At 45.4% G+C, this 106021-nt stretch overlaps 6 protein-coding genes across 11 annotated transcripts; 3 read left to right on the top strand and 3 right to left on the bottom strand.

Annotated features, from left to right (window-relative positions):
* Positions 1–10084: 10084 nt before the first annotated feature.
* On the bottom strand, positions 10085–15802 carry LOC139412445 (protein FAM227B-like). Its single transcript, XM_071159233.1, has 9 exons — positions 15633–15802; positions 13640–13883; positions 13461–13504; positions 13314–13346; positions 13111–13215; positions 12033–12131; positions 11452–11553; positions 11111–11237; positions 10085–10191 (listed from the first exon to the last, which is right to left on the bottom strand). The coding sequence occupies exons 1-9, from the start codon at positions 15708–15710 to the stop codon at positions 10085–10087; spliced, it is 939 nt and encodes a 312-aa protein (XP_071015334.1). The 5' UTR covers positions 15711–15802.
* Positions 15803–15826: 24 nt separating this feature from the next.
* LOC139411648 (DTW domain containing 1) lies at positions 15827–27666 on the top strand. Of its 2 annotated transcripts, XM_071158255.1 has the most exons (6): positions 15850–15920; positions 19692–19738; positions 20176–20480; positions 23348–23485; positions 23694–24015; positions 24200–24497. In XM_071158255.1, the coding sequence occupies exons 3-6, from the start codon at positions 20184–20186 to the stop codon at positions 24427–24429; spliced, it is 987 nt and encodes a 328-aa protein (XP_071014356.1). In that variant the 5' UTR covers positions 15850–15920; positions 19692–19738; positions 20176–20183; the 3' UTR covers positions 24430–24497. The 2 variants fall into 2 exon arrangements, with proteins under 2 accessions (XP_071014357.1, XP_071014356.1); XM_071158256.1 differs by lacking the exon at positions 19692–19738 and having other exon boundaries at positions 15827–15920; positions 24200–27666.
* A 284-nt stretch (positions 27667–27950) lies between these two features.
* Positions 27951–51009, bottom strand: LOC139411647 (nicotinamide nucleotide transhydrogenase 2). 2 transcript variants are annotated; one of them, XM_071158253.1, is made up of 23 exons: positions 50830–51009; positions 49898–50085; positions 48538–48767; positions 47775–47992; positions 47554–47641; positions 47275–47363; positions 47001–47188; positions 46651–46784; positions 46445–46545; positions 46094–46184; positions 44454–44607; positions 44144–44305; positions 41426–41536; positions 41191–41336; positions 40878–41073; positions 39577–39810; positions 38009–38169; positions 36884–37063; positions 36230–36389; positions 30497–30578; positions 29946–30064; positions 29037–29152; positions 27951–28379 (listed from the first exon to the last, which is right to left on the bottom strand). In XM_071158253.1, the coding sequence occupies exons 2-23, from the start codon at positions 50031–50033 to the stop codon at positions 28233–28235; spliced, it is 3243 nt and encodes a 1080-aa protein (XP_071014354.1). In that variant the 5' UTR covers positions 50034–50085; positions 50830–51009; the 3' UTR covers positions 27951–28232. The 2 variants fall into 2 exon arrangements, with proteins under 2 accessions (XP_071014354.1, XP_071014355.1); XM_071158254.1 differs by having other exon boundaries at positions 50826–50958.
* Positions 51010–52810: 1801 nt separating this feature from the next.
* Positions 52811–64870, top strand: LOC139411644 (AFG2 AAA ATPase homolog B). 3 transcript variants are annotated; one of them, XM_071158248.1, is made up of 11 exons: positions 52811–52941; positions 54702–55401; positions 56758–56943; positions 57178–57462; positions 61749–61934; positions 62097–62255; positions 62755–62964; positions 63168–63395; positions 63634–63768; positions 64290–64415; positions 64701–64870. In XM_071158248.1, the coding sequence occupies exons 2-11, from the start codon at positions 54736–54738 to the stop codon at positions 64707–64709; spliced, it is 2190 nt and encodes a 729-aa protein (XP_071014349.1). In that variant the 5' UTR covers positions 52811–52941; positions 54702–54735; the 3' UTR covers positions 64710–64870. The 3 variants fall into 3 exon arrangements, with proteins under 3 accessions (XP_071014349.1, XP_071014347.1, XP_071014348.1); XM_071158246.1 differs by having other exon boundaries at positions 64697–64870; XM_071158247.1 differs by lacking the exon at positions 52811–52941 and adding an exon at positions 54040–54209 and having other exon boundaries at positions 64697–64870.
* A 2138-nt stretch (positions 64871–67008) lies between these two features.
* LOC139411645 (solute carrier family 30 member 4) lies at positions 67009–78424 on the bottom strand. Of its 2 annotated transcripts, none has more exons than XM_071158251.1 (8): positions 78154–78424; positions 77134–77690; positions 76138–76284; positions 75712–75865; positions 71088–71316; positions 70356–70461; positions 69521–69655; positions 67009–69038 (listed from the first exon to the last, which is right to left on the bottom strand). In XM_071158251.1, the coding sequence occupies exons 2-8, from the start codon at positions 77546–77548 to the stop codon at positions 68884–68886; spliced, it is 1341 nt and encodes a 446-aa protein (XP_071014352.1). In that variant the 5' UTR covers positions 77549–77690; positions 78154–78424; the 3' UTR covers positions 67009–68883. The 2 variants fall into 2 exon arrangements, with proteins under 2 accessions (XP_071014352.1, XP_071014350.1); XM_071158249.1 differs by having other exon boundaries at positions 78271–78412.
* On the top strand, positions 78280–83782 carry LOC139411646 (biogenesis of lysosomal organelles complex-1, subunit 6, pallidin). The gene is made up of 6 exons (XM_071158252.1): positions 78280–78486; positions 79429–79529; positions 80222–80402; positions 80744–80831; positions 81012–81098; positions 81326–83782. Exons 2-6 carry the CDS (start codon positions 79457–79459, stop codon positions 81443–81445), a joined length of 549 nt encoding a protein of 182 aa, XP_071014353.1. The 5' UTR covers positions 78280–78486; positions 79429–79456; the 3' UTR covers positions 81446–83782.
* The last annotated feature ends 22239 nt before the right edge of the window (positions 83783–106021 follow it).

Here is a 106021-nt window from a genome sequence, read left to right as displayed (position 1 = left end):
GGCAAAATACAAGACATTCAAATACAAGACTGATTCTAGGAATAACTGAACAGCAAAATACAAGACATTCAAAGAACTGAACAGCAAAACAAGACATACTGAACAGCACAAGACATTCTAGGAATAACTGAACAGAAAAATACAACAGCAACATTCAGAGAATAACTGGAATAACTGAACAGCAAAATACAACAGACATTCAGAGAATAACTGAACAGCAAAATACAAGACATTCAGAGAATAACTGAACAGCAAAATACAAGACATTCTAGGAATAACTGAACAGCAAAATACAAAATTCTAGGAATAACTGATAACATTCTAGGAATAACTGAACAGCAAAATACAAGACATTCTAGGAATAACTGAACAGCAAAATACAAGACATTCAGAGAATAGAACAGCAAAATACAAGACATTCTAGGAATAACTGAACAGCAAAATACAAGACATTCTAGAATAACTAACTGAACAGCAAAATACAAGACATTCTAGGAATAACTGAACGGCAAAATACAAGAATAAACAGCAAAATACAAGACATTCATTCTAGGAATAACTGAACAGCAAAATAGACAAGACATTCTAGGAATAACTGAACAGCAAAATACAAGACATTCTAGGAATAACTGAACAGACAAAATACAACACATTCAGAGAATAACTGAACGACATTCTAGGAATAACTGAACAGCAAAATACAAAACATTCTAAAATAACAAAAATACAAGACATTCTAGGAATAACTGAGCAGCAAAATACAAGACATTCTAGGAATAACTGAATAACTGAGCAAAATACAAGACATTCTAGGAATAACTGAACAGCAAAATACAAGACATTCTAGGAATAACTGAATACAAGACTGAATAACTGAACAGCAAAATACAAGACATTCTAACTGAACAGCAAAATACACATTCTAGAATAACTGAACGCAAAATACAAGACATTCTAGGAATAACTGAACAGCAAAATACAAGACATTCTAGGAATAACTGAACAGCAAAATACAAGACAAAATACAAGACATTCTAGAAATAACTGAACAGCAAAATACAAGACATTCTAGAGAATAACTGAACAGCAAAATACAAGACATTCTAGAGAATAACTGAAGAAAATACAAGACATTCTAGGAATAACTGAACAGCAAAAATACAAGACATTCTAGGAATAACTGAACAGCAAAATACAAGACATTCAAAATAAACAAGACATTCTAACAGAATTCAACTGAACAGCAAAATACAAGACATTCTAGAGAATAACAAGACAAGACATTCTAGGAATAACTGAACAGCAGAGAATTCAGAGAATAACTGAGCAGCAAAATACAAGACATTCTAACTGAACAGGAAGCAAAATACAAGACATTCTAACTGAATAACTGACAGCAAAATACAAGACATTCTAGGAAACAGCAAAATACAAGACATTCTAGAGAATAACTGAACAGCAAAATACAAGACATTCTAGGAATAACTGAACAGCAAAATACAAGACATTCTAGGAATAACTGAATAACAGCAGCAAAATACAAGACATTCTAGGAATAACATTCTAGGAAATAACTGAGCAGCAAAATACAAGACATTCTAGGAATAACTGAACAGCAAAATACAAGACATTCTAGGAATAACTGAACAGCAAAATACAAGACATTCTAGGAATAACTGAACAGCAAAATACAAGACATTCTAGGAATAACTGAACAGCAAAATACAAGACATTCTAGGAATAACTCGTTAGGAATATCAAAAGACATCTAGGAATAACTGAACTGAAAAATGTCATATGGATAATAAACCAAGACATTCATAGAATAACTGACAACAAAATACAGTGTTTTTATTTAACTAAACACAGACATTCTGATATACAGAAAATGTACTATGACATTCTATAACAGCAATGCTAATAACTGAACCTGTTAAAATCCGGAATATGGTTCTCGGTACAAGACATGGAACACTGAGAGGTACAAGACATTCTAGGAATAACTGTACAGCAAAATACCATTGAAATTGATTTGCAAAATTGGTGAATAACAACAGCAAAATACAAGACATTCTAGGAATAACTGAACAGCAAAATACAAGACATTCAGAGAATAACTGAACAGCAAAATACAAGACATTCAGAGAATAACTGAACAGCAAAATACAAGATGTAACTGAACGGCAAAATACAAGATGGAACGGCAAAATACAAGACATTCTATAAATAACTGAACAGCAATACAAGACATTCTAGGAATAACTGAACAGCAAAATACAAGACATTCTAGGAATAACTGAGCAGCAAAATACAAGACATTCTAGGAATAACTGAACGGCATTAATACAAGACATTCTAGGAATAACTGAGCAGCAAAATACAAGACATTCTAAGAATAACTCGTTAGGAATATCAAAAGGATCGGCTGTGCTGATGTCATATGGATAATAAACCATATATCTGACAACTTAAACCCTGACAAGAGACAAGTATCATTGCCTGGTGATCCTCTAAGATATTGTAGGATCTTACAGCATCTTCTAGGATCTCAAAAGATATTTTCAGGATGTGAGCTTGGCTGGGATCTCCAAAACATATTCAGAGATGGTGAGTCAAGCCCCCTACAGATCAATATATCATTCTAACAACACCTTCCTTTAGTCTCTTAATACTGACGACCTAAAAAGAACAACCTGCAGTTGATCACAGTTTAAAGGTCTGCTGCAGGCCAGGGTCCTTCAGACTGCAGACGCTAATAAAACGCTCTGTCTCACTGCGTTGGAGTTCTCTCCAGAGATGTTAACCAGACTAGTTCCCATCTTATATGACTAAAGGACTAGATCATCAAATCTGCTGTCCTTTGTCCCAACAATATTAAATACACACTGGGAAGATACATATGGGAAAAGTTGAATTTAGATAAGGATCCAGCAGGGAGATGCATGAGACACATGAATGACGTGATCCCTTGTCTGATAAGGTCAGGATAACAGTCCTGGATACATCTCTTCATTTGATGCAGCAGTGGATACAAATATGTCAACAGACGGAACACATGTTGTAGTAACTCATAAATGTATATTGTATTGAGTGAAATCTGAGAGCTTTCAGATTGAGGGGAGAGTGTATTGGCAGGCGGCCACAAACACACACACACACACACACACACACACACACACACACACACACACACACACACACACACACACACACACACACACACACACACACACACACACACACACACACAGATAGATGAGAGCTGTACCTTCTGTTGGGGTTCACATCTGGCTCTGAGCAGTTCTGACAGATAAAGAGTCAAGTTGAGAGAGCAAACCCCAGAATAAGGTTGACCCAAACAAAGTCTGAGCAAGGTGAAGGCTTCTGCCAAGTCACGCAAAGTTAGTCTTAGCAGATAATTTGTAACATGTTCAAAATGTAAACACATTTCTAACTCAAGGCTGTGGATTCCCAAAAGGCTGTGGAGGAGACTGCAGCCAACAGGAGCTAACTGGGTTGTAGAGAAGAGAGCTGGGTCTGCTAAGAACATAGAGGAAAGAGCTGGCTAGGCCTGCTAGGAACATAGAGGAAAGAGGAGAGTGCTGGCTAGGCCTGCTAGGAGCATAGAGGAGAGAGCTGGCTAGGCCTGCTAGGAACATAGAGGAGAGAGGAGAGAGCTGGCTAGGCCTGCTAGGAACATAGAGGAAAGAGGAGAGAGCTGTCTAGGCCTGCTAGGAACATAGAGGAAAGAGGAGAGAGCTGTCTAGGCCTGCTAGGAACATAGAGGAAAGAGGAGAGAGCTGGCTAGGCCTGCTAGGAACATAGAGGAAAGAGGAGAGAGCTGGCTAGGCCTGCTAGGAACATAGAGTAAAGAGGAGAGAGCTGGCTAGGCCTGCTAGGAACATAGAGGAAATAGGAGAGAGCTGGCTAGGCCTGCTAGGAACATAGAGGAAAGAGCTGGCAAGGCCTGCTAGGAACATAGAGGAAAGAGGAGAGAGCTGGCTAGGCCTGCTAGGAACATAGAGGAAATAGGAGAGAGCTGGCTAGGCCTGCTAGGAGCATAGAGGAAAGAGCTGGCTAGGCCTGCTAGGAACATAGAGTAAAGAGGAGAGAGCTGGCTAGGCCTGCTAGGAACATAGAGGAAAGAGCTGGCTAGGCCTGCTAGGAACATAGAGGAAAGAGGAGAGAGCTGGCTAGGCCTGCTAGGAACATAGAGGAAAGAGGAGAGAGCTGGCTAGGCCTGCTAGGAACATAGAGGAGAGAGGAGAGAGCTGGCTAGGCCTGCTAGGAACATAGAGGAAAGAGCTGGCTAGGCCTGCTAGGAACATAGAGGAGAGAGGATAGAGCTGGCTAGGCCTGCTAGGAGCATAGAGGAAAGAGGAGAGAGCTGGCTAGGCCTGCTAGGAACATAGAGGAAAGAGGAGAGAGCTGGCTAGGCCTGCTAGGAACATAGAGGAAAGAGCTGGCTAGGCCTGCTAGGAACATAGAGGAGAGAGGAGAGAGCTGGCTAGGCCTGCTAGGAGCATAGAGGAAAGAGCTGGCTAGGCCTGCTAGGAACATAGAGGAAAGAGCTGGCTAGGCCTGCTAGGAACATAGAGGAAAGAGGAGAGAGCTGGCTAGGCCTGCTAGGAACATATAGGAGAGAGCTGGCTAAGCCTGCTAGGAACATAGAGGAGAGAGGAGAGAGGAGAGAGCTGGCTAGGCCTGCTAGGAACATAGAGGAGAGAGGAGAGGAACATAGAGGAGAGAGGAGAGAGCTGGCTAGGCCTGCTAGGAACATAGAGGAGAGAGAGGAGAGGAACATAGAGGAAAGAGCTGGCTAGGCCTGCTAGGAACATGAGCATAGAGGAGAGAGAGAGCTGGCTAGAGGAACATAGAGGAGAGAGGAGAGAGCTGGCTAGGCCTGCTAGGAACTGGCTAGGAGAGAGGAGAGATCTGGCCTGGAGCATAGAGGAAAGAGGAGAGAGCTGGCTAGGCCTGCTAGGAACATAGGAACATAGAGGAGAGAGGGCTAGGCCTGCTAGGAGGAACATAGAGGAAAGAGCTGGCTAGGCCTGCTAGGAACATAGAGGAAAGAGGAGAGAGCTGGCTAGGCCTGCTAGGAACATATAGGAGAGAGCTGGCTAAGCCTGCTAGGAACATAGAGGAGAGAGGAGAGAGGAGAGAGCTGGCTAGGCCTGCTAGGAGGGAGAGAGGAGAGAGCTGGCTAGGCCTGCTAGGAACATAGAGGAGAAAGGAGAGAGCTGGCTAGGCCTGCTATGAGCATAGAGGAGAGAGGAGAGAGCAGGAGGCCTGATAGGAACATAGGAGAGAGCTGGCTAGGCCTGCTAGGAACATAGAGGAGAGAGGAGTGAGCTGGCTAGGGAGAGAGCTGGCTGCTAGGAACATAGAGGAGAGAGGAGTGAGCATAGGAGCATAGAAAGAGGAGAGAGCTGGCTAGGCCTGCTAGGAACATAGAGGAGAGAGGAGTGAGCTGGCTAGGCCTGCTAGGAGCATATAGGATAGAGAAATAGCAAGGCCTGCTACAAACATAGAGGAGAGAGATAACTCGAGGTTAGGCTTGCTGGTTAGGAAAATAAAGGAGAGAGGAGACGATATCGTCCCTCTAATCACTCTGACAATGCAATTCTATTCGAAAATCTAATCAAACATTTAATGAGAGCCCATGTGCTCATGTTGAGCAACTTTTCTATAGGCTATGCAATTGCATGAGAAAACAGTTTTGATGGCCTCTATTAGAAATCTGATCCCATCAGCTTTCTATAGGCTAGGCCTACTATATTTATTTCTCAACGTTCCTAATATTAAGCACATTGCTTCTCTTTACAACAGGAGTATAGCCTACCTGGCTGGCATGAAAATGAACCACGGGAAAAGCATCCTCCATTCACTATTTAAGTGCATTGAGACAGGTGCATGAATATGGTCCATTCTAAATTTAAACAAATATCACAAATATATTATTTAGTAAATGTAAAAACAATATTAAATTAAGAATAGTGTAATGGGTGACAAAATCACTTGTGAATGATATATTATCAATAGTAAATGATGCCCAGCTTGTGAGCAGTAAGACAAGAAACACGTTATGCCTTTTTTTGTGACTTTTTAAAATCATAGTCGCACACCTCATGTAGCCTAGACCATAGGCCTATATGTTTTGATAAGGTTTGCATCACAACTAAAGTGGCCACATAACTTCTTACAATGAAGCACATTAATCCACTTTACAACCGGTGTAGAGCCTAACTAGCATACAACCGGTGTAGAGCCTAACTAGCATACAACCGGTGTAGAGCCTAACTAGCATACAACCGGTGTAGAGCCCAACTAGCATACAACCGGTGTAGAGCCTAACTAGCATACAACCGGTGTAGAGCCTAACTGGCATACAACCGGTGTAGAGCCTAACTGGCATACAACCGGTGTAGAGCCTAACTAGCATACAACCGGTGTAGAGCCTAACTAGCATACAACCGGTGTAGAGCCTAACTGGCATACAACCGGTGTAGAGCCTAACTAGCATACAACCGGTGTAGAGCCTAACTGGCATACAACCGGTGTAGAGCCTAACTGGCATACAACCGGTGTAGAGCCTAACTGGCATACAACCGGTGTAGAGCCTAACTAGCATACAACCGGTGTAGAGCCTAACTGGCATACAACCGGTGTAGAGCCTAACTGGCATACAACCGGTGTAGAGCCTAACTAGCATACAACCGGTGTAGAGCCTAACTAGCATACAACCGGTGTAGAGCCTAACTGGCATACAACCGGTGTAGAGCCTAACTGGCATACAACCGGTGTAGAGCCTAACTGGCATACAACCGGTGTAGAGCCTAACTGGCATACAACCGGTGTAGAGCCTAACTAGCATACAACCGGTGTAGAGCCTAACTAGCATACAACCGGTGTAGAGCCTAACTAGCATACAACCGGTGTAGAGCCTAACTGGCATACAACCGGTGTAGAGCCTAACTGGCATACAACCGGTGTAGAGCCTAACTGGCATACAACCGGTGTAGAGCCTAACTAGCATACAACCGGTGTAGAGCCTAACTAGCATACAACCGGTGTAGAGCCTAACTAGCATACAACCGGTGTAGAGCCTAACTAGCATACAACCGGTGTAGAGCCTAACTGGCATACATAGGCGGCATACATCTGTAGGGAGTCAAACATGTATCCCAAACATTCCAAGACGATCACCTCTCCTGCCCTTTTGCTTGGCTGTACAAATAGAAACCATACACATATTAGGGGTAGTCCAGTCTCTTTATTCCAGTTTGTTGTATATTATGTTTGTCCTGTGGTCTGCAACCAAAAGGCCTAAAGAGCATCACCAAAACAACAAGATGGAACCTGAGACAGGCAGAACAGTAGCCTGAGTGGTCTCAATAGTATATGTATGGTCCACTATTATTCAACAATACTGTGAATGTGGATAATGAAAAGGATAACCCTCAGTCAATCTGAAACAACAGGTCAGTAGACTTAGCCTAAACCCTCAGTCAATCTGAAACAACAGGTCAGTAGACTTAGCCTAAACCCTCAGTCAATCTGAAACAACAGGTCAGTAGACTTAGCCTAAACCCTCAGTCAATCTGAAACAACAGGTCAGTAGGTTTAGTCTAATCCCAAACGGCACCAAATTCCCCATATAGTGCACTACTTTTGACCAAGGAGAATAGGATGCCATTTGGGATGCAGACCGAGTCAGAGTGGCATGAACCCTGGTGATGAGTGGAATCAGCTACAGTAACATCAGCAACATCAGTGTTGCACAGCAGCAAACACTCCACTTGTTAAAGTAATGTGAGGAACGATCTACTATGATCCAGAGACACACTTTAAGCACAGCGGACGGCAGTAGGCCCTGCATGCATTTGTGGCAAAGCAGGAACAAATGAGACAACATGTGTGCTTAATGCCAACAGCATGTGTGGAGAGAAGGGTAGGGGTGAGAGGGGAAACAAGGGGAGACAAGGGAAAGGCAGGAGGGTGTAGGGGGTTCCAGGGGGAGACTCGGGGAAGGTAGTGGAGGGGGAGACCCAGGGAGGCCCTGGCAGCAGCTGAACTTGATACATTTGAACCTTGTTTCCCCCGGAGAGTCTGGAGTGTTTGGAAGCTTAGCATGGAACCTCCAGAACACCACAACACTTTCAAACAGCACTAACATTACACACTCTCCTGTCTAGTGACAAATCTAAACCACAGAGAGCAATAATCAGTTACAGACACACAGACACAGACACAGACACAGACACAGACACACACACACACACACACACACACACACACACACACACACACACACACACACACACACACACACACACACACACACACACACACACACACACACAGACACACACAGACACACACAGACACACACACACACACACACGCACACGCACAGTATAAATTCATGTCTGAGAGTTATGAGCGCAAGCTACAAACTAAGATCAACACAATATTGTGAGAATAAAAGTGAATGAATTTCAAATCCTACTTTCTGGTAAGTATTAAGTTATGTCCGTCCTCTAAAGCTGTCCACAGTGCAGTGATGGTTTGTTGTATGACAACACTCAGCGAGGCCACGGCACCACGGTCAGGATGACTGGACAGTTTAACGTCTAACTATCAAGTCATGCATTCACTACATCACAGCGTTATGTGACAGAATAGATTTAGCCTAAACCCTCAGTCAGTCTGAAACAACAGGTCAGTAGATGTAAACCCTCAGTAAATCTGAAACAACAGGTCAGTAGATGTAAACCCTCAGTAAATCTGAAACAACAGGTCAGTAGATGTAAACCCTCAGTAAATCTGAAACAACAGGTCAGTAGATGTAAACCCTCAGTAAATCTGAAACAACAGGTCAGTAGATGTGAATCAGTAGATGTAAACCCTCAGTAAATCTGAAACAACAGGTCAGTAGATGTAAACCCTAAGTAAATCTGAAACAACAGCTCAGTAGATGTAAACCCTCAGTAAATCTGAAACAACAGGTCAGTAGATGTGAATCTGAAACAACAGGTCAGTAGATGTAAACCCTCAGTAAATCTGAAACAACAGGTCAGTAGATGTGAATCTGAAACAACAGGTCAGTAGATGTAAACCCTCAGTAAATCTGAAACAACAGGTCAGTAGATGTGAATCTGAAACAACAGGTCAGTAGATGTAAACCCTCAGTAAATCTGAAACAACAGGTCAGTAGATGTAAACCCTCAGTAAATCTGAAACAACAGGTCAGTAGATGTAAACCCTCAGTAAATCTGAAACAACAGGTCAGTAGATGTAAACCCTCAGTAAGTAGATGTAAACCCTCAGTGAAACAACAGGTCAGTAGATGTAAATCCCTGAAACAACAGGTCAGTAGATGTAAACCAACAGGTCAGTAATCTGAAACAACAGGTCAGTAAATCTGAAACAACAGGTCAGTAGATGTGAATCTGAAACAACAGGTCAGTAGATGTAAACACTCTGTGAATCTGAAACAACAGGTCAGTAGATGTAAACCCTCAGTAAATCTGAAACAACAGGTCAGTAGATGTAAACCCTCAGTAAATCTGAAACAACAGGTCAGTAGATGTAAACCCTCAGTAAATCTGAAACAACAGGTCAGTAGATGTAAACCCTCAGTAAATCTGAAACAACAGGTCAGTAGATGTAAACCCTCAGTAAATCTGAAACAACAGGTCAGTAGATGTGAATCTGAAACAACAGCTCAGTAGATATAAACCCTCCGTGAATCTGAAACAACAGGTCAGTAGATGTAAACCCTCAGTAAATCTGAAACAACAGGTCAGTAGATGTAAACCCTCAGTAAATCTGAAACAACAGCTCAGTAGATGTGAATCTGAAACAACAGGTCAGTAGATGTAAACCCTCAGTAAATCTGAAACAACAGGTCAGTAGATGTAAATCTGAAACAACAGGTCAGTAGATGTGAATCTGAAACAACAGGTCAGTAGATGTAAACCCTCAGTAAATCTGAAACAACAGGTCAGTAGATGTGAATCTGAAACAACAGGTCAGTAGATGTAAACCCTCAGTAAATCTGAAACAACAGGTCAGTAGATCAGGTCTTACCACATGCTGACTCTCCATGGCTCTTCCCGGACGTGTCTACAGGATCCAGCCAGCCCAGGTTCCAGCTCTGCCATGACAACAGGGTGGGCTTCACACCTAACAGAGACACATAGGAGACAGGCAAACTATTTTTAAACACTAAATGTATGTTGTTCTTATCAAAGGGGCGGCAGGGTAGCCTAGTGGTTAGAGCGTTGGACTAGTAACCGGAAGGTTGCAAGTTCAAATCCCAAAGCTGTCGTTCTGCCCCTGAACAGGCAGTTAACCCACTGTTCCTAGGCTGTCATTGAAAATAAGAATTTGTTCTTAACTGACTTGCCTGGTTAAATAAAGGTGAACAAAAATAAATTTAAATTAAAAAAAAGGACGGCCCAAAAACTGTCAGACTCCAGCCACCCAAGACATAGACTGGTGTCTCTGCTACCGAATGGCATGCAATACCGGTGCAATCGTTACCGGTGCTGGTCTGGAACCAACAACACCCTGAACAGCTTCTACCCCCAAGCCATAAGACTGCTAAATAGATAACAACATAGCTACCTGGACTGTCTGCGTTGACCCTTTTTACACTAACTCTTTTGACTCATCACATACGCTGCTGCTACTGTTTATTATCTATCCTGTTGCGTAGTCACTTTACCACTACCTATATGTACATATCTACCTAAATGACATTGTACACCGACTCAGTACGGGTACCCCGGGTACCCCAAATTATCATTACTCACTGTGTATTTATTCCTCGTGTTACAATTTTTTTCTAAAATGTTTCTATTTTCTCTCTGCATTGTTGAGAAGGGCCCGTAAGTAAGCATTTCACTGTTAGTCTACACCTGTTGTTTACCAAGCATGTGACAAATACATTTTGATTTGATCTTTGTTGTTCTTTGTCATTTACAGTTTGTCATTTTGTTGTGTAGAAAGTCTGTAATGCATTTAGATGTTAAACTGCTCTCTAAATACAGCGTGATGTGGTTGCATGCCGTGATCACCAGACCCAAACAATAACACTAACCTGACACCCAGAGGGAGATGAGGTCAGCCAGGTCTGTCTTGAAGTCATGGCCTAGACGTTCCATGGACTCAGGGAACGCTCCGTAGAACGCTGCATAGACCGCCTGGGCCAGGCAGTCTGCATACACCTGGAACACACACAAAGTCTTTACTGTAACTGCTGCACTTGTCTTGTCTTGCACAAACACTGATACTTGTCTTTTCTTCAAGGAAGTTAGAAGCAGTGATTTTGCAGACAGCAGCTGTTTTTGAAGAAGGTTCTACTTGCAATGACTGTGACAGCTGAATGCTCTGAATGTAAGTCTCTCTGGATAACAGTGTTTGTTAAATATACATAAGTACCTTAAAGAGCTTGTCCTTCAGGTCCATCTGAACGGTCATCAGCAGAGAGACAAAGGCTCCAGAGATCCGATCAAACAACTGGCTCTCCTCCTCCACATTAGGCTGGGAGGATATTGACACACAATTCCACACTGTAAGGTACTGCAGGCTACCTAACCTGACAGCATCAACAACTGTCAGAACATATTCTAAAATAAATGTATGCACAGAGCTATACATTTCATCATTTACTCAACTCTATCAGGAACTATTACGTACAATATTTAGATATTTCAATAGTTCTATTGTGAATACGTGTTTAAGACTGCCTCTGCCTAATACTGAGTATATCATAACTTAGTTGTGGAATCTGGCAGAAACCTTCAGATAAGATCATTTTCACTGCACGCATTTCCTCTAAATCACATTCATCTATAAATACTATATTACCAGTTGGATTACCAGATGGATGTACTGTACAGGCTGGAGTAAAAGACGAGCCTCCCCATCATCTGCCTCATGTTAATATATGTATCAAAGTTAGATGTCTTGGTTGCAATGTCTGTTGATATAGTGCGACCCAAAGGTTGGAGTGAAGTCACCTTAAATCTGTGGAGGAAGAACCACCAGAATGTGTCTTTGAGAACAGCCACGGACAGATCACACAGAAAGAACGGCCTCCAGATCTTCAGGAAGCCTGGCTGCAGTAAAGAATCATACACACACATACGGCAGGATTAATGATGATTAGCCTAACCCCAATGAGACGGAATTGTTCTGTTATGTACACACAGCAATTAAAATGGTAATTGCAAAGTGGTAATTACATAATAATTGCTCAATAATTATTCTTTAGTATTTTGATAACTCAGTGAAACAGCCACCATGACCTTACTGTTGGTAGGTAGTTCCCAATTGTGTCGGTAAATACCAGCTGACACAGGAGTGTTAAATAAAGCATTACAGATAACTAGCTAATCTCTAATCTACTTTTCAATGAATACCAATCCACCCTGTTGTTAAAGACTGACACAGCAGCATAGCTACAGTACATATGTGAGAGATTAATCATGTGTGCTTGGAATGCAGTCGAATCCGACCGCATGCACCGAGAGCAGGAGAGGGCCACATTCAATACACATGTGCTTGACAAGCATGCGAAGTTTGCATGCGATCCCTTTCTCTTTTTCCTAAAAGCTGTGACAGCTCAGGTATCTGTGAGACCTGACATAACATAACAAGTCTGCTCTCCATCACCCGGACCGGCCACATCTGGCTTTCAGTACAATGGATGGATATTAGTGTTTGTGGTCATAAATAAGACCTAGCCCAGCTCTGGTTTACTCTGCCTTTCATTTGTCTCTCCGTTTCTGTATACTGAACTACTTTTGACCATAGCCCTATGGGAAACTCTACAGGCCCTGGTTTAAAAGTAGTGCACTATATAGGGAATAGGGTACCATTTAGGATGCAGCCTGGAACTGTTAATACTACAGGACTTTAATAGGAGCCTGGCTGCTCCTTAGATTAATGTGATTGGTTGCAGAGCTGCCACAGTATTCCCCTGTGATGAGGGAGAGCAGAACTCTGGTCTGGTACTCTCTCTCTCTCTCACGCACGCACGCACGCACGCACGCACACACACACGCACACACACGATTTGAGTTTGAAGGTACGTACATTAAAGCCTTGGGCCTCTGATACTCTGTCCAAATGCTGTAAGGCATCAGGATGTCCTGGGATGTCAGTGTCCTCGACTGCAGCAAACCCTGGGTAGTCATAGTCCTGGAGAAACACAACTCATTAGTTTAACTAAGTAAACACCAGAGAGATATGTCCCTCATGGTGTAAAGAGCCATAAACAGACAAGACAACAGACTCACCTTGATGTCCAAGCTCCGCGACACTGCCTCACTCTGGAATTAAACAGTCAATGTTGTTGTAAATCAGAATCATCCTATATAAATGATCAAATCTAATACAAATAATTATAACTGCAACTCTGCAATTTCACTGTCTGAAATCATTACCTGCTCTTTCATGATTCGATGTGCTCTTTGCACATACATTTTATCTGAGAAAGAAACATTGAGATAATGGCAACGGTATCACCACTTCACAGCAGCCCTATGTTTCAATGACCTGGGTTAGAAATATACAATTTGGCCTGATGGTGAATTTGAGAGCTGTGGGTAGTGAAGCTACTTACATTTATTCATGTCATCAAACACTGACTCCCCATTCTTGTTTTTGCTCTGTTCTTGTGACATTATGGATGCATGTAGTTTTATCTTGGAATATAGCTCCTCTATGCTCTTGGAGAAGGACATGGTGACGTCCACTGGGAATGGCACGTTTACTTTAAAGTAGTCATATATCTGTCTGGGATGACTGTAATGTTTGAAGTGGGATGATATCTCTATATTCTCCTCAAACGCCACGGGCCAGTCAACCTACAGAAAATGTTGAGAGACCGTTTCAGTATCATGATGTAGGCCTATTTGTTATATGTGAGTATTTATGTTGATTATTATCATGTTGTTTTCCATCTCAAATACCTACACTACCGGTCAAAAGTTTTAGAACACCAATACTCATTCAAGGGTTTTTCTTCATTTTTTACTATTTTCTACATTTTAGAATATTAGTGAAGACATAAAAACTATGAAATAACACATGGACTCATGTAGTAACCAAAAAAGTGTAAAACAAATCTAAATATATTTTATATTTGAGATTCTTCAAATAGCCACCCTTTGCCTTGATGCAGCATTGCACACTCTTGGCATTCTCTAAAACATCTTCATGAGGTAGTCACCTGGAATGCATTTCTTAAAAGTTAATTTGTGGAATTTCTTTTCTTCTTAATGTGTTTGAGCCAATCAGTTGTGTTGTGACAAATGTAGGGGTGGTATACAGAAGATAGCCCTATTTTGGTAATTGACCAAGTCCATATGAACTGCAGAAATATGCAAAGAGAAACAACAGACCATCATAACTTTAAGACATGAAGGTCAGTCGATACGGAACATTTCAAGAACTTTGAAAGTTTCTTCAAGTGCAGTCGCAAAAACCATCAAGCGCTATGATGAAACTGGCTCTCATGAGGACCTCCACAGGAAAGGAAGAACCAGAGTTACCTCTGCTGCAGATGATAAGTTCATTAGAGTTACCAGCCTCAGAAATTGCAGCCCAAATAAATGCTTCACAGAGTTCAAGTAACAGACACATCTCAACATCAACTGTTCAGATGAGACTGTGTGAATCAGGCCTTCAGGGTCGAATTGCTGCAAAGAAACCACTACTAAAGGACACCAATAAGAAGAAGAGACTTGCTTGGGCCAAGAAACATGAGCAATGGACATTAAACCAGTGGAAATGTATCATTTGGTCTGGAGTCCAAATTTGATATTTTTGGTTCCAACCGCCACGTGAGACGTGATGTGGGTGAACGGATGATCTCCGCATGTGTATTTCCCACCGTAAAGCATGGAGGAGGAGGTGTGATGGTGCTTTGCTGGTATTTAGAATTCAAGGCACACTTAACCAGCATGGCTACCACAGCATTCTGCAGCGATATGCCATCCCATCTGGTTTGAGCTTAGCGGGACTATCGTTTGTTTTTCAACAGGACAATGACCCAACACACCTCCAGGCTGTGTAAGGGCCATTTTTACCAAGATGACGAGTGATGGAGTGCTGCATCAGATGACCTGGCCTCCACAATCACCCAACCTCAACCCAAATGAGATGGTTTGGGGTGAGTCGGACCGCAGAGTGAAGGAAAAGCAGCCAACAAGTGCTCAGCATATGTGGGAACTCCTTCAAATAGGGTGGCTATTTGAAGAATCTCAACCATAAAATATATTTTGATTTGTTTAACACTTTTTGGGTTACTACATGATTCCATATGTGTTATTTCATAGTTATGATGTCTTAACTATTATTCTACAATGTAGAAAATAGTAAAAAATTAAGAAAAACCCTTGAATGAGTAGGTGTTCTAAAACTTTTGACCGGTAGTGTATACAATTAGCAAGTGAATTCTTACAGCTTAACACATGGTAGAAAACAAAATTGCCTACACTATGTAATCTTGCCTGGACTGTGCTAGGAACTACTTGTTAACGTTAGCTAACGTCAAATTAACACATTGGCAGCAGTCTCTAATAAATAACCATTGTTTATAAGGCTTTTCTTACCAGTCCCTGATTCCGAACAAACTTTTCAAACGTGCTCAGGATTTCTTCATCGTCCTCTGGGTCTTGTTGTTTAGCCATGTTTTGTCTCTGACCCTCCAAAGATGCTCAGCCCTGAGTGTCAAAATATTACGCATGTGTTCCGTTGCTAGGTAACAGCTGTCATTAACATTAGCGCCGCTAACTTCTTCCGGTTGACACTTCCGGTGTAGAGCGAGTCCATGCTTGCTCCGCTTCAGAGTACATATACAATTGCTCTAAATCAATTGGATCAAGTCTCATTTTAAACAGGTAACGTTAATGAATTGTGAAATGGTATTTATGTCTTCCACTGTTAGATAAAAACATTCCTTGTATCGCTATATGAACGTGTTTATAGCCTCAAACTAATTTAGCTAGCTATCATTATCTGCAACACGATTCTAGCTAACTAAGTTAGCACAATAGTTATACAACTCTTTGCTTACACACTGCAGGTCTGACATTACCGTTCTCCTAGCAACAGGATATTATGCCCAGCATTCCCCCTGCAAAGACATGCTAAACTTTGGTAATATTTTTTTTTTGCACTCTAGTGCAGTACAACCAAATAGTTTTATAACTAAATCAAGATAGACCACAGCCTGTCGTTTCCAATCGGAACAAATTAGTCATAGTGGGCAGAGCCAAGCACGAGCTAGCCAGATTATATTAGCCCGGTCTAGCAATAATATTCTCCCACTGGGCTTCCTCTTACTGTGGAAACGCTAAGCAGAAGTTTCACATTTATACACCCGGTGAAATATCTGTCTCATTGTTCTGTGGTACAACTTTCACAGCATTGCAACCACCTCTGAATAAATGTATGGATAATTTAAATATTGTATTATTTATACCGCATTTATTTGTATACATTTACACAGATACTGATATGTTAAGCTATTGTGTAGGCTATATTTAAATAAATACACTTTTAACAAAATACAAATAATGTTATTGAAATGATTCAATAGATTCTGCAAAACTTAAATGGGTCTCTTGTGCTGGGCAACGGGTTTAATACAGAGTACTGATGACTCCTTACTTCAACCACTCCTATCTCTGCAATGCAATACACTGTATGTGGGATACTTATTGGCTTGTAGAGAACTTTTTTTTGGGGGGGGGGGGGGCCTGTTGATTGCTATATGGGTCCACTAATACAGCACTATTAAATGCCCAGTGCACTACTTTTGTGGAACCCCCCCCAAAAAGGTTCATTTTTTCCCCCCATTTTTTTTTTGCGACACAGCACTCCTACTTCCCGCTGCTATGCCTGTCTCAGCTAAACTGGGGTGGGAAATACTCAGTAGGGTCTCTACTAGTTTTGGTGGGGGCTGTGTCGCACAGCCTGCTGCTGGCTTTTCACTCCACCCAATCTGCCTAGTTAAATCAAATTTAAAAAAATCTATAATCCCCAAAGCAATACACATTGGCTTGTAGAGAGAACTTTTTGACCAGTCTCAGCTAAAGTGGGTTGGGAAATACACAGTAGTCATTGCCATTTGTTTGGAGTGCTCCATGTGAGCAATGAGCATGGGCCTTGTTTCTGTCTTGTTAATGTTGAGGGAACCGACGCGCCTGAGCACGCATAGAAGTAGCCTACCTGGCCTGTTGGGCACAAATGTAAGAAAATGCCCATTTAGGGATGTTCGATTTTTGATTGTCTTAAATCACCATGTCCACCACTAATAAGCTGAGCTTTAGTAATTATTTTCTTCACCTCACACAGTCAGTCAAAAGTTTTATTTTTGTATTACTTCCATTGCAAATGATTGCCTAATAGTTCCTCACAGTAGGCCTCCTAATAGTTCCTCACAGTAGGCCTCCTAATAGTTCCTCACAGTAGGCCTCCTAATAGTTCCTCACAGTAGGCCTCCTAATAGTTCCTCACAGTAGGCCTCCTAATAGTTCCTCACAGTAGGCCTCCTAATAGTTCCTCACAGTAGGCCTCCTAATAGTTCCTCACAGTAGGCCTCCTAATAGTTCCTCACAGTAGGCCTCCTAATAGTCCCCCTCGATAATCACCGAGCCTCGGTGTGAAAGAGAAAAATATCATGATCTGATGATCTCATATATCCAGTCATAAAATAAGTTTCCCTTGCGCAAAAATCTCTGAGGAAACTCTGAGGGCCCGGAATAGACTAGTTGATCGTTGCAAGTTCACTAGAGACAGCTTTGGGTCAGATCCAGTTGATTGATTTGATACAATGTTGCGCTTCACTAGTGATAGCTCAAGCCAAGGGAGGCAGACAGACAGACAGAAAGGGAGGCAGACAGACAAGTTGAGTTGAGAGATGAATGTGAAAGAATCTGAATTTATCAGTATATTTTCTACTGTTTTTATTTGTCGGCTTTATGTATTTTAACTTAGTTGATAATGGAAGTTCTAGGCCAACGGCTGCATGGGCCATCTCTGAGCTCCAGCTGATCATTTAAGCTATTTAACCGCCAATGATCTGTGTATAAATGTGTCCATATGTCAGAGACTGGTGCTGATTAACATGAAGAATGTTTTGATTAACCACAAGACAATGATTGAGAAACAAAAATGTTATTGTTGAAATTAAACTATTCCATGAAAATGTGCATATGAAGATCATAACTGGCACAGATCGGTAGAAGAAATGATATGCTCCCCAAACTTGAAACTCGTGTGATGCCTATGAAGTCTTTATAAAATAATTGCCTACATGTTTCTATGGTTGGATTTTCAAGCAATGTAAGACGTGCCTCACAATGTGGTAAAACATTCGGGTTTCAAACAATTAAGTATGTTTTAAAAATGTATACTTCCTCCAGCGCACATTGTGAAGTGGTGGGTGATGCACTGATAGCCTGTCTACCATTGTGAAGTGGTGGGTGATGCACTGATAGCCTGTCTACCATTGTGAAGTGGTGGGTGATGTACTGATAGCCTGTCTACCATTGTGAAGTGGTGGGTGATGCCTGTCTACCATTGTGAAGTGGTGGGTGATGCCTGTCTACCATTGTGAAGTGGTGGGTGATGCCTGTCTACCATTGTGAAGTGGTGGGTGATGCCTGTCTACCATTGTGAAGTGGTGGGTGATGCCTGTCTACCATTGTGAAGTGGTGGGTGATGCCTGTCTACCATTGTGAAGTGGTGGGTGATGCCTGTCTACCATTGTGAAGTGGTGGGTGATGCCTGTCTACCATTGTGAAGTGGTGGGTGATGCCTGTCTACCATTGTGAAGTGGTGGGTGATGCCTGTCTACCATTGTGAAGTGGTGGGTGATGCCTGTCTACCATTGTGAAGTGGTGGGTGATGCCTGTCTACCATTGTGAAGTGGTGGGTGATGCCTGTCTACCATTGTGAAGTGGTGGGTGATGCACTGATAGCCTGTCTACCATTGTGAAGTGGCGGGTGATGCACTGATAGCCTGTCTACCATTGTGAAGTGGCGGGTGATGCACTGATAGCCTGTCTACCATTGTGAAGTGGTGGGTGATGCACTGATAGCCTGTCTACCATTGTGAAGTGGTGGGTGATGCACTGATAGCCTGTCTACCATTGTGAAGTGGTGGGTGATACACTGATAGCCTGTCTACCATTGTGAAGTGGTGGGTGATGCACTGATAGCCTGTCTACCATTGTGAAGTGGTGGGTGATACACTGATAGCCAGTCTACCATTGTGAAGTGGTGGGTGATGCACTGATAGCCTGTCTACCATTGTGAAGTGGTGGGTGATGCACTGATAGCCTGTCTACCATTGTGAAGTGGCGGGTGATGCACTGATAGCCAGTCTACCATTGTGAAGTGGTGGGTGATACACTGATAGCCTGTCTACCATTGTGAAGTGGTGGGTGATGCACTGATAGCCTGTCTACCATTGTTTTTTTCTTCCGGTCAATTTGGCCGGCAACTATTTTATCTGCATAAAAAAAGAACGGCCAAAAGCAGAGGATTACCAGCTAATGGAAACCCTGGTAAGAGACCCTACTGAGTATTGTCCAGCCCACGTTAGCTGAGACAACTTTTATACCTTTCTACAAGCCAATATGTATCCCATGTGTCTATTACAGTATATTGCATTGGGCGTTAGAGAGGGCGGAGAACGTGGTGCTGCTGGGTATGTATTACACAGTCCCACTCCAAAACCAACCATACTAACTACTGAGTATTACCCACCCCACTTTAGCTGAGATGGGTAGAAAAGTTCTCTATAGACCAATAATCAACATACCTGTGTCAACATTGTCTTTTTTCATCATTGGTATTAATGTATTTAAACCATATATTTTTTTAGAAATGACTCATTGCATTTTCTTGTGATCATTGATTTAAAATTCTATATCTTTTGAATGAGTTATCCATATGAGTTGTCCATATGAGTTGTCCATATGAGTTGTCCATATGAGTTGTCCATATTGCAATGTTTTGAAATGCGGGCTTTTGACTTATTTGTTGTGCCTTGCTTAGTAGCGAGCCAACTACATAGCTAACTGGTATAACTACGTCCCAGGCTGTGCACCTGATTCTCCAGTTTGATGTTTTGTTTGTTGTCAGTCAGTAGGATGTCCAGTTCGGACGTGATAGCCAGTCCCAGTGGTGTGGACGTGTCCTCCTCTCCCAAATCACCACTGGCTAAAACCCAACAACCTGACAAGGACTCCAAACCAGTAACCAAACAGAACCCTGTCCCTGCCTCCCCTCCCCTCCATGGTCTGAAGCTGGCTCCACACAGGGAGCTGGAGCAGGCACAGCAGAGGGGCAGGCTGAAGTGTTCTAGCTGCGGAGGCTCCCGGATGTTCTTCTGCTACACCTGCTGCTCTTTAGTGGGCGTCAGCCAGCAGGAAATCCCCTCTGTCAAGGTCAGGGAAAGATCTGGAGCTCTGTTCTCCTTATTGGCCTTATTAAACATAACACACACAGGCTTGTAGTGGCCAGTCTGATTGGTTTTATTAAAGCACACAGGCTTGTAGTTGCCAGTCTGATTGGTTTTATTAAAGCACACAGGCTTGTAGTGGCCAGTCTGATTGGTTTTATTAAAGCACACAGGCTTGTAGTGGCCAGTCTGATTGGTTTTATTAAAGCACACAGGCTTGTAGTGGCCAGTCTGATTGGTTTTATTAAAGCACACAGGCTTGTAGTGGCCAGTCTGATTGGTTTTATTAAAGCACACAGGCTTGTAGTGGCCAGTCTGATTGGTTTTATTAAAGCACACAGGCTTGTAGTGGCCAGTCTGATTGGTTTTATTAAAGCACACAGGCTTGTAGTGGCCAGTCTGATTGGTTTTATTAAAGCACACAGGCTTGTAGTGGCCAGTCTGATTGGTTTTATTAAAGCACACAGGCTTGTAGTGGCCAGTCTGATTGGTTTTATTAAAGCACACAGGCTTGTAGTTGCCAGTCTGATTGGTTTTATTAAAGCACACAGGCTTGTAGTGGCCAGTCTGATTGGTTTTATTAAAGCACACAGGCTTGTAGTTGCCAGTCTGATTGGTTTTATTAAAGCACACAGGCTTGTAGTTGCCAGTCTGATTGGTTTTTATTAAAGCACACAGGCTTGTAGTGGCCAGTCTGATTGGTTTTATTAAAGCACACAGGCTTGTAGTGGCCAGTCTGATTGGTTTTATTAAAGCACACAGGCTTGTAGTTGCCAGTCTGATTGGTTTTATTAAAGCACACAGGCTTGTAGTGGCCAGTCTGATTGGTTTTATTAAAGCACACAGGCTTGTAGTGGCCAGTCTGATTGGTTTTATTAAAGCACACAGGCTTGTAGTTGCCAGTCTGATTGGTTTTATTAAAGCACACAGGCTTGTAGTGGCCAGTCTGATTGGTTTTATTAAAGCACACAGGCTTGTAGTGGCCAGTCTGATTGGTTTTATTAAAGCACACAGGCTTGTAGTTGCCAGTCTGATTGGTTTTATTAAAGCACACAGGCTTGTAGTTGCCAGTCTGATTGGTTTTATTAAAGCACACAGGCTTGTAGTGGCCAGTCTGATTGGTTTTATTAAAGCACACAGGCTTGTAGTGGCCAGTCTGATTGGTTTTATTAAAGCACACAGGCTTGTAGTGGCCAGTCTGATTGGTTTTATTAAAGCACACAGGCTTGTAGTTGCCAGTCTGATTGGTTTTATTAAAGCACACAGGCTTGTAGTGGCCAGTCTGATTGGTTTTATTAAAGCACACAGGCTTGTAGTGGCCAGTCTGATTGGTTTTATTAAAGCACACAGGCTTGTAGTGGCCAGTCTGATTGGTTTTTATTAAAGCACACAGGCTTGTAGTTGCCAGTCTGATTGGTTTTATTAAAGCACATAGGCTTGTAGTGGCCAGTCTGATTGGTTTTATTAAAGCACACAGGCTTGTAGTGGCCAGTCTGATTGGTTTTATTAAAGCACACAGGCTTGTAGTTGCCAGTCTGATTGGTTTTTATTAAAGCACACAGGCTTGTAGTGGCCAGTCTGATTGGTTTTATTAAAGCACACAGGCTTGTAGTTGCCAGTCTGATTGGTTTTATTAAAGCACACAGGCTTGTAGTTGCCAGTCTGATTGGTTTTATTAAAGCACACAGGCTTGTAGTGGCCAGTCTGATTGGTTTTATTAAAGCACACAGGCTTGTAGTTGCCAGTCTGATTGGTTTTATTAAAGCACACAGGCTTGTAGTTGCCAGTCTGATTGGTTTTTATTAAAGCACACAGGCTTGTAGTGGCCAGTCTGATTGGTTTTATTAAAGCACACAGGCTTGTAGTGGCCAGTCTGATTGGTTTTATTAAAGCACACAGGCTTGTAGTGGCCAGTCTGATTGGTTTTATTAAAGCACACAGGCTTGTAGTTGCCAGTCTGATTGGTTTTTATTAAAGCACACAGGCTTGTAGTGGCCAGTCTGATTGGTTTTATTAAAGCACACAGGCTTGTAGTGGCCAGTCTGATTGGTTTTATTAAAGCACACAGGCTTGTAGTGGCCAGTCTGATTGGTTTTATTAAAGCACACAGGCTTGTAGTTGCCAGTCTGATTGGTTTTATTAAAGCACACAGGCTTGTAGTGGCCAGTCTGATTGGTTTTATTAAAGCACACAGGCTTGTAGTGGCCAGTCTGATTGGTTTTATTAAAGCACACAGGCTTGTAGTGGCCAGTCTGATTGGTTTTATTAAAGCACACAGGCTTGTAGTTGCCAGTCTGATTGGTTTTATTAAAGCACACAGGCTTGTAGTGGCCAGTCTGATTGGTTTTATTAAAGCACACAGGCTTGTAGTGGCCAGTCTGATTGGTTTTATTAAAGCACACAGGCTTGTAGTGGCCAGTCTGATTGGTTTTATTAAAGCACACAGGCTTGTAGTGGCCAGTCTGATTGGTTTTATTAAAGCACACAGGCTTGTAGTGGCCAGTCTGATTGGTTTTATTAAAGCACACAGGCTTGTAGTTGCCAGTCTGATTGGTTTTATTAAAGCACTAGCCTGCAGACATAGGCTGTCAGAGATAGTGGTACTACTTACGGTGCCTCACACACTAAATTGAAGTGTACTTCGGTTCTGGTGCAGATGCAGGCTTTTGTTACAGCCCAGCATGAAAGAACACACCTGATTCAACTAATTGATCAAGCTTATGGTGTAGGTATAGATACAAGTTTGAGACAATTCACAGTACCTGTGTTGACTGTTTGTATTGGTAATACCTGACCTGTAATGGATGAACATGGTTGGTCACACTGTAAACTTCCTCTAACTTGTGTTTGCAGCTCCCTATAAAGATTGACATCATCAAGCATCCCAGTGAGGTTGATGGGAAGAGCACAGCCATACACGCCAAGATCCTCGCCCCCGATGATGTCACCATCTACACCTACCCCTGCATACCTGAGTATGAAGATGACAAAGTTAGTCAGCTTTTCCTCATCTTCATATGAACAAATATTCAGAGAACAATGTGAGCCTGATTAACTAATAAACAGTTTGTTTACCACATCATATACATCAAAATGTGTCATTTTAACGTAACCTGATTAGATAATATTAATACCATTTGTATTATGTTGACTTGAAATGACTGTGACAAGTATTGGGTGTGTGTGCGTGCATGTTTAGGTAGTGCTGGTGTTCCCTGGTCCTGGATCAGTCTCAGTGGAGGAGATGACAGGGAGATTACAGAACCTGGCTGTCATGAAGTCAGCTGCCTCCCCAGATGAGGAACCGTCCCCAAAGAGGCCCAGAGCCGAGGAGACGCCAGGGGCCACACAGCAGGCTGAGGGACACACATCAGGAGCCACACACACAGAAGAGAGGGGAGGGGAAGCAGGGATAGAGGGCCAGACTGAGACACCAGGGGCCTGTCCCCTCCAGAGAGTGGTGTTCATCGACAGCACATGGAACCAGACCACCAGAATCATCACAGATGAGAGACTACAGGGTAATTATGATAGATAGCATTGATGTAGCTTAAAGTGCTGTACATTACATAACTACTTTGTTATTACCTAGTTATAGCCTACAACAAGAGCCCAGAGTTTTTCCTGGTCGGGTCACAATGTGAACAGGACAAACTCCTGGCCCTGATAATGACTGATGCACTGTTCTTTTCTCTGTTCCTGCAGCGTTGCTCCGTGTGGAGCTGAAGACCAGGAAGACGTGTTTCTGGCGCCATCAGAAAGGTTCTCCAGACACCTACCTGGCAACCATAGAGGCTGTCTACTACTTCCTCAAGGACTACCAGGAGCTGTGTCTGAGACAGGTGTACACAGGACAGTACGACAACCTGATGTACTTCTACTGTTACCTACACACACTGATCAACAAGGCTAAGACAACCGCTGGGAGACGCTGAGGCTGCAGGGAGGAGAGAGAGGCCAAAACTACTGCTGAGAGACACAGGGACTGCAGATAGGAGAGAGAGGCCAAAACTACTGCTGAGAGACACAGGGACTGCAGATAGGAGAGAGAGGCCAAAACTACTGCTGAGAGACGAAGAGACTGCAGATAGGAGAGAGAGGCCAAAACTACCGCTGAGAGACGCTGAGGCTGCAGGGAGGAGAGAGAGGCCAAAACTACCGCTGAGAGATGCAGAGACTGCAGATAGGAGAGAGAGGCCAAAACTACCGCTGAGAGACGCAGAGACTGCAGATAGGAGAGAGGCCAAAACTACCGCTGAGAGACACAGAGACTGCAGATAGGAGAGAGAGGCCAAAACTACCGCTGAGAGACACAGGGACTGCAGATAGGAGAGAGAGGCCAAAACTACCGCTGAGAGATGCAGAGACTGCAGATAGGAGAGAGAGGCCAAAACTACCGCTGAGAGACACAGAGACTGCAGATAGGAGAGAGAGGCCAAAACTACCGCTGAGAGACACAGGGACTGCAGATAGGAGAGAGAGGCCAAAACTACCGCTGAGAGACGCAGAGACTGCAGATAGGAGAGAGAGGCCAAAACTACCGCTGAGAGACACAGAGACTGCAGATAGGAGAGAGAGGCCAAAACTACCGCTGAGAGACGCAGAGACTGCAGATAGGAGAGAGAGGCCAAAACTACCGCTGAGAGACACAGAGACTGGAGATAGGAGAGAGAGGCCAAAACTACCGCTGAGAGACGAAGAGACTGCAGATAGGAGAGAGGCCAAAACTACCGCTGAGAGACACAGAGACTGCAGATAGGAGAGAGAGGCCAAAACTACCGCTGAGAGACACAGAGACTGCAGATAGGAGAGAGAGGCCAGAACTACCGCTGGGAGACACAGAGACTGCAGATAGGAGAGAGAGGACAAAACTACCGCTGGGAGATGCAGAGACTGCAGATAGGAGAGAGAGGCCAAAACTACCGCTGAGAGACACAGAGACTGCAGATAGGAGAGAGGCCAAAACTACCGCTGGGAGATACAGAGACTGCAGATAGGAGAGAGAGGTCAAAACTACCGCTGGGAGACAGAGAGACTGCAGATAGGAGAGAGAGGCCAGAACTACCGCTGGGAGACACAGAGACTGCAGATAGGAGAGAGAGGCCAAAACTACCGCTGAGAGACACAGAGACTGCAGATAGGAGAGAGAGGACAAAACTACCGCTGGGAGATGCAGAGACTGCAGATTGGAGAGAGAGGCCAAAACTACCACTGAGAGACACAGAGACTGCAGATAGGAGAGAGAGGACAAAACTACCGCTGGGAGACGCAGAGACTGGAGATAGGAGAGAGGGGCCAAAACTACCGCTGAGAGACACAGAGACTGCAGATAGGAGAGAGAGGCCAAAACTACCGCTGGGAGACACAGAGACTGGAGAGAGAACCTACCTACACACACAATCATCACCAAGGCCTCCAAAAATAGCTGACAAACTGTCTTACTAACCAGTTTTCCATCCAGCCTTTTTATGCGAGTAAAGTACGTCACTCACCTGCCTTGTCATCTTAGTTTTGCTCTTCCACTTTGAGATTTTTTGGTTTTGGAATTCATCAAAAGATTTGGCGCGCTCCCCATAGAGATATAATATAAATGTAACTTTCCAAATGTCGACAAAACAAAATACACTATACAAGGCAGTGGCGACCCATCATTCAGAGCAGGTGGCTTGTCTGTCTCCCCCTTATGCCGTAGTCTGTACATCTCCATTGTCAGTAGAAAGGATATAGGATCTTTTTGTGTCTAAAATCACCAAATCAAATTGTATTTGTCACATACACATGGTTAGCAGATGTTAATGCGAGTGTAGCGAAATGCTTGTGCTTCTAGTTCCGACAATGCAGTAATAACCAACAAGTAATCTAGCTAACAATTCCAAAACTACTACCTTACACTTACACTACTACAAGTGTAAGGGGATAAAAAATATGTACATAAAGATATATGAATGAGTGATGGTACAGAGCGGCACCACTGAGACAAGGTAGGATCTTTTTGTCTAAAACGCGTTTGTGCACTAATATTGAGATAAACATATATTGAAGTAAATTTAAGTTGCACACTGACATTTTGTGTGGTCCTCCCACTACGATTTAGGCTACAGATGAAATATGTTAACTTTACAGGGTGGTGAAGGTACAAGGTGATGGGCTTGATGTGCCTTTCCAATAAATATCCAGGGTCTTATTCTGGTGACATGATGATCCATGCTTTGTTGCCGTTTTGACAAATGAAGAATCTGGCTCTTTGTCCATAATAATGTCATGTAGGCTATAGCTACACTGTATCTGGCTCTTTGTCCATAATAATGTCATGTAGGCTATAGCTACACTGTATCTGGCTCTATGTCCATAATAATGTCATGTAGGCTATAGCTACACTGTATCTGGCTCTATGTCCATAATAATGTCATGTAGGCTATAGCTACATTGTATCCATAATAATGTCATGTAGGCTATAGCTACACCGTATCTGGCTCTATGTCCATAATAATGTCATGTAGGCTATAGCTACACTGTATCTGGCTCTATGTCCATAATAATGTCATGTAGGCTATAGCTACACTGTATCTGGCTCTTTGTCCATAATAATGTCATTTAGGCTATAGCTACACTGTATCTGGCTCTTTGTCCATAATAATGTCATGTAGGCTATAGCTACACTGTATCTGGCTCTATGTCCATAATAATGTCATGTAGGCTATAGCTACATTGTATCCATAATAATGTTATGTAGGCTATAGCTACACTGTATCTGGCTCTTTGTCCATAATAATGTCATGTAGGCTAAAGCTACACTGGATCTGCAAGCTGTTGGTTGGAACACACATGCCAAGGCCAGAGTGGAACCATTTGCTATATAACGCAACAAAACCATCAGTAGAGTTACTTATGTGCACTACATCAGCCTTTTATCCACAACAAGTCAATTTGATAAACATGCATATTGTTTTTATAATATTCTGATGGAAACCTAGCTACTGTCTAAAACTCAGATTTATGTGGAGGACAACGTACAGCTCTAATTTGTAACTCTGGTTCCTCCATCAGATGTTCTACGGTATGGTTGTTACTGTGCAACATGTCATGTTGAATTATGAACAGTATATCACCTGGTCTGTGTTTCAGTATAAAATGACCAAAGGAAATGTACTGTGAATACAGAAGTATAAAGATTTTGTTAAAGGCTGGGGTTGAATTCATTACGCTGGACATCTGTCAATGCGGCTTGTTCTTAATTTGTATGTATGGTGAACGCTGTGCATGTAGGTTCCATTACCTTTAACAGGCTAGATCAACACGCTGCAGGGTTTTGAGCTGCTGGTGTTTACTGGTTGAGAGCCAGTCTACCGTTAGCATGTGACTTCATCTCCAATTGGTGCTGCTCAGTGCTTTTGTGTGAAATTATACCTGACAAGCTCTTACAAATACAATTGAATAGGGAACTCTAGCCAACAGATCACATTCAAAACAGATTTTTATTTACAAATCAGGGCAGGCAGTGTATGGGTTAATTTAAATGTAATCTAATCATCGTGTCCACACCTTTGGTTCAACATCACTGCCCAACGTCCAATAATCATATGTACTGAGGACCTCTATAATCATCAAGCCACTAAGTGTAAAAATATTCACCGTTGTTTACTAATCTTAACGGACCATACACCTGCATCTGGATTAAAGACAGATAAATACATCCGTAAGGCCGATAGGGAGTGTGTGTGTACTGTCCATCTCTGTTCTAGTAGTAGGCCTCTCTGATCTTGGCCTGTAGTGTGTCACAGGTCTTCTTGGCGTCTCCCAGCAGCATGGATGTGTTGGGCTTGTAGAAGATGGGATTGTCTACTGCAGCATAGCCCACACCCATGGTCCTCTTCATCACAATCACCTACAGTACAGGGAGGGGAACAGGGTTGAGACATGGCTAACGTCACATTTCATATTCCTCTTCCCACTGGAGACAGTTCCATCCCCACATTCCCCCCTCTGTTTCCAACTGTCTAAATCAGGGGTACGGAAGTACTATTTGAGAAGGTCAGGGTCACACACATTACTTAGGTGGCAAAGGTCCAGATGGACATTGTCATTTATCGGTGTAACAAACCCCCTCCTCACAACCCAAACAGTTCACACCCCTCTTGTTGGCGGAGAGAAAACTGCAGCCAATTTCCTGCAATTCTACACATTTTGTCATGTCTTATGTGTGTTCATATGAGACCAGGAGTCGAGGCAAGACTAACCCTCATTTATCATTTTAGTTCAGGACCCACGGCCCTTCTGTTGCATATGACTGGTCTAAATAAATAGTGTCAGAAATGTGTTTAAAATAACTAGTCGGAGATCTCATCACAATCCCCTACAGAGAAACAAGACAGCACACTTCACAATCTCATGTTATACTCTATACCTGTGAGAGTCCTTGTCAACCAAAGAGTAGGAGAGCTCAGCCCTCAACACCAGAGAGCAGAACAAGACAATATTTTGCATCCTTCCTTCCAGTGAGGGCCCTGTACTAATACCCTTATACTACCTTCTTCATACCTACCTGTTTGGACTTCCAGACCTCCAGGACTGGCATGCCAGCAATGATGGAGTTGGGGTCCTCCTGGGCTGCTGAGTTCACTGTGTCGTTAGCACCCACCACCAGCGTCAGGTCAGTCTCTGTGGGGGACACACATTAAGTATAACCAGTACAGAGAACCTGGCGAAACTATGGATGGAACCAGCCAGGCAGCGTTACAAACACAACCAAGTGTGAGGGATGCCTGCTGGTCGTTATGATCAAATCAATGAATCCATCAATCTACACTGAACAGAAATATAAAACGCAACAATCTCAAAGATTTTACTGAGTTATAGTTCATAGAAGGAAATCAGTCAATTTAAATAAATAAATTAGGCCCTAATCTATGGACTTCACATGAATGGGCAAGGTCACAGGGCCTATGCCCTGGGAGGGCATAGGCCCACCCACTTGGGGGCCAAGCCCAGCAAATCAGAATGAATTTTTCCCCAAAAAGGCTTTACTGCAGACATAAATACTCCTCAGACAATCTGGCAGGTGAAGAAGCCGGATGTGGAGGGCCTGGGCTGGCGTGGCTACACGAGGTCTGGTTGTAAGGCTGGTTGGATGTACTGCCAAATTCTCTAAAACGACGTTGGAGGCGGCTTATGGTAAAGATATAAACATTCAATTTTCTGGCAACAGCTCTGTCGGACATTCATGCGGTCAGCATGCCAATTGTCAGGTGGACGGATTATCTTGGTAAAGGATAAAATGCTCACTAACAGGGATCGAAAGACATTTGTGCACAACATTTTAGAGGCAAAGCTGTGTGTATGGAACATTTCAGGGATCTTTTATTTCAGCTCATGAAAAATGGGACCAACAATTTTATTGTTGCGTTATATTTTTGTTCAGTAAATTGATCAGTGTGAGTGTGTGTGTTCTGACCTTTGAAGTCCTCATTGATCTCATCCATCTCCAGAACCACGTCATATGGAACACCTGCCTCAGCCAGGAGCACGTTTAGCTGGCCTGGCATACGACCTGCCACAGGGTGGATACCAAACCTAGAAACACACGTGCGCACACACACACACACAGAGAGAAAAACACAAGCACACACATTAATGTTGTCTTTATGCAATTCCTCAGTCAGTCAGGGCTTCACAGCTTCGCTCCGAATTTGGAGAATGAAGATGTTTTCCACGCTAAAGCTTTTAGGCCCAGATGTGTTTTGTCTTCCTTGAACTTAAAAAGGTGACCTGCCAGTGTTCCTGACCAGGAAACTCAAGACGGTCAGTGGGATTGAAAAACTAAATGGAAAGAATGTTATTTTAGAAGTCAGACTAATACAGGAAGATATCGTTATCTCACTGTGACAGGAGGACTGATGGTCCCCAACAAAAAAAAACAGAGTGGAGAGAGAGAAAGAGAGGAAGAGAAAGAGAAAGAGATGATTGAGGAGAGAGAGAGAGAATTATATTATTGTGAAGACCTACCTGACAGACTTGCCCTGCTCTACCAGCATCTTCACCATGTCAGCAATGGGGTACTGGGCCTTAGCCGCACACAGACCCCAACCTACACACACACACACACACACACACACACACAATAAGCAGACGAACCTACACAATCACAGTGTCACTGTAGGTAAAGTTCAAATGTTACTGTTAAAAGGTATGACTCAGCGATGCACGAAGTAAACAGCAGTGGTGTAAAGTACTGAAGTAAAAATACTCAAAAAAGCACAACTTAAGTAGTTTGTGGGATATGTACTTTAATATTGATATTTTTGCCAACTTTTACTTCACTACATTCCTAAAGCAAATATGTACTTTTTACTCCATACAGTTTCCCTGACATCCAAAAGTACTTCTTACATTTTGACAGGAAAATGGTCCAATTCACACACTGATCAAAATAACTTCCCTGGTCATCTCTACTGCCTCTGATCTGGCGGACTCACTAAACACAAATGCTTAGTTTGTAAATTATGAGTGTGGGAGTGTGGAAGTGTGGGAGTGTGGGAGTGTGGGAGTGTGGGAGTGTGGAAGTGTGGGAGTGTGGGAGTGTGGAAGTGTGGGAGTGTGGGAGTGTGGGAGTGTGGAAGTGTGGAAGTGTGGAAGTGTGGGAGTGTGGGAGTGTGGAAGTGTGGAAGTGTGGAAGTGTGGGAGTGTGGGAGTGTGGAAGTGTGGAACTGTGGGAGTGTGGGAGTGTGGGAGTGTGGGAGTGTGAGAGTGTGGGAGTGTGGGAGTGTGGGAGTGTGGGAGTGTGCCCCTTGCTATCCGTCAATACAAATAAATGGTGCCGTCTGCTGTGCTTAATATAAGCAATTAGAAATGGTTTATACTTTTACTTGATAGTTAAATTAATTTTAGAAATTCCATTTACTTTTGACACTTAAGTATATTTAAAACCAAATACTTTTAGACTTTTACTCAAGTAGTATTTTACTGGGTGACTCACTTTTACTTGAGTCATTAAGGTATCTTTTCTTTTACTCAAGTATGACAATTGAGTACTTTCTCCAACACTGGTAAACAGAATATTGGGCCGATTTCCACAACAACTAAGAGTGTTGAAGCGCGAGGTTGAACCTCTGCTGTTTTGGTCCCGACCATGTTGTAGCAGCAAGGAGCGCACGCACGCACACACACACCCTGCATCGTCTTGCATCATGCTCATCTTAATATCTGCGGTGCTGCTCGTGGCCACGTCATAACTATACATTTAATGTGTTTGATGGTTCAGGTTGATGTGACCTTCTCCAAGACATGGCAGACCAGGTAACTAATGACCAGATAAATGATAGAGGTAACTAATGACCAGGTAACTAATGACCAGGTAAATGATAGAGGTAACTAATGACCAGATAAATGATAGAGGTAACTAATGACCAGATAACTAATGACCAGATAAATGATAGAGGTAACTAATGACCAGGTAACTAATGACCAGGTAAATGATAGAGGTAACTAATGACCAGATAAATGATAGAGGTAACTAATGACCAGATAACTAATGACCAGATAAATGATAGAGGTAACTAATGACCAGATAACTAATGACCAGATAAATGATAGAGGTAACTAATGACCAGATAAATGATAGAGGTAACTAATGACCAGGTAACTAATGACCAGGTAAATGATAGAGGTAACTAATGACCAGATAAATGATAGAGGTAACTAATGACCAGATAAATGATAGAGGTAACTAATGACCAGATAACTAATGACCAGATAAATGATAGAGGTAACTAATGACCAGATAAATGATAGAGGTAACTAATGACCAGGTAACTAATGACCAGATAACTAATGACCAGATAAATGATAGAGGTAACTAATGACCAGATAACTAATGACCAGATAAATGATAGAGGTAACTAATGACCAGATAACTAATGACCAGATAAATGATAGAGGTAACTAATGACCAGATACATGATAGAGGTAACTAATGACCAGGTAACTAAAGACCAGATAACTAATGACCAGATAAATGATAGAGGTAACTAATGACCAGATAAATGATAGAGGTAACTAATGACCAGATAACTAATGACCAGATAAACGATAGAGGTAACTAATGACCAGATAAATGATAGAGGTAACTTAATGACCAGATAACTAATGACCAGATAACTAATGAACAGATAAATGATAGAGGTATCTTAATGACCAGATAACTAATGACCAGATAACTAATGACCAGGTAACTAATGACCAGGTAACTAATGACCAGGTAACTAATGACCAGGTAACTAATGACCAGATAAATGATAGAGGTAACTAATGACCAGATAAATGATATAGGTAACTAATGACCAGATAACTAATGACCAGATAAATGATAGAGGTAACTAATGACCAGATAAATGATAGAGGTAACTAATGACCAGATAACTAATGACCAGATAAATGATAGAGGTAACTAATGACCAGATAAATGATAGAGGTAACTAATGACCAGATAACTAATGACCAGATAAATGATAGAGGTAAATAATGACCAGATAAATGATAGAGGTAACTAATGACCAGATAAATGATAGAGGTAACTAATGAACAGATAACTAATGACCAGATAAATGATAGAGGTAACTTAATGACCAGATAACTAATGACCAGATAACTAATGACCAGATAAATGATAGAGGTAACTAATGACCAGATAAATGATAGAGGTAACGAATGACCAGATAACTAATGACAAGATAACTAATGACAAGATAACTAATGACAAGATAACTAATGACAAGATAACTAATGACAAGATAACTAATGACAAGATAACTAATGACCAGATAACTAATGACCAGATAAATGATAGAGGTAACTTAATGACCAGATAACTAATGACCAGATAAATGATAGAGGTAACTTAATGACCAGATAACTAATGACCAGATAAATGATAGAGGTAACTTAATGACCAGATAACTAATGACCAGATAAATGATAGAGGTAACTTAATGACCAGATAACTAATGACCAGATAACTAATGACCAGATAACTAATGACCAGATAACTAATGACCAGATAACTAATGACCAGATAACTAATGACCAGATAACTAATGACCAGATAACTAATGACCAGATAACTAATGACCAGATAAATGATAGAGGTAACTAATGACCAGATAAATGATAGAGGTAACTAATGACCAGATAACTAATGACCAGATAAATGATAGAGGTCACTTAATGACCAGATAAATGATAGAGGTAACTAATGACCAGATAAATGATAGAGGTAACTAATGACCAGATAAATGATAGAGGTAACTAATGACCAGATAACTAATGACCAGATAACTAATGACCAGATAACTAATGACCAGATAACTAATGACCAGATAAATGATAGAGGTAACTAATGACCAGATAAATGATAGAGGTAACTAATGACCAGATAACTAATGACCAGATAACTAATGACCAGATAACTAATGACCAGATAACTAATGACCAGATAACTAATGACCAGATAAATGATAGAGGTAACTAATGACCAGATAAATGATAGAGGTAACTAATGACCAGATAACTAATGACCAGATAAATGATAGAGGTCACTTAATGATAGAGGTCACTTAATGACCAGATAAATGATAGAGGTAACTAATGACCAGATAAATGATAGAGGTAACTAATGACCAGATAACTAATGACCAGATAAATGATAGAGGTCACTTAATGACCAGATAAATGATAGAGGTAACTAATGACCAGATAAATGATAGAGGTAACTAATGACCAGATAAATGATAGAGGTAACTAATGACCAGATAAATGATAGAGGTAACTAATGACCAGATAAATGATAGAGGTAACTAATGACCAGATAACTAATGACCAGATAACTAATGACCAGATAAATGATAGAGGTAACTAATGACCAGATAACTAATGACCAGATAAATGATAGAGGTAACTAATGACCAGATAACTAATGACCAGATAAATGATAGAGGTAACTTAATGACCAGGTAACTAATGACCAGATAAATGATAGAGGTAACTAATGACCAGATAACTAATGACCAGATAAATGATAGAGGTAACTAATGACCAGGTAACTAATCACCAGATAACTAATGACCAGATAACTAATGACCAGATAAATGATAGAGGTAACTAATGACCAGATAAATGATAGAGGTAACTTAATGACCAGATAACTAATGCCCAGATAACTAATGACCAGATAAATGATAGAGGTAACTAATGACCAGATAAATGATAGAGGTAACTAATGACCAGATAACTAATGACCAGATAAATGATAGAGGTAACTAATGACCAGATAAATGATAGAGGTAACTAATGACCAGATAACTAATGACCAGATAAATGATAGAGGTAACTAATGACCAGATAAATGATAGAGGTAACTAATGACCAGATAACTAATGACCAGATAAATGATAGAGGTAAATAATGACCAGATAAATGATAGAGGTAACTAATGACCAGATAAATGATAGAGGTAACTAATGAACAGATAACTAATGACCAGATAAATGATAGAGGTAAATAATGACCAGATAAATGATAGAGGTAACTAATGACCAGATAAATGATAGAGGTAACTAATGAACAGATAACTAATGACCAGATAAATGATAGAGGTAACTAATGACCAGATAACTAATGACCAGATAAATGATAGAGGTAACTAATGACCAGATAAATGATAGAGGTAACTAATGACCAGATAAATGATAGAGGTAACTAATGACCAGATAAATGATAGAGGTAACTAATGACCAGATAAATGATAGAGGTAACTTAATGCAGAGGTTATTCTTGGAAGACTAAAAACAGAAGCGAATAAGGCCTGTTTGAAACAATTTGTTATCTTCTGTTCTCCTCTCCTGACCAAGGCTGCAGTACCTCTTTCCCCTCCTCTCTCCCAATACCCTTCCTTTATCTATCTTACCTCTCCCCCTTTTCACCTCCTCTTGCCCCATTTCACCCTCTATTCTCACTTTACCCCCCCTCTGCTCTTCCTTCTGTCTTAAATCATAGGATTTCTACAGTCTGGGGGTGGTGCGTGCGAGAGGAACCCCTTTCCCCTGCCTGTAAGTGTTATGGGGTTGTGTGTGTTATGGGGCGGGGGGTGAAGAAGAGGGCATGCGTGCGAGAGGAACCCCCGCTCCCATGTGTCTGTCTAACGCCTGCTTGTGTAACTGTCCTGAGGTATCAGCATACTGGATAGAGGTGTGTTCTGAGAGTTGAGAGGCCAGTGCTGTATGTTGATTACAACTAATCAACTATATTTGGAACAAATCTCCCTGACCTCTAACCCCTGGGCCACTGTAGTCTTCTATATTACCAGTTACGTCTGACTGCCTGCCTGCCTGTCTGTCTGGCGAACAAGCTAGCTCCGCTTCACAGGGACATAGACAAACCGCACCCTCTACTGGACATTCCCTGTCCCTGTGTCAGGCTCCAGTACAGACGTTATGCCAGGGTTCATTACTAAATGACCTGGTAGCAGATTTCAGTCTGGGAGGAGAGCAGAACACACAGACAGATACACGACTCTGCACACAACCCTCCTACAGTGATGAACACTGGAACACAGGTGTGTTCCATAAGACTACCTCTGAACCCTACCCAGAACTTGCGTGTTGTGCGAACGCATGATTGCGTTTGTGCTGTGTGTGTGCGCGTGTGTGCGTGCGTGCGTGCGTGAGAGAGTGAGAGAGTGTGTACCTGGGGTGATGATGATGCTGTTGGCCTCTTTGATGAGTTCGATGGACTGGTCCACATTGACCTCTGTGTGGGTACCTGTGATCTCCATGGGTTTTCCCCCTGCCGTGGAGCTGGTACCGAACCCTCCCAGGATCACGTTGGGCAGGGAACGGTTCATTGCCTGGAAAGAGGGGTGTAACCAGGATTAAATACAACATTTATATTATATCTCTATGGGGAGCGTGACAAATCTTTTGATGAATTCCAAAACCAAAAAATCTCAAAGTGCAAGAGCAAAACTAAGATGACAAGGCTACCTGACTGGCAGGTGAGTGTCTGAGTGAGAGAGGCTGAGAGAGATGACAAGGCTACCTGACTGGCAGGTGAGTGTCTGAGTGAGAGAGGCTGAGAGAGATGACAAGGCTACCTGACTGGCAGGTGAGTGTCTGAGTGAGAGGCTGAGAGAGATGACAAGGCTACCTGACTGGCAGGTGAGTGTCTGAGTGAGAGAGGCTGAGAGAGATGACAAGGCTACCTGACTGGCAGGTGAGTGTCTGAGTGAGAGGCTGAGAGAGATGACAAGGCTACCTGACTGGCAGGTGAGTGTCTGAGTGAGAGGCTGAGAGAGAGTATGTGTGTGTAAGTGAATGCGACTGAGTGTTTAGCAGTACTCACCACACACATGATGTAGGAGAGGATAGCACCAGACGAGCCAATCAGAGCTCCTACAATGGTCATGAGGTTGTTGTCCAATAGGAATCCCTCGGCACACAGCGCCCAACCAGAGTAGGAATTGAGCACAGTGATGACCACGGGCATGTCAGCGCCCCCGATGGCCATCGTCAGGGTTACACCCTACAGGAACACAATCACGGTCAGGACATGCTTCAGTCACTAGTAGGGTTGCAAAAGGTTTTCCAGAAATACCAGTTGGAGGATTCCTGGATTTCCTGTTAATTCCCCACTGATTCCAGTAATCTTCCAACCTCGATTTCTCGAAAAGCTGCGATTCTTTGGAAAGTTACTTGAATCTTGGAACTATACCCAGCAAACCAGGAACATTCCCAGAACATTAGCTAAGATTCCCATTAAGTTCTAGGTAGTGTTTTATCTAACATTAGGATAACATCCCCCCAAAAAATGTCAGAAAACATTTTAAATGTAATATCCTAGCATTCACTGAAAGGTTGTGCACGACACCTGTAACAACCACCACAGAACATTCCCCAAACGTTCTCATTAGGTTTCCAGGTAAGGTAGTAATGCACCAGTAATGTTTTTAGAACACACTGCCGCAACGAAATATAGGATCAATGTTCTGGGAATGTTCTGGCAACATCAGGCAATTTTTTTATACAAACCTTGTGTAATCATGAGCCAACTGGGCAGGTTTTGTGTTATGAGAACATTTGCCGCAACCTAGCGAATGTTCTGGGAACTTTTACAAAGCCAATTTTGGTTTGCTGGGTAGTCAATAGATAAACCCCTCACAGTGACTTTATGATACTGGGTTATTTCCTCTAGATCAGGGGTAGGCAACTAGATTAAGCCGTGGAACGATTTTTGTTGGAGCTGAAACAAACTACACAAAAAAATGTTAAACACTCAAGCCAGTTCTGGCCAGCCTGTTGCCTAACCCTGCTGTAGATTGTGGTTGTCATTGTAGCCTTTATCAAGGTCAGTCCCACCAACATTGTTGAGTGTCAAAGTTTTTCTTATTCGAGCTGAATAACACTATTGGTCATTGGTGTTCTTCACCATGTCTGTAATAAAACATTACAGCTTTAGCCATGTTCTCACCATGACGGTGGAGAGGCCAGACACTCCAACCAGACAGCCCATGCCAGTAGCGTAGTCAGCACTGAGCATGAAGGGAATCATACCACCGACAGACGCCGTCATCAGACCGGCGTTCATCATGTGACGCCCCGGCAACATCAGCGGGGCGGAGTTCAGAACACCTGAAAGGAGGGAATACAGAACAATGTTCACAGAACTGCACCAGGAACTCAAAACTCTGAACTCACAATGTATCATTCTGAACTGGAAATTGTGAACAGAGAGGAGTGGAACAGGGCAGGGAATCCTGGAAGGAGAGATGGGGCAGGGTTGTATTGATATATCACATTGATTAGAGTGAGGGGTGGAGGTCAGGTGGAGCGTTGTAATATATTGAAAACAGACCACAGATCTGGCAGGGACTCCTGCCTTCGGTCGGTCTCTCATTACCAGTGATCACAGAGGGAATAGAGAACTGACGGTTTATAAACACAATGGAGAGACAACCGTTTCTCACGTGGGCTAGAAAAAGAACTCCCCTCCATAGAAAAGCAGCCCCCCCTCCACACACACTTAAAGAGAAGATTCACCCATTTTGAATGTTCCATTGTTTTTGTGTATCTCTGAGTGATGTTCTATCGATTTCCTGGGTCATTTAATGTTTTCATGTGTATCTGAGTTACTGGTGTTCAAGCAGGCAGAAATCCATCCGGTTTGACGTAGCACTGTGATAAAGTCTCTCTCACTACCCTGGAAGTTAATAGGAATACGACTTTTAGATGGCGAAAACATCTATCATACATGTCAGATTTCAATACTGGCTGATGTCATAACACGGGACGATGTCTTCTCTCAAATGACTCAATGATCATATTTTTTGTGATATTCCTACCTTCGAGAAATTTAGAATTTAACAGAGGGTTTAGCACATTTCTCCTATTTGTCTGCCTCCACTCTGAGGCACATCGATCTGCAGGTTGAACAGGTGAGATTGTAGACTCCTAAAATTGATAGCTGTAAAATTCCCAAAACAAACTGCACTAACTAGCTACTTCATATACTGATCTTGTCTTTGGTATTATTGTGTGTAGTTAAGTTAGCTAGCTAGCCAGCCCATAGAGAGCATTGCATTGTGGATTTGGTAGTCGACTTGAGCTGCAACATATTTCCACAACAATATTTACGTTTCTACCAACCTTATTATAAACACCAAAATGGAACATCTGATCACTAAAAATATTGCTGTCACATGTGTTATTTAACACTATACATTGTAGTGGTTTTGGGTGGATTTTTCCTTTAACAACTGTTACCTTACCAACGTAGCACTCCTACAAGCCTCCCGGCCCTTCCACTCTGTCAGGCACGCAATAATCAGCCATACTCACACACACACACACACACACACACACACACACACACACACACACACACACACACCATCCTGGCCTGGATTTCCCATGGGATCTTGAGCTTTGGCTAGATCAAAGGAGGCAATCAGTACCACAGGACAGAGAGCTCAGAGAGAGAGAGTGTGTGTGTCTGTCTGCGTTCCTGCATCCACGTGTGTTAATGGCTGTCTACAGTACCTTGCAGCTTGCCATAGGCCACCAGTGACCCGCTGAAGGTGACCCCTCCGATGTATGTGCCGAGGTAGGCCACAGTCTTCACCATGTTGGCTGCAGGGTGTACGTCCAAGTGAGGGTACTCGATCATGTACTCTGCCACACAGGTCAGCACTGCAGCCAGACCCACCAGGCTGTGGAAGGCAGCTACCAGCTGGGGGAGATCGGTGATCTCAATACGCTTAGCAATGGTCAGACCTGGGGAAGCAGAGTAGCAGAGGGTCAGAAACACGCAGTAGGGCACAGGGGGAAAACAGACACACCGTCACAGAGACCTTCAGTTCTATACAGGTACCGATGGCTGTAGGTCCTAGCAGTTGATTTGGAATTCAGCAACAACAAAACAGCCCTGAATCTCTGAAGGCCAAATGTAGAAGACATTTTCTATGGAAGTATTTTCTCCTGGTCTCACAGTGCTTCACATAGAGTTGGACTAACTCCTAGTGCTACAACATACTGTATTTGCTGGGAAGGCAACCATCTGGACTGAATTACTTTTCTATTCATATTGGGCATTAACATCAGAAGTAACAGAATAGTCTGGAGGCACGCTCTAAACAGTGTTGTCAAAAACCCTAATAAAATAACAACTAGTTCTCTAAAGGATAATATTACTAATATCAGACTGCATAAACACACATGCCCTGTGTGTGTGTTTGTGTGTGTGAGACAGCTGCCAGGGCCTAAGAGAATAATAACATCATATCAGTAGAACACACCACTATAAAGTACGTACACACACACACACACCTAAAGTACTCTGACACCATGAAGATATCAGAACATGTATATCTGTCAATCTAGATCGCATGATGGACGGTCCATCATAGTTTCAATAATTCACGCTCATTTTTCAAAGACTTCAGAAATAATATGCAAAATCAATAACATGTACAAACCTTAATCATGGTTTTATACACTTTTAAACAAATGTGAAATGGTGTATGAGATCAGATATCTACTCTTTTCTGCCTGTGTTGTCCAGACCAAAATCCTCATCACCAATGGCAGAAGGAAAAGCTGAGGTAGAAACATGGCATCTGGCTGGAAAAATTGACTTGGGCCCATTTCCCGGACACGGATTAAGCCTGGTCTTGGAGGAAGGGCCTACTTACCCAGGGTCTTCTGGTGGCCATGGCCTTTTTAAGTTTCCATTTCAATCATAAAGTCTTTTTAGATGTTTAAACACACTTTTAATACATGTTGATTAGATTTGAGATGGTGTGTATCTGTATATGGCTGTGTGGTGTGACAGGTCCACCTACCCAGGGTTCCTCCGGTGGCCATGGCGGCACTCATCTGTGCCAGCAGCTCAGGAGACGGCTTCAGGGAGCCGAGGGTGGCAGCGATGCCCCCTGCTACCCCCATCATGCCCAGGGCATTACCTAGACGACTGGTGCCCTGTGAAGACAGCCCTGCCAATGCTCCCACACAGCACATACCAGACCCCAGGTACATCATCTGGAACACACAGTGTTACAACATAACACACCAACACAACACAGTTGGCTTCCTAACTCCAGGTAGTTACATCATTTGTAGAACAGCACTTCAACAACAGCAGCACATCAGTGTCACCTGCTCGATGTGGTAGCCAGCAGCCACAGAGGCCCCGTAACCTCCTATGAAGACTCCTATTGGAAGACCGTACAGGTAGTTGTACTCTGGAGGGTCTGTAGGACGTTTAAACATGTCCAGCATCCTCTGGGTGATCATGAACCCACCTGGGAGGACAGAGACAGGTAGAGACAGTGAGTGAGTGTGCGCTTGTGTGCGTGCGTGTGCGCATGTGTGTGTCGTGTGTGTGCCAGACCTGCGATGTTGATGGACGAGACGAAGGCTGCAGCCAGAGCCAGGCCCTCGGGGAAGGAGGAGGGGTGAAGACCTCCCCCCATCAGGACCAGACCACCCACAGCAGTCAGACCTGCCACGGGGAGAGAAGACATGTTCACACACACCTTGTTCAACGTCCAGGTGCTTGAAGGAGTAAAGAAATGGAATAATGTAACAGTTTCTGCAGGGGTTTCTTAGAGGGAGGAAATAAGCGGAGGGCTTTGTTACACTACAGACACACCCAGTATGGAGAACAGGGTGACCATTACCTGCTGACACACCCAGTATGGAGAACAGGGTGACCATTACCTACTGACACACCCAGTATGGAGAACAGGGTGACCATTACCTACTGACACACCCAGTATGGAGAACAAGGTGACCATTACCTACTGACACACCCAGTATGGAGAACAAGGTGACCATTACCTACTGACACACCCAGTATGGAGAACAAGGTGACCATTACCTGCTGACACACCCAGTATGGAGAACAAGGTGACCATTACCTACTGACACACCCAGTATGGAGAACAAGGTGACCATTACCTACTGACACACCCAGTATGGAGAACAAGGTGACCATTACCTACTGACACACCCAGTATGGAGAACAAGGTGACCATTACCTACTGACACACCCAGTATGGAGAACAAGGTGACCATTACCTACTGACACACCCAGTATGGAGAACAAGGTGACCATTACCTGCTGACACACCCAGTATGGAGAACAAGGTGACCATTACCTGCTGACACACCCAGTATGGAGAACAAGGTGACCATTACCTACTGACACACCCAGTATGGAGAACAAGGTGACCATTACCTACTGACACACCCAGTATGGAGAACAAGGTGACCATTACCTACTGACACACCCAGTATGGAGAACAAGGTGACCATTACCTACTGACACACCCAGTATGGAGAACAAGGTGACCATTACCTACTGACACACCCAGTATGGAGAACAGGGTGACCATTACCTACTGACACACCCAGTATGGAGAACAAGGTGACCATTACCTGCTGACACACCCAGTATGGAGAACAAGGTGACCATTACCTACTGACACACCCAGTATGGAGAACAAGGTGACCATTACCTACTGACACACCCAGTATGGAGAACAAGGTGACCATTACCTACTGACACACCCAGTATGGAGAACAAGGTGACCATTACCTACTGACACACCCAGTATGGAGAACAAGGTGACCATTACCTACTGACACACCCAGTATGGAGAACAAGGTGACCATTACCTACTGACACACCCAGTATGGAGAACAAGGTGACCATTACCTACTGACACACCCAGTATGGAGAACAAGGTGACCATTACCTACTGACACACCCAGTATGGAGAACAAGGTGACCATTACCTACTGACACACCCAGTATGGAGAACAAGGTGACCATTACCTACTGACACACCCAGTATGGAGAACAAGGTGACCATTACCTGCTGACACACCCAGTATGGAGAACAAGGTGACCATTACCTACTGACACACCCAGTATGGAGAACAAGGTGACCATTACCTACTGACACACCCAGTATGGAGAACAAGGTGACCATTACCTACTGACACACCCAGTATGGAGAACAAGGTGACCATTACCTACTGACACACCCAGTATGGAGAACAAGGTGACCATTACCTACTGACACACCCAGTATGGAGAACAAGGTGACCATTACCTACTGACACACCCAGTATGGAGAACAAGGTGACCATTACCTACTGACACACCCAGTATGGAGAACAAGGTGACCATTACCTACTGACACACCCAGTATGGAGAACAAGGTGACCATTACCTGCTGACACACCCAGTATGGAGAACAAGGTGACCATTACCTACTGACACACCCAGTATGGAGAACAAGGTGACCATTACCTACTGACACACCCAGTATGGAGAACAAGGTGACCATTACCTACTGACACACCCAGTATGGAGAACAAGGTGACCATTACCTACTGACACACCCAGTATGGAGAACAAGGTGACCATTACCTACTGACACACCCAGTATGGAGAACAAGGTGACCATTACCTACTGACACACCCAGTATGGAGAACAAGGTGACCATTACCTGCTGACACACCCAGTATGGAGAACAAGGTGACCATTACCTACTGACACACCCAGTATGGAGAACAAGGTGACCATTACCTACTGACACACCCAGTATGGAGAACAAGGTGACCATTACCTACTGACACACCCAGTATGGAGAACAAGGTGACCATTACCTACTGACACACCCAGTATGGAGAACAAGGTGACCATTACCTACTGACACACCCAGTATGGAGAACAGGGTGACCATTACCTGCTGACACACCCAGTATGGAGAACAAGGTGACCATTACCTACTGACACACCCAGTATGGAGAACAAGGTGACCATTACCTGCTGACACACCCAGTATGGAGAACAAGGTGACCATTACCTACTGACACACCCAGTATGGAGAACAGGGTGACCATTACCTGCTGACACACCAGGGTCCTATTCACTAGACAGCAAACAGCTGAAAACTGACCCACACGAAGAGGGACGGACAAAGCCTGTCTAATAAGTGCTTGTTTTTCATTGCAAAGTGTTTTAATACATTTTACTAAGGTGTGCACAAATAAATAGGACCCAGCAGTGACACTATTTGAGCCCTGACCTCTGACCTGAGATGGCGTTGGTGACGGACATGAGGGGTGAGTGGAGGGCGGGGGTGACGCCCCACACCGTGTGGTATCCCACGATGCCGGCCAGGCCGAAAGTAGTGACCATCTGGGTGAAGGCTGAGTTGGGCGCCGCCAAGCCCAGAGCCAGACATGTAGAGAGACCTGGAGACAGGAGAGGACAGCAGAGAGGGAGGGAGTTAGGGTGTGTGTGTGTGTGTGTGTGTGTGTGTGTGTGTGCGTGTGTGTGTAAGTGTGTGTGTGTGCGTGTGTGTGCGCGTGTGTGTAAGTGTGTGCGGTGTGAGTGTCTGACCTGCGGTGTAGACACCAGCGTTGGTCAAGGTCTTCTGGAAAGGTGAGACCACAGCTGCCTTCTCTGCCGCTAGCTCTGCTACACTTTTCTGTTTGACTGGAGCGGCCGGGGGTTGTGTCTTAGGTTGGGGGGATGGGAACAGGCTCTTGCCTTCCTGGAGATGTGACAAACACAACGTGAGAAACACACAATGTGAAAAAAAACACAAGATGAAAAATACACGTTAGAAATCCACATGAGAAACACACACACTGAAAAACACACACACACTGAGAAACACACACACACTGAGAAACACGTGAGCAATTGAGGAATATTCTAAATGGAAGGTTATTGTTAGAAATGGAGGGATCCTGTCAGGATTTAATTGGAAACCTTGCTTTTTAAAAAGTGAGTTTCTACGGCACCAAGGTTGAAAATAACAGACTGACCAATCACGTGCAAGTTGAGGTTCTTAACTAGAAGACAGGATTTTTCATATCACCTAAGGAACCTGAGTAACAACCACGGGATATAACAATGGAACATACCTAGCGAGAAAAATCACATTTAAATAGCATGAATAATTATGTTTAATACGTGGTAAGGTGACACGCCTCGTGCTTTCTCTGCCTCTCTAGTCTGCCGTAAACACTGTCAAAATGTCAAAACTTTCAAATCAAGACATTCCTGGAAAAGTGCATTTAGAAAAGATATTTCATAACTAGCATTCCTGTTTCTAATGTTAACTGTGCTATGTGCAGCCAGCTGGATTCCAGCTCCGAGAGAATATAGCAGGGTGGCTTATGGGTCATGGTGACGCTTCACTCAGAAATAACAGCATGCATCCCAAATGGCACCCTACTTCCTATATAGGGAGCAACTTTTGACCAGGGCCCATAGGATGCCATTTGGGAGGCAGAGAAAGTCTGAGCATGAAGGGACGTGGACTCTTCAACTCATTCAACAGAGAATATCTGACAAACTTTGATTTGGAGTGAAACATCACATTTAAAACTCCCTGCTTTCTTCAGTCTCAGTGTGACTGATTCACCCACTTTGTAGCTCTTTACTTATCGTGTCATTTGAAACAAAACCAAATCCCACCTTCTTTCACGGGAGAAGACAACATTTGCACCCACAATTTGACAGGAAAAAAATACTACCAACCTCAAGACATCTGAGAGTCCTCACAACATATACGTTCAGGTAATAACAGATGATTAATGCTAGTTAAGTAGTAACTAACTATGACAAAACTTACTGCAATACGCTACAGTATGTCAAAGGCTGTGATTTATCATCTGCTGTAGAGTAATGTGTTCTGACAATCTGACTGTTGGGAAAAGAATCTACAATAGAATTTTATGCAGAAAAATATGTTGGTAGGACAGGGCTGTGTGTGTTTGCGCACATGGAAGTGATTTATGTTTACTATAGGTTAATGAGATCATGGAAATGGGACGACTAAAATGGGACTAAATGGAAAGGGCATTTAGTTGACTAAAATGGCCCACTGTTTTATTAATTTTGACAATAACTAGACTAAATCATTATTCAAATGACAAAAATGTGACTTAATGATATGTGTCAAAATGACCTAGACAAAACAATAAATCAATATTCTACATGAAGTATCAACAGAGACACATACTACACACCTGCATGACCATGGTTCCTCTGATGACGTGGTCCAGTGTCCCGTGATCAAACTCTTCTTTGGGCTCAAAGTGGAAGTAGTCTTTGTCTGGGCTGATGGTGATAGGCACAATTAAAATCAGACATTAATATATCACATGTATATACTGTAGCACCTTTATCAAACTCCAATCCTTTTAGACTTGGCCAGGAACAACTCAGGGTCTGTGGGGCTATAACATAGGCCAGGTGTTTTTCCTGGTCAGGTAACGTGATTGGTCCTAGGGAAAACTACTGTCCCTGTCCATGTCTAGTAGTATTATAGAGTGTCCCTCTATCCATCCAAAAACCTGTCCACCCACCCGTCCCTTTACCTGATGGCCTTGAGCAGTTTGAGCACGTTGTTGGAGTACAGGGTGCTGGCCTGGGTGGGCATGCGGCTGGGCAGGTCGGTGAAGCCGATGTGTGTCACACCCTGAGGAGAAACACACACACAGCTCTCAGTTGCACACACACAAACTCCACCTATACACACTCTAGGGACAGTATTATTCTTCCAGAACTGAGCTGGTCTCCTCACCTTGTGTACGTGCAGCTCTCCAGGCTTGGTGGTCTCAATGTTTCCTCCAGCCTCAGCAGCCAGATCCACCACCACAGAGCCATCCTTCATAGACTCCACCATCTCTGTCTTGATCAGGATGGGAGCTCGCTTCCCTACAGACAGAGGGCATGGTCACGGATCATTATAGAAAGGGAAATTATTAGGATAGAAAGAGTGGAATGATATTCATGGTGAGAGAAAGGAGGGAGAGACGTAGGAGAGAAACAAAGAGAGGAGAACAAGCAGACAGAGTATGTATGAATTAATGAATGAGATACTGAATGAATGAGAGCATGAATTAATGAGAGCATGAATTAATGAATGTTCACCTGGGATGAGAGCAGTACTGATGAGGATGTCCACGTCTTTACACTGCTTGGCAAACAACTCCATCTCAGCTGCAATGAACTCTGGGGACATCTCCTTGGCATAACCTCCAACACCATCCCCGGACTCCTTAATGTGCACCTCCAAAGGCTCTGCCCCGAACGACTTAAACTGTTCCAGAGCTGCTGGTCTGAGGGTGGATACAGAACATCACCATCATCAATACTGTACCTGGTATTGAAGACTAACTACAATTCATCTGGTACTGCAACTCACCTGGTATCAAAGCCTCTGACGATAGCTCCCATAGACTTGGCGGCTCCAGCTGCAGCCAAACCAGCCACTCCACCTCCGATGACCAGGACCTGGAAGGGTTAACAAGATGGCGGTCAGAGATACAGCGACGTTACATTGATCCCACAGACTCTGCAGTCCAGGTAACAGGTTAGTCAAAACACTATAATGTATTTAATGCTCGGAGATGTCACAGTTGTTCAGTTTTGACAGGTACATTCACATTGATCTAGTTGATATAACTGCTATAGAAGGACTTACCTTGGCTGGGGGGACTTTCCCTGCTGCTGTGATCTGGCCGGTGAAGAATCTGCCAAAGTGGTTAGCAGCCAGAACAACAGCCTTGTACCTGCAGGACACACACAGTTCTATGAACACATTGAACAAGTTTCAGAGCTGGAGGCTAAGACATATGCGTTACTGTGTGTGTACGTATGCGTGTGTGCATACATGTCTGGGTCTCTGCGCATGTCTCCCCTTACCCTGCAATGTTAGCCATGGAGCTGAGTGCGTCGTAGCCCTGTGCGATGGTGACTCGCGGGACCTGATCCATGGCCAGCACGGTGGTCTGACTCTGGGCCAGCTTCTCCATGAGATCAGGATTCTGGGCTGGGTAGATGAAGCTCACCAGGGTGGATTTAGGCTTCAGCAGCTCTGACTCATGTTTGCCAGTAGCCTCGTTCAATACTGGAGCTCTCACCTGGAGAGAAAGTTCAAGAGAGAAGATGGGTCAGAGGTTACCAGGGGCCAACAATGTCTAAGAGATTGAAATGTTTATTTTGTTTCCTCTACTAGCTCAAACAACCAGCAACAACGATTTACTCAGACTTCACCAGTGTTATCCCATACCTAATACTTTGGAACGGCAAAACTCATTCCTCACTCAATTTGTTATGTAAAACTCCCATTGACATACTAGAAGTGTGAAGTATGGTTTACAATAAAGTTACATTTCAACATGTGTATATCTGAAGTTAGGATCTGGCCCTCAATAGTTCAGTACACATTTTGTTTCCTAACAGCACGTGCGAGGGGATCTGCCTGAGCTAGGAGCTGTGTGGGATAACTAATCTTGATCTCATTATGAGTAGTTCATGGAATGTCGATCCATGATTCTGCACAGAGCCTTGATCAGGCCGATCCTCTCAGATGTAACCCTGCAGCCCTGGGTTCAAGTTAACTCCCTGCCCAGTATTGACCACACTGAGTTTGAGTTAAGTTTGAGTTCCATAGCCCAGTACTGACCTTGAGGACCAGGTCAGATCCGAAGGCCCCGTTAGTGTCTGTGATGGAGGCTCCAGCGTTTATGTACATTTGGTCAGAGAACTTAGCGTGGTCTCCTGCTCCAGACTCCACCTGGACGTTGAAGCCCTGTTTGACGAGCAGCTCCACCCCCGCAGGAGACACAGCCACACGACGCTCATTCTTAAAGATCTCCTTAGGAACTCCTACCACCAGGTCCTTATACAGCCGTCCTGCATGAACACACACAACCTCCTTTTAGCAAACACTTGAGGACAACCACATAAGATACAACACACCTCGGGGAAAAACAATGGGTGTGATTTACACACACTGAATCAGTGCGCACACACAAACATACCTGTACAGATACATGAGTGGGAGACATGAGTATAGCATTACAATTAACAGCATGAAGAGTAACCCAATTCTGAGTTCAGAATTTGCCGTTATCAAGACCTGGTGAGAATCTGGGAGAGACTGACAGGTTCAGGGTAAAAGAGGCTGCAGATGAGACTGTGGAAGAGGCAGGGAAGGGAGTAAGGAAGAATGGAAGTGAGGCAGGGACTAAGGCAAGCTGTAGTGTACTAGGCCGTAGTGACTACTACTGTAGTGTTTGTAAGTTAGACTAAAAGACAGTGTAGTTCTGCAGCGGAAAGTGAGTTGGCCCGGCGAGGTTGGTGGAGAGTCGGGTTTCACATATCAGTCCTTACACGGTGTGGTGACCTCCCCAGCACAGAAACATTATTAGCAGCTGGTTGGCTGCGAGCCAGTACCCACACCACGACGAGGCCTGCTCTGTCTGTCACACACAGACCCAAACCCTGCTCCGCTAAATGTCCCAGTTACACACAAAACTTCCACAAACACACAACATACACTCCAGCACAGCTACCTCAGTCAGTGACAACACAGGGTAGTGTTTATAAAAAGTAGATCTGCCACGGAACAGCAGAATACACATTTCACCTTTAACTGACCTCTCTTACATGTTCTCTTTGCAGGTTAGCAACAGAGAGTGGAGTTAGCCACGGTCATGTTAACACCCCATAGAAACATTAGCTAAGTTGATTCACGGTCCTATTGTTTCCCATTTCAACAAATTCCCTATCAACCCCTATTCCAAACAACCGCCACTGCTCTGTGGGAGTTTTTCCACTCCTCCAGCCAGGGGAGAAAATGTCCTTAACTGAACTGTTGTTTAGTTTCCCAATGCCTTTAGTAGGATAGAGAGGAGAAGCTATAAAACAACAAGCAGCCAGGCCTAGACTGCCTACTGTGGCAAAAATACAGATAAGACAATTATCAGAAGACAGTGTTAAGGAGTTTGTGTGTTTGTTAAGGAGTTGTAGTTGTGTCCTACCTTTAGCAGGCTCACAGTTCCAGAGCTGTGGGAAGGTCCTGAAGGCCCGTCGGCCAGGTGTGTGGTGGCGAACACCTTGCTGGAGCAAGGTGACAGTGGAGCCGCAGCAGGAGACACAGCGCAGCAGAGAGGACATGACTAGTGCTGCTGAGGGACAGGCCTGTAGCTGTACCTCTGGTCAACAACACCTAGAGACACAAACAGTTGTGTGTGTGTTGCAGGTGAGGACGTCTTCTAACACTACGTCTGCTTGCTGCTTCCTCAGCCAGCCTTGCTTATCTTAACTGCCCCCGGAAAGTCCTGAACACACACACACACTTTCTCTTCAGCTGCTGGGCCTAGCGAAGGCAGTGTGACATTTCAGCTGTGCAGGACAGGACGCAGGGCTGTATACACACTACACAAAGCTACGCGAGATCTGGAAATATGACAGTGTGGTTGTGACAAGAACACTCCTGACTGCTGGGTGAGAGCATAGGACAGGGGAGGGGGTTGGGTAGGAGTAGGGACAGGAACAGAAATGGTAGGGCTGGGGTAGAGGCTGGAGACAGGCAGTAGATCTGCATGCAGAAACTGGGGCAGAGAGAAAGAGGGATTATTATGCCATGTTGTGGGTTAGCAGAGCACAAGGCAACAGCAACTCAAACGACACACACAGCCTCTCTCTAATTCATTCATACACTCACTCCCTCCCTCCCTCCCTCGCTCGCTCGCTGCTGCCGTTGGACCATTGGAGTACAACTCAGACAGGGTGGAAAACTGGGACACAAGTCTCTATTACAACAACCTGTAGCTGAACATTTTGTCCGTGCATGACTGTTGCTTCCATATATGACATGACTGTTGCTTCCATTCATTCTTGCAGGAATAAACAGAAACGTAAGAGAAAAGTGTTTATTATTAGGGTAACTACAAAAATATTTCTCACCAACCTTCTGGTAGTTTTCGTCTCAGCCGGAAATTAATTCCCGTTTGATCCGTTATAAAATACAGTAGTGCAATTTGGTTGGTCGGAACGACCTTCACTTTTTCATTTGTCGGGCGCACGGAACGAAGTTTCGGTATCGCAGGTTTATTGGCGCGTTCAGATGAAAGTCGGAACTAGGAAACTCGAACATGTCCGACTTGCTAATTGGTTGAGCGCGGCACGTGTACAACTACAGCCAGTTAGCAAGTCAGACATTTCCGAGTTTCCTAGTTCTGACTATAACGTCAACAATGCATATATAATTAACTATAGAGACTATGCGAATTATTCCTCATCATATCTTCTCTACTTTTGGTGGCCTTAACTTCATGTTGTTTTGCAATTATAATATTGACAAAGTTCCAGTGAAACGTTCTGCTTTTCATCGGCAGGTTTTCTTGTCATGGTCCTTAATTTATAAACACAATTTTTCTCCACACAGATATTATATATGGAATACTCGGGATATATTGTATAAAAATACCTCTCTGTTTTTAGAATATTGGTTCCGAAATAATATCCTATTGGTGAGCCAACTGGTAAATGCAGAGGGTCTTTTACTCAGTTTTAAAGAATTCTTATCACTTTACAAGGTCCCTGTAACACCTAAAAATTTTGCAATTGTTTTAGATGCCATTCCCTCAGGTGTTGCTATGTTATTCAGGAACATGTCAAGACCTGACCCTCAGAGCCTACCTTCTATTGACCCTGTTGACTCATCAGTAGGAAAGATTTGTTTCTCTTTTGGCCCATTCAACAACAGAGCGATACGATCCTTGTTTCAGCAGGATGTTGTATCTATCTATACCTTATGTCATGCCTTATTGGAATGGATTTATTGATAATATCTGTTGGAAAAAAGTTTGGATGTTGCCACACACATACCTACTTGTTAACAAAATTAAGGAAGTTTCCTTTAAAATTATTCATAAATATTATCCTGCCAACCACTATATGAAGAAGTTTAAGGAAAACATCAACTCAAATTGCTCCTTTTGTAATGACTACCCAGAAACAGTTTTGCATCTTTTTTGGCATTGTATGCATGTAAGAAAGCTGTGGCAAGACATCAGTAGGTTTATAATTGAACACATTTATGAAGATTTTACACTATTGTGGAGAGATGTACTGTTTGGATTCTTTACATACAATAGAAATAAGCGGAATCATTTATATGTAATTAATTTCATTATTCTTTTGGCCAAATTTCATATACACAAATGTAAATTTACAAACAGAAAACCACATTTTCGTACCCTACAAAAATAAATTGAACTGTATTTTAAGACGGTTAAATGCTCTACTAACAAAAAAGCTGTTAGAATTGTAAGTATATGCATGTCCCTTAAGGTCCTTGTGTAATTGTAATGTGATATTGTACCCCCTAGCTCGATTGTCTATTGTTTGTAATCTATGTATGCTTGTGTTCCCTTATGTGCTTTATGTATTGATTTGTTATTAATAAAACTTTTTAAATTTTTATTTAAAAATAAAAAGAGACTATGCGAATCTCTCATAACCACATTAATACCACTGCAGGCTGACATTCATCGAGATTTGGTGACATTAATGGAGAATGCTCAAATGACTTTCTGTAATTAAAGTTACTACATGTTTTTTTTTCACAAGCTATATCTCCATCAACAATGTAATGTTGCACAGAAGTTGTTTGTATATCGTTGTACACAAGATAACGCCAGTGAGACATGTTTTGAATGATAGCTTTATGTAGCTGGGCGACTGTGATAAAACCGGGGTTTTAAAGAGGCAGAAACTTACGCGCATCTGCTTCCAAGATGTTTCATCACTTCAAAGTTATTTATCAACAACTCTCGAGCAAATATTTTAACAAACTACAATGTAAAATAATATCTGAATTATAATCCCTTACCAGCTAACCCCCACAAATTGTTCGAGGGAATGCTTATTGTTGGCCATCTCATGTTCGACACACATGGCTGCTGTAAACATAGAAATGCAGCATGATAGCTTCTAGCTAACGTTAGCTGTCAAACTATTTGTCTAGTGAAATAAGAGTGAAACAAACGTGGTTGAAGATCGTTTAATACTCATATTGGTAAGTGGCTATAGCTAACTAGCTACTGTGTCTTTATATGTGTGGCCTTTATGGTGTTGTTAGCTAGAGAAGTCAGCCAGCTAGCCGTTGCTAACTAGCAACTGTGACCAGACAGCTTAAGTAGAAATCAGGCTGGGATAGGGTTGTTAAACTGTTTTGGTGATGGTAAAGGTGATTTTACAACTTATAACGGAGCAAATGTTCCATCATGGCTCCCAATTTTGGGAGCTCTGCAGTCCAACCTTAGCAACTATGGGTCAGGCTGCGCTTCGTTGAGGAAGGAGAGGTGCCTAGTACTAGAGTATGTGGCTGAAAACCTATAGTTCGATCACTGCTGCAGACGACTATTCCTACATAACCCTCCCAAATCGGCGCAACGAAAATGCACATGAGCAGAAATGGAGTGATTGGGAAGCGGAGTCCCCATTTAACGTGGACGAGAAGGCTATACCTTTGAAGTAGAGGAAGAGTTTCTGACCATGACAGAGTTGTATCTGCAACGCTATTGCACTCTACTTCAGCCTGCCACGAAACCAGTAGACAACATTGGGATATGGGTATGGCCTAAGGGGGTACAAGGTCCGGACCAAAAGAGGAACTGATGGTGAAGCTGTTGTGATCCCTAACAACATCCTGCTGGGGCCACACAGCAGCAGAATATTCTACCCAGGACAGACCACCCGCTGCTATATCTGTGATGCCATGGACCACCAGGTGAAGGATTGCATGAGATGTGTGCTGGAGATGCAGTGAGTTCAGCCACAAGTCCAGAGACTGCACGAGTGAAAGCAAGTGCACACCCTGCAATGGTGATGGGCTCACCTACTTCAACTGTCCACAAGCCTACAGCAACAGAGCAAAGAACAGTGGAAGGGTAGCAGAAACTGAAATGCAACAACCAATGCAGCCAGTAGACGAGCCACAGATCCCACAGCACGTCCCCAAACAAGATGAACAGCAGAGAGGTGGGGAAGAGGAGGACAAGGGAACCGAGAGGTCAAGAAGAGAAACATCACAAACCCAAGAGCAACAGCCACAATGAGGAGAACAATGACAGCTTCGAGTCTTCAGGGAAGAGCCATGACAAGACACTTCCCTCCCTGATGACACAGGTCCTGCAGCAGACTGGTCCACTCAAATAGAGGCTCATGATGACGATCCACCAAACCTTGCCAGTACTCCGGCCACCTCCCACCTCCCTAGTGGCTACCCTCCTCTGCCCCCAGACACTTCCAGCTCCAATGAAGGTACCCATCCATCAAAAAGTGGTAAGAAATAGCCTGTCTCTTCCCCTCAGGAAAAGGGGACCACAAAAAAGACTTTGAAAAGAGATATAAAAAACAGCCCTCAATGAGTATCATTAACTAAAAAGGCCATTAACAACTGTATACAAGCAAAATTACAAGCATAACTTTTTTATCAGTAGTGGTCTGTCATCTAATATTTCTAAATGTATGAACAGTTCAGGTGATTATCTGTCCAACAAATGTCAGTATTTATCTTTGAAATGTCTGCCTTCTATTATGCAATGTGTATTTCAAAAAATATTGTCACGTTATTAATTATTGAAAGATTATATTAAAACTTAAACAAACTACAACAAAAACAATTATATATGATAAAAATAACCTATCTGTATCTCATAAACAAGAAAAGTAAATGTGAGTCTGTGTGTCTGTCATTTAGTGTCTGTATTTCAGTGAGAGAGTTCTTGATGAATAAACCCCATATCCCTGCCTCTCAATCTCTTCCTCCCACAGACAAGCCTGTGTCTTCTCTCCAGCTGTGACTGCGATGGAGGAGGTGTCTCTGAGAGTGCTGCCAATGGACCCAGCAGACCGGGGAACCCAGAGGGTCAGACTGGGCCCAGGGCTGATGTCCTCCCTGGGGTTGGGGCTGGGCTCTCCTGTTCTGGTGGCTCTGTCTGGAGGGTCCTGTCTCTGTACTGCCTGGCCCAGGCCTGACCTGGCTGACGGATTCATACAGATAGACATGAAATGTTGTTCTTCAAATCTTATCTTAAACAAAGCTACACCCACACACCTCAGCCTACCCCTAACCCCCAGCCCTAACCCTAGCCCCAGCTCTAGCCCACTTCCCCCCAGCCCATGCCTAAGTCCTAGTCTCACCCCAGTCTCCTGCCCCAAGCTGAAAGGCATCCGAATAACAGTGGTGGTTCAGAGTGTGGAGTTCCGGAAAACCACCCCTCCCAGTTTCATCCATGAACTAGTGAAGGACATGCTGAAAGGGACATATGTCCACCAGAAGCACGTGATAGATGTGGGTGACTATGACACGGACATTAAACTGATCGTCATTGAGAGCCTGAACCCAGAGTCCACCGTGACTGGTTTGGTTACATCTAAGACAGGGGTGGAAATAACGGGGACGAGGACCCTCCGGTATTACAGAGGACAGCTCCAGGAGCAGCCCCAGGTCCTGCTGGGTGGACTGGAAGAGGTGAGGACCCAGGAAGAGGCTGCTTCTCAATAATGTACAGTGACGTCTTCTCCTGTCCTCAATAATGTACAGTGACGTCTTCTCCTGTCCTCAATAATGTACAGTGACGTCTTCTCCTGTCCTCCTCAATAATGTACAGTGACGTCTTCTCCTGTCCTCAATAATGTACAGTGATGTCTTCTCCTGTCCTCAATAATGTACAGTGACGTCTTCTCCTGTCCTCAATGTACAGTGACGTCTTCTCCTGTCCTCCTCAATAATGTACAGTGACGTCTTCTCCTGTCCTCCTCCTCAATAATCTACAGTGACGTCTTCTCCTGTCCTCAATAATCTACAGTGACGTCTTCTCCTGTCCTCAATAATCTACAGTGACGTCTTCTCCTGTCCTCCTTCTCAATAATCTACAGTGACGTCTTCTCCTGTCCTCAATGTACAGTGACGTCTTCTCCTGTCCTCAATAATGTACATTGACGTCTTCTCCTGTCCTCAATAATGTACAGTGACGTCTTCTCCTGTCCTCAATAATGTACAGTGACTTCTTCTCCTGTCCTCAATAATGTACAGTGACGTCTTCTCCTGTCCACCTCAATAATGTACAGTGACGTCTTCTCCTGTCCTCCTCAATAATCTACAGTGACGTCTTCTCCTGTCCTCCTTCTCAATAATGTACAGTGACGTCTTCTCCTGTCCTCAATGTACAGTGACGTCTTCTCCTGTCCTCAATAATGTACAGTGACGTCTTCTCCTGTCCTCAATGTACAGTGACGTCTTCTCCTGTCCTCAATGTACAGTGACGTCTTCTCCTGTCCTCAATAATCTACAGTGACGTCTTCTCCTGTCCTCAATAATCTACAGTGACGTCTTCTCCTGTCCTCAATAATCTACAGTGACGTCTTCTCCTGTCCTCAATAATCTACAGTGACGTCTTCTCCTGTCCTCAATAATCTACAGTGACGTCTTCTCCTGTCCTCAATAATCTACAGTGACGTCTTCTCCTGTCCTCAATAATCTACAGTGACGTCTTCTCCTGTCCTCAATAATGTACAGTGACGTCTTCTCCTGTCCTCCTCAATAATGTACAGCGACGTCTTCTCCTGTCCTCAATAATGTACAGTGACGTCTTCTCCTGTCCTCCTTCTCAATAGTCATTTTCAATTGTCACATGTGACTCAGTAGGTGAAAGCAATATGGACTCTAGGATGCCTCTTGAATCTTTTTTCTCTTATCCTGAAGTCTTCAGTTAGTCAGTGGAGTTGGAGGAGAGGAGACAAGTGGAGGAAGTCACTGTAGACTATTGAGGTGGAGAGAAAGATTCTTCAGTGTCTATAATCATGTCTTCATTGTCTGCGATTCCAGGTGTCAGCGTCTCTGAGAGAGATGTTGCACCTGCCTCTGCAGTACCCTGCTACCCTGGGCTCCCTGGGTCTCTCCTGCCCCAGAGGAGTGCTCCTTGCTGGGCCGCCGGGGGTCGGAAAGACCCTGCTGGTCCGCTGCCTGGTGGGGGAGGTGGGGGCCAGCCTGATCACAGTCAGAGGACCAGAGGTAAGAGGACATATATACACACATATAAACATGAACGCACACACAGTCACATAGATATGCATGCACATACACACACAGTATTACACAACACACACTTGAATACTTGCTTACTTGAAGCTAGATTTACCCAGCCTTCTTACATATGTTGTTTAGCTTGTTTGCTTGATGATACACAATACACACACATACTGGCTGAATGTAATTGGACTTTACCTTGCCTCCTCCACACCCCAGGTAGTGGGGTCTCGGCCAGGGGAAAGTGAGGAGAGGTTGCGGGCGGTGTTTGGTCGGGCGCGGGCAGCGGCAGAGGAAGGGCCTTGTGTGTTGTTCCTGGATGAGCTGGACTCTCTCTGTCCCAGACGGACTGGATCCTCCGCACCCGAGAACCGGCTGGTCGCTCAACTGCTCACGCTCATGGACGGCATGGACCAATCAGATCGCTTCCTCATCGTAGGAGCCACTAATCAGCCAGACAGCTTGGACCCGGCGCTACGGAGGCCCGGGAGGTTCGACAGAGAGGTGACTTAATGTTGTTATTCAAACTTAATTCAAAGCAGAAAGTTCCACAGAAGGCACAGTAATGAGTGTGTTGGTCTGTTCAGTAACATTCTATCCTGTGCCTGTTGCCTCCAGGCAGTCATTGGTGCAGCAGTAGTTATCCATCCTCTCTCTGTTGTCCAGGTGGTTATCGGTTCCCCCACAGCACAGCAGTAGTTGTCCATCCTGTCTGTTATGTTTCCTCTCTCTCTCTCTCTCTGTTGTCCAGGTGGTTATCAGTGCCCCCACAGCACAGCAGTAGTTGTCCATCCTGTCTGTAATGTTTCCTCTCTCTCTCTCTGTTGTCCAGGTGGTTATCAGTGCCCCCACAGCACAGCAGTAGTTATCCATCCTGTCTGTTATGTTTCCTCTCTCTCTCTCTCTGTTGTCCAGGTGGTTATCGGTGCCCCCACAGCACAGCAGTAGTTATCCATCCTGTCTGTAATGTTTCCTCTCTCTCTCTCTCTGTTGTCCAGGTGGTTATCGGTGCCCCCACAGCACAGCAGTAGTTATCCATCCTGTCTGTAATGTTTCCTCTCTCTCTCTCTGTTGTCCAGGTGGTTATCGGTGCCCCCACAGCACAGCAGTAGTTATCCATCCTGTCTGTTATGTTTCCTCTCTCTCTCTCTCTCTGTTGTCCAGGTGGTTATCGGTGCCCCCACAGCACAGCAGTAGTTATCCATCCTGTCTGTTATGTTTCCTCTCTCTCTCTCTCTCTGTTGTCCAGGTGGTTATCAGTGCCCCCACAGCACAGCAGTAGTTATCCATCCTGTCTGTTATGTTTCCTCTCTCTCTCTCTCTCTGTTGTCCAGGTGGTTATCAGTGCCCCCACAGCACAGCAGTAGTTATCCATCCTGTCTGTAATGTTTCCTCTCTCTCTCTCTGTTGTCCAGGTGGTTATCGGTGCCCCCACAGCACAGCAGTAGTTATCCATCCTGTCTGTTATGTTTCCTCTCTCTCTCTGTTGTCCAGGTGGTTATCGGTGCCCCCACAGCACAGCAGTAGTTATCCATCCTGTCTGTTATGTTTCCTCTCTCTCTCTCTCTGTTGTCCAGGTGGTTATCGGTGCCCCCACAGCACAGCAGTAGTTGTCTATCCTGTCTGTTGTCCAGGTGGTTATCGGTGCCCCCACAGCACAGCAGTAGTTATCCATCCTGTCTGTTATGTTTCCTCTCTCTCTCTCTCTGTTGTCCAGGTGGTTATCAGTGCCCCCACAGCACAGCAGTAGTTATCCATCCTGTCTGTAATGTTTCCTCTCTCTCTCTCTCTGTTGTCCAGGTGGTTATCGGTGCCCCCACAGCACAGCAGTAGTTATCCATCCTGTCTGTTATGTTTCCTCTCTCTCTCTCTCTGTTGTCCAGGTGGTTATCGGTGCCCCCACAGCACAGCAGTAGTTATCCATCCTGTCTGTTATGTTTCCTCTCTCTCTCTCTCTGTTGTCCAGGTGGTTATCGGTGCCCCCACAGCACAGCAGTAGTTATCCATCCTGTCTGTAATGTTTCCTCTCTCTCTCTCTCTCTGTTGTCCAGGTGGTTATCGGTGCCCCCACAGCACAGCAGTAGTTATCCATCCTGTCTGTAATGTTTCCTCTCTCTCTCTCTGTTGTCCAGGTGGTTATCAGTGCCCCCACAGCACAGCAGTAGTTATCCATCCTGTCTGTAATGTTTCCTCTCTCTCTCTCTCTCTCTGTTGTCCAGGTGGTTATCGGTGCCCCCACAGCACAGCAGTAGTTGTCCATCCTGTCTGTTATGTTTCCTCTCTCTCTCTGTCTGTTGTCCAGGTGGTTATCGGTGCCCCCACAGCACAGCAGTAGTTATCCATCCTGTCTGTTATGTTTCCTCTCTCTCTCTCTCTCTGTTGTCCAGGTGGTTATCGGTGCCCCCACAGCACAGCAGTAGTTGTCCATCCTGTCTGTAATGTTTCCTCTCTCTCTCTCTCTGTTGTCCAGGTGGTTATCGGTGCCCCCACAGCACAGCAGTAGTTATCCATCCTGTCTGTTATGTTTCCTCTCTCTCTCTCTCTGTTGTCCAGGTGGTTATCGGTGCCCCCACAGCACAGCAGTAGTTATCCATCCTGTCTGTAATGTTTCCTCTCTCTCTCTCTGTTGTCCAGGTGGTTATCGGTGCCCCCACAGCACAGCAGTAGTTATCCATCCTGTCTGTAATGTTTCCTCTCTCTCTCTCTGTTGTCCAGGTGGTTATCGGTGCCCCCACAGCACAGCAGTAGTTATCCATCCTGTCTGTTATGTTTCCTCTCTCTCTCTCTCTCTGTTGTCCAGGTGGTTATCGGTGCCCCCACAGCACAGCAGTAGTTGTCCATCCTGTCTGTAATGTTTCCTCTCTCTCTCTCTCTGTTGTCCAGGTGGTTATCGGTGCCCCCACAGCACAGCAGTAGTTATCCATCCTGTCTGTTATGTTTCCTCTCTCTCTCTCTCTGTTGTCCAGGTGGTTATCGGTGCCCCCACAGCACAGCAGTAGTTATCCATCCTGTCTGTAATGTTTCCTCTCTCTCTCTCTCTGTTGTCCAGGTGGTTATCGGTGCCCCCACAGCACAGCAGTAGTTGTCCATCCTGTCTGTAATGTTTCCTCTCTCTCTCTCTGTTGTCCAGGTGGTTATCAGTGCCCCCACAGCACAGCAGTAGTTGTCCATCCTGTCTGTAATGTTTCCTCTCTCTCTGTTGTCCAGGTGGTTATCAGTGCCCCCACAGCACAGCAGTAGTTATCCATCCTGTCTGTAATGTTTCCTCTCTCTCTCTCTCTGTTGTCCAGGTGGTTATCGGTGCCCCCACAGCACAGCAGTAGTTATCCATCCTGTCTGTTATGTTTCCTCTCTCTCTCTCTCTCTGTTGTCCAGGTGGTTATCAGTGCCCCCACAGCACAGCAGTAGTTGTCCATCCTGTCTGTAATGTTTCCTCTCTCTCTCTCTCTGTTGTCCAGGTGGTTATCGGTGCCCCCACAGCACAGCAGTAGTTATCCATCCTGTCTGTTATGTTTCCTCTCTCTCTCTCTCTGTTGTCCAGGTGGTTATCAGTGCCCCCACAGCACAGCAGTAGTTATCCATCCTGTCTGTTATGTTTCCTCTCTCTCTCTCTGTTGTCCAGGTGGTTATCAGTGCCCCCACAGCACAGCAGTAGTTATCCATCCTGTCTGTTATGTTTCCTCTCTCTCTCTCTCTCTGTTGTCCAGGTGGTTATCGGTGCCCCCACAGCACAGCAGTAGTTATCCATCCTGTCTGTTATGTTTCCTCTCTCTCTCTCTCTCTCTGTTGTCCAGGTGGTTATCGGTGCCCCCACAGCACAGCAGTAGTTATCCATCCTGTCTGTAATGTTTCCTCTCTCTCTCTCTGTTGTCCAGGTGGTTATCAGTGCCCCCACAGCACAGCAGTAGTTATCCATCCTGTCTGTTATGTTTCCTCTCTCTCTCTCTCTGTTGTCCAGGTGGTTATCAGTGCCCCCACAGCACAGCAGTAGTTATCCATCCTGTCTGTTATGTTTCCTCTCTCTCTCTCTCTGTTGTCCAGGTGGTTATCGGTGCCCCCACAGCACAGCAGTAGTTATCCATCCTGTCTGTTATGTTTCCTCTCTCTCTCTCTCTGTTGTCCAGGTGGTTATCAGTGCCCCCACAGCACAGCAGTAGTTATCCATCCTGTCTGTTATGTTTCCTCTCTCTCTCTCTCTGTTGTCCAGGTGGTTATCAGTGCCCCCACAGCACAGCAGTAGTTATCCATCCTGTCTGTTATGTTTCCTCTCTCTCTCTCTCTGTTGTCCAGGTGGTTATCGGTGCCCCCACAGCACAGCAGTAGTTATCCATCCTGTCTGTTATGTTTCCTCTCTCTCTCTCTCTCTGTTGTCCAGGTGGTTATCGGTGCCCCCACAGCACAGCAGTAGTTATCCATCCTGTCTTATGTTTCCTCTCTCTCTCTCTCTCTCTCTGTTGTCCAGGTGGTTATCGGTGCCCCCACAGCACAGCAGTAGTTATCCATCCTGTCTTATGTTTCCTCTCTCTCTCTCTCTCTGTTGTCCAGGTGGTTATCGGTGCCCCCACAGCACAGCAGTAGTTATCCATCCTGTCTGTTATGTTTCCTCTCTCTCTCTCTCTGTTGTCCAGGTGGTTATCAGTGCCCCCACAGCACAGCAGTAGTTATCCATCCTGTCTGTTATGTTTCCTCTCTCTCTCTCTGTTGTCCAGGTGGTTATCGGTTCCCCCACAGCACAGCAGCGGTTGTCCATCCTGTCTGTTATGTTTCCTCTCTCTCTCTCTGTTGTCCAGGTGGTTATCGGTTCCCCCACAGCACAGCAGCGGTTGTCCATCCTGTCAGTGCTGTGCCAGGCCATGCCAGTGTGTGTCAGTGTGGACTGGGCAGAGCTGGCCCAGAGGACTACAGGATATGTGGGTGCTGACCTCAGTGCTCTCTGCCGTGAGGCTGCCATGCTGGCTATACGACACAACACACCGGTAAGCATAGACACACACACTGTAAAGTCAGCTCATATTGGTCCTTTGAGCCGGATCATCCACACACACACACACACACCTGTTCTAACTTCTATCTAGGTTATTGTCATTGAGATAGTCTTAACATTATTGACTCCTGCTGTGTGTTGTGTATGTTGTCAGGGTTCAGGGGAGCAGGCTATCACCATGGAACACTTCCTGTCTGCCCTGAAGACTGTCCGTCCATCCTGTCTGAGAGGCAGTCTGGGACGGACAGACCTCCCAGCCGTCTCCTGGGAACAGATAGGAGGCCTGGAGGAAGTCAAAGTCAAACTACAACAGGTACTGGTGGAACTATACTGGGAAAACAGTAGCATTCATTCATTCATTCGACCAACACTGAAGAGCAGCAGGCTGCTGCTCCAGTTTCAACTGTTCTGCCTTATTAATATTCGACCATGCTGGTCATTTATGAACATTTGAACATCTTGACCATGTTCTGTTATAATCTCCACCCGGCACAGCCAGAAGAGGACTGGCCACCCCACATAGCCTGGTTCCTCTCTAGGTTTCTTCCTAGGTTTTGGCCTTTCTAGGGAGTTTTTCCTAGCCACCGTGCTTCTACACCTGCATTGCTTGCTGTTTGGGGTTTTAGGCTGGGTTTCTGTACAGCACTTTGAGATATCAGCTGATGTACGAAGGGCTATATAAATACATTTGATTTGATTTGAATAACAGATATACAGCTCTGCTCCAAAGTAGTGCACTAGAGAGTAAGGTGAATAGGGTGTCATTTGAGACTTCCTGACTTTCTGTTCTCTGTTTCTGGTCCTCCTTGTAGAGTATAGAGTGGCCAATGCGTTACCCGGAGGCGTTTGTGCGTCTGGGTCTGTCCCGTCCCAGGGGGGTGTTGCTGTACGGTCCCCCAGGCTGTGCTAAGACCACCCTGGTCAGGGCTGCAGCTACCTCCTCCCATTGCTCCTTCCTGTCAGTCAGCGGGGCTGACCTCTACTCTCCATATGTAGGAGATTCGGAGAAGGCCCTGGCTCAGGTAGGGTAGGGGTTTGGAGAGCCCCTCGTCTTAACTGAATGTTCCTATTGTTCTTGTACTAGCATGCAGTGTTAGACATTTTCTGAAGCAGTTCAACTTTGTTATTTGGAGGAATGTTGCTGTCATGCTTTAATCAATAGAATCACTTTGGTAGATGTTATTGTGTGTATGTCAATAACCTTGTGGTGTGTTCCTGTATGTAGCTCTTTCGTCAGGCGCGGGCCTGCGCTCCCTCCATCCTGTTCCTGGATGAGGTGGACTCTCTGATTGGCTCCCGGTCAGAAGGCCATGTCCCTCAGAGTGCCCAGACCCGCCTCCTGTCTGTGCTGCTGAATGAGCTGGACGGGGTAGGCTTTAGGACCCTGGAGAGGCGAGGAGCAGGGAAGACCCTACAGGCTGAGGGAGTGGAGCACCACCAGCAACAGGAACATGTCAGACATTACATCCTACTACTAGAGCACCAATCAACACATACACCATATAATCACACAAAAAACATACACACCAACAGCACACTTTATATGTAGATTCTGCTCAGAATCACTGAATTACAAATCACTTAAAGAGTAGCGATTCTGAGCTTCACATTGCTCAAACTGATCGCCTCAAACGTCCTGACAATCGCTACTGTCGTTGTTAACATGATGTCCTGTCTGCCCTCCCTGTCAGTTGGAGTACCAGGAGGTGTGTAACAAGGAAGTGATGATCGTAGCGGCCACTAACAGACCAGACTCTCTGGACAGTGCCCTCCTAAGGCCTGGAAGACTGGACCAGATCATCTATGTACCCCCACCTGACCTACAGGTATCTATTACCACCTTCACCTGACCTACAGGTAACTATTACCACCTTCACCTGACCTACAGGTAACTATTACCACCTTCACCTGACCTACAGGTAACAATTACCACCTTCACCTGACCTACAGGTAACTATTACCACCTTCACCTGACCTACAGGTAACTATTACCACCTTCACCTGACCTACAGGTAACAATTACCACCTTCACCTGACCTACAGGTAACAATTACCACCTTCACCTGACCTACAGGTAACTACTACCACCTTCACCTGACCTACAGGTAACTACTACCACCTTCACCTGACCTACAGGTAACTATTACCACCTTCACCTGACCTACAGGTAACTATTACCACCTTCACCTGACCTACAGGTAACTATTACCACCTTCACCTGACCTACAGGTAACTATTACCACCTTCACCTGACCTACAGGTATCTATTACCACCTTCACCTGACCTACAGGTATATATTACCGCCTTCACCTGAACTGATCATCCCTCTGATCTCACCCCCTCCAGGCGCGTGTGTCCATCCTGCAGGTGTGTACAGAGAAGATGCCCCTGGATGATGATGTGTGTCTGGAGGAGCTGGCTAGACACACTGACCTTTACTCTGGAGCAGACCTGGAGAACCTGTGCAGAGAGGTACAGAGTACCAAAACACACCTCCCCTGTAAATACAACATACTGTACCTGTCCCTTTAAACCTTCACAATGAGGTACAGAGTATACCAATACACCTGTCCCTTTAATCCTTCACAATGAGGTACAGAGTACACCAATACACCTGTACCTAAAGTATAGACACTGCCTTCACCAGTCACCTTTAGAAATGGCATGTTTTAACGATAGGAGAGATTCAGCAACGTGTTTGTTTCTACCATAGAATGAGAGCTGCGGGGGTTTAACTGTAATGTTGTCTGCAGGCAGCTCTGTTGACGCTCCAGGATGAAAGTATGGAAGCTTCTAGTATCAAACACCGATACTTCCTCCAGTCTTTACAGAGGATGACTCCCTCTCTTTCGACCCAGCAACTACAGACATACAAAAACCTCTTCAGATGACCAACTATAGACCCACCCCATCAGATGATGCCTCGGACTTGGAAAAAAAAAAGTCATTGTTTCCTTTCCTTTTTTGGGGGTCTGTTGGCTGTTTATGGTGATGAGTTGACGGTATGTAGGCCTAATTACATTAGTACATTGAGATGATTGTAATACATCAGCACAAGCAGGATCTCCACTCCAGTCCTCCAACAACACACACTTAATGTAGCCCGTACAAAACACCTGATTCAACTTTAAGGGCTTGATGATTAGAATCAGGTGTGCATGTCCAGAACCACAACAAAAATATACACTGTTGGTGTAACTAGAGGACCAGAGGTCAGAAACTGCTCGTTCATGGTCTTGTCCAGGGAGTCAATGTCAGGAACCCCCAACCTGGGAAAACCGGTGCCCCAGGGACCCCCTTCCTGATTCACTCTGTCTTATTGGGTAAAGGATCATGGCCAGGCAAAGTCATTGAAATGTTTTGACCTCCCCACAGTTAATGAAATACAAGTGTGAACTTTAAGTATATTTTAGCTAGAAAAGGTAACTCAAAGTATACTGTTCAAAAAAATAAAGGGAACACTTAAACACAATGTAACTCCAAGTCAATCACACTTCTGTGAAATCAAACTGTCCACTTAGGAAGCAACACTGATTGACAATACATTTCACATGCTGTTGTGCAAATGGAATAGACAACAGGTGGAAATTATAGGCAATTAGCAAGACACCCCAATAAAGGAGTGGTTCTGCAGGTGGTGACCACAGACCACTTCTCAGTTCCTATGCTTCCTGGCTGATGTTTTGGTCACTTTTGAATGCTGGCGGTGCTTTCACTCTAGTGGTAGCATGAGACGGAGTCTATAACCCACACAAGTGGCTCAGGTAGTGCAGCTCATCCAGGATGGCACATCAATGTGAGCTGTGGCAAGAAGGTTTGCTGTGTCTGTCAGCGTAGTGTCCAGAGCATGGAGGCGCTACCAGGAGACGTGGAGGAGGGCAACAACCCAGCAGCAGGACCGCTACCTCCGCCTTTGTGCAAGGAGGACCACTGCCAGAGCCCTGCAAAATGACCTCCAGCAGGCCACAAATGTGCATGTGTCTGCTCAAACGGTCAGAAACAGACTCCATGAGGGTGGTATGAGGGCCCGACGTCCACAGGTGGGAGTTGTGCTTACAGCCCAACACCGTGCAGGACGTTTGGCATTTGCCAGAGAACACCAAGATTGGCAAATTCGCCACTGGCGCCCTGTGCTCTTCACAGATGAAAGCAGGTTCACACTGAGCAGATGTGACAGTCTAGAGACGCCATGGAGAACGTTCTGCTGCCTGCAACATCCTCCAGCATGACCGGTTTGGCGGTGGGTCAGTCATGGTGTGGCATTTCTTTGGGGGGCCGCACAGCCCTCCATGTGCTCGCCAGAGGTAGCCTGACTGCCATTAGGTACCGAGATGAGATCCTCAGACCCCTTGTGAGACCATATGCTGGTGTGGTTGGCCCTGGGTTCCTCCTACTGCAAGACAATGCTAGACCTCATGTGGCTGGAGTGTGTCAGCAGTTCCTGCAAGAGGAAGGCATTGATGCTATGGACTGGCCCGCCCGTTCCCCAGACCTGAATCCAATTGAGCACATCTGGGACATCATGTCTCGCTCCATCCACCAACGCCACGTTGCACCAGACTGTCCAGGAGTTCGTGGATGCTTTAGTCCAGGTCTGGGAGGAGATCCCTCAGGAGACCATCCGCCACCTCATCAGGAGCATGCCCAGGCGTTGTAGGGAGGTCATACAGGCACGTGGAGGCCACACACACTACTGAGCCTCATTTTGACTTGTTTTAAGGGCATTACATCAAAGTTGGATCAGCCTAATTTTGAGTGTGACTCCAAATCCAGACCTCCATGGGTTGGTAAATTTGATTTCCATTGATAATGTGTGATTTTGTTGTCAGCACATTCAACTATGTAAAGAAAAAGTATTTAATAATATTTCATTCAGATCTAGGATGTGTTATTTTAGTGTTCCCTTTATTTTTTTGAGCAGTGTATATTGGCTAACAGCTCATTTAAAAAGTTGGACAGTCATTTTAGCCAACACATGGCTAAGTCAAGTTTACCAGCAGCATCCTGTGTTGAATACCTCTGCTCTAGTCCCCTTTAGAAGCATAACAAAACACAACTCTTTAGGTCGGTGTTCAAAGGAAGATATTTATTTCTAAATGTAACAGGTTCTTCATTCACATGTTTCCAGTCAATGTATCTGCCAGTTGAGTAAAGTGAAGTGTGAGTGACAGACTCAGACAGGTCTCAGTCTAGTGATAAAGTAACTCAAAAGATTGATAACCATGACTCATTTAAACAAACAGCTGATCATGTGATCAACAGGCAATACTGCATCCTGATTTTAAGGGAATAGAAGTCTCAGTTCTCATGCCCATATTAGTTTAATTGGTAAAGTATGCCATTTGGGACGTATCCATACTTCCTTCTACGTAGTAGTACACAAGTGTGGATATTGGAGCAGAGCCTTAAGTGTTCAGGTTGAAGTAATGAATGTGCAAATCACTGAAACACTGGTGAGTGCTGCTGTAGAGAGCCAAACCTGACAATGTGATCGACCAAATACCTTTTAACATAAAATAAATCAAACCAGAGCAACACAAGGCAGGTAATGCATATACTGATCTGATGTTAAAGAAAATGTCATTTAGTCTGTTCCAACCAACATGTTGATAAGCTTGGACAGGAAGACTGACAGTGGTTTAAGGAACCAACCAAGACCTGAAGACACAATGCCAAATGTATTTATATACCCACACAATGACTGAATTATGCATATTATAAATATTGGCATCTCACAGCCCTCAATGCTTATGGAATAATACTGCATTTCTGAAATGTTGACAGAATCAATCTGATAAGCAAATAAAACTGTCTGATATTAACTAGAAGCAGTAGTCATGCATTTCCCTACTACAGTACTAAACATGATTCATTGTCAGTTTCCTGATTTCAGCCATAAGTTACCTGTTAAAGAAACAAGTAAAACAAACAGAGTGTGTGGTCAGTACTCTAAATTCAGAACCCTTTTAACATAAACACATCCTCTCTGTCTACTGGTTCAACACGGTCAGTAAAGGAGAAGGCAATATGGACACTACCATCAGATCAATAATACAATCAGATGTATGGATTAACCTTATAGAGACGGCCTGGGCCTCATCTCTGGCTGTGCCTGAAAACGTTACTAGTTTCCAGTCCTCCCCCCTCTCAAAGCTCATTGGAGGTGGTCGTCAGAGGGTAGTACCTTGGATCCTCTCCGCCAATTAACTTTGAGGAGTTGAGGAAACAAAGACAGTGGAAGAAAGGATTGGACCGCTAGTAACATTTTCAGACACAGCCTCACATCAACCTAGTCAAACACCGATACAGGCCTCTCCACTACAAGACCAATACTAACTTCAGATAATCACAGTTAACTTGCATTAGTGTGCCAGACTTTACATACAGGTGCATATCTCATGTTAGGATTGGTCCTTAACAGGTCAGAGTAGACCCCAGTGGTTCTACCTTGTGAGGAGAGGATGACAGACACGGTGAATCTGAGGTTCCTCCTCCCGGACCTTCTCCTCCGATGTGTTTTGAGGAGGCGGCAAGAAGAGAGGATGCAAGGAATCAAAGAAACAGAATTGAGATGAGCCCACAGAGACACATTCCCTGTTGTCACTCCACTGGAAACAATAGAACACCTACAGTCAACGTATAGAGTGCTCAAACAAACACATTAACAGTTAAATTATAGAAGTACCAAAAAAAAGTAATAATGTTAAACATTTACAGGCTTTAATGGTGATTATTATAGATCTTTTGTTGAAAAGTTAAGCTTTGTTCAACCCCTCTTCAGAAAACTTTGCAACAGCCCAGGAGGAATCAGCTGTCCTTTAAAAATAAAATGTGCATCTGACTGTCAGTCCGAATATCCTGGCAATGGCATAGACCAGATCAGTTCACTACGCTTTGGCACCAGTCTGGTTTAATGTCCTCAGACTGTCTTTAATTCAGGCTATGCGGTGGACTCTCGGCAGTGTGTACAGGTGCGTGTAGCCCTGTTTCTGTGTGTCTGGACCTGCACGGTGCACCTGGTCAGGCCGTAGGTGTGGATCAACAGGTGTCTGGCCTTGGCCTGCACGTCCTCCCACGCACTGGCACTAGAGGGCGCTAGAAGCACAATGCACAGAAATAGGTTAGGACACTGGCTCTTCATTTATCTTTACTCGATTCATCACATCCTCGACGCCTCCTTGTTAAAATCCATTATAGAAGTAGGTCCGAGGGGGAAGGACCTTGGAACTCCAACAGTTGAGAAGGGTCGAGGACATAGGATGTAAAGTATGTGCACCCCTTTAGTCCCCCAGGGCTCCCGAGTGCGCAGCGGTCTAAGACACTGCATCTCAGTGCTAGAGGCATCACTACAGACCCTGGTTCGATTCCAGGCTGAATCACAACCGGCTGTGATTGGGAGTCCCATAGGACGGTGCACAATTGGCTCAGCATCATTGTAAATAAGAATTTATTCTTAACTGACTTGCCTAGTTAAATAAAAATCACAGAGACTAATTGAGATACAACCAGAGTGTAGAGTTCCTAAACCTATCAACAGAATGCACGCCACATGCACAACTAAGTCAAAGGTCACTCACAGAGCCGCAGGTGTGCGAGGGCGGTGGTCTTGTCGCCGGTTAATGCCCACACGTTGAGCTCGTCAACTGATTGGACGTCCTCCAACTTCAGAAGGTCTTCTCTGATTCGCTGAACGTCCACATGCCTGGGTGCACCTAACAGCACCACACACTTTCAGTTTCATGAAACTCAGAACGTTAACATTGTTTCTCTCTAACGAGTCTTGATGCCATGTACTGTAAGTTGCTAGCAAAAGACTTGTCCCTTTCATAGCGTGAGAACAATCTACTATTATTTAAACACTATGGGACATTTTTACAGCTCCAGATTAGACAATTGAAAGTGTGTAAGTGCAGGACTATATATTAAAGCAGCTCTATATAATCATGGTTAGAGTTCATGGCAGTTTCAGACAGGAAGTGAATAGAATAAGCATCTGTTCTGATGACAGATCTGTCTGGTTAACAAAGAGCAGAAATATGTAGTGTCTCTCTGTCCCTCCAGGACATTATGTATTGATCTAGAGCGTCGGTTCCTATTCCTGCTACTGGGGACACAAAGGGTCCTAGCAAACCAAAGGCTTGATAAACTAAAATGTGCCTCCCTTTACGCCCGCAAGACCAGGACTGAGAACCACTGATCTAAATCACATAGGTTAATACACTGGTTCCCAACTCCAGTCCCCCCAACAGCACAGTTTTGTTGTAGCTCCAGACAAACACCTGATTCAACTAATCATCATCACCTCAATGAGTTGAATCAGGTGAGTTTGTCCGGGGCTACAACAACGTGTACTGTTGTGGGGACTGGAGGGAAACACTGGGCCAACTGTAATACATGTAGCCGTGGTCTCACCCTCGAGGACGATGACTCCTGTGTCTCGTATGATGCGTATCGTTGTGAACAGCACCAGGATAGAGAAGATGTAGGTACAGATGGGGTCCGCCAGCTTGTACTCTGGCTGGGGGGGGGGGGGGGCAAAGGTCAGGTCAATCTAACAGCTTGTACTCTGGCTAGGGGGAGGGGGGCAAAGGTCAGGTCGATCTAACAGCTTGTACTCTGGCTGGGGGGGGGGGGGGGCAATGGTCAGGTCAATCTAACAGCTTGGTCGTTAGGCTCAAACTGAAGGAAACAGACAAACAGTTCCTCTCTATGTGGACTCGTCCAGTAAGGCAGCGTTTCCCAAACTCAGTCCTAGGGCTCCCCCTGGGTACAGGTTTAGTATTTTGCCGTAGCACGACACAGCTGATTCAAATAACCAACTCCTCATCAAGCTTTGAATCAGTTGTGTCGTGCTGGGGCAAAACCAAAACGTGCTCCCAAGGGGGGCCCCAGGCCCGTAGGTACAAAACCAAAACGTGCTCCCAAGGGGGGCCCCAGGCCCGTAGGTACAAAACCAAAACGTGCTCCCAAGGGGGGCCCCAGCACAGAGTTTGGGAAACCCTGCAATAAGAAACTAAATGTGCGTTTTCCATTGCATGGACTAATGAACACGGCCCTGGCCCGACCAAGCAAGCCCTTAAACCATCCCATTCAGCCCTTCAACATTAAACAGTTCCTGCTCCCAGGTCAGACGTTGCAGCCTACCTTGAAGCGTACGATGTAGGCAGCTATGAGGACCCCTATACTCTGGACCAGGTCTCCCAGTGCATGGATGAAGGCTGCCCTGACCGCCAGGCTGCCCTGGGGCCCCTGGGCTGGGGGTCCATCGTGGCTGTGGCCATGTGAGGGTGGAGGGGGAACCCCGTGTGAGTGACCATGACCCCCGTGGGAGTGGAGGTGACCGTTACCGGTCTGGTTCAGGAGGAAACCCATACTATATAAATAATTATGAGAGAGAGAGAGAGAGGAGAGAGATGTCAGTTTAACTTCTGGTGGCCGTTTATATACTACTACATTTAATCATTACTATACATGATTGAGGCTACACTATCAATCATCAACACACGGCACGCTCATCTACACTTTACACACGGCACGCAACATTTTTTAAAAACCTTTATTTATACAGGTTTTCCCTCATTGAGATAACATCTTTTAAAGAGACCTGGTCCAATAGCAGCAGGGGGAACAACATTTCAGACAACTTACATGCACCAACACTACATTAAACAAACCTACACACACACACAGTACAATGATATGTAAAAATAAAAATCATGACTAAAAAACAGCTGTCCTAAACAATTACACTGATATTTACATGGAACAGGTGTTTAAACTCCACCAACATGACTAGATCAAATGTTTAGGAGAGATTCAGGACCACGGAGCTGAGTAGCTAAAACTATTTCTACCATGACCGGTTCTAATTCTTGGTACTGTTAAAAGCGAATGGGACCGTAATTTATATTTATTTACCGACATGCAAAAAATAAAAGTGGCATTTTACCCAGTATGGTCTTATAAATTAGTGTATACCAGTGTTTAAGCCTACGCAAGGTCAATGACGACCAGCCAACAGCACTGTTGAGATCACAATGACGTGTTAGACGTTTCTGATTTGTAAGGAACCTGATGACCACATGATATACTGAATCAAATGCTCTCGGGGGTAGTGGTTGAGGCCTGCATATATAGAACACCACTCAAATCTAAAACCGGCAGTAATGTACATCGTACCAGCTCCCTTCTGGCCTCAAAAGAAAAACAAGCCTGATGCCGGTAATAAAAACCTATTCTCAGCTTGAACTTCCTTATCAAGTTCTCCACATGAACAGTGAAGCTCAGCTTGTCACCATCCCACACTCCCAAATATTTGTACACTGACTTGCTCTATAGTATGACATGATTGGTAACATGCCTGGCATTTGAAAATACCATGCATTTTGTTTTACCCGGATTCAGAACCAGCTTTAAAATCATACAGATTCTGTTGTGATTTACATGCTCTTCAGGCATTTTCAAAAGCTAAAGATACACTACAACCACTTGAATAAAGAACAGTATCATCTGAATAAAGAACAGTATCATCTGAATAAAGAACAGTATCATCTGAATAAAGAACAGTATCATCTGAATAAAGAACAGTATCATCTGAATAAAGAACAGTATCATCTGAATAAAGAACAGTATCATCTGAATAAAGAACAGTATCATCTGAATAAAGAACAGTATCATCTGAATAAAGAACAGTATCATCTGAATAAAGAACAGTATCATCTGAATAAAGAACAGTATCATCTGAATAAAGAACAGTATCATCTGAATAAAGAACAGTATCATCTGAATAAAGAACAGTATCATCTGAATAAACAGTATCATCTGAATAAAGAACAGTATCATCTGAATAAAGAACAGTATCATCTGAATAAAGAACAGTATCATCTGAATAAAGAACAGTATCATCTGAATAAAGAACAGTATCATCTGAATAAAGAACAGTATCATCTGAATAAAGAACAGTATCATCTGAATAAAGAACAGTATCATCTGAATAAAGAACAGTATCATCTGAATAAAGAACAGTATCATCTGAATAAAGAACAGTATCATCTGAATAAACAGTATCATCTGAATAAAGAACAGTATCATCTGAATAAACAGTATCATCTGAATAAACAGTATCATCTGAATAAAGAACAGTATCATCTGAATAAAGAACAGTATCATCTGAATAAACAGTATCATCTGAATAAAGAACAGTATCATCTGCATAAAGAACAGTATCATCTGCATAAAGAACAGTATCATCTGAATAAAGAACAGTATCATCTGAATAAAGAACAGTATCATCTGAATAAAGAACAGTATCATCTGAATAAAGAACAGTATCATCTGAATAAAGAACAGTATCATCTGAATAAAGAACAGTATCATCTGAATAAAGAACAGTATCATCTGAATAAAGAACAGTATCATCTGCATAGAAAATGAGCATCCGCTGTTTCAATATGATCCCCAATGTTGTTCATATACAAAATGAACAGTGAGCCCAAAGGTAGACCATTGTGGAACACCTGAGCACAACTCTATGGACAACCATCCACCATTACACATTGTGTACAATTTGATTGGTTTATAAATTACCTATCTAGAGCATGACCAGTAACTCCACAACAGCATGTTCCACAGTGTCAAATTCCTTCAACAAATCAATAGACAGACACACAATGTAACTTCTTATCAAGAGAAGTGGATGTCATTTAAAACCTTCAATGTTACTGAAACAGTGCTGTGGCCAGACTTAAAGCCTGATTGCATTCAGCACACGACACGCTCATCAACACACCCCACGCTTAACACACCACGCTTATCACACTACAGTCGTGGCCAAAACTTGAGAATGACACAAATATTAATTTTCACCAATTTTGCTGCGTCAGTGTCTTTAGATATTTTTGTCAGATGTTACTATGGAATACTGAAGTATAATTACAAGTATTTCATAAGTGTCAAAGGCTTTTATTGACAATTACATGAAGTTTATGCAAAGAGTCCTGGCATGCTGTCAATTAACTGGGCCACATCCTGACTGATGGCAGCCCATTCTTGCATAATCAATGCTTGGAGTTTGTCATAATTTGTGGGGTTTTGTTTGTCCACCCACCTCTTGAGGATTGACCACAAGTTCAATGGGATTAAGGTCTGGGGAGTTGCCTGGCCATGGACCCAAAATATTGATGTTTTGTTCCCCGAGACACTTAGTTATCACTTTCGCCTTATGGCAAGGTGCTCCATCATGCTGGAAAAGGCATTGTTTGTCACCAAACTGTTCCTGGATGGTTTGGAGAAGTTGCTCTCGGAGGATGTGTTGGTACCATTCTTTATTCATGGCTGTGTTCTTAGGCAAAATTGTGAGTGAGCCCACTCCCTTGGCTGAGAAGCAACCCCACACATGAATAGTCTCAGGAAGCTTTACTGTTGGCATGACACAGGACTGATGGTAGCGCTCACCTTGTCTTCTCCGGACAAGCTTTTTTCCGGATACCCCAAACAATCGGGAAGGGGATTCAGAGAAAATGACGTTAATCCAGTCCTCAGCAGTCCAATCCGTGTACTTTTTTTGCAGAATATCAGTCTGTCCCTGATGTTTTTCCTGTAGTGGCTTCTTTGCTGCCCTTCTTGAAACCAGGCCATCCTCCAAAAGTATTCGCCTCACTGTGCGTGCAGATGCACTCACACCTGCCTGCTGCCATTCCTGAGCAAGCTCTGTACTGGTGGTGCCCCAATCCCGCAGCTGAATCAACTTTAGGAGACGGTCCTGGTGCTTTCTGGACTTCTTGGGCGCCTGAAGCCTTCTGCACAACAATTGAACCGCTCTCAAAGTTCTTGATGAGACAATGAGATAAATGGTTGATTTAGGTGCAATCTTACTGGCAGCAATATCCTTGCCTGTGAAGCCCTTTTTGTGCAAAGCAATGATGACGGCGCGTGTTTCCTTGCAGGTAACCATGGTTGACAGAGGAAGAACAATGATTACAAGCACCACCCTCCTTCTGAAGCTTCCAGTCTGTTATTCGAAATCAATCAGCATGACAGAGTGATCTCCAGCCTTGTCATCGTCAATACTCACACCTGTGTTAACAAGAGAATCACTGACATGTCAACTGGTCTTTTTGTGGCAAGCTGAAATGCAGTGGAAATGTTTTTGGGGGATTCAGTTCATTTGCATGGCAAAGAGGGACTTTGCAATTAATTGCAATTCATCTGATCACTCAAAACATTCTGGAGTATATGCAAATTGCCATCATACAAACTGAGGCAGCAGACTTTGTGAAAATTAATATTTGTGTCATTCAACTTTTGGCCACGACTGTACACACTACATGCTTATCTACACACGCCACGCTTATCACACTACACGCTCATCAACACACTTTACACACGCCACGCTCATCAACACTACACACCGCACTTATCATCAACAACACTACACATGCCACGCTCTAACCAAGTGAGTCACACAATTGAAAAGTAATTTAGCTCCAGTAGTGTGGAGTGGAGACGAGAAGACCTTTGGACTGCAGTAGTTTATGACATGTCATCATACACTGACTGTGGATCTTTTACAGCCAGACACACTGCTGTCCTTAGCTGGAGTCAAGGAAGCTTCATCATTCATTCAGTCTAACTGGAATCAGGAATCCCTCCCTCCTCCCCACTGTCAGGGCAGATGAGATGATGAGTGTTCTGGTGCATAATGACTGCTCTCTCTGTGTGTGAGACAATGCATGTGTGCGCATGCAGGTGTGTGTACTCAGCTACTCACACTAGGTTGACAGCGACCCCCACAGCTGCAGTGATGAGCATGGCATCTCCGTTGATTTCAAAGTCCTGACTGACAGTTCTCTGCACCGCCTCGTTCAACAACACCCCCGTTAGGATGTAGATGAGTAACACACTGATACCGGCTGAGACCACCTCTATAGGGGGTAGAGACACAGACCAAATAATATACTGGACAGCTGAATGTAATATGTTAACAGTTTACTGTCTGCATCTATTAAACAGGAGGCTCTGAAACAGTAGTAACCTCTGAGCTTCTCAATCACAAAGTCACTTTCCATACACAGTCTGAGGAGAGAAACATGATACAAGATCAAAACACTGCTGACCTCACATTCCATCTCAAAATTAAGATGCATCTAGAAAGTTCTGTTTATGGAACAAGAGGAGAGGAGTAACAGTAACGTACCTAGGCGATGCAGTCCGAAGGTGAATCTGTTGGTGGGTGGTTTAGCAGAAAGCCACAGTGCCAGCAGAGACACCACTATCCCAATCAGGTCAGTTAACATGTGGAGAGCATCAGTCATTATGGCCAGACTGTTAGCTACATAACCACCTAGAGACATTACAAATACATCATAATACATTATCGGCAACACATTTTCACTTAGGGCCCCCAAAAGGCTAGGGCCTATGACTGCATATGTGGGTATGGATGGAACTGGGTACGTAGACCTGAGCCACTGCTGCCCCTCATGAGGAGTTCAGATTGTGGCCCCACCCCATCAAAGTTGCCTATCCATGACCTACATTATAACCTACTAATAAATTAGGCTACATAGATAGCTGTTAGCTACATCTCCACCTACAGACAGCTGTTAGTTCATTCAAAACTGGCATTTCTCAGAACATAATCAAACACACATTACATTTCTCATCTTAGGTGTATGTGTGAATTGTTATGGCAGCAGGTGATTGTACATAAATGTATGCTAATATCACCATGTGTTGAACATTCCACCACTCTTCACCTGGGGCCAGGTATGAGGGGGGACGGGTATGACCAACTAAGATTACAGATCCAATCACAATGTTGATGTGGGAGATGTAGGATCTGAAAAGAAACTAACTGAGTAGTCTATAGCTGTCCCCAGCCCTGGTCCTGGAGAGCCACAGGGCGTACACTGCAGGCTTCAGTTTCAGCCCATCACTAAACACTCTTAATTCACCTAATAAAAGGTGTTGATGATTAGTTGGTTAGTGGAATCAGGTGTGCTCTAGCTTGTGAGTAGGTCTACTCAGGCTACTTCAGATTGGAACTTGGAAGTCAATGCTCCAAACATCATACCAAATTGATTTGATTGGAACTTGAAGGCCACAGCTTTAACCTCACAGTACTAACAGTGTATAATGAGTCTGTAGTCAGTACTGTAACAGACTAGTGTAGTGTGTTTTGTTTGCTCACCTATCAGTTCTCCAATCATGAAGAGGAAATACAACACAGAGGCACACGCCAACTTCTTCATCACTCTCCTCCGTTTAACCCCCTCTCTCTTCCTCGTGCAGCTGTCACACTGCGACCGGTCCATGTTGACACCGGGGCTCCCCAAACTCCCCGAGGATGAGTCGAGCAGCGAGTCGTCATCATCCACCACCACCACTGTGTTCACCGCGACGCCGTTCGACGGTGCCCCTGCTGCGTAGTCCTCCATCTCACCGGAAACCACCACTTTGAGTTTGTTGAACTTGGGCGCCTCATCCTCCGCGAGCTCGTCCCCAGAAAGGTCAAAGGGAGCCGTGTCGCTCAGGTCCCAGTCCTCAGGCTCCTTCCTAAAGGCGGACCGCACCTTGCTCATGAAGCTCGCACCACCTGACATCATTAATGCCAGTTGTTGACAGTTCAGGAGCTGTTAACTTTAAATTATGCCGGTCCGAGCTTGGTGTGCTTCTCACCAATGTCACCGTCTTATAAAGTACTGAATCAGAGGTTGTGGCTGTAACGTTACATCGGTGTTGACACACCTGAAACGTGGAAATCATTAATCATTAGCAGAAAGCAAAAACGTCCTATCGTTACTTAGAACACACCCAGTGTCTGTTAAAACGACACAGTAGAATAAAGATACTTGATTTATTTTTTAAATGTAATATCTAACTGCACAACAGGTTGACATTTGTAAGTATGTTTCGATCCTATGTGTAACAGAATATTCCGAGGTGGACATTGATTTAAGGTAGCCATCATATTCAATATTTCATGCACTGAAAACGATAACCATTCCATTTCAGAGAATTCTAATGATTCAATTGGGGATAACAGCACCTCCAACAGAAAAGCACACAAACAATGCATCCACACTCGGCTGAATCAAAACAGCTTGCTAGCAAATTCCTCGTTGTCATTAAAGAAATTAACGTTGAAAACATCTTGTTGACTACACAATAATGTCTGGCAACAACTAGCCGGTTCAACAAATCGATTCACCATTGACAGAAGAGGGGAGGCTTGATTGGTTAGCCAAGCTAGCTCGGAGACTCGAGTTCTGTTTTTAACTGAGCTGAAAACATCACATTCCTCTTACAACATTAGCGTTAAAATTACCGATCGTCAGCCTTTTCTAGGGGAGACCATTTCCTCACTGTGATTGTATTCAAAACCATTTCTCTAACATCAACATCGCACCGTTAATAGTTTGAGAAACAAGTAATCAAGCTAAATTCGTTCAAACAGGAAGTTCAAACACAGTCACATGAGTGACGCCCTGTCACATGATGTTTTCCAGACGTTGCCATTCTTGATGGAGAGCTAATTTCAAAGGTAAAGTGTTCAAAATGATCTGTATATTTTACAATATAACATGATTGCCTCCATTTGGAATGACTTGAATGTGTTTTGCTGCCTTAGCTAACTGTAGAGTGGACAGCATTTCTAGATGTATTCAGAATGGCATAGCTAGCTAACATAGCCAGGCACCATAGCACTCTCCTAGACGTGCTGATATCTAACTAGCTAGCTACTATTTTATCTATTTTATTGATGCCTGGTTGTGTTGTCTGAGTCAAGCATTCATTTACAAAGGACATTCAGCCAGGGCTTGCCAATCCTCCCCTGAATAGCTACTGGCTTTTCAGGCATTTGCTCCAGCCCTAATGTAACACACCCGAATCTACTAATCACCTTTGATCAGCTGAATCAGGCGTTTTAGAGCAGGGCTGGAATAAAAGTCTGCGCACTTCTCCAAGAGGAAGTGGGTTTGCAAACCCTCAGTAGGTTCAAGGGTCCAAGTGGCTAACATATCCAGTATTTCCCTTATATTAATTTAGCAGTGGTGGGGCACCATTTTTTTTAAAGTTAACTTTTAAAAGTTCATATTGTGTTAACTCATACCCAAATAATGTTGTTGACTCATCCTATACTTGTATTTGCATAAAATAAAAAACTTTTTTTAAATGCTTGCTATTTTGTCATATAGTGTGATGTTATACTCCTCATAAGGATGAGCTGGCCAATCAGGGGTCTAGAAGAGGATGAGCTGGACAATCAGCAGTCCACTTGCATTAATATTTTTAATAACCAGTATACGCCCACACCATTCCAACACAGAAAAGTTTTGTTGACATACTTAAATACCATTTTTTGGAAGGAAAACTATTTCACTGATATTGTAAGTAAGTATAGGTCATATTTCATAGAAATCTGGAAACACCAGGCACACCGCTAAACATCGCTAATTTTGCCGCTGCTGCTTGCTTTCTTTAGGCTGTAGAATCAGACAGTGACGAACAACATGGAGACAGAGGGGAGGGCAGATGAGAGTTCCTCGTCTCAGCGTGACCCTCCTCAGAACACTGGCAGCTACGGTAACTAGTAATGAGTTGCACATGCTTATCTCAACTCTGAATCAGACCCTTATGCCTGATTTGGACTACAGAACCAAACTGAACCAAGTTGAGAAGTACTGGGCTGGCCTGGTCACATATTCACAAGAGTTTCTGAAACCATGCTGGTCAAGACATTATGAAAATGAAATATTGGAGCCAGGACAGTACGGTTCGTGTCTACCCTAGAGTGTGAATCAGTCACTTTTCAGTGCTTTTCCACTGGCAGGTTTTGCACCAGTTTTTGGTCCAAAGATGTTTATAATAATAAAATAATTTGGTGTATGCTTACCTTCTATTTGTCTTATTTGAATTGGAAATGTGTTCTTTGTATATCTTTGTATATCCCCCCTCTCCCTGAGATACTCTCAGAGTGTGAGATCACGGTCAGGGTCTGCCATTATCAACGGCGGCCCTGGAGCAATTGGGGTTAAGAGCAATTAGGGTTTTTCACCTTGTCGACACGTTGATTCGAACTAGAGACCTTTTGGTTACTGGACCAACACTCTTAACCGCTAGGCTACCTGCCACCTCCAAGACCTGTCCCAAAAAAAGCCCCAAAAAGTCTAGGGCCATGGACCTACCCTGACATGAGGTCAGACTGACGGTAGTAGGACTGGTCTTTCTACATATGACCGGTTAGAATTGTCAGTGTGTTTGTTATTGCCCCTCAGAATTCAGCCTGACTCCCCAGGACTCTCGGCCTACAGAGGACTCCCAGCCTGCAGAGAAATCAGTCCCTATTGAAGAGCCCATTGTAGTGGACAGAAAGGCCATAGAGAAACTGACAGAAGGCCTGCTCTCTCACTACCTGCCTGACCTCTACAGCTCCAAACAGGCTCTGTTGGAACTCAAGTTAGTATTCAAATCACATCAGACATTAAAACAAACCCTTGGGTTGCATCCCAAACGGAACTGTATTTCCTTTAAGGTGCACTACTTTTGACCAGGGCCCATAGGGTAGTGCAATATGAAGGGAATAGGGTGCCATTTGGGATGCACTTCTTGTTTCCTCTAGTCCAGTTTCATCTTTCACTTTTAGTTTATTAGGAGGATAATGATAATTCACAGATCACATCAGAATTAGATTCTACTTTACAAGATAGTTAGTATCCTCTGTACCTGTTACAGATGTTGTGGTGTGTGACTGTCATGTGTTTGTGGCTCTTATGTTCCTCTCCTTTCCTCTTGACCAGTCAAAACCAAGTCATCCTGCTGGACACACTGGACCAAGAAGTCACCAAATTCAGAGAGTGTAACTCCCTACTGGATCTAAACTCACTGGTACATTTGTCTGTCTCTCTGTCGCTCTGTCTGTCTGTGTCTGTCTGTCTGTTGTTTCTCTGTCGCTCTGTCTGTGTCTGTCTGTCTGCCTGTTGTTTGAAACATACACAGCATCTGAAGATAATTATTTTATTGTCCACCCCTCCTGCTCCCTGTAGGACTGATGGATGTTTGTTTCAGTTCACAGAGGCCAAGTTTTATCACGGTAAACTGGTGAACATACGTAAAGACATGATCATGCTGCACGAGAAGACAACTAAACTAAAGGTGGGTGAATGTTTCTTTTTCCCCCCAGAATGGACTATTGTTGCTTAGCTATTGCTCACCACATAGTTTCTCTTCTACCTCCTCCATGCATTCTCCCCTTTTCTATGGTAGCAGTTGATAAGAAATGGTTGTTTTAAATGTAAACTTCAATTTGAAATGACTGACATTGAATTGAATAGGAAACTGGGATGAAATGTTTTTTAAACCATTTGTCTCTCTGTCTCCAGAAAAGAGCGTTGAAGCTGCAGCAGCAGAGACAGAAGGAGGTGATGGAGAAAGAACAGCAGAGAGAGAAGGAGCTGGAGAGAGAGAGGCAGCTGATTGCCAAACCTGCCCAGAGAACATAGAACCATCCATGAACTCTGTCCTAACTCTGTCACTGCCAACTATACTATAGAGCCAATGACGAGGGATGCAGCACACATGTCGAGGGCTCCGATCCTGACCCCATCCATGGTTGTTGAACAGTAGACCAGCTCTATTCCTCAAGATGACACAGTTCATCCATGGTTGTTGAACAGTAGACCAACTCTATTCCTCAAGATGACACAGTTCATCCATGGTTGTTGAACAGTAGACCAGCTCTATTCCTCAAGATGACACAGTTCATCCATGGTTGTTGAACAGTAGACCAGCTCTATTCCTCAAGATGACACAGTTCATCCATGGTTGTTGAACAGTAGACCAGCTCTATTCCTCAAGATGACACAGTTCATCCATGGTTGTTGAACAGTAGACCAGCTCTATTCCTCAAGATGACACAGTTCATCCATGGTTGTTGAACAGTAGACCAGCTCTATTCCTCAAGATGACACAGTTCATCCATGGTTGTTGAACAGTAGACCAGCTCTATTCCTCAAGATGACACAGTTCATCCATGGTTGTTGAACAGTAGACCAACTCTATTCCTCAAGATGACACAGTTCATCCATGGTTGTTGAACAGTAGACCAGCTCTATTCCTCAAGATGACACAGTTCATCCATGGTTGTTGAACAGTAGACCAGCTCTATTCCTCAAGATGACACAGTTCATCCATGGTTGTTGAACAGTAGACCAGCTCTATTCCTCAAGATGACACAGTTCATCCATGGTTGTTGAACAGTAGACCAGCTCTATTCCTCAAGATGACACAGTTCATCCATGGTTGTTGTCAGAAAGTCAGACATGATTAGGTCTCTTGTATGTAGAGGTGTTAGGACAAGTACTGCTTGTAGGTAGTTTTATATTCAGAGGTGTCAAGACGATTACTGCTCCTTGTTAGTTTTTGTGGCCAATCATGCTGTTTAGATCAGAAACAGCACACGCCAGCAGTGATTATTCCTCACTTCCTCCTAAATGGCTGTAATAATAGAGATGTCTGAGGTGAATAAAAGAGAAGAGCAGATGAAGTCAATCAAAATCAATCTGGTTTAATACAAGTTGTAAAAGAGCGACTCCTCCAGCACAGAAGCAGAGAAAACGTCTCTAACCCGTTTCTTTAAGTGTGTTTTGAGTAAGTTTGAGGGGTGAATGCAGCATATGGGGATGTGTGAAACTTCCTCCTCAGCATGAAGTGTCCCCACTAAGACACTTCAGAATGGCGCTCACCTGTGCTAGCAAAGCAGAGGTCCTGGGGTTCCAGCTGAATTAGGAGGAAGTAGTACTCACTAAGACACTTCAGAATGGCGGTCACCTGTGCTAGCAAAGCAGAGGTCCTGGGGTTCCAGCTGAATTAGGAGGAAGTAGTACTCACTAAGACACTTCAGAATGGCGGTCACCTGTGCTAGCAAAGCAGAGGTCCTGGGGTTCCAGCTGAATTAGGAGGAAGTAGTACTCACTAATACACTTCAGAATGGCGGTCACCTGTGCTAGCAAAGCAGAGGTCCTGGGGTTCCAGCTGAATTAGGAGGAAGCGGTACTCACTAAGGAAACAGTACTCACTAAGGAAGCAGTGATCCTTTACATAAGAAGGCCCTTATATTCTAATTCACAGCACCAATGTTCTGTAAACACCAGCCGAGAAGCTTGTAGGAAGTCACAACATCAACTGCTACAGAATCACAGTGTCACAGAATACAATAACAATCAGTGTCCTCCAGTCTGGCGTCCACCACTATCAACAGATATGAGAACAATCCATAACATTCAGTATCAAGTCTAGTGACCATCAACCCGTACACAAATGAGTGTCCTAAATAGAACACTGGAAATCATGTGTATTACACAAAAGGAAAACATCTATTTTAAGCATTGTATTAATTGCTAACTAGCATTAGCGCAGTAACTGTAAGCCTGACAATGACCTCCAGTCATTGTGCTAACGCTAGTTAGCATTGGTTTGCTAAAGTACATTCAAAGTATGTTATTATGTTAGAAAATCTTCATACTGGACAGGTTCATCTGACTCTGGGGAAGAAGATAAAGGGCCTCGCTGCCAAACTCCCGAAGTATCCCTTTAAGTGAATATGCTGAATATGAGTTTTGTGCATCTTAAATTACAGTCCCCTGTTTTAGTCATTCAACATACCCACCAAAAGTGTCATGCAAATGACCAAGTATCTCAATGCATTTTCAAATGTAACATTACTACACATTTCAAAGTGTGAAGACGCCCACAATTAACCTGCCATTCCAAATAAACATTGTGGCAATCCCAAATTACAGGCTGGGTTGACTCCCACCTCCCTCCCGGCATTCAACCAAGCATCTCTTCAATTCTTATTACATTAGTTTGCTGTTCAGAACTCACAACAGCCCAAATGAAACATATGGGTGTCAGAGTGGCCTTTGTGTTGTCCCGATATCAATGTCCAGGGGAAGTCTGATTTCCCTACCCGGACAACCTGAGCTTCCACAACCATCCTTTGCTCTCCATTCTGCCTCGTCCGTTTTTACCAAGGCACCAGCAGCATGAGAGAAGTTTAGATTAGATGCCTGCTCCATGTACAAAGTCTCAGGACACTTGCAGCACTCCTGCAAGAAGGGCAGCCAATAGCTCAGAAGCTGTATCCAGGTTGCTGGGTGCAGGCTCAGGCTAGCAGCTGTGAGGGACAGGGCTATAGTGGATATCTTCAGCTGGTTAGAGGTGGTGGGGTCTCACACTGATCTGGTCTAATTCATCTGATGCATGGAAGGTACAATCTGGGGTTCGTATCACAATGAAAGACCTGAACACAGTTTAGGACATTACAATCTGGGGTTCGTATCACAATGAAAGACCTGAACACAGTTTAGGACATTACAATCTGGGGTTCGTATCACAATGAAAGACCTGAACACAGTTTAGGACATTACAATCTGGGGTTCGTATCACAATGAAAGACCTGAACACAGTTTAGGACATTACAATCTGGGGTTCGTATCACAATGAAAGACCTGAACACAGTTTAGGACATTACAATCTGGGGTTCGTATCACAATGAAAGACCTGAACACAGTTTAGGACATTACAATCTGGGGTTCAATCTGGGGTTCGTATCACAATGAAAGACCTGAACACAGTTTAGGACATTACAATCTGGGGTTCGTATCACAATGAAAGACCTGAACACAGTTTAGGACATTGCTGATGCCAAAATCAAAGACTAATTCATCACTGTATGACTAATATTAACCAATATTTTCCATACAAATATTTAACACAAATGTCAAAGAAAATAACAACACTTGTGATGGAGACACGTTTTAAGTTGACATGCAGTAGAAAATCCCACAGTGCTGTTACAGCGCCGGACCTCAAAGAGAGAACTGGAAAATACAGCAGAACGAACCTAGTGAGATGTGTATAAAAACAACAACAACAAGCCACTTATTTAGAGATATCAACATCACATTATGACATTTAAACATCACCCAATGTCAACACACCCACCAATGCCAACAGACCCACCAATGTCAACACACCCACCAATGTCAACAGACCCACCAATGTCAACAGACCCACCAATGTCAACTGACCCACCAATGTCAACAGACCCACCAATGCCAACAGACCCACCAATGTCAACAGACCCACCAATGCCAACTGACCCAACAATGTCAACAGACCCACCAATGCCAACAGACCCACCAATGCCAACAGACCCACCAATGTCAACACACCCACCAATGCCAACAGACCCACCAATGTCAACACACCCACCAATGTCAACAGACCCACCAATGTCAACAGACCCACCAATGTCAACTGACCCACCAATGTCAACAGACCCACCAATGCCAACAGACCCACCAATGTCAACAGACCCACCAATGCCAACTGACCCACCAATGCCAACAGACCCACCAATGCCAACAGACCCACCAATGTCAACAGACCCACCAATGCCAACAGACCCACCAATGCCAACAGACCCACCAATGTCAACAGACCCACCAATGCCAACAGACCCACCAATGCCAACAGACCCACCAATGCCAACAGACCTACCAATGTCAACAGACCCACCAATGCCAACAGACCCACCAATGCCAACAGACCCACCAATGCCAACAGACCCACCAATGTCAACAGACCCACCAATGCCAACAGACCCACCAATGCCAACAGACCCACCAATGCCAACAGACCTACCAATGTCAACAGACCCACCAATGCCAACAGACCCACCAATGCCAACAGACCCACCAATGCCAACAGACCCACCAAGGCAGAGGTAAACTTCCAGTTTTCCGGTGTGGTGCTGGTGGTGAGATGCTCTGCTGGCGGGGATGATCAATCCCCACCATAAGGAAGCTGTTTCCATACTCATTATTTTGTGTCAAAACAGAGGTTAGAACCTACGGGGAATTAAAAACGCATTGGTCTTTCTGTGAATATATTAGAAGTTAGGTGCTTAGTGTCTCAAATATCCTCTGTATGAGGTCATGAAATTGATTTCTCAGAACATTTATCCTTCTCTCCCCTCCAGCAGAGTGTTGTTATGGCTACCAAGCATTCAACTATGCTGAGCTCGAAAGCCAGAGAACTTACACGTGTGAAAACACATTTCTGATATTTAGATACTCAAAATGTTATTTAAGTTCCTTTAAAAGTGAAACATACCTCACTGTGTAAAAAACTAAAAACCTACATGGACCAAAAGGAATGTCGGCCTACTGTATATCCCTAGCACAATATTCTGTTAGGTCTCTATTAGTCTACTGTATGTCCCTAGCACAATATTATGTTAGGTCTCTATTAGTCTACTGTATGTCCCTAGCACAATATTCTGTTAGGCCTCTATTAGCCTACTGTATGTCCCTAGCACAATATTATGTTAGGTCTCTATTAGTCTACTGTATGTCCCTAGCACAATATTCTGTTAGGTCTCTATTAGCCTACTGTATGTCCCTAGCACAATATTATGTTAGGTCTCTATTAGTCTACTGTATGTCCCTAGCACAATATTCTGTTAGGTCTCTATTAGTCTACTGTATGTCCCTAGCACAATATTATGTTAGGTCTCTATTAGTCTACTGTATGTCCCTAGCACAATATTCTGTTAGGCCTCTGTTAGCCTACTGTATGTCCCTAGCACAATATTATGTTAGGTCTCTATTAGTATACTGTATGTCTCTAGCACAATATTCTGTTAGGTCTCTATTAGCCTACTGTATGTCCCTAGCACAATATTATGTTAGGTCTCTGTTAGTATACTGTATGTCCCTAGCACAATATTATGTTAGGTCTCTATTAGTCTACTGTATGTCCCTAGCACAATATTATGTTAGGTCTCTATTAGTATACTGTATGTCCCTAGCACAATATTCTGTTAGGTCTCTATTAGCCTACTGTATGTCCCTAGCACAATATTATGTTAGGCCTCTGTTAGCCTACTGTATGTCCCTAGCACAATATTATGTTAGGTCTCTATTAGTCTACTGTATGTCCCTAGCACAATATTCTGTTAGGTCTCTGTTAGTCTACTGTATGTCCCTAGCACAATATTCTGTTAGGTCTCTATTAGTCTACTGTATGTCCCTAGCACAATATTTTGTTAGGTCTCTATTAGTCTACTGTATGTCCCTAGCACAATATTATGTTAGGTCTCTATTAGCCTACTGTATGTCCCTAGCACAATATTCTGTTAGGTCTCTATTAGTCTACTGTATGCCCCTAGCACAATATTATGTTAGGTCTCTATTAGCCTACTGTATGTCCCTAGCACAATATTATGTTAGGCCTCTGTTAGCCTACTGTATGTCCCTAGCACAATATTATGTTAGGTCTCTATTAGTATACTGTATGTCCCTAGCACAATATTCTGTTAGGTCTCTATTAGCCTACTGTATGTCCCTAGCACAATATTATGTTAGGTCTCTGTTAGTATACTGTATGTCCCTAGCACAATATTATGTTAGGTCTCTATTAGTCTACTGTATGTCCCTAGCACAATATTATGTTAGGTCTCTGTTAGTATACTGTATGTCCCTAGCACAATATTCTGTTTGGTCTCTATTAGTCTACTGTATGTCCCTAGCACAATATTCTGTTAGGTCTCTATTAGTCTACTGTATGTCCCTAGCACAATATTCTGTTAGGTCTCTGTTAGCCTACTGTATGTCCCTAGCACAATATTCTGTTAGGTCTCTGTTAGCCTACTGTATGCCCCTGTATGCCCTAGCAAATATTATGTTAGGCCTCTGTTAGTCTACTGTATGTCCCTAGCACAATATTCTGTTAGTCTACTGTATGTCCCTAGCACAATATTCTGTTATGTTAGGTATGCCCCTAGCACAATATTCTGTTAGCCTACCTACTGTATGTCCCTACAAGCATCACAGACAAATATACATAAGTATAGACAGGTGGGTTGTGACCAACAAATCCGATGGGTGTGCAACTCAATCAAAGGATTATTGACTAATAAGTAAACTACATTTTGTTGACAAATGTTTACTGACAACACAAATGAATTCGAACAATATGCACTTGTTGTCCCCATTACAATGGCATCCTTTTATCTATGTAGTGTTCAACAGGACCCACTAGGCTCTGGTCAAACGTAGTGCACTATATAGGGAATAGGGTGCTATTTGGGACACACTCTCCATCTATGACTTGTTTGTAACTGGACATTTTTAACAGCTATGAATATATGTGCCATTTGAAAGCACTTGAGGGCTTGGATGGGTTTGTGAATACAGTTGACATACGCTGAGTGTACAAAGCATTAGGAACATCTTCCTAATATTGATTTGCACCATCCCCTTTTTGCCCTCAGAACAGCCTCAATTCGCTGGGCTTGGACTCTACAAGGTGTTGAAAGCGTTCTGCAGGGGTGCTGGCCCATATTGACTTCAATACTTCCCACAGTTGTGTCAAGTTGGCTGCATATCCTTTGGGTGGTGGACCATTCTTGACACACACAGGAAACTGTTTAGCATGAAAATCCCAGCAGCGTTGCAGTTCTTGACACAAACGGGTACTCCTGGCACCTACTACCATACCCTGTTCAAAGGCACTTAAATATTTTGTCTTGCTCATTCACCCTCTGAATGCCACACACACTCCATGTCTCAATTGTCGCAAGGATTTAAAATCATTCTTTATCCTGTCTCCTCCCCTTCATCTACACTGATTGAAGTGGATTTAACAGGTGCCATCGATAAGGGATCATAGCTTTCACCTGGATTCACCTGGTCAGTCTACGTCATGGAAAGAGCATTTGTTTCTTAATGTTTTGTACACTCAGTGTATCTGTGTTAGTATCATGTCCCACATGGTGTCACCCCAACATAGCATCAGGCACATCCAGGTTAGTGAATGTAACCTATCATCACATTCTGGTTAACTAAAATTAACATGTTTGTTATACTTATTACCCCCCTCTCTATCTCTATATCTCTCCCCCTCTCTCTCCCTGCCCCCATCTCTATCTCTCTCTGTTTCCCTCTCTCTCTCTCTGTCTCCCCCTCTCTCTCTGTCCCCCCATCTATATATATATATCTCTCCCCCTCTCTCTCTCCCTGCCCCCATCTCTATCTCTCTCTGTTTCCCTCTCTCTCGCTCTCTCTCTCTGTCTCCCCCTCTCGCTCTGCCCCCCCCCTCTCTATATATATATATCTCTCCCCCTCTCTCTCTCCCTGCCCCATCTCTATCTCTCTTTATCTCTCTCTCTGTCTCCCCTCTCTCTCTGTCTCCCCATTCTCTCTCCCTCTCTCTCTCCCTCCTCTCCCTCTCTCCCTCCCTCTCTGTCTCTCTCTTTCTCTCTCTCTCGCTCACTCGCTCTCCCCTCTCTCTGATAAACTTTGTAATGAAGATAATTGATGCTTTGTCACTTGGAGCTTCATGATGCAGTCCCTGATGATACAGTCCCTGATGATGCAGTCCCTGATGATGCAGTCCCTGGTGATGCAGTCCCTGATGATACAGTCCCTGATGATGCAGTCCCTGATGATACAGTCCCTTGTGATGCAGTCCCCGATGATACAGTCCCTGATGATGCAGTCCCTGATGATACAGTCCCTGATGATGCAGTCCCTGATGATACAGTCCCTGAGTCCCTGATGATGCAGTCCCCGATGATGCAGTGCAGTCCCTGATGCAGTCCCTGGTGATGCAGTCCCTGATGATGCAGTCCCTGATGATACAGTCCCTGATGATACAGTCCCTGATGATGCAGTCCCCGATGATGCAGTCCCTGATGATACAGTCCCTGATGATACAGTCCCTGATGATTTAGTCCCTGGTGATGCAGTCCCTGGTGATGCAGTCCCTGATGATGCAGTCCCTGATGATACAGTCCCTTGTGATGCAGTCCCCGATGATACAGTCCCTGATGATGCAGTCCCTGATGATACAGTCCCTGATGATGCAGTCCCTGATGATACAGTCCCTGATGATGCAGTCCCTGATGATACAGTCCCTGATGATGCAGTCCCCGATGATACAGTCCCTGATGATACAGTCCCTGATGATACAGTCCCTGATGATTTAGTCCCTGGTGATGCAGTCCCTGATGATGCAGTCCCTGATGTAAAATTTCAATTCTTAGGAAATCATTTGGAATAAAAAATAAAATCTCTGAAACAAAGAATGAGAGCGTGTGTTTGTGGTGTGTTCGAGTTGTTGTGGTGCACGTGTATTGTAAAAGGTGTGATACAGACTAGTGTGCTGTTGGTTGTTACAGCTGTTATCTGAACACAGTCCACTAGATGGCAGCAGACACCTCTTATGAAGGCTTTCAGCATTGACAACGTCTGCCATGTCAGACACACAACGGCTATGTTCAAGTTGCCCTAAGTCACAGTTCTAGGACCAGTTATCTCTCATTCTGTCCTTTTCCCATGTAATTTTCCCTTTAGGGTTAAAACACAAAACAGACCCTAAGTCAGTGTATGGGGTGACTTCCAACTTCAAGTTGGAGGCTCTGTAGTTGTCTTTGACAGTAAGTTGTAGTTACACCAGTCCCATTGATTGATATAGGCTATTTTCTTTTTTTTATTGACATTTTAGTAGCCAACAGCAGTCTGCCCCTCCGGAAGTTCCTCTGCTAACAGTAGATGATTCCTTCGTATGGATTTGAAAATTCTACGCGTATATCACTTCTTCATAATGTACAGAGATGTATCTAACTTTGGGGCCAATCCTAACTTCCACTGAAGTCGAATTTTCACTTGATGACCCATTGACATCATTGCATGACTAAGTAAAAAATCGACTTAAAAGTTATTATTCACCCCTATGTATCTAGTATCTATTACCATGATCTGGGTTTTTCCAGGCATTACTTATTACTAATGACCTGGGAACAGTTTGTATTATACCATTTGTTACTTCCAGACAGAGGAGCTAATATTAGAGACTGGTGACTTGAGAAAATGATGGTAGAGTTTGTTGACAAAAACAAGGTTAAATTCCTGGCCACCTCAAGACACCCTCGTGTCGACCGCACCTCCTGCAGCCGCACACATAAAAAGCTATTTTTACATCTCACTTTTACTATGTCTTATTTTTACGTCTATGGCAGGAAACGCCTACAAAACCGGCCCTGCTCCTCCTCCCCACCGCCCCCTCTGTCTGGGGCAGGAACTACACTGACTGAGATCACATTTTGGACACTATTCAATCCAAATGGGTATCCAGTTTTCTGTGGTAAGACAACAACAACAACATTATTCCTAAACTAAGATAATGAGTGTTTGTATGTGGTAGTAAATATAAACTGTTTACTTACAACTTTCAACAGTTGAGTTTCTGTCTGTTCCACATTCTTTAGATGCCGTTGTTTATTGCATAATAAACTAAACTGCATATTGCAATTTAGAGTCTGCTACACAAGATGGATGTTGTTTTTGTCTTATTAACCAGGACACCTGGTCTGTATGTTTGGTTGGTTGGGTGGGGTGTGTTGAGGGACCAGACAGCCCCTGGTTGGGGTGGGGAGTGTTGAGGGACCAGACAGCCCCTGGTTGGGGTGGGGAGTGTTGAGGGACCAGACAGCCCCTGGTTGGGGTGGGGAGTGTTGAGGGACCAGACAGCCCCTGGTTGGGGAGTGTTGAGGGACCAGACAGCCCCAGGTTGGGGTGGGGAGTGTTGAGGGACCAGACAGCCCCAGGTTGGGGTGGGGAGTGTTGAGGGACCAGACAGCCCCAGGTTGGGATGGGGAGTGTTGAGGGACCAGACAGCCCCAGGTTGGGGTGGGGAGTGTTGAGGGACCAGACAGCCCCAGGTTGGGATGGGGAGTGTTGAGGGACCAGACAGCCCCAGGTTGGGATGGGGAGTGTTGAGGGACCAGACAGCCCCTGGTTGGGGTGGGGAGGGTTGAGGGACCAGACAGCCCCAGGTTGGGGTGGGGAGGGTTGAGGGACCAGACAGCCCCTGGTTGGGGTGGGGAGTGTTGAGGGACCAGACAGCCCCTGGTTGGGGAGTGTTGAGGGACCAGACAGCCCCTGGTTGGGGTGGGGAGTGTTGAGGGACCAGACAGCCCCTGGTTGGGGTGGGGAGGGTTGAGGGACCAGACAGCCTCTGGTTGGGGTGGGGAGTGTTGAGGGACCAGACAGCCCCTGGTTGGGGAGTGTTGAGGGACCAGACAGCCCCTGGTTGGGGTGGGGAGGGTTGAGGGACCAGACAGCCACTGGTTGGGGAGTGTTGAGGGACCAGACAGCCCCTGGTTGGGGAGTGTTGAGGGACCAGACAACCCCTGGTTGGGGAGTGTTGAGGGACCAGACAACCCCTGGTTGGGGAATGTTGAGGGACCAGACAGCCCCTGGTTGGGGAGTGTTGAGGGACCAGACAACCCCTGGTTGGGGAGTGTTGAGGGACCAGACAGCCTCTGGTTGGGGAGTGTTGAGGGACCAGACAACCCCTGGTTGGGGAGTGTTGAGGGACCAGACATCCCGTGGTTGGGGAGGGTTGAGGGACCAGACAGCCCCTGGTTGGGGAGTGTTGAGGGACCAGACAACCCCTGGTTGGAGAGTGTTGAGGGACCAGACAGCCCCTGGTTGGGGAGTGTTGAGGGACCAGACAACCCCTGGTTGGGGAGTGTTGAGGGACCAGACAACCCCTGGTTGGGGAGTGTTGAGGGACCAGACAGCCCCTGGTTGGGGAGTGTTGAGGGACCAGACAACCCCTGGTTGGGGAGTGTTGAGGGACCAGACAACCCCTGGTTGGGGAGTGTTGAGGGACCAGACAGCCCCTGGTTGGGGAGTGTTGAGGGACCAGACAACCCCTGGTTGGGTAGTGTTGAGGGACCAGACAACCCCTGGTTGGGGAGTGTTGAGGGACCAGACAACCCCTGGTTGGGGAGTGTTGAGGGACCAGACAACCCTGGTTGGGGAGTGTTGAGGGACCAGACAACCCCTGGTTGGGGAGTGTTGAGGGACCAGACAACCCCTGGTTGGGGAGTGTTGAGGGACCAGACAACCCCTGGTTGGGGAGTGTTGAGGGACCAGACAACCCCTGGTTGGGGAGTGTTGAGGGACAAGACAACCCCGGGGGCAGTGGTGGTTTCTAAGGTTGTGGTCTCATCTGTGGTCCTCCTTTCCTCTCCACCTCCTGTCCTCCTCTTCTCCTTCCACCCTCCTCCTCTGCTCTTCTCCTGCTCTCCTATCCCTTCGTCTCATTTCACCTCCTGTCCTCCCCTCTCCTCTCCTTTCCTCCCATCTACCCTTATCTCCTCCTCACCTCTCCTCCCTTCTCTCCTCTTCTCCTCTTTCCCTCACCTCTCCTCCCTCTTATTTCATCACCTCTCCTCCTCCCCTTCTTTCCTCCTTCCCTCCTGTCCCCCTCATCTCATCCTCTCCTGCCATGGTTCTTGTCTCTGTATTTAGAACTTTGTCCGTCGGGAGGAAAAACAAACCTCTCCTCTTTTAGCCGCAGCTGCAACCGACTCCACAGACACACAGCTGTGGATTGTGGTGTACTGTATCCATCTGTGTGTGTGTGTGATTCAGGATGGTGAGGAGTGGGAGGCACCGGGCCTCACATCACACACCACCCGACCCCACCCCACCCCACACCACACTGGACGGACAACCTAAACAGGATATGGCTGCCAGAGGCCACAGTAACAGGACTAATAGATACTGCATCATGTTCTTATTCCTCATACGTAACTTTCCCATTTGGTTGGCATGGTAGTATTCCACACTGCCTGTCTCTAGCCATAATATAACGTTCTGCTTGGTATAGTGGGTACTGGTGTGGTGGAGCTGGAAAACATTTCTCGGAGTGAGGAGAGTTTTCCTTCCATCACAGGCGTGTGTGTCTTCACCAGAGCAGAGCAGGGCTGAGAGAGGGAGGCTAGCTTTCCTCCCAGGCTGGTTTGTCTTCACCAGAGCAGAGCAGGGCTGAGAGAGGGAGGCTAGCTTTCCTCACAGGCTGGTGTGTCTTCACCAGAGCAGAGCAGGGCTGAGAGAGGGAGGCTAGCTTTCCTCCCAGGCTGGTGTGTCTTCACCAGAGCAGAGCAGGGCTGAGAGAGGGAGGCTAGCTTTCCTCCCAGGCTGGTGTGTCTTCACCAGAGCAGAGCAGGGCTGAGAGAGGGAGGCTAGCTTTCCTCACAGGCTGGTGTGTCTTCACCAGAGCAGAGCAGGGCTGAGAGAGGGAGGCTAGCTTTCCTCCCAGGCTGGTGTGTTTTCACCAGAGCAGAGCAGGGCTGAGACAATTCCTGGGATAGTGGGTATAGTGGTGTGTCTTCACCAGAGCAGAGCAGGGCTGAGAGAGGGAGGCTAGCTTTCCTCCCAGGCTGGTGTGTTTTGACCGGGGCAGAGATGAGACAATTCCTGGGATAGTGGGTATAGTGGTGTGGTTTTGACCAGAGACCAGAGACCAGAGACCAGAGCAGGGCAGAGATGAGACAATGCCTGGGATAGTGGGTATAGTGGTGTGGTTTTGACCAGAGACCAGAGACCAGAGACCAGAGACCAGAGACCAGAGCAGGGCAGAGATGAGACAATGCCTGGGATAGTGGGTATAGTGGTGTGGTTTTGACCAGAGACCAGAGACCAGAGACCAGAGACCAGAGACCAGAGCAGGGCAGAGATGAGACAATGCCTGGGATAGTGGGTATAGTGGTGTGGTTTTGACCAGAGACCAGAGACCAGAGACCAGAGCAGGGCAGAGATGAGACAGTGCCTGGGATAGTGGGTATAGTGGTGTGGTTTTGACCAGAGACCAGAGACCAGAGACCAGAGACCAGAGCAGGGCAGAGATGAGACAGTGCCTGGGATAGTGGGTATAGTGGTGTGGTTTTGACCAGAGACCAGAGACCAGAGACCAGAGACCAGAGACTAGAGCAGGGCAGAGATGAGACAGTGCCTGGGATAGTGGGTATAGTGGTGTGGTTTTGACCAGAGACCAGAGACCAGAGACCAGAGACCAGAGACTAGAGCAGGGCAGAGATGAGGCAGTGCCTGGGATAGTGGGTATAGTGGTGTGGTTTTGACCAGAGACCAGAGACCAGAGACCAGAGACCAGAGACTAGAGCAGGTCAGAGATGAGACAGTGCCTGGGATAGTGGGTATAGTGGTGTGGTTTTGACCAGAGACCAGAGACCAGAGACCAGAGACCAGAGCAGAGAGATGAGACAGTGCCTGGGATAGTGGGTATAGTGGTGTGGTTTTGACCAGAGACCAGAGACCAGAGACCAGAGACCAGAGACTAGAGCAGAGCAGAGATGAGACAGTGCCTGGGATAGTGGGTATAGTGGTGTGGTTTTGACCAGAGACCAGAGACCAGAGACCAGAGACCAGAGACCAGAGACCAGAGACCAGAGCAGGGCAGAGATGAGACAGTGCCTGGGATAGTGGGTATAGTGGTGTGGTTTTGACCAGAGACCAGAGACCAGAGACCAGAGACTAGAGCAGGGCAGAGATGAGACAGTGCCTGGGATAGTGGGTATAGTGGTGTGGTTTTGACCAGAGACCAGAGACCAGAGACCAGAGACCAGAGACCAGAGACCAGAGCAGGGCAGAGATGAGACAGTGCCTGGGATAGTGGGTATAGTGGTGTGGTTTTGACCAGAGACCAGAGACCAGAGACCAGAGACCAGAGACTAGAGCAGGGCAGAGATGAGACAGTGCCTGGGATAGTGGGTATAGTGGTGTGGTTTTGACCAGAGACCAGAGACCAGAGACCAGAGACCAGAGACCAGAGACCAGAGCAGGGCAGAGATGAGACAGTGCCTGGGATAGTGGGTATAGTGGTGTGGTTTTGACCAGAGACCAGAGACCAGAGCAGGGCAGAGAGAGGGAGGCTGGTGTGTTTTGACCAGAGACCAGAGACCAGAGACCAGAGCAGGGCAGCGAGAGGGAGGCTGGTGTGGTTTTGACCAGAGACCAGAGCAGGGCAGAGAGAGGGAGGCTGGTGTGTTTTGACCAGAGACCAGAGACCAGAGACCAGAGACCAGAGCAGAGACCAGAGCCGAGACCAGAGAGGGCAGGACAGAGAGAGGGAGGCCCAGAGACCAGAGCAGGACCAGAGACCAGAGACCAGAGCAGAGACCAGAGCCGAGACCAGAGACCAGAGACCAGAGCAGAGACCAGAAGCAGAGACCAGAGCCAGAGCAGAGACCAGAGCAGAGACCAGAGACCAGAGCAGAGACCAGAGACCAGAGCAGAGACCAGAGACCAGAGACCAGAGACCAGAGCAGAGACCAGAGACCAGAGCAGAGACCAGAGAGAGACCAGAGACCAGAGCAGAGACCAGAGCAGAGACCAGAGACCAGAGACCAGAGAGAGCAGAGACCAGAGACCAGAGACCAGAGCAGAGACCAGAGCAGAGACCAGAGACCAGAGACCAGAGACCAGAGACCAGAGACCAGAGACCAGAGCCAGAGACCAGAGCAGGGCAGAGAGAGACCAGAGACCAGAGCAGGGCAGAGACCAGAGACCAGAGACCAGAGCAGAGACCAGAGCAGAGACCAGAGACCAGAGCAGGGCAGAGAGAGGGAGGCTGGTGTGTTTTGACCAGAGACCAGAGCAGGGCTGAGGCTGGTGTGTTTTTGACCAGAGACCAGAGACCAGAGACCAGAGACCAGAGCAGGGCCAGAGCAGGGCCAGAGACCAGAGACCAGAGACCAGAGACCAGAGCAGGGCAGAGAGAGAGACCAGAGAGAGACCAGAGACCAGAGACCAGAGACCAGAGACCAGAGCAGGGCAGAGACCAGAGCAGGGCAGAGAGAGGGAGGCTGGTGTGTTTTGACCAGAGACCAGAGACCAGAGACCAGAGCAGGGCAGAGAGAGGGAGGCTGGTGTGGTTTTGACCAGAGACCAGAGCAGGGCAGAGAGAGGGAGGCTGGTGTGTTTTGACCAGAGACCAGAGACCAGAGACCAGAGACCAGAGACCAGAGACCAGAGACCAGAGACCAGAGACCAGAGCAGGGCAGGACAGAGAGAGGGAGGCTGGTGGGTTTTGACCAGAGACCAGAGCAGGACAGAGAGAGGGAGGCTGGTGTGTTTTGACCAGTGGTGTGTTTTGACCAGAGACCAGAGCAGAGAGAGGGAGGCTGGTGTGTTTTGACCAGAGACCAGAGACCAGAGACCAGAGACCAGAGACCAGAGCAGGGCAGGACAGAGACCAGAGACCAGAGACCAGAGACCAGAGCAGGGCAGAGAGAGGGAGGCTGGTGTGTTTTGACCAGAGATCAGAGCAAGGCTGAGAGAGGGAGGCTGGTGGGTTTTGACCAGAGCAGAGACCAGAGACCAGAGACCAGAGCAGGGCAGAGACCAGAGACCAGAGCAGGGCAGAGACCAGAGACCAGAGACCAGAGCAGGGCAGAGACCAGAGACCAGAGACCAGAGACCAGAGACCAGAGACCAGAGACCAGAGAGCAGAGACCAGAGCAGAGACCAGAGACCAGAGACCAGAGACCAGAGCAGGGCAGAGACCAGAGACCAGAGACCAGAGACCAGAGACCAGAGACCAGAGACCAGAGCAGAGACCAGAGACCAGAGCAGAGACCAGAGACCAGAGACCAGAGCAGAGACCAGAGACCAGAGCAGAGACCAGAGACCAGAGCAGAGACCAGAGACCAGAGACCAGAGACCAGAGCAGAGACCAGAGACCAGAGACCAGAGACCAGAGCAGAGACCAGAGACCAGAGACCAGATACCAGAGACCAGAGCAGGGCTGAGAGAGGGAGGCTGGTGTGTTTTGACCAGAGACCAGAGACCAGAGACCAGAGCAGAGACCAGAGACCAGAGACCAGAGCAGAGACCAGAGACCAGAGACCAGAGACCAGTGACCAGAGACCAGAGACCAGAGACCAGAGCAGAGACCAGAGACCAGAGACCAGAGACCAGAGACCAGAGACCAGAGCAGGGCTAGAGACCAGAGACCAGAGACCAGAGACCAGAGCAGAGACCAGAGACCAGAGCAGAGACCAGAGACCAGAGCAGAGACCAGAGACCAGAGACCAGAGCAGAGACCAGAGACCAGAGACCAGAGCAGAGACCAGAGCAGAGACCAGAGACCAGAGCAGGGCAGAGGGAGGCTGGTGTGTTTTGACCAGAGACCAGAGCAGGGCTGAGAGAGGGAGGCTGGTGGGTTTTGACCAGAGACCAGAGACCAGAGACCAGAGACCAGAGACCAGAGACCAGAGCAGGGCAGAGACCAGAGACCAGAGACCAGAGCAGGGCTGAGAGAGGGAGGCTGGTGTGTTTTGACCAGAGACCAGAGACCAGAGACCAGAGACCAGAGCAGGGCAGGACAGAGACCAGAGACCAGAGACCAGAGACCAGAGCAGGGCAGAGAGAGGGAGGCTGGTGTGTTTTGACCAGAGACCAGAGCAAGGCTGAGAGAGGGAGGCTGGTGGGTTTTGACCAGAGCAGAGACCAGAGACCAGAGACCAGAGCAGGGCAGAGACCAGAGACCAGAGCAGGGCAGAGACCAGAGACCAGAGACCAGAGCAGGGCAGAGACCAGAGACCAGAGACCAGAGACCAGAGACCAGAGACCAGAGACCAGAGACCAGAGACCAGAGACCAGAGCAGAGACCAGAGACCAGAGACCAGAGCAGGGCAGAGACCAGAGACCAGAGACCAGAGACCAGAGACCAGAGCAGAGACCAGAGACCAGAGCAGAGACCAGAGACCAGAGACCAGAGCAGAGACCAGAGACCAGAGCAGAGACCAGAGACCAGAGCAGAGACCAGAGACCAGAGCCAGAGACCAGAGCCAGAGACCAGAGACCAGAGCAGAGACCAGAGACCAGAGACCAGAGACCAGAGCAGAGACCAGAGACCAGACCAGAGACCAGAGACCAGAGACCAGAGCAGGGCTGAGAGAGGGAGGCTGGTGTGTTTTGACCAGAGACCAGAGACCAGAGACCAGAGCAGAGACCAGAGACCAGAGACCAGAGCAGAGACCAGAGACCAGAGACCAGAGACCAGAGACCAGAGACCAGAGACCAGAGACCAGAGCAGAGACCAGAGACCAGAGACCAGAGACCAGAGACCAGAGCAGGGCTTGGTGTGACCAGAGACCAGAGACCAGAGACCAGAGCAGAGACCAGAGACCAGAGACCAGAGCAGAGACCAGAGACCAGAGACCAGAGACCAGAGACCAGAGACCAGAGACCAGAGAGAGACCAGAGACCAGAGAGACAGAGACAGAGACCAGAGACCAGAGACCAGAGACCAGAGCAGGGCTGAGACCAGAGGGGCTGAGAGCTGGTGTGTTTTGACCAGAGACCAGAGACCAGAGAGAGACCAGAGACCAGAGACCAGAGACCAGACCAGAGACCAGAGACCAGAGACCAGAGAGACAGAGCAGAGACCAGAGACCAGAGCAGAGACTAGAGACCAGAGACCAGAGCAGGGCAGGACAGGACCAGAGCAGGGCAGCAGGACCAGAGACCAGAGCAGGGCAGGACAGAGAGCAGAGACCAGAGACCAGAGACCAGAGCAGGGCTGAGAGAGGGAGGCTGGTGTTTTGACCAGAGACCAAAGACCAGAGCAGAGACCAGAGACCAGAGACCAGAGCAGAGACCAGAGACCAGAGACCAGAGACCAGAGACCAGAGACCAGAGCAGAGACCAGAGACCAGAGCAGAGACTAGAGACCAGAGACCAGAGCAGGGCAGGACAGGACAGAGACCAGAGCAGGGCAGGACAGAGAGCAGAGACCAGAGACCAGAGACCAGAGCAGGGCTGAGAGAGGGAGGCTGGTGTTTTGACCAGAGACCAGAGACCAGAGACCAGAGCAGAGACCAGAGACCAGAGACCAGAGCAGGGCAGAGACCAGAGACCAGAGACCAGAGACCAGAGACCAGAGAGCTGAGACCAGAGCAGAGACCAGAGACCAGAGACCAGAGACCAGAGCAGGGCAGAGACCAGAGACCAGAGACCAGAGACCAGAGACCAGAGACCAGAGACCAGAGACCAGAGACCAGAGCAGAGACCAGAGACCAGAGACCAGAGACCAGAGACCAGAGCAGAGACCAGAGACCAGAGCAGAGACCAGAGACCAGAGCAGAGACCAGAGACCAGAGCAGAGACCAGAGACCAGAGACCAGAGACCAGAGACCAGAGCAGAGACCAGAGACCAGAGACCAGAGACCAGAGCAGGGCTGAGAGAGGGAGGCTGGTGTGTTTTGACCAGAGACCAGAGACCAGAGACCAGAGCAGAGACCAGAGACCAGAGACCAGAGCAGAGACCAGAGACCAGAGACCAGAGACCAGAGACCAGAGACCAGAGACCAGAGACCAGAGCAGGGCTGAGAGAGGGAGGCTGGTGTGTTTTGACCAGAGACCAGAGACCAGAGACCAGAGCAGAGACCAGAGACCAGAGCAGGGCTGAGAGAGGGAGGCTGGTGTGTTTTGACCAGAGACCAAAGACCAGAGCAGAGACCAGAGACCAGAGACCAGAGCAGAGACCAGAGACCAGAGACCAGAGACCAGAGCAGAGACCAGAGACCAGAGCAGAGACTAGAGACCAGAGACCAGAGCAGGGCAGGACAGGACAGAGACCAGAGCAGGGCAGGACAGAGAGCAGAGACCAGAGACCAGAGACCAGAGCAGGGCTGAGAGAGGGAGGCTGGTGTTTTGACCAGAGACCAAAGACCAGAGCAGAGACCAGAGACCAGAGACCAGAGCAGAGACCAGAGACCAGAGACCAGAGACCAGAGACCAGAGACCAGAGACCAGAGCAGAGACCAGAGACCAGAGCAGAGACTAGAGACCAGAGACCAGAGCAGGGCAGGACAGGACAGAGACCAGAGCAGGGCAGGACAGAGAGCAGAGACCAGAGACCAGAGACCAGAGCAGGGCTGAGAGAGGGAGGCTGGTGTTTTGACCAGAGACCAGAGACCAGAGACCAGAGACCAGAGCAGGGCAGGACAGGACAGAGACCAGAGCAGGGCAGGACAGAGAGCAGAGACCAGAGACCAGAGACCAGAGCAGGGCTGAGAGAGGGAGGCTGGTGTTTTGACCAGAGACCAGAGACCAGAGACCAGAGCAGGGCAGGACAACCCAAAATGTCTGCATCCCAAATGACACCCTATTTCTTCTCTGGTGGGTGTTTATGTTTGTCCTATTTCACACATGTACTAGTGTGTATTATATGCATGTGTGAATTAGAAATATGTTTTTGTATTTCCCATCACCCTCGGAGACACCCTGGATGAGTGGGGTCACGGCCAGGGTCTTTGTGCACTACACCATGGGCCCTGGTTAAAAGTAATGCACTATTTAGGGAATAGGGAGATTTGAGATTTTTATTTTACCTTTATTTAACCAGGCAAGTCAGTTAAGAACAAATTCTTATTTTCAATGACGGCCTGTTCAGGGGCAGAACGTCAGCCCGGTTACTAGTCCAACGCTCTAACCACTAGGCTACCCTGCCGCCCTATAGAGGAGATGTGTTGTTATAGAGGTGAAGGGTTGTTATAGAGGAGATGTGTTGTTATAGAGGAGATGTGATGTTATAGAGGAGATGTGTTGTTATAGAGGAGATGTGTTGTTATAGAGGAGATGTGTTGTTATAGAGGAGATGTGTTGTTATAGAGGTGAAGGGTTGTTATAGAGGAGATGTGTTGTTATAGAGGAGATGTGTTGTTATAGAGGAGATGTGTTGTTATAGAGGAGATGTGTTGTTATAGAGGTGAAGGGTTGTTATAGAGGAGATGTGTTGTTATAGAGGAGATGTGTTGTTATAGAGGAGATGTGTTGTTATAGAGGAGATGTGTTGTTATAGAGGAGATGTGTTGTTATAGAGGAGATGTGTTGTTATAGAGGAGATGTGTTGTTATAGAGGAGATGTGTTGTTATAGAGGAGATGTGTTGTTATAGAGGAGATGTGTTGTTATAGAGGAGATGTGATGTTATAAAGGAGATGTGTTGTTATAGAGGAGATGTGTTGTTATAGAGGAGATGTGTTGTTATAGAGGAGATGTGTTGTTATAGAGGTGAAGGGTTGTCTGTATCTCAAAATGGCAACCTATTCCCTACATAGTTGTTGTCTTCACTAGGCTAAAGGCCTTCTCTTCTCAGTGATAAACAATCTTGTTGTTGTTGTCCCTGTCTGTGTAATTACTGCTCTGGTATGTTTCACATCTCAGCAGCAGTACACAAACACAGACTCTGGTGAACCCCAGGAGGTATAGACTTTTACCACCAACCCAGACTCTGGTGAACCCCAGGAGGTATAGACTTTTACCACCAACACAGACTCTGGTGAACCCCAGGAGGTATAGACTTTTACCACCAACCCAGACTCTGGTGAACCCCAGGAGGTATAGACTTTTACCACCAACCCAGACTCTGGTGAACCCCAGGAGGTATAGACTTTTACCACCAACCCAGACTCTGGTGAAACCCAGGAGGTATAGACTTTTACCACCAACCCAGACTCTGGTGAACCCCAGGAGGTATAGACTTTTACCACCAACCCAGACTCTGGTGAAACCCAGGAGGTATAGACTTTTACCACCAACCCAGACTCTGGTGAACCCCAGGAGGTATAGACTTTTACCACCAACACAGACTCTGGTGAAACCCAGGAGGTATAGACTTTTACCACCAACACAGACTCTGGTGAACCCCAGGAGGTATAGACTTTTACCACCAACCCAGACTCTGGTGAAACCCAGGAGGTATTGACTTTTACCACCAACACAGACTCTGGTGAACCCCAGGAGGTATAGACTTTTACCACCAACCCAGACTCTGGTGAGCCCCAGGAGGTATAGACTTTTACCACCAACCCAGACTCTGGTGAACCCCAGGAGGTATAGACTTTTACCACCAACCCAGACTCTGGTGAACCCCAGGAGGTATAGACTTTTACCACCAACACAGACTCTGGTGAACCCCAGGAGGTATAGACTTTTACCACCAACACAGACTCTGGTGAACCCCAGGAGGTATAGACTTTTACCACCAACCCAGACTCTGGTGAACCCCAGGAGGTATAGACTTTTACCACCAACCCAGACTCTGGTGAAACCCAGGAGGTATAGACTTTTACCACCAACCCAGACTCTGGTGAACCCCAGGAGGTATAGACTTTTACCACCAACCCAGACTCTGGTGAACCCCAGGAGGTATAGACTTTTACCACCAACACAGACTCTGGTGAACCCCAGGAGGTATAGACTTTTACCACCAACCCAGACTCTGGTGAACCCCAGGAGGTATAGACTTTTACCACCAACACAGACTCTGGTGAACCCCAGGAGGTATAGACTTTTACCACCAACCCAGACTCTGGTGAACCCCAGGAGGTATAGACTTTTACCACCAACACAGACTCTGGTGAGCCCCAGGAGGTATAGACTTTTACCACCAACCCAGACTCTGGTGAACCCCAGGAGGTATAGACTTTTACCACCAACCCAGACTCTGGTGAACCCCAGGAGGTATAGACTTTTACCACCAACACAGACTCTGGTGAACCCCAGGAGGTATAGACATTTACCACCAACACAGACTCTGGTGAACCCCAGGAGGTATAGACTTTTACCACCAACCCAGACTCTGGTGAACCCCAGGAGGTATAGACTTTTACCACCAACCCAGACTCTGGTGAAACCCAGGAGGTATAGACTTTTACCACCAACCCAGACTCTGGTGAACCCCAGGAGGTATAGACTTTTACCACCAACCCAGACTCTGGTGAACCCCAGGAGGTATAGACTTTTACCACCAACCCAGACTCTGGTGAACCCCAGGAGGTATAGACTTTTACCACCAACACAGACTCTGGTGAACCCCAGGAGGTATAGACTTTTACCACCAACACAGACTCTGGTGAACCCCAGGAGGTATAGACTTTTACCACCAACCCAGACTCTGGTGAACCCCAGGAGGTATAGACTTTTACCACCAACACAGACTCTGGTGAACCCCAGGAGGTATAGACTTTTACCACCAACCCAGACTCTGGTGAACCCCAGGAGGTATATACTTTTACCACCAACACAGACTCTGGTGAACCCCAGGAGGTATAGACTTTTACCACCAACCCAGACTCTGGTGAAACCCAGGAGGTATAGACTTTTACCACCAACCCAGACTCTGGTGAACCCCAGGAGGTATAGACTTTTACCACCAACCCAGACTCTGGTGAACCCCAGGAGGTATAGACTTTTACCACCAACACAGACTCTGGTGAACCCCAGGAGGTATAGACTTTTACCACCAACCCAGACTCTGGTGAACCCCAGGAGGTATAGACTTTTACCACCAACACAGACTCTGGTGAACCCCAGGAGGTATAGACTTTTACCACCAACCCAGACTCTGGTGAACCCCAGGAGGTATAGACTTTTACCACCAACACAGACTCTGGTGAACCCCAGGAGGTATAGACTTTTACCACCAACCCAGACTCTGGGTTAACCCTTTACTATATCAGCCCTGGGTTGGCTAGCCAAGTGCTGGGTTTACGCTCGACTTGGCCTTCGGTTGCAGTTAGTGTTTGGTTAGCTGGATTAGTTAGTACTGCGTTAACTCTCTCTAGCCCTCATGCTGTATCGGCCTTCATTTTAAACTCTTTTTTTTTGTTTCCCACAAAAATAACTTATGTGAATCTTCAAAACAAGGCTTCAGTAAAAAGCCCATTAGAAACAGCAGATTTTATAAATCACCCTGCTTTCAGTGGGATGGGATCGGCTGCTGTTAAATTGGTAAGTATGCAATGTGCCCTACGCACAGAGAGAGAGACGCATTGAAGAGCTGGGTTACTGTGGTGGAGGGAAAGGATGATTTGATACCAATGTGTCCTGCCCTTGTTATTGCTCTACGTTGGGTAACAGAGAAGGAGAGAGAGAGGGAGAAAAAGAGAGAAGGAGAGAGAGAGGGAGAATGTTGACTGTGTACTTTGGGAGAATCAGAGAGTTTATTTTTTCAGACAGACGTCTTTCTGTTGTGTCTGCAGATACACAGTCACCTCAGAGGCCAGGAGAGATGTTGCTGGGTTCTGGTCTAGTGGCTGGCCTTAAGAGAGGTGTGTGTGTGTGTGTGTGTGTGTGTGTGTGTGTGTGTGTGTGTGTGTGTGTGTGTGTGTGTGTGTGTGTGTGTGTGTGTGTGTGTGTGTGTGTGTGTGTGTGTGTGTGTGTGTGTGTGTGTGTGTGTGTGTGTGTGTGTGTGTGTGTGTGTGTGTGTGTGTGTGTGTGTGTGTGTGTGTGCGTGCGTGCGTGCGTGCGTGCGTGCGTGCGTGCGTGCGTGTGTGTGTGTGTGTACATATAAGTATAAGTATATGATATGCATGCACGTGAATATATGGGTAGATACTCTCCGGTCTAAAACAAACCTTTAACAGTAGAGCAGAGTTAGCCACCAGTCTCCACTTGAATTTATACTCTTGTTTGTTCTCTTTCTGAGATGACCACAGACTGACTACTGCTTATCCTGCTGCATCCCTCAGAACAGACAGGGGAGAGTGGGAGGGGGTGAAGAGAGAGGGGAGGTAGAGGAGAGAGAGTGTGTGAGGTAGAGACAGAGAGAGACATAGAGAGGAGAGGGGGTGAAGAGAGAGGGGAGGTAGAGGAGAGAGAGTGTGTGAGGTAGAGACAGAGAGAGACATAGAGAGGAGAGGGGGTGAAGAGAGAGGGGAGGTAGAGGAGAGAGAGTGTGTGAGGTAGAGACAGAGAGAGACATAGAGAGGAGAGGGGGTGAAGAGAGAGGGGAGGTAGAGGAGAGAGAGTGTGTGAGGTAGAGACAGAGAGAGACATAGAGAGGGGAGGGGTGAAGAGAGAGGGGAGGTAGAGGAGAGAGAGTGTGTGAGGTAGAGACAGAGAGAGACATAGAGAGGAGAGGGGATGAAGAGAGAGGGGAGGTAGAGGAGAGAGAGTGTGTGAGGTAGAGACAGAGAGAGACAGAGAGGAGAGGTGATGAAGGAAAGACACGAGACAGAGTAACATCCACTATGTCTGGCTCTTGGGCCGTTAGTGGTCAGTGTGGTTGAGATAACTCCAAGTCTCCACAGCCAGCCCAGCCCAGGGGTTATGGTTGATCTGTATAGACTAGACAAGGGGGGGGGGGGGGGGGGGGGCAAGGTATAATCTTTGCACTATTATTTTT

The sequence above is a fragment of the Oncorhynchus clarkii genome, chromosome 6, assembly GCF_045791955.1.
Source record: "Oncorhynchus clarkii lewisi isolate Uvic-CL-2024 chromosome 6, UVic_Ocla_1.0, whole genome shotgun sequence".
Classification (NCBI taxonomy): Eukaryota; Metazoa; Chordata; class Actinopteri; order Salmoniformes; family Salmonidae; genus Oncorhynchus; species Oncorhynchus clarkii.
This window is presented reverse-complemented; position numbering and strand designations above follow the sequence as displayed.

Coding starts and splice junctions, on each gene's coding strand:
- LOC139412445 (XM_071159233.1), bottom strand. CDS start 15,710: ATGGCTAAACAACAAGACCCAGAGGACGATGAAGAAATCCTGAGCACG. Junction 13,505..13,639: donor GTTTGATGACATGAATAAAT/GTAAGTAGCTTC, acceptor TTTCTTTCTCAG/ATAAAATGTATGTGCAAAGA. Junction 13,216..13,313: donor CGCGGAGCTTGGACATCAAG/GTGAGTCTGTTG, acceptor GTGTTTCTCCAG/GACTATGACTACCCAGGGTT.
- LOC139411646 (XM_071158252.1), top strand. CDS start 79,457: ATGGAGACAGAGGGGAGGGCAGATGAGAGTTCCTCGTCTCAGCGTGAC. Junction 80,832..81,011: donor TACTGGATCTAAACTCACTG/GTACATTTGTCT, acceptor TGTTTGTTTCAG/TTCACAGAGGCCAAGTTTTA. Junction 81,099..81,325: donor AGAAGACAACTAAACTAAAG/GTGGGTGAATGT, acceptor CTCTGTCTCCAG/AAAAGAGCGTTGAAGCTGCA.
- LOC139411647 (XM_071158253.1), bottom strand. CDS start 50,033: ATGTCCTCTCTGCTGCGCTGTGTCTCCTGCTGCGGCTCCACTGTCACC. Junction 39,811..40,877: donor GGCCACCGGAGGAACCCTGG/GTAGGTGGACCT, acceptor CTGCTTCCCCAG/GTCTGACCATTGCTAAGCGT. Junction 30,579..36,229: donor CAGCATCATCATCACCCCAG/GTACACACTCTC, acceptor GTGTGTGTGTAG/GTTGGGGTCTGTGTGCGGCT.
- LOC139411648 (XM_071158256.1), top strand. CDS start 20,184: ATGTCCAGTTCGGACGTGATAGCCAGTCCCAGTGGTGTGGACGTGTCC. Junction 20,481..23,347: donor AGGAAATCCCCTCTGTCAAG/GTCAGGGAAAGA, acceptor TTGTGTTTGCAG/CTCCCTATAAAGATTGACAT. Junction 24,016..24,199: donor CACAGATGAGAGACTACAGG/GTAATTATGATA, acceptor CTGTTCCTGCAG/CGTTGCTCCGTGTGGAGCTG.
- LOC139411645 (XM_071158251.1), bottom strand. CDS start 77,548: ATGATGTCAGGTGGTGCGAGCTTCATGAGCAAGGTGCGGTCCGCCTTT. Junction 71,317..75,711: donor GGGGTCGCTGTCAACCTAGT/GTGAGTAGCTGA, acceptor TTATTTATATAG/TATGGGTTTCCTCCTGAACC. Junction 70,462..71,087: donor CCTACATCGTACGCTTCAAG/GTAGGCTGCAAC, acceptor CCCCCCCCCCAG/CCAGAGTACAAGCTGGCGGA.
- LOC139411644 (XM_071158246.1), top strand. CDS start 54,736: ATGGAGGAGGTGTCTCTGAGAGTGCTGCCAATGGACCCAGCAGACCGG. Junction 63,396..63,633: donor ACCACCAGCAACAGGAACAT/GTCAGACATTAC, acceptor CCTCCCTGTCAG/TTGGAGTACCAGGAGGTGTG. Junction 64,416..64,696: donor TGGAGAACCTGTGCAGAGAG/GTACAGAGTACC, acceptor TGTTGTCTGCAG/GCAGCTCTGTTGACGCTCCA.